The following is a 142,776-nucleotide window of genomic DNA, read 5'->3' as shown; positions in this document are numbered from 1 at the left end:
GGGAGCTTTACAAGCTGGTCAAGCAGTGCTGAACCTCTAGGAGTCCAACCCTTTCCTACGTGGGGGGCTTTCCCTTTTATAGTCCAAGGTGGGCCCCCATTTACAAATATCTAGCACTGTAGCTTGGCACCGTCATGGTGCGATTCATCCTTATCAGTCGTCGGGGCCCGCTCGATCGGTTGGGAGTGGGCGAGCTAGATCCTGGCGATCTTCTTGGGTAGGGGACGATCCTGGCGATATTCTTGGGCGATGCGTTCCCCCGGTGTTGTCTTATCTTGGATCAGTCGTGGCGGCGCGACCACTCGGATGGTCGTTCGGGGGTCGCCTCTGGTCTTGTCCGCCGGAGCCTACGTCCCTTGTCTGCGGGACTATTGCGTGCTCCTCTTGCATAGCTCCTGTCAGCCGAGCGGCGCGCCCGGTGAGGGGCGTCTTACCGAGGCCTGGCCGGGGACGTCCGGTCACACTCGCTGGCATAATGAAATGGTGCGCAGAGGCAACCATCATTACGGCAGGGGGGCAGCGTCTGTGGACGCCCCCTCCAGTTGTGTCGCGGGGCCCGCGCGAGCGGTGCTGTCCCCTTGTCAGGGAAGCCTGCCGCCCAAGCCCTCGCCGCAAGATGAGGGGAGCTGGCGTCTGGAGCCTGTCTTCGCCGGCATGCCTGTCAGGAGGCGCGGCGTTCTTGGAGCGCACGTCCCAGGTCATCGGCATGGCTCTGACCCGGGGCGCTAGGTTGGGGGGCTGCCACGTGTCTCGAGAGGTCGGGCTCCCGGACTTGTTGGCTTAGCAGTGAAGGCAACTCCCAGAGCCAGTTAGCGAGCCATCCCGTGCTCGGCCCAGTAAGTTTACTGGGCCTCCCTTCACGCGAGTCGAGCCTGTTAGGGATCCCAGGTTTATACCCCCGTCAGAGGCCCCCGAGCGGCTCTGTGATTTTTAATAATCGCGGAGCCGCTGGACTCGGTCTTGATGACCCCTGACCGGGGCATCCCGTCCAACTGCCCGCGCCCTCAGCTTTCGGCGTGCGCCAGCGATGGCGTGGTGGGGTCTGGCCCATCTTGACGGTCAGCTGAAGGGCCGTGGAATCTCGAGGTCGGTCGTCGCGTCTTATCGCTGTGGCGCGGACGCCTCATTTTCCCCCCTGCTCTAGACCACCTCCCATTGGTGGGTCATGCGGTGATCGTGCCCTGAGTGGTGCGGCGGTGGCCTGGCGAACTGGCGCTGTCCCGTCGGCATTTAAGAGGGGGTTCGGTTAGGTGAAGGCTTTTTGATGTGCCCCATTGGAGTTGGCTCACTGAACACTAGGGCCAATTGTGCCCACGTTTGCCTATAAATAGGGGCATTATGCATACATGGTTCCACACAAGAAAATGGATCATGGAAATCCCTTTGGTAGTTCTCTTCCATGCACCACACACCCATCCTCCAGATAAAAGTGGGCATGGCCTGTGTCTTTGGTGCTTGAAGAATGCTTGCGAACGGCGGGGGATCTTCCTCAGGCATGAACTCGCCAACGAGTTCATTCCGCCAACCGTTGCCCGATGCCGAGGAGTTCGAGGGCTTGCTGGTGGAGTTAGGCAAACCAGGCCACTGGTCTGCCAGGTTCCTTGCTAATCTGCGAGGGGGGCTCCCAACTTCTGGTGGCCTCTTTGGACTCCTCTCGGTGCCGGCTCGGAGACTTGGTGGTGGTACGGACCTTCCCTGCCGTGGGGGTCGCCCCTATGCGTCCTTCTCGCGGCTGCCGCTCCCTCGAGATCTCGGGTGGGCACCTCACGCATCATTGACGCGGAGCTGCAGATCCGCTGTCTCATCTTCCAGATACAGCTGGAAGGTAGTGCTGTGCTTCGTGGCAGTGGGGGACGGTCATGGGCTCCTCGCTCATCAGGCAGGGTGGTCTTGCAGCCAAGATGGGTCTCCGTGCCTCCCCTCGGAGGCGGGCAGTTAGTGTGGTGCGACTGGAAGGCGCCGTGGCCAATGAAGGAGATCATGGCCCGTCTTCCAGTGCCTGAGGAAGGTACCCAGAAGCAGGCATCGGTGGGGAGTTTTGGGCTAACCTTAGCCCCATTAAACTCCCCCTCGTCGGCATCGTCTGCCTCTACCTCCGTCGGGGGGTTCTTGGCGCGGCTGGTGCTGGAAGAAGGCCTGCGATGTGCTACAAGAAGTCTTGCGACGTTCTTTGGCCATGTCCTCCAGCTTGCCAGGTAGTAGTCGTTGCCTTAGCCCCTTTTAGTTGCTCCCTTGGTGGGAGTAAATGGATTTGATCCATTGTATCTGCTGTTTCCCCGAATCGAGGGCAGCCAGTTTTTGTTTGATGTAATGGCTTCCAGTCGATTGTTGTAAGGTGATGATTGATGAAATAAAGTTAGCCCTGGGGCGGTTTTATTTGTTAGTCTTCCACACTGTTTTTTCATTTTCATGACTCAACGATGAATGACTCCACTGCGATCGGTGGCGATCGGAGGAGGTGAACCCTACCACTTGACCTAGATGGCCCGGAATGACGGGTTCGGTGAGCTCGATAACGGGTACACCCATTTAAGGACAATACGAGTGAAGTCCGACTCTGCCGTGGACGACCGGGTTGACGGAGCCCCATTGGGAGCACTCCACTGCTCTACAGCCCGCATCCCAGTCAGATACCCGAGCCGTCAGCCAGCTCGGGGGGCCTAGTTGGCCTCCCCCTGGAGGGGATTCCGTGGAACGCTAGAGGCCGGATCGGACAAGAAAATTTGAGACGACCCGACTGCTGCCGGGGCAGGTCGGGCTTGCGCCGCTTGGTGCTCGTCTTGGTTTTTCTTCCCTGGCTCTTTGAGTCAAGGCGGCACAGAGCCCTTAGCGAACTGGCCTTCGAACCTTGAGATCGAATCATACGGTTGTGATTCGTTTGAGACATGAAAACGGTTTGTCGCCTTCCCTGCAGTTGGAAACGAATTGACGATGGGGATTTTAATCGGAACTGTAGAGTACGCACCCGTGGAGCCGATGTGTCGCGCCGGTTGCCGTGGAGAAGACCGTCTGTGGTCTCGAGGCGTCGCTTCACTCGGGAAATGCTGCGGACTGATGATGATGATCGCCTATTTAACCCTCTATCTCTCGTTGCCTCATCTCTGTCGACATTGCTGCCTGCCAATTCTCGGAGAAAAAACAGAGAGGAGGAAAAGGCGAAGGCGCAGGGGAAAAGAAGAGGAGGAGTGCTAACCGCTTTCGCCGTCGTCGTCGATCTTCGCCCGATGGCTGACGGCAAGCGTCCTCGTGATGAGAGATCCAGTGCTCCGCCGCGCGGTCTGCCGCGGGTATGCCGCGAACTCTTTCGGGGAAGGTATTTTCCGACGCCGTCCTCGTTCATATGTCCCTGCATTTTACTTTGATGTGTTTGTGATGATACCTACGCGGTGGTAGGGTGCCATCGACAGGTTCCGGAGCGTGGATCATGAGGCAAGGTGGTGTCGGGCCGTCGGGTGGTCCTGTCGCCTCTGGCTCCTCTTTGTCTGGCGGACCTCCGGCGCAGGGCGGCACTACCGGTGGTTCGGCGTCGTCCTCCATTGCGCCCGCGGTGCCAGTCATTGTGATGCCGTCAGTTGCTGCTGTCGTCCGGCCGGGCCTGCCTACGCCAGGTTTGTCCGCGCCGGGTTCGCCTATGTCGTCCGCCACATCCTTGGAGTCTGGCTTCGGGGAGGTCCACCCGGACATTCCGGTTCTGCAACGGGAGTGTGACCTGGCGCGGGGTCGCTTCTCGGCCGCCTCGGTCGAGATTGAGCACCTGCGGGAGAACCTGCGGGCGGTTGAGGTGGCCCGGGGCACTGCCGAGGAGGAGGTGTGCGTGGCGAGGGACGCTGCCGCGGACGCCCAGGCTCGAGCCTTCGGTGAAATCGGATCTTGATTGTGCCTCTTGTCCCCTGTTTTTCCAGCAACTCATATTTTTTATTTGTAATGCTGGGGGAGGAGTTGGAGGCCGTCTGCCTCGAGGTGACAGACCTGCAGTGCCGCCTCGGCGAGGTGCAAGATCAGCGCGAGGCCCTAGAGGACGGCGCGCTCGCCGTCTTCCGTGTGGTGGAGCCGCAGGCACCCATGCGGGTGGATCAGCTTCACGCCCTCCCCGAGATCATCCGCTCGTCGGTGAGGCTGGGGATCCGTCGTGGCACTACCGCTGCGTTGGCCACCGTCAGGCTGTGCACTGGGGTGCACCTCGGGGGAATCGAGCCCGGCTTCTCGGAGACCTCCATCGCGGTGGTTTGTCGTCGGACCATGCTGGACTTCGCCGGGTTCGGGCGGGTCATCGCGGCGGAGATGGATGTCGACGACCTCCTGCGACGCGGCGCAGACCCGGAGCTGGACGGGCCGTAGGATCCCGGCGGGATGGCGACGGAGCGCGGGGCCGGCCGGCAGCCACTTTATATTTTGTTTAGTTATAAAAATGTGTGTAAGTGCTGTACCCCAAGCCATTCGTGCGGCTTGGGTGAACATCTGGGGCGTTCACCGTGTGTGTGGCGCCCCTAACTATGTTTAAATTTGTGTTCGCTTTTTATTTTTTGCTCCGTTTTCCGTCTCGCTCGGGTTCGTTTTTTCGAAAGTGTTCTAGCGTTTGTTTTTTGATTTGGTTATGGGAGTTTCTGTGTGTTGTGTGACGGGAGGAACCGGTGTGCGCATGTTGTGCGGTCCATCCCAGTGAGGGCCCTGAGCGCCTTGGCCTGAGAATTCTCAGGGCAAGGGGTTGTAGAGGCGAGAAAATAATAGCAAGTAGGATGGTCGAAGACCATGGTCTGGCCCCCGAGCGCTCCGAGCCAAATGTGTATGGGTCAGGGTGCTAGAAACCAGAGAGTTTGTGTGTGCTGTGAGCATGTATGAAATGCAGATGTCCGACCCCCGAGTGACTCCGGGCCGGGGGTGGCCAGGTTGGGATGCCGTGTGAGTGCACTGTGTTGTGCGGGGAGAAACAATCGACAGGTGTCGGGCCCCCAAGTGCTCCGAGCCGAAGTGGCTGGGTCGGAGCACTCGGACTGAGCCGCTAGTGCTCCGTACGGGAAGAAACGTCGTAACTGTTCTATGTTCCAAGAATTGGTCAGAATGTTACCGTCAGAGTCTTTTAGCTTGTAGGTGCCTGGTCGTATCACCTCTGCGATGCTGTAGGGACCTTCCCATGGCGGTGAGAGTTTGTGCTTGTCCTTCATCGACATCACCCGTCGCAGAACCAGATCTCCCACCTGCAGGGTTTTCTCCCGTATTCGCCTCTCGTGGTACTTGCGTAAATTCTATTGGTAGCGAGCCGATCGGTGTAGCATAGCTAGCCTTGCTTCGCTAAGACTTCCATGGCGTCCCTCTGGGTTTCGGCTGCCATTTCTGGGTCAAAAGCTTTGACTCTTGGCGCGCCGTAGTCCAGATCGGAAGGCAGCACGGCCTCGGAGCCGTATGTTAGGAAGAAAGGAGTTAGTCCTGTGGACCGGTTGGGCATGGTTCGCAAGCTCCAGAGCACTGCCGGCAGTTCTTCCACCCAACGACCCGCGAATTTTTTGAGCATATAAAAAATGCGCGGTTTGATCTCTTGGAGGATTAGGCCGTTAGCTCTTTCTACTTGCCCGTTTGTGCGCGGGCGTCTGACCGATGCCTAGTCGATCCGGATCCCGTATCCTTCCGCGAACTCTTGGAAGTAATGACCTGTGAAATTGGTCCCGTTATCTATGATGACGGAGTTGGGCACGCCGAATCTGTAAATGATGTCTAGGAAGAAATTGACGGCCTCCTTGGAGTCGATTGTGGTTATCGGTTTTGCCTCTATCCATTTTGTGAACTTGTCAATTGCTACAAGTAAGTGGGTGAACCCTCCTGGTGCCTTCTTGAGTGGCCCGACCATGTCTAGACCCCATACGGCGAATGACCATGTTATGGGAATGGTCTAAAGGGCTTGGGCTGGCAAGTGGGTTTGCTTGGCGTAAAACTGGCAACCTTTGCATTCGCGGACGATTTCTTCTGCGTTGCGCAGTGCTGTTGGCCAGTAAAATCCTTGTCGGAAAGCTTTTTCAACCAGGGAGCGTGGTGCAGCGTGGTGTCCGTAGATTCTGGCATGTTTCTTGAGAAGGAGCTCCTTGCCCTGGGCAATGGGGATGCACTTCATTAGGATGCCAGCTTCTGAGGGGCCGCGTTTGTAGAGTTCGCCGTCGATCACGGCGAATGTTTTGGCTCGTCGGGTTATCTGGTGAGCTGCATTGCGTTCCTCGGGGAGGACTTCGTGTAGGAGATAAGCCAACAGGTCGGCTCTCCAATCTGGGTTGTCTGCTTGGCTCGGGTCGGATTGTCCCGTAGCGAGACAGGTTGGGCCCCCAGGTCCCTGGTCGGGGGCTGGGTCGGAGGGAGCGTGCTTTGTTTTTTCTGCATACTCTGCTTCCTCTGTTTTTGTCCTATCTGCAGTCGGCTACTTCTCTCGCGCCGATGGTGCGCTCAGGTCGTTGACAAAAACGCCGCTGGGCGCCGGCTTGCGCTCGGCGGCCATTTTTGCGAGAGCGTCTGCGTCGGGGTTTTGTTTTCGTGGGATGTGGTGGAGCTCCAGACCCCGGAATCTCCCTTCTAGTTTACGGACCTCCTGGCAGTATGCGTCCATGAGAGGGCTCTCGCAGTTAGAGTTCTTCATGACCTGGTCGATTACCAGCTTGGAGTCGCCATAGACGTACAAGTGGGTTGCCCCGATGTTGATGGCTATACGGAGACCGCTAATGAGTGCCTCATACTCTACAATGTTGTTGGATGCAGGGAAATGGAGGCGAACTACGTACTAGAACTTGCCTCCTTCTGGGGTGACCAAGATGACCTCGGCCCCCGCGCCGGGTCCCATGACCGACCCGTCAAAGTAGAGGGTCCACTCGGCGATAAAGTCAGCCAGGGCCTAGGACTTTATCGCCGTACGTGGCACGAACTTGACGTCGTAGCCCATCAGCTCGACTGCCCATTTGGAGATCCACCCCACTGCGTCGCAGTTGTGAACAACTTCTCCGAGTGGGAATGAGGTGACGACCGACACCTCATGCTCGGTAGAGAGTATTCAGCTTGCTGAACGACAAGTAGAGAGTCGCCGTAGACAAGTAGTCGCTTGATGCCGAGAGATACTGCTAGTCGAAGGCCGTGTAGCAATGCCTCGTATTCAGCTTTATTATTGGAGACCTTGAACAAGATTTGGAACACATACTTCAATTGTTCTCCCTTGGGGGAGATGAACAAAACTCCCGCGCCGCCTCCGTCGAGCTTGAGTGAGTCGTCAAAGTACATTTCCCAATGCTCTGGAACGTTATGAGGTGCTGGAATCTGATTTTTTCGCCATTCAGCTAAGAAGTCGACTAGTGTCTGTGACTTAATTGCTGTTCTTGGCTTGAAGTTGAATTCCAAGGCTCCCAGTTCAACTGCCCACTTTGAAATTCGTCTAGTGACATCCCGATTGTGGAGTATATCCCCCAATGGGAAGTCAGTTATTACTGAGATCTTGTACTCATCGAAGTAATGTCGGAGCTTCCTGGAGGTGATTAGAATTCCATACATAAGTTTCTGAATTGATGGATATCTAACCTTTGATTCAGAGAGTACTTCACTGATGAAGTAGACTGGTCTCTGAACGCCATAGGCATGGCCTTCCTCCGGGCGTTCGACTACTATCGCCGTACTGACTACATGAGTAGTCGCAGCGATGTAGAGGAGTAGTTCCTCGCTAGGCAGTGGAGCTGTCAGAATCGGCGGTGACTGGAGGTGATGCTTGAGGTTCTCGAGTGCTTCCGCGGCTTCTGTAGTCCACTCGAATTTATCTTGTCGCTTTAGGAGCTTGAAGAAGGGTAAGCCCCGTACGCCAAGCCTGGACAAGAATCGATTCAAGGCTGCCATATAGCCTGTAAGCTTCTAGACGTCCTTGATGGTAGCTGGAGTATCCATGGCCATGATGGCATTGATCTTCTCTGGATTAGCCTCAATTCCTCTGTTACTGACGATGAATCTGAGTAGTTTTCCAGAGGGTACACCAAAGACGCACTTGGTTGGGTTGAGCTTCCAGCGGAATTTTCGGAGGCTGTTGAAGGTCTCTTCCAGGTCAGTAATGAATTGATCCTGGGTCTTGGTTTTGATAACGACGTCGTTAACATAGGTTTCAACATTGCGATGTAGCTCATCAGAGAAGCACAGTTGTATCGCACGCTGGTAGGTAGCACCAGCATTCTTCAACCCGAAGGACATGGTCTTGTAGGCATATTCCCCGTAAGGGGTAATGAAGGCCGTCTTGATTTGGTCTTCTTCTTTCAGGGCGATCTGATGGTACCCTGAGTAGCAGTCGGGGAAGGATAATAGGACATATCCTGCTGTCGAGTCGATTACTTGATCAATGCGTGGTAGTCCGAAAGGATCCTTTGGGCAATGCTTGTTTAGATTGGTGTAGTTGACGCACATCCTCCACTCATTGTTGTTCTTCTTCTGGACGAGCATAGGGTTAGCCAGCCATTCGGGATGGTAGACTTCCTTGATAAACCCTACTGCGAGTAATTTCGCCAGTTCTTTCTTAATGGCTTCTCGCTTGTCCGGTGAGAAACGCCACAACCGTTGCTTTTCTGGTGTAGCTTTAGGATCGACTTTCAGGGCATGCTCGATCAACTCCTTGGGCACCCCTGGCATATCCATTGGTTTCCACGTGAATATGTCTCGGTTGGCCCAAAGGAAGTTGACGAGCTCGAGTTCCTTTTTGTCGCCTAGTACTGCTCCGATGATGGCTGTTTTGGAGTCGTCTCCCTCTTGTAGCTGGATAGTCTTGGTACCCACATCACCAGTTGGTTTAACTGATGATTGGCTTGGCCTCTTGGAAGGCATCGACTCCTTGAGTGAGAGTTCCTTAGCAGAAGCAAGTATTTCGATGATAGAGCAAGGGACCCGAATTGTGGCAGTATGATCTATTGCTTCCTTGTCACACTCGAAGGACTTGACAAGGTCTCCACGTAATGAAAGTACTCCTGTGTTGCCTGGCATCTTGAGGAGCAGGTAGACATAGTGCGGTACCGCAATGAACTTGGCTAGTGCGGGTCTTCCCAAGATAGCATGGTAGGAAGATTCGAAGTCGGCTACATCGAATTTGATGTACTCTGTCTGGAAGTTCTGTTCTGTACCAAATGTGACTGGGAGAGTAACCGAGCCAATTGGTGTTGAGGAATTCCTGGGAACGATGCCGTAGAATGGAGCCTTGCTTGGAGTAAGCAGACTCATGTAGTTGAGGCCCATCTTTGCCAATGTGCTTGCAAAGATCAGGTTGAGCCCACTTCCGCCATCGATGAGTACTCGAGTAAGCTTGGAGCCCTGGACGACTGGATCGAGTACTAGCGGGAACTTTCCAGGTTCAGAGAAGCTGGTCCATTGATCTTCCCTGGAGAAGGTAATGGGTACCTCGCTGTATTTCAGTGGCCTCTAAATTGCAGGCTCGACTGAGAGTATCTCTCTGAGTAGGAGCTTCTGAGCTCGCTTGGAGAAGCTAGGATCTCCTCCAAATATGACGTTGACGACATTTTGTTGCTATTGGAAACCGTCATGGTCTTTCTTGTCGTCTTCATCATCTTTGTCTTGTTTTTTCTTAGGAGCATCTGCAGGTGCCGATTGGAAGGATTTGCGCAGGATCGTGCACTCCCACATCGAGTGGTTGCTCTTGGGGTGGATTGGACATCTCTTGTTGTGAAGGATCTTGTCGAACTGGTCCTGCGGCTTGTCGCCCTTCTTACCGTGCGGGGTACGATCCATAGTGCCGACTGTGTCGTCAGGCTTGCGCTTGCGCGCAGGATCCCGCTAGTTGCTGGGCCCTCCACGGTCATTGTGGTGCTTCCCATTGTTTTCGTTGTTGCGGCGTGGGAAGCGACTGCGTTCTTGCTCTTCTTCGTCAGCCCAGCGCTGCATCATATCTCGTAGCTCCACTACCGTTTTGGGGTGATTACGCCCGAAATCACGGTATAGAGACTGGACAGTGATGCCGCTCTGGAAGTAGTCGATGACGTCGATGTCGGCGACGTTGGGGATGGTAGCTCTTGTGTTGAAGAAGCGCTTGACGTAGCATCTGATTGACTCGCCTTGCTCCTGCTTGCACATGGACAGGGCGTGGCGAGTAGCTATTCGGTGTAGTGACCCTTGGAAGTTGTCGACGAACGCCTTCTTGAGGTCCTCCCACGAGTGTATGGATTCGGGCGTCAAGCTTTTTAGCCATGTGAGGGGTGCGGGCTCCTGGGCCATCGGGAATGAGAGGACCTTGGTGTTCGTGTTTCCCCCTGCAACACTAACAGCGGTCGAGTATAAACGTAACCATTGAGCTGGGTCTTGCTTACCGTCGTACTTCTGGATGTTCGTAGGCTTGAAATCCTTCGGGTACTCGATGTTGTCGAAAGCCCTGCTCAGTGCTTGGAAGCGATCGGAGTTGTCTGCAAACTGTGCTCTGCGTCTTGCATTGATGATATCCTGTGCATCCATGATGGAATTGGCTATTGTTGTTGCGGTTTGGCTGAGGCCTAGGGGCTTAGTTTACTTGTGGTTGGCCACCCCTGGGGCGATGGCTACTCGCGACTTCTTGATCCTCTTGATTTCTTTGGTTTTGCTGCTCATGTTGTTGTTGACGCTGGTGGCCTCCGGGGGTACGGCTTTCCTGAGGTATGACTGTTGCAGTAGCCCTTGATCGCGTACCGTGGAGTGAGGACAGCGGGTTCTGTCTCTCGAGTTATTCAACAGCATTCTTGGCGAGATTTATGACTCGTTCTATCTCTAGATTCCGGGGCATCATCATGAGTCGCAGGTTTGCTTCTGTCATCGCAGCGATTGGTGTTTTGATGACCGGGTCTACGACGTTGTTGAACTCGTTGTTGAGGTTGTGTGGTGGAAGACGGGCACGTTCAGCTGCATCAACCCTGCGCTCCTCTTTACGTCAATTTCTTGCCCTGCGGGCTGTGCGAGTAGCTTCGTCTTCGTCTGGTGGAGCATCTTGGTTCAGGTTGTCTGCTGAAATCTGGTACAAGGTTTTGTTTGGATCATGCTGACTAACTTCAGGTTGTTGGATGATCACTGGAACCAAATGTTCGGGAGAAATGCTTTCCAGGTCTGAGTCATAATCAGCTAGGACAATTTCTCTAGATCCAGTTTCCCTCTCGGTTGCGAGGGGAGTACCGTGTTGGAATGGAAGGTCATCAATGCTGGCAACTTCCCGAAGATTGTCGAGTAGTTCCGCGAGAGTATGGCTTTGGCAAGATTTGAATTGCATCTTTGCCAGCGCATTGGTGATGAAATCCAGGCTGTCTTGAGGTGACTCGACTGGATCTGGGTAAACGTCGAAAACGGGTGCCTCCCAGCTGGCGCCGACTGATTGGTTTTCGACGTGGAGTAGACGATCCAAGCTATTTTCATAGATGGATCTAATCATCTGTTTGTAAGCAGATGATGAATTACGCAAGCCGAAGACGGGTTTCGCAAGAGAAGTCCCAATCTGAGTAGATTTCGGTTTGAGATCAATCTGAGTCCGAGTGGAACTCGAGTTGTCTTTAAGTTTTGCCTCGATCTCCTTGGCAAGGTCGGGAAGCAACATAACGCCGCGATCACGAGATATGGCGAGCTTGTTGGAATCTTCCGACATAGAGATCTTCAGTGTGGGAGAGTTGGTTAGGTGGCTATCGAAGCCGCCCGAACCATTGGCGACGCAAACCCATGAGCCGAAGATGAAGGTGGCACCTTGAGGAGGCACCGTGGTGCTGAAAGAGAAGGTGGCCATCGAACTCGCCGATAAACTCGCCGAGTCCCCTACATGGCGCACCAGCTGTTGGTGTTTACCGCCAAGCCTGCTCAGGGATACCCTTAGCAGTAAGGTTTGTAGGTAGGGATCGACGGCTCTGGAACTCGATGGTGCAAGGAACACAAAGATTTAGATAGGTTTGGGCCGCGAGTTGCGTAATACCCTACGTCCTGTGCAGTGGTTTGTATTGCCTTAGGTGTTGATGATTTGTGAGGGGGTACCTGCCCGCCCTTATATATCCGGGGGGACAGGTTTACATGGAAAGTCCTAGCTGAGTACAGTTGGAGTCCTACTACAGCACGATCGGGTAGTTTCCTTTGTACTGCAGCTAGTTCTACGCCTATTCCGGTAGTTTACAAAAGAGGTAAGGTGCAAAAGGGGTTCGCAGGGATCTGGTGCCACGAGCACCGGTGGAGAGGATAAGAGATCCTTTAGGCGGTCGAGGGCCACCTGCGCCTCCTCTGTCCAGACAAATGTGTCGGATTTCTTGAGGAGTTTGTACAGTGGCAGGCCTCGTTCTCCCAACTGGGCGATGAACCGGCTGAGCGCTGCTAGGCACCTGGTTAACCTCTGGATGCCCTTGACGCTGCGAATGGGTCCCTTGTTGGTGATGACCGCGATTTTGTCGCAGTTGGCTTCGATGCCACGCTCGGACACCATATACCCGAGAAGTTTGCCCTTAGGCACACCTAATGTGCATTTCTCGGGGCTCAGTTTGATGTTGAACCTCTTAAGGTTTGCGAACGTGGCACTTAGGGTGGCGACCAGGTCATCCGCGCACGGTGTTTTGATGATGATGTCATGACGTAGACCGCAACCGTTGCCCGAGGCGGGTCTGGTCGGTCGGGGTCGATCGGCGGGTTGATCTGTTCGGAGAAACAGGCTTGCATGCATCGCTGGTATGTTGCTTCTGCGTTCTTGAGGCCGAACGGCATCGACACATAACAGTACGAGCCGAACAGCTTGATGAAGGATGTCGCGAGCTGGTCGGACTCCTTCATTGCTATCTGGTGATAGCCCGAGTAAGCGTCCAGAAAAGATAAGATCTCGCACCCAGAGGTGGAGTCGATTATCTGATCTATCCTAGGTAAAGGAAAAGGGTCTTTGGGGCAGGTCTTGTTCAGGCTGGTGTAATCGACACACATCCTCCATTGACCGGTTTTCTTTTTTGCAAGGACTGGGTTAGAGAACCAGTCGGAGTGATAGACTTCTTTTATGAAGCTGGCAGCTAATAGCTTAGATATCTACTCTCCTATGGCCCTGCGCCTCTCATCGTTGAAGCGGCGCAGTTGTTGCTGGATGGGCTTGGATCCCAGAAAAATGCGGAGCTTGTGCTCGGCGACCTCCATTGGGATGCCCGGCATGTCGGACGGCTTCCAGGCAAAAGTGTCCTTGTTGGCGCGGAGGAAGTCGACAAGCACGCGCTCCTATTTGGCCGACAGTTGGGATCCGACCCGCACCGTCTTGGTTGGATCAGCATCGTCGACCGCGACCGACTTATTCTCATCGATTGAGACAAAGGTCGGCGCCTGGCTAGGTTTGCCAGGGTCAGGACGGCACTCGGCAGTGGTGGCCCGTAGCTGGCTGAGCTCAGCCGAGTTCGCCGCGGTGGTGGCGAGGTCGAAGTACTCACGACTGCTAACGTAGGCCTGCTCGAAGGAGCCGCTCACGGTGATGACCCCGTTCGGGCCCGGCAGCTTGAGCGTGAGGTAGGTGTAGTTGGGCACCGCCATGAACTTGGCGTAGGCGGGGCGCCCGAGAATGGCGTGGTACGCCCCCTTCCAGTTTACCACCTCAAACGTGACGGTCTCGGTGCAGAAGTTGACTTTGCTGCCGAACGTGACCGTAAAGTCGATGTTGCCGATCGAGTATGCCTTCATGCCCGGTAGTATGCTGTAGAAGGGGAAGAGGGATTCCCGCAAGCAGGCTCGCGGGACTCCCATGGCTTCCAGGGTATCCATGTAGAGGATGTTGAGGCTGCTGCCCCCATCCATCAACACCTTGGACAGGCGCATGTTGCTGACGTCGGGGTCGACGACGAGGGGATAGCTTCCAGGTCGAGGGATGCCTGCCGGATGGTCGTCCTGATCGAAAATGATGGGCGTGGATGCCCACTTCAACTTTCTAGGAATTGAATTTGCGGCAGCACATACCTCGCGGAGCCGAACCTTCTGCAGTCACCTGGAGCACTCGTCCTCCAGGCCGCCGATGATCACCAAGCACCAGTCCACATCCGGGAACTCTCCTTCCGCCGACTTCCCTTTATCCTGGTCGATGTCGGGCCGCTTGTCATGACTGTCGCCGTCGGTCTTGGCAGTCCTGCAGAGGAGGCGCTTCGTCATGTCACAGTCCTTCAACTCGTGGTTCACCGGATAGCCATGGTTGGTGCATGGCTTCTCCAGGAGCTGGTTGAAGTGGTCGTTTCTCGGTGGGCTCTTTTCTTGGTGCTCGGTCACCGCGACCTCGCCGGCGGCGGGAGGTCAGCGGTTCTTCTTGTTCTTCCTGTCCTCGCGGCTCGAGGAAGGTCTATCGCGGTCGTGTCTCTTTGCCTTTGCCACGTGCTGGTCACACTCGAAGACGGCCCCGACCGCCTCCTCGCCGGAGGCGTGGTTGGTGGCGATCTCTAGGAGCTCGTGTGTGGTGCGCGGCTTCTGGCACCCTAGTTTGTGGACAAGGGTCTTGCAGTGCGTCCCGCTGAGGAACGCGCCGATGATGTCAGTGTCGGCGACACCTGGCAGTGAGTTGCACTGCTTGGAGAAGCGTCGGATGTAGTCGCGCAGGGACTCGCCGGGCTCCTGCTTGCAGTTCTTGAGGTCCCAAGAGTTGCCAGGACATACGTACGTGCCTTGAAAGTTGCCGATGAAGACCTTCCGGAGGTCTGCCCAGCAGCCGATGGAATCGGCGGGCAAGAAATCCAGCCAGGTGCGGACGTTCTCTCCCAAGCATATAGGGAGGTACTGGATGATGAAGCAATCATCGCTCGCTCCTCCGGCCCGCCATGCAAGCCGATAATCCTCCAGCCATACGCGGGGGTTAGTATCCCCAGTATACTTCACGACGTTCACCGGCGGTCGAAAACGTTGGGGGAAAGGTGCCCCCCGGATCGCTCTGGAGAAGGCGCTTGGTTCGGTGGGGTCCGGGCTCGGACTCCGGTCGTGATCCATGTCAGGGTTGCAGGGGCATCCCCCACACCGGAGTGGTGAATGCTCCGGGTTGGGTGCGTATGCCCGCGCATCCTCTGCTCGAGCTACCGGCCTCGGATCACGCTACGCGCGTCGTAGTTGGGACCGACGCGGTCGTGAATCGGTGGCCTCGGCGGGAGAGGAGCGGATGCCGCCGCCGGGGCCGGTACACCGCCCGTGTTGTCCTGACGCGCAGGTGGGGGGCGCTGCACTTTGGATGGCTCCCGCCTACCATGGCTCATGCCGCCAGCAGGACACGAGGCAGCAGCCTACCGGCGGTGTAGCGATGAGATCTCAGCCTGCTGGACGGCGGCGAGTTCCACCAAGTTTCTCACTTGGCGGTGGAGGTCCCTTTGGGCCGGATCCTCTGGCTCTGGCAGCGTCTGCAGGAGAATCGCGGCCGTCACGATGTTCTTGGCCCCGGCTCTGGCAGCGTCTGACGGTGATGACACCCCTCGGGCCCGGCATCTTCAGCTTGAGATAGGTGTAGTTGGGGATGGCCATGAATTTGGCGTAGCAGGGATGACCAAGGATGGCGTGGTAGGCTCCCCGAAACCCCACCACCACGAAGGTGAGCACTTCCTTATGGAAGCTGGCTGCCGTGCCGAAACAGACGGGTAGGTCAATCTGGCCGAGGGGTTGGACTCGCTTCCCCGGCGCAACGCCATGGAATGGCGACTTGCTGGGGCGGAGCTTGTTCAGTCCGATCCCCATGAGGTCCAAGGTGTGGGCGTACATGATGTTGAGGCTGCTGCCTCCGTCCAAGAGCACCTTGGAGAAGCTGGTGTTGCCGATGATGGGGTCGACAACAAGCGGGTACCATCCCGGGTGTGGGACGTAGTCGGGGTGGTCCTCTCGGCCGAAGGAAATAGTGTCCTCCGACCAGTCGAGGTTGAATGGCGTGGCCTTGGTGACGGAGAAAACTTTCCGATGCTCTCGCTTGCGCTACCGAGAGGTCATGTTTGTCATCGGTCCTCCGAAGATGAAGAAGGCGTTCTCCACCGGGGGGAACTCGTCGTCTCCACCTTTGTCGCCAGCATCCTTCTTCTTGTCCTCGTCGCGATGCGCGACGTGGTTGTAGTATTTCCGGAGCCCTTGTGGTAAGGGCACGACTTCTTGAGCATGTCGTCGAACAGGCCGCCACCGCCTCGAGGGGGCCTCGAGGTCCTTTGCGGTCCGGGACAGCGACGAAGGCCTTGTCGGAGTCTTCCGCCTGCCCTGGTCCACGCTGGTTTGGTGGGGCCGGCTTCTTCCCTTTCTTCCCCCGCTTTTGTTGCTTGGCGGGGGCGTTGGTCTTGGCGTTGCTGCCCTCTGCGGGCGCATCTTCCTTGCGCTTGTTCGGCTTGTCGTCGAAAATGGCACCAACGGCCTCCTCGCCGGCGGCGTAGTTGGTGGCAGCATCGAACAACTCGTTGGTGTTGGCGCGATGGCTTCGTGCAAGCTCGTGCACCAAATTCCTGCACGTCGTGCCCTCGAGGAAGGCGTTGATGACCTCGACGTGGGTGACACTGGGGAGCTCAGTGCATTGCTTGGAGAAGCGCCGCACGTAGTCGCGCAGGGACTCATTGGGCTTCTGCCGGCACCCTTTGAGGTCTCAGGAGTTGCCAGGGCGCACGTACGTGCCCTGGAAGTGCTCGAGCCACATTCATGAGGCGTCAGCAAGGTGAAGGGGACGGTTGCGGATGATGACCGCGTCATCCGTCGCACCGCCCAGCTGGCATGCTAGGCGGTAGTCGTTGAGCCAGACTGCGGGATCGGTCTCGCCCGAGTACTTGACGAGGGTGGTGGGCTGTCGAAAGCGTGGGGGAAAAGGAGCGGTACGAATCTCCCGGCTGAACACACGGGTGCCCGGAGGCTCCGGTGACCCGCCCCTGTCATGTTCGGGGTCGAAGCGTCCACCCCGTCGAGGGTTGTACTTCCTGCCATTGATGATGTTGCAGGCGTCGCCACGCCGGCATGCGTGTCGTGGAGACACTCCCTTGCGGGAGTCTTTCCGATGCGGTCATGCACCGAGGGTGCCTTCGCATCGTGCACTGCGGCTGCCTTTCCCTTCCCTCCTGGTGGAGTGTGAACCAAAACCTCATGGTCCTGCCATGCAGTCCCACAGGACTGCTTCGGGATTATCGAGCGCATGCAAGACGCAGAGCTCTCGGCCTGCTGCACGGCAGCTTGCTAGATGAGCGCCTGTCCCTCGCGGCGCAGGTTGCGACCCGAAGTCGTCGACGGCTCGGGCATTGCTTGGAGTAGGTAGGCTGTAGCGACGAGTTTTTTCGCTAGCCGTTTTCAGTTCCGGAGGTTTGTCGACGTTGTCATCGGCTAGGATCCACTCCCGGGCAACGTGCGCTGCTGTTTGGGCATGTGTGCCACGCGCAGTGCACTGCTGCTCAAGTGCGGTGCACAGCTCCTGTGTCTGCTGACGCTGCTCGTCGAGCTTGGCTTGAAGCTGCGCCAGCTGTGCCTGCCGCGCCGCCGAGCTTGACGAAGAAGAAGGGGTCGCGGCCGACACCACTGGTTGGTTTGCCTGTGCGTCTGCCCCGCCATTCCCGTCATTGCTCGGAGCGTTGTCGTTTTGCCCGTCCGCGAGCTGGACCATGAAGCACTCCCAAGTGGGATCGTAATCCCCCTTGCTAGAGTCCTCAGAGCAGGTGAGGCAGTAAACCGCCGCGAGCTGGAACGAGCGGAAAGCGTTGGGGTCACGGACCCCAGAGTAGTCCTCGGCCTCCTCGGCCGTGAAGTTGTCCATGAAGAAGCTGATGTCGTCGGCGATCGAGCTCGCCGTCTCGGGGTAGGAGTCATCAGGAGATGATGCGATGAGGTTGCGGATCGACAGTAGGTGATGACTCGGCAGATCCTCATACTCGGTGAATTTAGTGCTGTACGAAGAGGCGTAGGTGGCAGCGTTGCGCATCCCGAAGGGAAAGGGCGATGGCGCAGTCGCGCCCCCCTAGGAGGCACTGGGGCTGCAGTCGGTGATGGTGCTGGCGTAGATGACACCGAGGCACATGATGACAAAGCGGTGGCCCCGTCGGCCGCGACGCTGAGCTGCGACATGGCAACCTCAACCCATGTGGGAGAGCTGAGGCGTGCCGCCCGGCGCCGCTCCACGCGCGCTTGTCGCGAGTGCTGGCCCGAGCGCCTGTTCCGCCGGGCTGGTGAAATCGGAGTGTCAGGGTTGCGTCTGGGTGAGAGGAGCTCCATGAGGTAATTGTTGCCGGTTGCTCTGAACTCAAGACTCCCGAACCAAATCACGTACCCCACTAGGAGCGGATCCGAGGCACCCATGGGGAATGGGTTGGATCTGCTCGCCATCCCTGGAGATCAAATGGGAACAAAAGAGAAATGTCACGCAGCGCCTCTACCTAGCGCGCCAACTGTCGGAGTCCTGACCCGGCGGTCCGGACCCAACTAGTGATGGTGCTGTGTGTTCCTCGTCCCAGATGTTGATGCAAGAGGCAACACAGTAACGCACGGGTTTATCCTCATTCCGGCTGTGGGGCCGTACGTCCAGCAAAGGGGTGTGCGAGAGCACTGTACTGTCTTGCACCGGGGCTGCCTATAGTAGGGGGTACAAGCGAGGCGAGAGAGGGAGGGAAGCTCCCAGTCTCTGCTAGAGGGGAAGTTGATTGAGGCGAGTGCCAATATCGGGGCTCAGAAGAGCGTATGTGCTCTGTGAGTTGTGCTAAGCATTGTGTTCTACCGAATGGGCCGACCCCTTTAAGGGATAGCCCGCCTCCTCCTTTTATAGACACAAGGAGGGACGGTGTACATGCACAGGGGATCGCGGAAGTCGTCGTCTTTTCCCCGAATCGCGGGGGTGCACTGGTCGAGCACTGTGGGAAGTACACTGTGGGGTATGGCACCGGGCGTGGCAGTCGTCCTGGGCATCGTCCTTGGTCTTGCGGAGATCGCGCCGGTGTCCTGGCGGTTCCAGCGGGCAGCGTGGTCGTTGCTGTGGGGGGGTATCTTCCTCCAGGCGTGGCGTGGCGGCGTTCCGAGGGTCCTACAGGCCAGGGTCTTGTCCTGGTCAAGGCCGGAGCTACTTTCGAGGGTCGTGCCCATGCCGTTCGAGGGCTCCACGGAAGGGAAAGTACGAAGGAGGTACGGGGAGTTGGCAGTATAGTAGCTGGAGGAGTGCCGAGCACGTCTTGCGCTGCGTCGCAGGCAGGTTCCCACAGTGTCGCCACAGCGTCCGGGATGGCGGAGTAGTGACCGGAGTTGGCGTACGAGACTCCAGTCACAGCCACTGTGGGGAATGGCGGCCTGACGCCGTCTGACCCGGACGCTGTGGAAGAGTGGTTGGCATTAATGCCTCCATACGGCGGGAGGGTGAGCGGAAGGTCCGTTTGTCCTTTCCATCGAGGGGTGGCCTCGAGCGAGGCGGAGATGATTCATCTCTCCAAGGGTAGGTTCGCTACCCTCGAGCGAGGCAGAGATGATCCGCTCCCCCGAGGTTAGGCTCGCTACCCTCGAGCGAGGCGGAGGCATGGGGCGCGGTCGAGGGCTTCGGTGGGGAGCCCTCGAGCGAGGCAGAGATCGCCCCGCGGGTCCAAGGGGGTGCGGATGGGCCGCACTGCATACGTGGGCCGCGTGTTGGGCTCCTTTGAGTCCTTTCCTTTCTTCCGGATTGGAAGGAGGCTGCAGGCCTTCGTGGAATCATGGTGCCCGACACACACACAACCCCTCCCCCCCCCCCCCCCCCCGCCCCTCCCTCCGCCCGGAGCGGCGGTGGCCGGCAGAGGGCACGGCAACGGCGCCCTCCATGGCGGCCATGGCTGGTGCCCGCGCGGCGCCACGGCGGCGGCGGCGGTGGCCGGCTCGGCGCCATGCCTGCGCGGCCAAAGCTGGCCCGGCCGGCCTCCTCCCCTGCCCCCTCACCTGTCGCACGCCATTGCGGGCCTCCTCGAGCTCCACCGCGCGAGCTTGGCCGGGGCGGACCTCCTCGAGCTCAGCCACGCGAGTCTTCTCGGCGCACCCCCTCATCACTCCCCCTCCTCCAGATCCCGGCGTTAGCGGCAGAGGTGGGCCGCGTCGACCTCCTCCGCGCGCCATGGACGACTGCGACGACCTCCGCGACGTGCCATGACGGGCCGCCTCGACCTCCGCCGGTCGGATCCACGCGCAGTCACCATCGCGGAGCTCGTGGCGGCGTCCAGCAGCGGTGGTACCCCGCACATGCAGTACCCCGCACCCCAGAACGCCGGCTAGCCGGGAGGCCAGTGCCACCGGCATCCATGGCCAGGAGCGCTTCCAGTGCCGCTGGCATCCATAGCCATCACCTTGCATACAGTTGCTGAGAAATCGAACCTGCTGCATCAAACCCCCATCAAGGTAACAAACATTTCAATTGCAGCTAGCAGTACATCAGCTACGATGCTGGACTCAAATCATTCCACTGCAAATGCGGCGGAAGGTAACACCGAGTAATTTGTGTTGTTTATCTTCTAATATCGAAAGCTGGGTCGATTCCGCGGGCGGATAGCAGGTCCACATCGCCCTTTAGCTCACGAGCCATCGGATTCGCCCAGCTCGTGATGTCGACCGTTGGATCGTGCCAGCGCAATCCTCTCTCTGCCCGTTAAGCCGCGGACCCGAACACTCGCGAACTCGCTCGTCCCCTCCTCTCGGCGGACGAGGAGCCGCCGCATCGACCTGCCCGCCGGGCAGCCGCGCAGAGCCACCGTGCCGCAGCGCCTCCTGCCGGGCCGCCATGCGCCGCCGGGCCGCCACGCCGCGCCGTGCCGAGCTGCCTGCTAGGCCGCGGAGGAGGATAATGGAAGACGAGGAGGCGCCACGGAGAAACCGTCGCGTCGAGCCACCTGCCAGGCAGCCGCGCCGAGCCGCCAGATCTCCCTCGGCGGCGCGGCCCGGTGGCGCGGCCGTGGTCTTGCACCGGCGGCGGCTGCCGCGCCTGGGCCGCGGCTCGCGCTCCATCCCTCGGGCAGCTTCTAGAAACGTAGTCTCCCTCGACCGGTCGACCCATCACCGCTTCCCCGCCTTGCAGCCACACCTCCACGTGATGGCCTGATGGGCTCACCGGCGGCGCTCGTCCAAGCGACAGCTGTGGCTTGGGTCCCTAGCTCTGGTGCTCCTCCCGTCATCCACCGTGCGCTCCGAGTATGGGCGCCGCGCGCTCCGCGCAGACATTCCCGCTTCGCAAACTGCAGCCAGCCACCTGCAAGCAAGTACCAAAGCGAAGGGATCCTCGAGCAAGAAGGTGACCGGCTCTGGTGCTGTGCAGCTCCCCCGCGTCCTTGTGAAATGTCCCATGCAGCAGAGTCTGTCGGTTACTGCCCCAGGAGCTCCAGTGGCCATTGACATGGCTGATGCCCAGCAGCTGCTCGAGGAAATGCCTCTATGGTCAGTACATTTCCAAATTTCTTGGGTGAGTACTCAGCTGTTGTTGTTTGGATTTTCCTCATTGCATGACACCTAAACTGAATTGTTTGTTAACGCCTTAATTGATGCAAGGGATTGGTATACTTGTGGAATCGATTTGTGTCACTTGATGGATGAAATTAAGCATCAGTAATGCTCAACAACATAGCGGGCACCTCATGGCACTTCCTAACTGCAATGGCTCTCATTTTTTTTCCTAAAGTACATGCATCTCGATAGACAATCTGTAGATGATCAGCCAAATTAATAAAAGTTGCCAAACTGTGATGATTGTTGTCTTTCTCTCCATTCATTCCTCTCATCCTTCCTCAACCCCACCCTGGATATGCTTTTCCTGTGTTACAGTTTAAGTAGAAGATAAAGAATCTCCTTACATGCTCTTCTTCATTTGCTTCCATGCCCCTTGATTACAAGTTGAAAATTAAAATGTCAATATAGCATATACATTTTTTATTAAGACTGAGTCCTGAGTGGAAAACACAATCCCTAAACTTAATTGTGCAGGAACAATGCATATTGTGCCAGAGCACTCATTGAGGTTGCTCCTTATGCTAAAATAACTGAAAATTGATAAACAAATTATCTAATTGTTTTGTCAGCAATTACTTTACTTTTCATCCATTTCTTCAATTTCCAGCACGCAATCTTCTTGATCTTGAGTATATTGTCTCTGGCCCCAACTTTGGCCTGCTCCTCAGTAGCCAGTTTATTCAACAAAGCAAAATAGTCGACGGATTGTCCAACTAGCATACGGGATGGATCTAAGGCCCACCTATCAATGATACAAGATGGACCAAACCTAAAGCTTACTTGCTTTAGCAATAGGTATAGATTACTTACTTCTTCCAATCTATCTGCTATCACGGGCATGTTTAATTTCTGGCTAACGTCTCTGCTAATTTCTTTTCAGGTAGAAAATAAAACATGTACTTTAAGCTGTATAGTAAGCTGTTCAGAGCATCTTTATTAAAAGTTTCTATATATGGATCAATATGTTTTCCAATTCGCTTGACCACCATGTGCTGTTGCAATGTTCCAGAGGTACAAATTTATTTTCAAATTCTGAAGCTTTTCGTTTCTGCAGAATGGCTTCACCACTGGGAGCTCCGATCCTGACGATTCCGGCCACAAGAGGATGGGGTTCAAGCATTGAACTACAGTACAAACAAATTATTACTTATTCAAATAATAATTTAAACTAAAGTATCCAAGAAAGAATTTATATTGCTGCTATCTACATCTTCCTCTGTAGCCAGTTTATTCAACAAAGCAAAATAGTCAATGCAGGTCACTAAGATTTAATTTGGTTCAAGTATCACTATATTCAGAGTTATGTATATTTCTGTAATTTGAGCGCTGGCCTTCCATCTCCGCCTGGCTCTCCTTTTTTTAATCTCTACTTATATTCACTAATGTTGCAATTCACTTGCGAAGCTGTCGCTATTTCTCAATGCACGGTGTCACAGACAGCAGATCACAGAGCACAGATGGCAAAGACAGGACCTCTTAAGCCCCAACACAATCTATATGTAAGCACGAAGAATGTGCTGCATCTATACTACGATATCTAATAATTTATGTAATCTTTGAGTCTAAGAGTTTCATATAAATCAGTATGAATTATATAGCTTTGTTCATGAAAAGTCATTCATATTCACACACGTCCAACGAGCAGAACAGGTAGCATCACAAAATTATGGAAAAGATGTGTACTGACGTTGTACAGATGAATACAGCAAATAAAAAATTACTATTCCTGCTCACCTTAATCTTTTATCAATAATGCTGAATCTGCTTATACTAAAGACAAAGAATAGTACATTGAGCTGGTAATCCATTTGGAAATGGATCGCAATTCACAAGCCTAAACTGGTCAGCTCTACGGTGGGCGCGGCAAAGCCGCGCTTGTGTTTCTAGTTCAGATCTAAACCTTTCCTCCTCCCTACTAAGGTTGCAAGCGATATTCACCTAATCCCTGTGTCCAAGAATGAATCCACAGAACTGATTTCTCCAGGCCGAGCATCTGCCTCCAACCATCCTATAGCAGGTTCTTGGCTTTCCAATATTTTTAGCAAGCTTATTAAAATAATACGCTGTCAGCAGCAGGAATTTTTCTTCAGCGTATTCAATGTTGTGCATAATGATATGCATGATGCTGGCACCAATTGGTTGCATGTGCGGTCCGCTGATGTTTGGTGGATGGTGCTAATGTGTTTTGGAAGTGAAGTCCTTAGTGGTTTAGGCTTCCTCCTAGCTGCATCTATTCTAGAGAGAAAAAAAAGCTTTTTTACCTAATCCGGCTACAAAGCAGCGCATTTCTGAGGTGAGAAAACAACCTAAATGCAACAAAAGATAGATGTTTTGCTCAACACAGATCTATGGTGATGGTTTACATTATAGGCACTGATGGTTTGCGGTGGTTGCATATTTGCTTGCAAGTTTTGGTCAATAAATAGCCTTGTTGACGGTTAATGCTACATGTGCTGGTGATTTGTCATGCCTATATATTTCCTTTCAGAATTTAGTTTGCATATGTAGGCGAAGACCTGCACGGCAGTGTGTGGATCCTTAATAGCATATTAGTTCAGTTGACGGTCCAGCTTTGATGTCCGTGGGTGCGTTTTGGTGTAGGGTTTATCTTTTTCTCCATATTTATTGGTTCTCCTGACCCCTTGTCCTTTTTGTTTTGCCTCACAGGACAGCAAGATATGAACAACAGTTTCATATGGAGGGACGCCAATTAGGGGAAGCAGCAAATCGATTTTGCGATGTAGGCAAGTTTTTGATCTAGAAGGTATTTGATTTATGCCCATCCCTTTAGTGTTGTTTGCTCCTTCGTCGAAACCTTTCTTCTGACCTGTAGGCTGCTTGCTAGGAACAATCCATTGGAGGATAAAGGTGAATGCCAGAGCATTGCATTTAAACATAAATATACAACAACATACAGTTAGAGCCGATGTTGCCCCCTGCAGGGCCTATAGGTTAAATAATGTTGCCCATTTGACCATTGGATGTCTTTCTTTGTTCCTCTTCTTGGAACACCTTTTGTTCTCCCTAAAATGTTAATTTCTGTTTTCCAGAGCTTCGAAATGCTGTATTTTCTAAAGTGACCTTGAGAGGCATCCGTTCAGTTTCCAGGGCGGTAAATATTGGAGCTTATTGTTTACTTTCCTTGCTGTTGTGCTGATCATCTCCACATTTTTTTTTGCTACTGTCCAGATGTTCCAACACCTTGCGAATCTTTGTAGAATAAAATGCCTTGCTATGTAGCTCTCCTATAAATGTCGGTGTTTTCGAAATAATTACTGTCCCAAATGTTGGACATGTAATGAACATGCTAGTGAACTGATGCTTACATACGCATTGAAATATTTCCTTAGATGGAGATGGTTTGAAGACTACACATCATTCTTCCAAATGACCAAATCTAAAGTCATAATTGAAGCATCGTCCTTTGACCTATTCCAGTCATAAGATACTTCTGATTAATTTCCTCACTTGCATGATCTTGATCTTCGCTACCATCTAAGGTACTTAGAGGAAATACTCCCTCCTGTACTAATTTTCTCAGTCCCAATCATTCCATTTATTTAACTCTTGATGTATTTGAGAAAACATCAGAACTCAAAAGTACCATAGAAGGTTACCCAGATAACGTCAGAGAATTAGATAACTTGACTGCTTGACTGCTGGTATGAAATTGGTTATATTTCTTGTTAGTTAGAAAAAAAAACTCAAGTCGAGGGACTACTGACTGCACTATTTTCATAGCAACAGTCCCATTTTACTTCCAGTGACGGAGGGAGTAGTTACCTAATAAACATCTGTGGAAACAAGCCTTACGAATTCAGCACTGTTTGTTATATATGTTCCCTCCAGTCATGATAAAATGATGTTAGGACGCACAATTAAACTACCCTTAGTTGTTTCTGTGCTAACTTCATGTTATTATGACTGCCAGGAGTACCTTTTTCCAGCAATTGCTGCATACAAGGTGGAGAATATTTGAAGTCGAAAACTTATGCTTCTTACTTGCTTCTGTGTTTCTAACCAACAAACTGTAGGCCAATCCATCCACTCAAACCCGTGCTCTGCTGGTGACCATACATGGAGGATAAGCTGCTTTTTGCGTGGACATGCTCCCTCTGACAAAGTGAGTATCTCTCTAACTCTGTTAATTTGTATCCATTTGCCGAATGTGGTTCATTTTATCTGGCCCCACATCTATGTGTTGCTGCTACTGCTGCTGCCTTGCTGTACAACTGACTTCCTTCAGTTCATGAGATATAACAATTACCTAGCACATCTTGCTCATTCCAATTTTGCTGCCTCTTTGCTAATCGCTGCAGCTTCGGATCCATGCGCGGCAGCCACACCTACACAGGGTGCCGCGGCAAGAACAGAACCTACAGCTACACCTTTCGAAGCCACGCCCTTCAACAAAGTTCAGATTATGTAACCTATCGTACTATGTGCTGTGTATTTGGACCGTTACTACCGCCGTATCAAAAAACCTATGTAATGACCATATTTGCGCCTTCTAATTTGGAACAGCAGCAAACGCCGTTCTAGCTGATCCACCGCTTCCCTTTCTCCTGCAAAATTAATGGTCGCCGTTCTTCGCCGCGTGCCAATGGCGCGCCTTATGCACTAGTTACTATAACAATAGAGTAGCAGACTGGCTGGGCATTGGAGAGCTTTCAATATCATTTTGCCACAAAATTCTAATATTTTTTGTAAAACATTCTGCAGTCCATTTGAGCCACCAAAATAGGAAAGTGTGCTAGGATATTTTTTATTTAGACCCTGATGTAATTATTTTTTATGTGAAGGTTTTCTAACCCCAGTGATTTTTTTTTGAAAACCCCCTCGCTCTCACCAGCAACCTTAGCCTCGTCTCTTCCTCATTCCTCTCTCCTTTTTCTCTCCTCCCGCCGCCGCTGGTCGCCGCGCGTGCCTCCCTGACTCTCGCCTCCACTCCGTCCAGGTGCCGCCATCGCTCCTCCCTCTCGTATTCTTGTAGAGCGGCAGTCTGACGTTGCGGCAACGGAAAGCGGAGCCGCGCAGAGTGGCAGCTGCGGCGACACCGAGCTCGGTTGGATCTGGCGCCTCAGGGGCTGCGTGCGGTCCAGTCGGTCCACCCGACGGCCAATGCCTGAAGCTAAGGCCTGCGCGGCATCGAGGCTGGACCAGGCTTCCCTCATTGTGAGCTTCACCCAATTTGCTCGCCGGCACCAGCACTCCCATGAGTAAGCGGCTGCCCAAACCCTCTAGATCCGGTCGACGGGGCGCTGCCTGCTCACGATCTGGCGCCAGCACCCTCAGGCAGTGGCCTGTCTTCAACGAAGCATGGCGAGCTCCCTCCCTCGGCGGCAGCGGCACGGTGCATGGCGAGCATCTGTGGCGATTCCCAGGCTAGGGAGAGGTAGTAGTGCAGTGCTGGCGCCCGCGATGGGGAGCGACGGCGACCGAGCGGCGGCCCGCCTCCCTCCTTGCGATGAGTGATGGCTAGTGTTGGGTCAGTTCAGTCTCATGTCTCATATGAGCCCACATTATTAGTTTGGCATCCCCATGTCCATGACTTGTGAAACATAATCAATCAACTAATACATGTGCTAGTCTAATATTCATGTGTGTCCTCATATGAACTCCGACTAGGAATATTTTAGAATATCCATACAAGTAAAAGTTTCACAAATACTTCATATAAGCATTAATCAATACAAGTTGTCATCCATGAATATTCAAGGAATACTTTATTAATCATGAATATAAGGAAATATGATTGCCTCTAGGACATATTTCCAACAGTCTCCCACTTGCACTAGAGTCAATCTAGAATATATCTAATACACATTGCTCTTTGAAACGAACATGGCACCATTTATGCCATTTCGAGTGATATTGGTGATCGATTGACAACGCAATCAATGAGACTAATATGATTGTTAAGATGACCATTCTCAGGCTTTTAGGTTCAAATGATGACAAAGAGAGAGAAGATAGGCGTAGCTAGGCCCGAAGGGCCGCCCCTACGGGGGTTCCGCTACCCGGTTAGCCCCGGAAGAACCGACGCATGAGCATCAGTGCATCCGATGGTTGTCGGAAGAACCGACGCCAGGGTATTTTGGTGCAGAAGGGAATCGAAGCCAAGTCAGCTTATAGGCACCGGATGAACCGACAGTTCAAAAAGAGGTATCGGTGCATTGGGTGTACTGTGTTCCAGAGACGATGCAAGTCGCGCAAGAGTCAAGTCTTCAGCACCGGTTGAACCGGTGAAGCATCGGTGCATACCATCGGTGTAATGATGTCAGCGCCCAGGAGAAGATCTTTAAGCACCGGATGAACCGATGATGCATCGGTACGAAGCATCGGTTCAACCGGTGGTCACTGTGTCAGCTGTCAGGAGTTCAACGGCTACTTCGGGTTATGAGTGACCGGATGAACCGACGTTACCTCAGCCAGAGGCATCGGTTCAACCGATGATACGCAGATTTTCTGCTGATCGTTGGAGCAACGGCTACAAGACTTGGTGGCCTATATATACACCTCACCCCGGCCATTTGAAGATTGCTGGAGTTGTTGGACATCCCACATACACCCAAGAACATCTCCAAGCCATACAAAAGCATCAAGATCATATTCTTAGCCCTTAGCACACTTTGAGAGTGTTGTGTAAAGGATAGCTCTTAGTGAGTGAGTTTGCAAGGCCTAGAGCCTTTGTGCTGTGGTTCTCTAGTGAACCAAAACAAGATTTCGGTGCGCCGGCACCTTGGAGCTTTGAAGGCTCGCCGGCAATGTCATCGACCCTCCGACTTGGTGTGGAGCGGCGACGACATCTTTGTGCGGGGGACGCGGAGACCCCCATCCTTTGTGGAGAAGCTCCTTAGTGGAACCCGGGGCCAAGATGACCGTGATTGTGTTCACGGAAGAGACTTGGTGGCCGAGTAGCAATACTCTTAGTGAGTGCTACAACAACGTGGATGTAGGTGTGCCTTTGTGGCTAACCGAACCACGGGATAAACACCCGCGTCAAGAGTTTACTATCTCCTATCCCGCTTATTAAGCTTCCGCATTTCATACAAGCAATTTGTGTGCATTTACTTTCATAGAATAGTTTCTTGATAGGAAATGCTATATGTTGCTAAACTCTTTTGGGATAGGGGTTTTACACTAGAACAATCTAGTTGCACATCTAGATAGCATGTTTTAGTTTAAGTTTTGTGCAAGCTAGTTGGAGCCATAGGTCTAAGTTTTTATTAGTGCCTAATTCACCCCCTGCCCCTCTTAGGCTAGAGCACCCGATTACTTTCACTCTTGTGTGTCTCTCATGCTTGGACTGTGGAAGGGGTTTTGTCAATGGATCTAAAATGTTCATGTCCGTGTGTATTTCGCATATCTTGATCTCACCACGATCAATGATTCTCGAATTAGATGAAATCGCCGCATAACATGTTTGCATATCCTGGAGCGCGGCAGCCTACGCGGACCTCGTCTCCATTCATGGGACCCTGCGCTGCAACCGCGCACCTGCCCGGTGCTACGATCGTGTCTGCTGGCTCCGCCATGGCGCCCATGAGAGGTGGAACGAACAGAGCTTTCCCCGCAAAATGTTTGTTTTTCCATCTCTCCGTCCGCCAGACCTAACAATGGATGATGAGTATGATATGAGCTGTGCCAAAAGAAGCATCTATAATAGAGACAATGCCGGCGGTGACATATACATACCATCTTAATTACACAAATGGTTTACGCCAAAGTTGAAAAGCAGCAACAGTGAAGTGTTGAGGCCATGCATGACCACACGAAACAACCCAACGTAGCATACAACGTGATGATGTACTGCCGGCTAGCGTATCAAACGAACTAAAACCCGTAATGGTATCGAATGACATGGATCACCAATTTCATTCAATTCATGGCAGCATATGTACGCCCCGCGTGCGGTGCCTACTTGGGCGGGAACTTGGACTTGATGGCCTCCACGAGGCCGCCGTCGATCTGGAACGCCCTGGCCAGCACGTCGGTGGGCACTGCAGGCGAGGCGCCGAAGAGGGTCTGGACGACGGCCTGCGTGCCCGGCAGCTGGCTGTTGAATGCCGACATGACCGCGGCGGGGGTGCCGCCGTTGTTCCTCTGGTAGTGGACGAGGCCGCGCGGGAAGACGAAGACCTCGCCCCTGCAGACGGTGCGGGCGTAGAGCCTGTTGGCGGTGGTGACGAACCCCACGTCGAGGGAGCCCTGGAGCACGAAGATGACCTCGGTGGCGCGCGGGTGCGTGTGCGGCGGGTTGACGCCCCACGGCGCGAAGTCGATCCGCGCCACGGACACGCCCTGGGTGTTGAGCCCCGGGAGCCTCTCCACGTTCGCCACCGTCACCGCCGACCCCGCCGCGTTGCCCGTGTCGCCGGGGATCGCGAGCAGGCCGGAGAAGAAGTCGTCGGCCGTCACGTTCTCCAGCCTCTTGCACGGGAACCCGTTCAGCCTCAGAGCTGCGTGCGGCCGGGCAGGTACACGTACGTTTAAGCATTTACATTCTTCAATTCATGCATGGCTGGTATGTATGTACACAGCAGTTGTCGTCGTTGGACAAATACGTGTACAGTATGTAGGTGTTGGTGAATTGAACAGGCCGGGTGATTCACCCATACATGTATACGACGTACGTAGCTAGCCAGAAATGGTCACTTACGGCCGTTGAGGGACTTGTAGTCGGCGACGCAGATGTCCTGGAGCATGTCGGGGTCGCCGGCGAGTGAGGGCGCGGCGAGCGCCAGGAGGACGGCGGCGAGGGGAAGGGCGGGGAGCTTGTTGTTGGCCATAACTCTAACGCTGGCCAATTCAAGTGGAATAGCTGTGGGTAGTTACAAGCAAAGCAAGCAAGTAGTGTAGCTGCTGCCTGCGGCTGTGTTGGTCTGATTCTGATCTGAGGGACGAAGGATGGCAGCAGCTGGTATTTATAGCCGAGGCGCGCGCCTAATAAGCTAGTACTTACTACTCCCTCGATCCAGACCGATTGGTAAGGTATATTAGCGTTTTTCAGTTTGGCCGAAATGTTGGGCGGACCAGCGCACCGAGCCACCGAGGCCTGCAGCTGCTAGCTGGCTGTCATCTATTACTAAAGAACCAACTACAAGAAGCAAGTTAAGCACTCAGCATGCATGCATGCATTCATATTCGGAAGCTGAGCCAATCACCGCACGCGCGAATGAGGCAGCCGCCAGCCGGTGCTGGGATTAATACTCCCTCCATTCTCTTTTAATAGCTACATTTTAAAAACTCAAATATTCATAAATGATAGCTATATTTGTTATTAACATGAGTTGTGATAATAAATAGCACTAGTAATGAGAAATTCTCAATTAAAATATTGGAGGACCAACAAAAAAGTATGTGTTGCATTTATTATATGATACGTAAAATTATTTTCCTTAGTCATTATATTAAGGTGAAATATAGCTATCAAAATCATGGTTAACCTAACCGGTGGGAACCGGTCCGGTTTGACCGGTTACCGGTCAAACCGGTCCGGTCCGGTTCCGGTTCCGGCCGGTACCCAACCGGCCAAAATTCAAATTTTAAATTTGAATTCAAAAAATGAAAAATTCCCAAAAAATTCCTAAAAATACTTCAAGGTGTGATGAATCTAATGGTGTCAAATTTTCTCAAAAATTCATTCATTTAGTATAGTTTGTGGGAATTTAAAGTTAAATCAAAAAAGAAAAAGAAAAAAAATGGGCCGGCCCATGAAGGCCCACCGATCAAACCAGTCAAACCGGCCGGTAAACCGGTCAAACCGGCCGGTAAACCGGTAAAACCGGCCGGTAAACCGGTTGCACGGGAGCTTTTGAATTTCAAACCGGTCAAACCGACCGGTAACCGGTCAAACCGGTCCGGTAAACCGGAACCGGAGCCCGGCGGTTACCGGAAACCGGTTGGGAAATAAAACCCTGATCAAAACAGAATGAAGGGAGTATATATAGCACACACTCTCACCCCCTCGTCTTGGTATGCGGTCCTCCACTTGTGGCGCTTAAGACCAGTCCCAACCCATAGTGTCTATAGATAGTGTCTATACCGCCACATAAGTAAGGCACTATGTTTAGAAACTATATCCCTCAATGTATAGTTTCTTCATATGGGTCAATAATAAATACTTAATTATTCTCTCTCCTATCAACCAATCATATTTGTTGTTTACTTATCATGAGGAGGACACTACACTCTCCCAATGCAAAATTTGCTAGTGTCTAGTGCATAGGTTCTTGTGTAGAAACTGGGTCTTGCATGAGACCCAATTTCTTCATCTCTTCACTCTCTATCTCATTTAATACAGTGCCACATATAAGCTAAACATCCTAGGTGGCAGTGTAATCAATGTTATAAAAACCATCCTAGGTGGAGGGTTGGGGATGGCCTAAACCCAGTCTCAATAAGAGTGTCATAGAAGTATCATGAACATTAAATTTGTTGACATGGTATAGTTATTATAAAGAGAGAGAAACTCCTCCGGCTTGATTACCTAGTTCACCGTTTTATTAACTGTGCCGATGACACTTCCACTGACATTGGCTTAAGAAAAGAATCTGGAGGGAGTACCAGCTAGCCACCGTGTGAAGTGGCGGGAACGTGATCTAAAATTGAGGGTGGCCAAACTATAAGGATGAGCAAGGAGCCAACGTATCGTTCGCAAACATAGCACCAAGTCGTCAACGCCACAGTGCTTGCTCATTTTAGCTAGCTTGCCGGAAGTGCTACGCAGGAAGTTGGATTGACCTTAGGTGGGTGGGTGTGCGGGTGGGTTGACTTCGCGTTCCCAAATTATAAGTAATTGCATTGACGCAGACATGGCGCGTGCTAAACTGCGAACACTCTGTTCTGCTGGCAGCATCAACGTATTTTTCTCTCACACTAATCCAGCACCAGCCAACCAACAATACTTTTCTCTCACAACAAATCAACACCAACCACCAGCCACAACCAGCAGAACAGAATAGAAAATTGCGTACTACCTCCGTCCCCAAATATAAGCATTTTTTGACTTCTGCTGATCATGTTTGACCATTCATTTTATTCAAAAAATTTATGAAAATATTATTTATTTTGTTATGGCATGTTTATCATTGTATATATTTGAAGTATATCTTAATTATTTTTATTTTTTCTCAAATTTTTTGAATAAGACGAATGATCAAACGTAATCAGCAGAAGTCAACAAATACTTATATTTTGGGACGGAGGTAGTACTTGTTTATTGTCGGTTCAGAGCTCTCCGCCATCTATCATAGTTGTTCCTTTCGCTACACGCTATATATATTAACTATATGCTAGCTACGCGTTATATATCACATCATGCATGCATATATAGCATCACACACGTACGTACCAAACGTTAACATTGATTATCGTATATTGGTTGTATATGGTTAGAAGTTAGATTGTACTGTACAAACACTGTAGCATAACCGCACATCTACGGTACCATTGTCGCTGCTTGCGTCTAATAGCCATCTAGCTAGCCCTAACCGTACCCTAGCCAGCCACCATATTGCCGGCACCTATTAATCCCTGAGGTGCACTGGTCCTCCGATCCATCCACCGCATGATGCTTATTAATTCGAGTGGTTATACCTAACTAGATAAGGAGAGGAGGGGGTCGCAGACAGTGTGGCTACCCGTCTTGGGCGACACGACGACGGCAGTTGTTGCTCATGCATTCTAACAGTGAGTAACGACCTCTCTTTTATGCAGATGCTTGGCGACCATATTCGGCGTCGCGATGCACATCGGCGACTCGGCAACGCACAGAGTCGGCGGACGGATGCCGGAGTTGGCGCTGCCATAGCGTGCAAGAACATCGGGCGAAAGCTTGCAACGATGACGCCTATGGGCGTCATAGCCCTTCCTGAAGGCGTCGCGGAGGTGTTCTTGCATTGCATACAATGGCAGCCGTTCTTCACGCATTCTAACAGTGGGCAACAACCTCTCTTTCACCGGGGGCAGGTGCTTTTCCAATGACGACTTATTTGGCGTCGCGATGCACCTCGGCGACCCGGCAATGCACAGAGTCGGCAGCAGATCGAGGTGGCGGGGCAACGGGATGAGGGCGCCATGGTTGCTACGTGGCGTATGGCCAGATGCAGCAGCGATTACTCTGACCAGCTATTTTTGGTCTACTGCTGCATGTCGCCATGATCTACAGCCAAGGAGTTTCTTTCAAGTTTATTTTGGTGCACGTTGTTCAAGGTGTGGTGGCTGATTTAGAAGACCACCATGAAGCGACATCGACATCTTTAGCACTGTCTTGAGAAGTAAACTCATTTTTTTCGATGTAGCAGATCTTTAGTACATATATCTTCATGTACTAAAGTTTTTATTATTCTTAGTTATTGTAATAAATTTGGCTGTGTGTGGTCACGCAGAGGCTTTAGGCTGTGTGCGTTACTGCAGAGGCCGGAATATATTCCCTTTATCTAAAAAAAATTACCTAACTAGATGCGCGCACTGGTACTGTTTATATGTGGACAAAACATAATTGTGCTTTTACCACTTTGCTACTTCTGTTTGTAATTAAAGAACAATTATATATGACCAGTAATTTTGTTTGTATATTTTAATACTACGAGTAGGAGCATCGTCCACACATGTCCTTAGTTTAGAGCTCTCAATTATCGTTCCAATTAAAATCAATATATAATATACTCACATATGTCCTTTACACATTATTATATTAGTATATAACCTTTTACGCATCAAGCCACGCTTCAACTACATATATTTACTGGGATTATTTTTGAGGGATTTATTTTTTCAAAACACGATATCTACATCTGCACTCATCTCTACGAACGCGCACACATCGACACCTGATCTTTAATGGCACCTCCAAGAGATGACCATGATACAGTTGACAAAATTACCATAGGTGCTTCGCTACTATTTGAAGCCAAGTGAATAAATTCTACCGCAAGAAATCAAACCATATGAGGTATTTAGTTCGCCATAGGCGCCGCCGTCAAGGCGGTGCGGATCTACTCGATCGTCCGAGACCGGCGAGTGGGTTCTCAGGAACATCGAGTGGAGCTACCGCGCATCGCTTACGCCGGCGAGAACGCCTACTTCAACTGCAGCGAGCGGAGAGCTACCGCCTCGTTTACGCCAGCAAGCACGCCTACCACAACGGCTTCCTGCACCTCACCACCACCGACACCGAGAAAGTGGTCGCGTCGGTGCACTACTACAAAAGCAGTCCTTCGGTCCAAACTAAAAATACCCGCTGCCATTTCAACCGGTACTCATCAGTACCGGTTGAAATGGCAACGGGTACTTTTAGCTTGGACCAATGGCTCGAGGTGGTTGCAGTGAACATTTGATACCGGGTTATAGAACAACCCGGTACCAATGGCTAAGAATCAACACCGGTTATTGCCATAGCCCGGGACCAATGAAGGAAAGATGTTTTAGTACCGGTTGAAACAAGCACCCGGTACCAAAATGTAAGAATCATCACCGGTTGAAACAAACACTAGGTACCATAGCCGGCCTCTCCCTCGGATATTTTAAGTCCGCTACCACCGGCTCCTCTCTCTCGTCTCTCTTACCCTCTCATTTCTCTACCTCTCATCTCTCTTCTCTTGTCTCTGGAGCACGCCGCCGTGGGCAGCTCGGCTGCTGTTCGTGTATTTATCGCGGAGCCGGCGATGGGGGCGACGAAGGCGCCGGGGCGCCGTCGGCGGCGGGGATGGGGAGCCCCAGCCCGCCGTCAGCCCTCGCGGCCGCTGGCGGTGGGAGCAGCGGAGCCGGCGCGTCTAGATCCGGGGGGAAGATCCGCTCACCGGCAAGATCCGCTCTGCGCCGGCAAGATCCGCTCCGCGCCGGTCGCGCTCACGGACGCCACCCCGACGCAGCTGTGAGTTTCGCTCCCTTGGCCCTTCTCCGTGTCCCGCGATTCATGGCGTCCGCCCTAATGTCTGATGACTGGTTTCGCCTGCAGGATGACGGAGGAGGCGACGAACGGGGATGCGTCGCCGCCCAACTTCAAGACGATGGGGCTCATTGCCCGCCAGGCGTCCTCCTCCTGGAGCACCTCCTGACGCACGGGCCCTGGAGCGTCGCGGCAGAGTTCTAGAAGGACAGGGACGCCATCGCCCGGATGGCCACCTTCCAGCACATCGACGAGAAGGGGTACCCGTCTTCTCAAATCTCACTCACGTTCATAGCAGCTGTTGCTATGATGCTGACGCGATCCGTGAACTAACTCGCCGCAGCTTCAACTGGGGCCTGACGGGGAAGAGCAAGTCGGAGTGCGTGCTCAAGCTGCTGGAGCGGGGCCCGTTCCTAGAGGAGAGCGGGCACGCAAGATCGCGCGCGAGATCAAGGGCTTCCCCTACCAGTTGGAGGTCCTCGAGAGGACCTATAGAGGTTTGTCGGCTGCTCAGGAATCTGAGTGTTTTGGATTTGTTTTTGCGAGCTATCGATCGGAATTGTGTGCGTGTTTTTCATGGGGATTCGATTTGCATTGTGTTGTGTTGGTGCAGAGGACTCGTACCCAAACGAGACGAAGCGGGCGGAGCTATCGGTGCAGTTGGGGCTCACTTACCGTCGCCGTGGGGCGCTCTGGCCGCTGCCGCCGTAGGCCGCCGCCGGACGGGAGCTGGCCATGGGTGATTTTTTTCTCTTTTTTTCTTATTTTTCAGAAATAGGAATGGCCGTAGCGATCATGTACCTCTATCTTGTAAACGATTCTTTGGATGATCTGTGGATCTAAAAGTATTTTGTATCGATCGATTTAATATCTTGTGAACGATTCTTTGAAAGATACTGCTAGTGGATGATGTGAGGGGAACGGGAGAGGATGCTAGAGGGGAACGGGAGAGGATGCTAGAAATGGCCGTAGCGATCCTAGTACCGGTTGGAAAGACCAACCGGTACAGGGACTGCCAGCTTGGATCAGCGTGGCAGCCTCTTTGGTACCGGTTGGTCTTTCCAACCGGTATCAATGGATGTCTAAGGCACCGGGTGAAAAACCCGGTGTCTTAGACCGAGACCAATAGTCTCGGTTTGGAGGTACCGGTTGCAAAACCGGTGCCTAAGCACCTCTTCAACCGGTTCTGAAGATTCGTTTTCTAGTAGTGGTGGACACCAAGGGCCATACGTGGAGGGCCACCCGCGTGTGCCCAGAGGCCCCGGCAACACTCGGCGCCCCCGGCGTCATCGGCCAGTCGCAGCGCCGCCTGCTCTACGTGGACGCCGGCTCGGGCTACGATTGCGACCTGTAGGTCTACGCTCTCGAGGACAGCGGCGGCGGCGGCGCCAAGAGGTGGATGTTGAAGCACAGTGCCAGGTCGCTGGATCCGTCCGGGCAGAGCGTGGTTGCGATCCATCCGGATTGCAGTGTGATTTTCCTCTTTGATAGCCAACGGCGGAGCCTGATTGCCTACGATCATGGGACTACACGTGTTGTCCACAGTTTGTGCAGATGGAGAGCATCATTGATTGATGTACAAATAAGGTAGATAGGTATTAAAGAACATTGTAGTACTGTCGTTGAGATTGGGCTGCTTATATGTCGGCCCAGGGCTTGTAAGCAAGGTACCGTAAGTCTTATCCTTTGGGCACAAAGGCTAGAGACGCAGATTTCTTGGCTAAGTCTATTTTTGCTAGACAATCAGAACTTTGCAAATTGCATGTTAACGTGCCAAAAAAAATTTGCTCAGTTGACTTTGCATTAAGCGTGGTGGCACCACCATCTGCTTCTGTTCGGCGGAGCTTCCAAACCGGCATGTCGACTTGCAGCTTGATGCTCCGGTAATGAGCTTTCATACCTCTTACAAGTAGCATTACAAATATATGTCGATCTAGAAGTGTACTTCTAGATTAAGGTATCAGTCAAAAAATTAGAGAAAAAAAAGTATAAGCTCTACCGAAGACAGTACTATAGTTAATTCAGAAGTAACGGAAATTTTAAGAACCAATTGCATAACTGCCCTTGTTTTGAGCTATAACGGCATGTTTGTTCTTATTTTTTTAACTTTGTATATTTGCGTCTGGTTTTCGAAATCGAAGGCACCGTTTACCCTTGTTTTGCAACACCGTGAGCTGAACTTAAATAATAGAAAAAAAATTCGCAAGAAAAGAAAAAAGAAGAAAAAACTATACTGCGCTCGCTCGGATTCATTTTCCAGGTCCTACATGTTCTAGGACTATAGATGATCCAACATGCCTATAGTTTTCATTATTGTTTTATGCTTTAGCCTCCTTTTATAAGCACTTACTTGCCCATGCGAGTCGATTTCAAGATGTCAACATTTACTATCTTTCTCTTCTTACTTTACTTATCCCGGACATTACTTTACCTAGTAACTTTGAAATAGGCATATCTTGTCTACCTTCCATATACCCTAGCATTTCTACTACTTGTTTTCTTGCATAAATCTTTCAAGGAAGTAAGTATCAGACCATATGTAGTTCTTTGCCTCGTTAAACACTAGAAAACGAATGAGATTTGAAGATATTTTATGAAAATCCAATTTAAATCCGGTTACACTTGTTGGTCACTTAAGGCCGACTTTCTTCTCTAAGAAATTTTAGAAATTCGGCACACTTTATTGGGGCCCTCTCCCAATCCGCCTTTCGGATGTGACCCACTTACCAAAACACACAACTCCTCCCCTCCCATTCTCCTATGTTTCATTCGGCACTGAGTCCGGTGGCCCGCGGCCGGCGCGGCGGCAGGCGGCCGGCGCGGCGGCAGGCGGCCGGCGCGTCCGCAGCAGCCGTGGCGACTCCACCGGCGGGCTCGTGAGCCAGTGGCCACGGCGTTTGCGCCGAGCCCTCGCACGCCTCATGTGCCAGCGGCCACGCCGGCGGCCATGCCGAACGCGGAGTTTCTGCTTGCCCACCTCTCAGGGATGAGTGTAACACTCCAGTGTTAAAAAAAATTAAAATTAATTAAATGAAGACTCAAGGCTGTTAGCTTAGCCGGACCGGTCCGACCGGTCTCATCGACCGGTCAGACCGGTGCTTCTTTTCCGGCAAGCACAGCACAAATCACGGCAAGCCCTGTGTCGATGCCGGCGAGTGAGCGCCACGCGCCGGCCATCCTCGGCATGCGCGCGAGCTGGGACAGGTCGCAGCCAATGGGAGAGCGCCGTCGGACCGTCGCCCATGCCGAGACCGAGCGTCACTCAGGTCGCTCCCGCGTGCCGGCCAGCGAGGACGATACATCCCCCTTTTCCAGCTCTTCTCGGCGTCCAGGACGTTCCCATCCTTTCCTTAGCTCGAGCTCTGGCTCTCTCTTTTCCCTGCTCACCTTCTTCTTCCTCCGTCCACCATGAACAGAGCTTGAGCAGCTCACGCTCGTTGGCCGAATCCGCGAGCTCCTCTCCATAGACCCCAAATCCACTTCGCTCGAAGCTCACCCACCTCCCTAGCTTCCTCCTCGACCCCTCCTTCACTAGCCCCATCGGCCAAGTTGATGGGAATTGAGGATTCCCCACCTGCCGGTCACCAGTGCGCCCAAAATTCACCTCGCCGCCGAACTCCATCGTCCGGCCATCATTCTCTTCACCCAACTGCTCAAATCGTCTCTAGGTGATGCACTGAAGCTCATGCTCTCCTCGTTATTTCATGTTCATCGAGTTTCCACGCGCGTTTCCGACCATGCCGCCATGGCCGCACGCCGCCGGCCATGCCCGGCCACTCCTGGTCGAGTACATCACCTATGGCTGTATGTCCCTCGTCACTTGGGTCATGCAGAGCCAGCTCTTGTCGTCGGTCGGCTTCGCCGCCGGCAGTGACCCAGGCTGGGCGTGGCTCTGGCAACCAGTATGACCGGGTTGCTATACCGGTCTGACCGGTAGCTTTATGCTACTTCGGTGACCGGTCTGACCGGTTGAGTATACCGGTCCGACCGGTGTTCCCTAGATTTCATCTGCAACCCCAGTTTAGGCGTGGAATCTTGTGTACTTTGCTAGTTTAGGTGTTTAAAATACTTTTGCATTCCTCATATCTTGTGCATCCATGTAGCCACCGCCGCGGAAGAAGTTGTGTATGAGGCGATCACGGAAACGCGGGAGCAATCGGAGCAAGCCCAGCAGGAGGTTCACGAGAGTCCGACCCAAGGCCCAGTTGATCCTAGTGCGGAACAGCAGCCCGAAGGCAAGCCCCGATGCATAACCCCTAATTTAAATTTATGCAATGTGTTTAATTAAGTATCTGTGCATTAGAGTTCATAGGAGTTGAATGAAACCTTAGGTGCATAACCTTTAGGTACCATGAGTCCCCTACTAGTAAATGTAGGACGATAGTCATGCCATGCTAAACAGGACTCGGTAGAAGCCAAGTAATTTCCAGTTACTCGCGAGATATAGGGTGTTGCTATGTTTCCATATATGAGTTACTGAAGTTATGAATGAAAGGAAATGGAATTTGAGACCGGACGGGGAAAGTGTAGCTCCGTCTGTGTTGGTTAAGGACCGTCCGTTGTCTGGCCCTGTTGATCGAGTTTGAACTGTACTAACTGCATGCCGGGAGTAGAAGGCAGTCGAAACCGGTAAGCCTAGTACTGCCATGCTTCGAAAGTACAGAACTTCATCACCACCCCTTAGGGTGAGTCGAGTAGTCGCGGAGAAATGGGGATGCATGTATTTACTTTCGGTGGTCTCTCGTTGAGCTCGGCTGACTATATGTAGGTGGAGCGGTTCTGTAGTTCGAGGCGGGGAGAGAAATGGTTGGTGCGTGTGGTCCGACGGGACATATGCGTGCCATGTTGGTAAGGTCCACCTTGCAAGATTAAATCGGATCGATTCGCCGTCAGTCGCTCTCGGATATGAGCACCTTGATCGCAGCACCGCATCGTAGTAATGAGATGGATTATTAATGATATATGTTGATGATGACTTTGAATTGCTAATTGATACTCTACCCTGCTTGCTCTAGATAGGAGAAACCTAGCTGATGGTTAAGCTATATAGAATTTTGAGCTAAAATATAGAAAATAAGGATCTACTCTTAGATGCTATTTCTGCAAAACAAACCACCAGCTAGAGAGCTTTGCATGTCTAGATAATGGGCTAAGTACACCCAGAATCGGGTAAGTCTTGTTGAGTATTAGTTGTTCAGGGCTTTGTTGAACAATTATTTCAGGACCTGCACACATGGATTTTTGCCCGTGTTGCGCTAAGTTCGTTCACCTGGGCGCGGAGAACTGGAACGTCGAAGACCTGGACGCGTAGCTCTGGAAGTACGGAATTGCACACTCGTGGGCTGAGCGTGTAATTCATCTTAGCAATCATGTTTATAGTCGTTAGCTTCAAGTTTGGCAACCTTTGGTTTAAGTAGTAACCGGACTTGTAAATTATTTATATCTTGTAGTAGTAGTTTCAAGTATTTGTCATACTGTACCATCCGTGCCCACCTTCGCGTGGGACTACCGGTATTGTTTCGATCGGGCCGTGGGTTTAAACAAGCTGTTAAGTTACGTTTAATTAAGCTAATGTGTCTGATGTGTTCAAATAATAGCCATTACATTTAATTAAGCCGATTTAACTTGGCGGTTCTGTCACAATGAGCGGCGGCCCGAGGCGCGTCCTGCCAGGCAAGAGGCCACGCGGGCTCCATGGCCGACACGTGGATGGTTAGGGTGAGCAGACGGAGTGTGCGGGGGAGCGGCGAGGCATGCGGCCATGCAGGCGGACGGCGAAGCATATTGAAGAGACCTGAGGAACAGATGGGACAGAGATTCATTGGCATGGAATTTGATTGGATGGGCATGCCAATGCATGGACCAGGAAATCGATTTGCTGAATTGACTCTCAATCTGAAAATGAGGGGTTCGAATTGGATGGACGCCGGCCAGCTGCAAGCTGTTCCCTCTCGTCTGAAGCCGGACGCCGTCGCAGCCCTAGGCCCCGCGCCACGGCTGTACTTGACCCCAGTTTGACCCGCTGCTCGGACCTTCGCCGGCCAGAGCTTGCTCGATTCGGTCGATGTCACGTTCTTGGTCCTTGGCTGAAGGTTGGAGATGACATGTGGGTCCCATTTGGCAGAAAGACCGATAGAGAGGAAGTAGATTGACTGACCAATAGAGAAATAAATGGACAGTAAGTCTGTAAAAAAAATTCGGATCGATCCCTAGGTCATTCATGTCGAGGGCATTTATATTTTTTCAGCTTATATTTAACACCGTTAACTCTCGTTCACGGAATAGGGGCAACTGGAACCTTCATATTCAAAAAATAGAGGCAAACATGTAAAGTTAAAAAAATAGGGGCAAATGTGCAGTTAGAGCTCAAAGCAAGGGCAATTATGCATTTGGTCCAAAATTTAAAGTTGAGTGCATAGTAAATCCAATGTAGGCAGGTCCAAATTTTAAAATTCAGTGCATAGTAAATCCAATGTAGGCACTCAAAATCTCCATGGACGTGTGTTCTGCCTCCGAGTGTTCAGCTACCAAAGCAAATGTGTCAAAGTGTTAACGCAAATCTGGTCAATACACGGACGCTAGAACGCATGGATCGCAACGATCAATCATCAGCAAACCTCCCTGCGCAGGCCGGTCAGACTGCCTGGCGTGACCAGTCAGACCGGTCCTTCAGAGAAGATCGTGAAAACCTAAAACCTCAAACTCGGGAGGGACCCCGACGGAGCTTGAAATCTAGGGTTGCCTTGAGGTCGGCAGGCCACTCAAGACGCCTTCAAACGCCGTAGAGACGCAGGAAGAACAGAATTAGGGTTTGAAAAGCTAGGGTTTGTGTTGACGCAAAAATCAACACACTGAAATCTGAAGGCACCGTTCGCCAAGCTTCAGAATATAAACCAGGCGTGCCAGTTAATTTGACCTATAAATTGACAAGGAGTCGGCAAACGTTAGATCTGAGAGCATATCGGCTGGGATTCCGAATATCTCTCGCACAGTGTATCGGCAGCCTTTGCCGATACAGAAAACGACAAGAATTAATTAAATCGATCAGCACAGGCATAAGATGATGCAAAAGAATATCGGCAGATCTTGCCGATACAGAAAACGACAAATTGCAAGGAATTGTAAAGGGTTGTTGTATTGGATGTGTATCAGTTTTTCAGACCTCGCAAGGTCTCTATTTATAGCCTAAGCTAGACAACTCCTGGCCGATCACAGCAAATACAAGACTTGATGAAAAAAAGATTTCCTAATTTAAAGATAAAATAAACTGAACTAGGACTCCACCGGAATCTGAACAAATTTGGCTATTCCACTGGTCAACAGAATCCCTGTCAGCAACAATATCACCTGTCGCCCTGTCAGCAACAATATCACCTGTCGATCCCTGTATCAGATACGCCATCTCCTTCCAAATTGGCAGCCTCCTCCGCCCATCGGTAACGGCACATCGGCTTACTTCCATACGCATCGATGCCTTCCAAACCGGAATATCCTCTTAGCCCATCGGCAGCGGCAAAATCGGCTGATTCCCTCGTCACGCGCGCCGGCTCCTTCCAGATTAGCAATCTTCTTCTGCTTCATCATCTATCTTGACACGTGTTAAAAAATGGTGTCAACATATGCCCTCCAATTTCGGAGTAAAATATAATTTTACTTCCAAAATTCTTCACGCGGTCCAATCAATCCCTTTCTCTGCTTCGCGTAGACTCGATTCTTTATAGTCATTCTCTCGTATCCCGTGCAGATGGCATGTCAAAAACCCTTCTTTGCCCTTTAGCTCTTACCTCCCTGTTCACACAATCAAAATAAGATGATTCATTTTTCATCTTTGCATCCTGATGCACCTTTAATTGATCCTTGGGTAAAAGACGTTCCGGATCCCATAGCCGATTCATCTTCTCAACTTGGCCTATAAATTATAGTTATTGGTACAACAAACCCTTTAAACTCCCATCGGTTGCAGCACCTTCTGCTTCCTTCTCCTCTTCCAGCCAAAAACCCTAGTTCTTCTCTGTCCTAGCAATGGCGGGCAACAAGCGCGCAGGCGAAGGTCCTTCCAACCAACCTCCAGCCCTCCGTCGTCGCCACGGGTAACGTTCCTCCATTCTTACGACCAACTGCTATAGTCCCAATCAAATCTAACTGGTTCTTAATCTCCGTAGGAACGACGAAGCTTCAAATGTACCAGAGAACTTCCACGACCTTGATGAAAGCACCCAGAAGTTCATCCGTGATCTCCATGAGAGAGATGAGGCCCGCCACACCTACTCTGAAGAGGCCAAGAAAACCCAACACCTCGAAGCCCAACAAGAGGCAGCACAGGTGGATCAAGCAGTCATCCGCGGCTAACTCACAACCGCCGACTCTAGAGTAGCCAGTAAGTCTCTTTTTGCAGCAATTCTCATTGTTACTCCGATTTCCTTTTTTAATCTCCTTCTTTCAGCTTTGGAGTCGCTAGTTCAAACTCTCCAAGCCGCAGCTCACACCGTGACTGAAGCGGTGAATGCTCGGGGAGATACCGTCGCCGCTCGCCTGCAGGACATCCCCAACTGCATTCATGAGATCGCCGGCCATGGGGTTCACCAGGGTGCTGCCGTGGTGCAAACCATGTCCGGGAGTGACGACCGGGCCTTCCACCCAGTCTTCCCCCAAGGCGTAGAACGGGAAGAATTCGAATAGCTTATCGACGACCTTGGCGTGGTAGCCTCCGCCATTGCTGAGGATGTCAGCCTCGACTTAGTGATCAGCAACATCTTCGTTGAAGATTCAGACTAGGGGTAGTAGCCGATGTAACAGTCTAATCGATTTTTGTAACTAATGAATCGGCTTTTCTTTTGACCCAATCGCTCCATGACGCGACTCCTGTCTCTTTCTTTACTGCACACGATTCCCTTTTGCATGATTAGAGCAAACTTCAAATAACTGAATTCAGGCGCTCCCATAATTTAATCCAAATAGCACAACCAACCAAAACACCACACGACCTCAATAAAGTCAACTTTTGTATTGGGTGTTTTTGCACTAAGGGCGATACATGTCATATCGGCCACGAGAACAACCAATGCATTCGAATTACGATCGGCTATGCATCTACCCAGATGCTAGGATAGTATTTTTTTCAAATATTTCCCATTAAGGGTTCTAGAAAACTCTTCTCCTTCCAAGGTTTCCAGAATGTAAGCATTACTAGGAACACACCGGCTTATTCTGTACGGCCCTTCCCAAGTTGGTGACCATTTGCCGAATTTTGAATCTTTAGATCCCATCGGCAAGATCAATTTCCATACTAAATCTCCTTGGGCAAAATTCTTGACCTTTACTTTTTTATCATACCATCTGGCCACTCTAGCTTTATTTGCTTCAACATTTATAAGAGCATTTAACCGATGACTAACCAAATCTTCTATGCCATCTTTCATCAGCGCTGAGTATTCATCGGTTGTTAGCTGATCCTGAAATGTCACACGTCTAGAGCCCATCTTCAGTTCCCAAGGAAGAACTGCCTTGTGTCCATACACCAACTGATATGGAGACACCTTGGTAGCACCGTGACAAGCCATCCGATATGCCCACAGAGATTCATTAAGCGTAGTGTGCCACCGCCTTGGCTGTTCATCAATCTTTCTTTTAATCAGCTTAATAATCTCTTTGTTAGATGCTTCTGCCTGACCATTGGCTTGTGCATAATATGGAGAGGAATTTAACAATTTAATTCCTATACTAGCAGCAAACTCTTCAAATTCCCCGGATGTGAACATAGTCCCTTAATCGGTTGTAATGGTCTGAGGAATACCAAATCGATAAATAATATTTTCTTTGACAAACTCCACCATATCTTTAGATGTCACATTCTTCAAAGGAATTGCTTCAACCCATTTGGTGAAATAATCTGTTGCTACCAATATGAATTTGTTATTCTTACTGGACGGAGGATATATCCGACCGATCAAATCAATTTCCCATCCTCTGAACGGCCACGGCTTAATTATAGGATTCATAGCTGATGCTGGGGCCCTTTGCATGTTACCAAATTTCTGACATTCTTGGCAACCTTTATAATATGAAAAACAATCTTCCAGCATTGTCGGCCAAAAATATCCGTTTCTCCTAATTACCCATTTCATCTTGAAAGCCGATTGATGTGACCCACAAACACCTTCATGTATCTCTCCCATCAAGACCTTAGAATCTTCTTTACCAAGACATTTCAGCAGTACTCCATCAATCGTATGATTATATAATTCCTCTTCAAGCAACACATATTTAGTTGCCTGAAATCTTATCCTCCAATTCACCTTTTTATTGGAATCCTTAAGATAATCGGTGATCTCCTTCCTCCAATCATCGATCACTAAATCTAGAGCTAGAACAGTATCTATCGGCCGATATCCAGAAGCATGCTATGCCAACCGATTTGCATCACTATTATAAAATTTGGGAACATGCTCGATAGTTACCTTCTTAAACTCCCTCAACAATTGGAGACATTCTTCATGATAAATTCGCAGAATATCATCCTTGCACTCATATTCTCCAATTAATTGATTAATCACCAGCATAGAATCCCCAAATATCTCCACTGCATCTTCCTTAATCTCTCTAAGAAATTGAATCCCTTTAAAAATTGCACGGTACTCAGCTTGATTATTAGTAGTAGAAGCCTCAATCGGAAACGAGAATTCGAACGCTGCCCCCCAAGGCAAAACCAGTCCTATGCCGATACCAGATCCGACTCCACATGATGAACCATCAAAGAATAAAGTCCAAGGAACGAGGTCCACAACAGTAAATTCCGGTCCACAATGTTGAACAACAAAATCGGCCATAACTTGCCCCTTGACTGCTTTAGCCAATTCATATGTTAAATCGAACTCAGATAAAGCCAGAATCCATTTACCGATCCTTCCATTTAAAATCAGCAACGATAGCATATATCGAATTACATCATCTTTGCTCACCACAATGCACTCAGCCGATAGCAAATAATGTGTAAACTTGGTACAAGAGAAATATAAGCAAAGACATAATCTTTCGACAGGAGAATACCTTGTTTCGGCATCCAACAATCTCCTGCTCACAAAATATATTAGCCGTTCTTTCCCTTCAAACTCCCGAATAAGGGCCGATCCGATAGCACGCTCGTCAGCCAATAAATATAATTTGAACGGCTTGTACTTCTATGGTGGGACCAATACTAGAGGAGTCACTAAATAACGCTTAATCTCGTTCAATACCTTCTGATGTTCTTCCCCCCACACAAATTCTTGATCGGCCTTCAACTTCAATAGTGAACTGAATGACTGAATTCTCCCAGATAGATTGGATATAAATCTCCGGATAAAATTAATTTTGCCAATCAATGATTGAAGTTCAACCTTGGTTATTGGGGCTTCAACTTTATCAATTGCTGAAATAGTTTTCTGACTGACCTCAATCCCCCGTTCATGAACCATGAAACCTAAAAATTGACCAACTGATACACCAAAAGCACACTTGTTTGGATTCATTTTCAAACCATGCTTCCTCGTGCATCCTAGGGCTTTGCGTAAATCGGCTAGATGTTCTTGGTACCCCTTTGATTTTACCACGACATCATCAATGTAGATTTCCACAATCTTGCCGATGAGTTCATAAAAAATATAATTCATGGCCCTCTGATATGTAGCACCAGTATTTTTCAATCCGAAGGTCATGACTATCCATTCGAATAAACCAAGATATCCAGGACACCTAAATGTTGTTTTATGAATATCTTCTTCTGCCATAAATATCTGATTATATCCATCATTACCATCTATAAAACTAATCACCTTGTGCCCTGCAGCAGCATCCACTAGCATATCGGCTATTGGCATTGGGTAACCATCCATTGGTGTTGCTTTGTTAAGGTTCCTGAAATCAATGCAGACACGCAATTTCCCATTCTTCAAATCTGCATTGCCAAATAAACTTAGCTTCAATTAACCGCGTGATCTCGGCCTTTATGTCCAGCAAAACCTTAGGATTACAACGTCTTGCCCCCTGGTGATATGGCCGATATCCCGATTTTATGGGTAAACGATGCTCAACAATAGATCGATCCAAACTAGGCATCTCATAATATTGCCAAGCAAAATAATCTCTATATTCTTTTAACAGCTTTTTCAACTCATGTTTATACTCAGGATCTAAACTAGCAGTAATAAACGTCGGCCTTGGTCTATCACCATCTTCAATATTAATTTCCTCTAATATATCGGCCGACGTGAACCCGTGTCCCAGTTTACCTTCATCTTCTAGGAACTCATGCTTTAGGACTCATCTAAAGAACCGACTGCTTGGATCGGTGTCAACTCATAATCAGCCACTTTCAAAAAATCCTTTTCCCCGACTTGGCCAGAGAAACAGCTTACTCTTTCATAGCTCCATGTGTGGCCTCCAGCCGATGCTATGCTAAAGGATGAATCGGCAGACACCACCTCAACAGTATCATCAATCCATTGTATGAGGCATTGATGCGTGATAGACGGAATGCAGCAATTGGCATGAATCCAATCCCGTCCCAATAGTAAACTGTATGAACCCTTTCCATTAATAACAAAGAAAGTAGTAGGAAGGGTCTTACTGCCTATCGTCAAGTCAACGCATAATGCCTCCAATGTAGGGGACACAACTCCTTCGAAGTCCTTGAGCATCATATCTGTCTTTGTCAAATCATCACTGCTCTTTCCAAGCTTGCGTAGCATCACGTATGACATTATGTTCACTGTCGCACCTACACCTACCAGCATCTTTGTAACTGGCTTGCCGTCAACAAACCCCTTAAGGAACAGAGCCTTAAGATGCTAGCGCTTGTTATCCTCCGGCTTCTCGAATGTGACCGGTACTGGTTCTAAAGCCAATTGGGCCATTGCTTCTTCTAACTCTGGATCCTCATCAATATCAGATGGTGGCATAAACTCCCTTGGCATCATGAAGACCATGTTAAAACAGGTGCAGCCGATGAGTCAGGATCTTGTTCGTCATCGGCTCTTGGCTTAACGCTCCAGACTTGTGATTTAACTCATTTCTTGTCAAGAGCTTGCTTTTGCTCTTCTTCTATTATTTTCGGTTGGCGCAGTCTCTGAACACGCCTCTTCTGAGACCTTGTCAAACCTGCAGGGCACCATCGAGGCTGACTGGCTTGATGCAAAAACAGCTCCCTCTCAGGATCTCTACGCATTGGCTGATCATTAGATACCCTGTCATCGGCCATTTGTTCCAACCGATCATGTGCAGGTACTCTGCCTCCAGAAAGATCGCGAAGCATAACTCTGCCCCCAGCCGATCATGTACAAAAACTTTGCCCCCTAGCCAATCATGTACAGGAGTATGGTCATGCCTTCCCATCATCATCGGCCCGCGTGGTTCATCACTGAAATGCGGCTTCTTGTACGATCAACCACCTTGATATCTGTTGTTGCACTCGGGGCAATCATCTGCCGATGGCAAGGTCAAGCCTTCTTCCCAGCAATATATGAAGAAAGGATATCTCCAATGTTCTTCCTTATGGCGTGTCTCTTCTTCTCTTTGTGGCTGCTTTTCGTGATCACGCTGGAATTTGTTTAACAATGTTTGAGATGTAACCCTTCTTCGTGGCACTGTAGAGCACTCGGCTTCTTCTTGCGGCTCTTTCCCTTTGACTTCATCGGCTGTTATCTATGCCTTGGGATCAACAGTTCTAGATTTCTTAGCCGATTGTGACGTCAAGACTTTGGTCTATGGCAGATTCTTTTCTTTGCTCATATCCACCATATTCGCAGAGAATGGGTGCTGATCAATTTTCATCATCTTCTTGGGGGCCTCGAATTTAAGCCTCCCTGCTCAAACGCCAACTGTATCTGCTGGCGGAAAACCTTGCATTCATTTGTATCATGAGTGGTCAAATTATGCCATTTGGAGTATCTCATGTTTTTGAGCTCTTTGTTTGAGGGGATCTTGTGGTATGGTTTCAGTTTGATCAATCCCTCTGACAACAGTAGATCGAATATCTTGTCGGCCTTTGTGAAATCGAACCCAAAGCTTTTAGGCTCCTTCTTCCCAAACGGTCACGATGCTGGCTTTTTGTTGCCCTGGACCCATTCTGCCGATGCGACCAACTCTTCTTCTTCATCAGAATCAGGGCTATCGGCCGATTCAATAAAATTAACTTTCTTCTTAAAGTTATTTCTTTTCTGCTCATAAGGTCGAACCTCCCCTGTCATCCGATGCACCATCTGGCTAATACTGTCAAACTCTTGCGAAGCATATTTTTCTTTAATGTGTGGCAAGAGTCCCTGGAACGCGACATCGGCTAGCTGCTGATCAGACAATACCAAATTGTAGCACCGATCCTTGATGTCCCTGAACCTTTGTATAAATGCAGATACTGATTCATCATTCCTCTGCCTCAGACTGGTCAAATCTGTCAATTTCATCTCAGAGACACCAGAATAGAAGAATTGATGGAACTGTTTCTCTAGATCGGTCCAATATAGGATGGAGTTAGCTAGGAGTGTGGTAAACCATGCGAACGCCGATCCTGACAGAGACATGGAGAACAATCGGACTCTGATCGCATCCTGATTTGTCACTTCTCCACACTGCATTATGAATCTATTAACGTGCTCGACTGTGGAAACATCTCCTTGTCCCGAAAACTTTGTGAAATCAGGCACCTTATACTTGTGTGGGAAGGGAAGCTGATCATAAACAGGCTGATATGGAGTCCTGCATTGAAAGATTGTTGCTTCGGCCTCAAACCAAACTGCTCTCTAATCACCTCTGCTATCTTGGCAGACTAATCAATCTGCTGATTAGCAATCAACGTTTGTTGGCTGGGAACTTGTACTGGTTGGGGTGACGCCGGAGCCATCGGGTGTGCAGCCGATGCTATCTGTGTCGGACTTGGAGCCGTCGGCTGATTGGCCGATGCCATCTGTGGTGCATGCTGAGCAATCTGACTACACGGTTGTTGGTAAAGCACCATCCCAGACGTGGCAATCGGCTGTGATGTCGATTGGTTGACTGACCACTGAGCCACAAGATGAACGTACGGTACATTGACATGTCATACTCCTCCAGTCATAGGATCGTGAAACACCCAATTAACTCCACCTTGATGAGGCAATCTTGAGACCAAGATTTCTGTTGGAGTAATAGGATGCACAGACGTGGTGCTTTGCTGCTGAGGTGTCAGCTGTGAAACCAACACTGTATTTTGTCCTGCCGGCTAGGGTGCCGACGTATTCTACACCATCGGCTGAGAAGCCGATGTGTTTTGCTGAAAGGATGTCGGTGCGGAAGCCGATGGATTGACTTGCCTCGTACCCGATGAGGTAAAGAATTGTGGGGGCATGCCAAATCCAATTACTGGATCCCATCCAATTGGGAATTCTGTTGGCGATCCTCCTTGTACTGAAGTCGTGATTAATGGATAGGTCCTGAGAACAGGGTCTGCTTGAGGTGGTGGGGTTGTACTAGCCGGTTGCGAGACCATGGGACCAGTATTTCCCTCCGGTCGGCTACCTGAAGCCGACGGATCTGTTGCTGCAGTTGATCCCATAGGAGCAAAGTTCATCTGACCGGGCTGCATGTAACATGGCCCTATGTAGCCTTGGAACGCACCTTCTCCCAATGTCTTGATCACCGTGTTGTGCATAGTATGAGTCATCGCTGGTGCATGGTTAACAAATGCTTGTCCCACGGCTTGATGCACCATGCCCAACATCTTGTTCTCACGTCGGGTCTTAGTTAGGGGCTGGAGAGTAGGGAAATTAAACTTTTTGACCACCTCTCCACTCCTAGTAGAGCTGAAGGACTTGAGGCATTCACGCTTGTATGCTTCCAGAATTTTTGCTAGCTCGGTTTTCTGTTCATCCTTGAGCTTATCTTCCTCAACGGGGACATAATTTTCCTCGCTGACGCTGGAACCGTCTGTGGGTTTAGTCATATTGAAATTTCTTCTGTCCCACCGAGCGTGCCAAAAGATGTGTTGACCCAAAAATCAACACACTAGAATCTGAAGGCACCGTTTGCCAAGCGTCAGAATATAAACCAGGTGTGCCAGTCAATTTGACCTGTAAATTGACAAGGAGTCGGCAAACGTTAGATCTGAGAGCATATCGGCTGGGATTCCAAATATCTCTCGCAGAGCGTAATGGCAGGCTTTTCCGATATAGAAAACAACAAGAATAAATTAAATCGATCAGCACAGGCGTAAGATGATGCAAAAGAATATCGACGGATCTTGCCGATACAGAAAATGACAAATCAGTCTGGACAGCCGATTGCACGTGCGTAATAGTATAAAAGCTACGAATGTGTAACTTAAATAATGCTACTCGATAACACTTGAAACAGATCTGAATCGGCTCTATAATATTTTGACAATATTACGAGATTTCACAGCTGATTACTTGTGTTTCAAGACAGATAGATCTGATAAAAGCTAAAATGATAGGAAAAACCTATAACTCTAGCAAATATCGATAAATTGTGAATAAATCTAGACGAGAAAACAGCGATGCGCCAGAGATCAAAGCCTAGATGAATTTGATAACTTTTGAATAGATCTGAACAAAGCAACAGCGATGCGCCCGGAAGCTAAAGCTCAGATTTACTCACCAGCAGATCAAGTCGCTCGAATGTGAGGCGTCCTTGATCAACTCGAAAAAACTCGCAGAAAAGGAAAATAGCAAAGTCGCCGACAAGAAATGTAAATTGCAAGGAATTGTAAAGGGTTGTTGTATTGGATGTGTATCAGTTTTTCCAGACCTCGCAAGGTCTCTATTTATAGCCTAAGCTAGACAACTCCTGGCCGATCACGGCAGATACAAGACTTGACGGAAAAAAAAAGATTTTCTAATTTAAAGATAAAATAAACTGAACCAGGACTCCACCGGAATCTGAACAAATCTGGCTATTCCACCGGTCAACAGAATCCCTGTCAACAACAATATCACCTGTCGATCCCTGTATTAGATACGCTATCTCCTTCCAAATCGGCAACCTCCTCTGCCCATCGATAACGGCACCATCGGCTTACTTCCATACGCATCGACCCCTTCCAAACTGGAATATCCTCTTGGCCTATCGGCAGCAGCAAAATCGGCTGATTCCCTCGTCACGCGCGCCAGCTCCGTCCAGATCAATAATCTTCTTCCGCTTCATCATCTATCTTGACACGTGTCAAAAAAACAGTGTCTACAGTTTGGAAAAAGGAGTAAAGTAGAATGTATTGAGTCCATTGTGGTTAAAAAACCCTTAATCGGTCGTGACCTTTATATTTATAGGCCGGGGAGGTCGTACCCCTTCCAAATCGGGTTATAAAAGCACTCTAAATTACAAATCTTAACCGATTCGGACTAAACAGGCCTAGACTGGTCGGACCGGTCAGACCGGTCGGCCTCGGTATTTGCCAATTTTGGCTGCCAGTATATGCCCCCCTGCCTTTTTGGTGAGCTTTGCAAGTTAAAAATCTAGTACCAGAACATGCCCTAAAGATACAGAATTACAAAACAAGCACGGGCCCTAAAAATAATGCTAAGAACGATATCCAAATATCGACCATCTTTGTCTTCAAGCGTCTTGCCAAACACTAGGGTACTATTTCTTCAAGTATCTTCCGTTCAACGCCCTTGGTAGACGTCCTCCTTGAAGCGTCTCCACCATGTATGAATTCCCGAAGATAACCTTGACAATCTTTTACGGCCCTTCCCAACTTGGCGACCACTTGCCAAACTTATTGCTCTTTGTCCCAAGAGGTAGAATTGTCTTCTAAACCAGCTCACCAACCTGAAAAGATTTAGCTCTTACCTTCTTGTTGTAACCTCTAGCCACCCGAAGCTTATCCTTCTCAATTTCCCTCAAAGCATGTAACCGTTTGTCGCTCACCTCATCAATGTTATCCATCATCAAGTCATGGTAATCAACAGCAGAAAGATCATTTTATTTAGCCAATCTATAAGCGTCCAGATTCACCTCAACGGGCAAAACAGCCTCTTGACCATATATAAGCTCAAAAGGAGTAACTTTAGTAGCACCGTGTCTAGATATACAATGAGCCCACAAAGTTTTGGATAAAACCTCATGCCACCTTCTAAGATTCTCTTATATTTTCTTCTTGATGAGCTCTATCAACATCTTGTTGCTAAACTCGGCCTGGCCATTGGTCTGAGCATAATATGGAGATGAATTGAGTATTTTAATCTTGTAGGATTCAGCAAATTCGCATACCTCCTTTGAAATAAATGATGACCCTTGATCAGTTGTCAAAGTTTGAGAAATACCGAATCTATGAATAATATGCTCTGTAATAAACTCAATTACCTCTCTATGTGTCATATTCTTCAAAGGAACCGCTTCGGTTCACTTAGTAAAATAATCTGTAGCAACTAACACGAAGCGATGCCCCTTTGAAGGAGATTAATTTGCCCAATGAAATCCAACCCCCATCCTCGGAACGGTCATGGCTTGATAATAGGATGTAACAACACAGTAGGCACCAACTGAATATCACCAAACCACTGACATTCTTCACACCCTTTGTAATATCTAAAATAATCTGTCATTATGCTTGACCAATAAAAACCGGCTCTCTTAAGCAACCACTTCATTTTAGGAGCTCATTGATGTGTACCACAAATGCCTTCATAAACTTCTCCCATAGCAACACGGGCCTGATCAGCATCTAAACACTTGAGAAGTAAATCAGCGGCGGTTTGACGATAAAGCTCATCGTCAACCAAAACATACTTAAATATGTCATGATAGGCACCCTCCAATCCTGCACCTTGACCTCGACCTTTTGACCAAAATTATTGGCTGAACTACTGCTCTCACTACCCTCAGCAGGCAGACCGATCTCCTGACCAATCAGACCGGTCTGGGCGGTCAGACCGGTCACTATGATCGGTCGGACCGGTTTGACCAGAACCAGTGACTCGGCTTTAATTCGCATCGGCTTTCTAATGTTGAAATATTTCTTCTTTTATTTAGTCATATATAATAGGATTAAATCGCCTAGAAGGTTGTTTATTTAGTCTAAAACTAGCCTTAATTGGCAATCGATGTTTAACCAAATCACGACTCAAACTAGGTATTTCAGAATATTCCCATGCAAAACAATTGACATATTCTTTCAATAAATTAATCAAATCGGCTTTATATTCAACCGATAAATTTTTATTTATAAAAGTTAGCATAGGAACAATACCATTTTCAATATCTACATTTTCAAAAGGATCAGCTAACGTAAACCAGTCCGCCTAACTTATCTATGTCTTCCAGATCTTCAATGGCCTCACACATATCGTTCGTTCGCGCCCGATAGTGCTCAATCCTTTCCTGCAACCAGTCTGCGTTGGACCGGTCTGACCAGCTGGACTGACCGGCCTGACCGGTCGGCTCTGCGCGCCAATCTGAAGATGACCGGTCGGACCGATCATAATATTCGATCTGACCGGCCTCGCCTAAGCTGCTTGCTGAACTCATCTTGATCACAATAAATGATGCAGCCAATTCTCCATCAGCTTTAGAACATCAGGTACAAATCCCTCTTTGGTGCAACTGATCAATTCGTAATCGGACAGATCTAAGCCCGATAAGCACTTGATATCATTATGCACACCAAGAGTATTTGAATCAGCGGTTGCAATGAAGGATGAAGTATCGCCATGGACCACTTCAATCTCATCGCCGATTCACTGAATGAGAATTTGGTGCAAGATAGAAGGTACACATTGATTGGCATGAATCCAATCACGTCCAAGAATCAAGCTAAAGTTACCTTGCACTTCGGAGACGAAGAAAGTTGTAGCAAGCGTCTTGCTCCCCACGGTCAACTCTATGGAAGCCACACCATTAGCGCCAATAGGATCGCCTCCACCAACGCCGTTGACCGTCATATTTGTCCTGATCAGCTCCTCATCCATCCTCCCAAACTTCTTGTACAATGAATAGGGCATTAGATTTACAATAGCCCCACCATCAACAAGCATACGAGAAATCGGCTTTCTATTGATGTGCCCCCTCATGTAAAGAGCTTTCAAATGATTATATGATTCTTTTGGCTTCTGAAACACAGCTTCACATGGTCCAAAATCCAAATGAGCTGCATCCTCCTCCGAAATTGCATAGTAATCTTCGAAGAAATGCACCACATTGATCTCCATGTTGCTGCGCTCAGGAGAAGCCTCATAGTCCACAAATTCCTCATCCTCTTGTTCTGTGGAAACTGCTGGAACTTCTTCACGTGAAGCCAAAACAAATGCTTCGGCTATCTGCTTAACTGCAGGCTCGACCGGTCTAACAGGTTGCACCTGGCAGTCAGACCGGTCATCAACACCGATCGGACCGGTCATCTGGGGTAGTTCAACTAGTCCTGCTGACTAACCAGCCGGTTTGGCTTGCCATTCCTTGCCTTGAGGAACCATTGGCCTGTGCTTGTTGAACTGCTCATCCCTGAGCTTCTCGGCCTCTTGTTCCTGCTGCTCTCGATGTCGCAGCCGCTGTAATCTCCTCTTTTGAGAATGGCTCAAACCTGGCAGGCACCACCTAGGTTGATGATATTTGCTTGTAGAGCTATTACTGCTGGCCTCATGATCATTAGCCATAACAGGTTTCTAGGCAGCAGACTTGACTGACTTGCTAAACACCATCGGTCTCTTTCTAGTTTCTTTGACAACCACATTCACATCACCAATCTGAACAATGTTGTCAACTATGGCTTTCCCAGAATCCACCTGCATGGGCTGCACATCATCCTTCTTCTCCTTTGCACGATATTCCAGCCTCAAAGAACAAAACTGAACCAGCCTCTGCTGAGACCGGTCTGACCGATGGAGCCTGTTGGCTCTGACCAGAGTGGCATGGCCCCAATCTGTCGTGCACCAGTGTCCTGAAACTTTCCCCTAGAGAATATGGCGGGTATGGCATCGGGAAGCACTGCATCCACACCCCTTCATGCTCCCATGTTGGATTTGAAGCATTTGACGCCAGAGGCACCCACGGCATGGTAGCATACGCCCATTGATGAGGGAACACAGTGACTGCACCTCCTCTGCGCTTGCTGGGCCCTCCCCTCAGAGAAGGAGAACCACTTCAGTGTGAAGGTGATCGGGATCTCTTTTTTAATGGCCGATCTTGATGTACGGCCTTTGAATACTTGTTAAGCAGCAAGCTCTAGAAGAAAACCAAAAGCACTGATAATGAAGCCGACATCGTCCCTAAAACAGAGAAAGAAATGCTATGGGCAGATGTCAAACAACATTTCAGTTTCCAAGAGGACAAAGAAGAAATCTTTAAGGATTGAGTCATGAAGAAGATGGCTATTTCTTTCCAGACGTTCAAGAAGAACTTGAACAAAGACTACATAAAGAAGGGCCCCATGCCAGACTTCGAGAAACACTTCAAGAAGCAACGTCCTTTTTGGGATGCATTTGTACAGTACAAACTGTCCGAGGCCAGCGAGAAAAGGATATGACAAGCCACAAGAATGCGAGTAAAAAGAAACACTTTCATCATCTTGGGCAAGGAGGTTATTCGACGGTGATCCCCAAATGGCAGAAATTGGAAGACGACCTCACTGTAAGGGGAATCATACCGGCGACTTTCGACTGGCCGCAGCGAGCAAAGCATTTCTTCTATGCTCATGGAGGCTCCCTAAACTCGGAAGATGGCTCACTTATCACTAGCGACGCCATAAGAGAAGCGGCCAATAGGCTGGATGAGACACTAAAGGCCATGTCCGAAGGCAGTTTCAAGCCGGACAAAGAGAAAGATGAGCTGACGTACACTCTCGGGACACCAGAACACACATGACATGTGTGAGGTATGGGTGTAGTTCCATGGAAGCATGGCTTCAGTGCTGACATTGAGACCTATCGAAGCCGATCCAGGAAGAAGGCTGAACAGGAAGATAAGATGCGTGCCCCGAAAAAAAGGATAACTTTGATTGAAGGGGTAATGGCAGCTAGCAGCCAGTCACACCAACAAGAAGCTAGATCAGCCGCCAATTTGGAGAGCAGCCCCGGCTCGCAACGTCGTAGCAGCGTCGCTTCCACGGAGCACCTAGCCAGAGGTCAACCCATAGTGGTTGCAGACGAGCCAGAACATTACCCGGTGGATGACATCACTGTGAGGACCCCCCTGTGACCTTCTGTATCAGCAGAGGAAAAAGATCAAACTATTCACGCACGGCATTGCTGAAGTGCCTGTCCAAGGTGGGACAATTCATGGCAGGCCGATTCCGGAAGGATATGCTAGGGTCATGGTCGATCGAGTCTAGCCAGGATGGGAAGACCTCGACTTGGAGATCCTTGGAGGTGATGGAGAAGAGGAACTCGGACACGCCGTGCACACATGGATCTGTTGGAACAAGCCGTACATACGATTGGCTAGATTACATTTCGCCGATACACCAACTCCCGGCTCCGAGCCCGCAAATTCACCGGCAGCCCAAAGAGGTCCCACTCCGGCTCCAGAAAGGACTCCCACTCTGGCACCAAAAAGGAGTCCCACTCCAGCTCCGAGATCACCACCAGCACCGCAAAGGAGTCCAAGTCCGGCTCCAAGATCAGCACTGGCAGCAGAAAAGAGTCCCAGTCTGACTCCCGATGATGCAAGGGACACAAGTGCCAGCTCAGGGCCTTGGGTCCCACCGTCACTGCCTCTGAAGGCGAAGAAGGCGAGCGCGAAGGATTGGGTCCCACCGTCACCGCCTCCGAAGGAGAGGAAGAGCACAAAGGCCGCGCCGCCTCCTAAGAAGAGGAACACCCCCAAGAAGAAGAAAGAAAAGCCTCCACCACCGAAGTTAGAATACAAAATGACACAGGAGGAATTGGAGGAAAGTGTGCGCAAGCAGGTCAAAGATCATTTCGCGCCAAAAAAAGCCTCCACCGGTGCATCAATGGCCAGAGGCAGATAAGAAATACTTCAGATCTTTACTCCAACCGAAGTACAGGGCACCCCTATCGGACTACGACCGCCAGATCACAAAGTCCTGGGAGAAGCCAAGTAACCGTCAGCGCAACCAAGTTCCCTAGCTCGGACAACATTCCAAGCAATTGATACCCCCGCTGAAAGTGCTTTCCGAAAAGGATGCAGCTACTGCTCAATTTGTGTTGGAGAGCGGCCTCAAAAAGCTCAGCTCGAAGGGGCAGAAATCGAGGTTCACCCAGGGGCAAACAAAAAACCTTTTAAGTTGGGGGAACCTCTTATGTGGGAAGAGTTGATTCCGCGGCTACCAACTAGGATGCGTGAGTTGCATGCATGGTACCTGAAAGCAAGTGCATTGAAGGATGTAGTGTTCTGTGCCCGAGTACAAGATAGGCATTTCAATTGGGGGATGGATGACATATGGATTGAATTTGAAAATCTTTATGATCTGTACCATGAAGACGCCTTAGACAAGTCTCTCGTCAGTGTAATTTGTATGTAAGTGTACTTCGTCCAACCATTTGTATATAGTACTCTAGCTGTACTAATTATGTTTTTTCTCATCCTCTTCCTTTTTTTTAATCGTGTAGGATGAAGGTTCAAGAATGCCAGAAAAAAGGGTACTATCACGTCGGCTTCATAGACCCATATAATATACATGAGGAGAGTGTCAGGAAATGGCCTAATCGGACCGAGAACAACATACTCAGGGCCTTGCATAAGCATAATACTTGTCAATACATTATGTTAACGTACAACTTCGAGTGAGTTCGTTATCTTTTTTCTTGACTTAATTATATATATGTGTATATATATCCAACATTTCTTATACATATATGTGTATGAAACAGGTTCCACTGGATCCTTCTTATTATCGAGATCGATAAATGCCGAGTTTGGGTGTACGACTCCATGAGGAAGCCAACATATTATTACCAAGACCTCATAAATATCATGCAAAGGGCATGGGCTCGCTTACTCCAAAAACATATAGGAATCGCGTCACCACCATGCCAGCTAGAATTCAACACTAACTGGAAGGTACGAATACATATCGCACATCTACTGTCGTTTCTTTAATTGACATAAATATTTCATAACCCATCTATATATATGTATATATAGATTATGAGACAGCAGCCAGGAAACAACCTATGTGGCTACTACTCATGTGAGTACATGATGGATTTTTGCTGCCGCAGCTCGATGTCACAACATGATTTCAATGTGCATAGAACAACATTACTAACAATTACTTGCATTTAGTTCCATCTAGGTACTAATTCAAAATATTGGTGTTTGCACTTGACAGATTACTACTATGGCGGATGACCTCATCCAACCGGAAAGAATCAAAGCAATTCAAGAAATCAATCTGTGGATTCCTCCTAGATGAGGTCATAAATCCAAATGGAGAATTTTATGCGGATCCTAAGATAAGTGTGGGTCGAGTGGATCCGAATAAGGACATCAGCGATGATGAGGCGCCTAAGGACACTTAGTATTTAGTACAAATTTGTCGGGCAAAACTTATGTGCATGACGACATGTAAATATATTATGAATCCCGAGTTCATTATTAACATATATATTAGAAGTACATATAATATTTCAAGTTTATGTAATTATAATAAATGTATTCTATTGTATGCTAGATACGAATATATATGAATACGCAGACATACACGAATACAAATATGTAGACATACACAAATACGAATATGCAAATGTACACTAATATGAATTAGTTGAAACCTAAAAAAATGAAAAAACAGAAAAGAAAAAAAAGACATTTAGTACCGGTCGGTATCACCGACCGGTACTAAATGGCTCCACCTGCCGCGCCTGCGTGGCAGGCGGCCTGACCAGTACTAAGTGATGGCCCACTTAGCACCGGCCAGGCGGTACCGGGCGGGCGCCCGGTGCAAACTGAGGGTTTCCACCCGGTACAAATGATAGTTTTTCTAGTAGTATGAGTAGGGCGTAGGCGATGAAACAAAGGGCGGGTGTAACTCCCCGTGTGTTAATTATCTTAATTAGGGTTAATTGAGAGCTTAACATAATCATTAGCACTAATGGTAGAAGCATCCACACACACATCCAGAGCAAGCCGAGCTGAGCCGTGTTCAAATTGGCCATGGCGCCGCTCGCGCCGTGCGTCCTCCAGTGCCATCCTCATCCCTCTCGCTCGCTCGCTCGCTCGCTCGTTCGCTGCTGCCGCTGGCGCGTTCCACCGCCGCGTGCCTCGCACTGCTGCTCGTCGCCGGCCTACCCCACCCGCCTGCACCATGCCACGCCATCGCCTACCCGCATCGCCGGCGCACGCCCCGCGCCGCGCGCCATGGCCGCTGCCTAGACCGCCTCCGCACCGAGCTCCCTGTGCCGCCCTACCCCATCCCAAACCGCATCCCAGCCTCCCCATGAAGCCCCACGGCAAGGTCCCGGCCGCCCAGAACCATCAAAGCGCCGCCACCGCTGTCCTCCATGGCCGCCACCGCTCTACTCCCGTGGAGACCCCTCCTCCAGCCTCCATCCTCACGAACCGACCCGCCCAAAAGATTCCACGCCCTCCACCAGTGCTCTCCAACCCTCTCACATCCGCCCAAGGCTGCCGGACCGCCGCCGCCAGCACCCACCGCCGCTGCCGGAGCTCCTGCTCTACGGAGGGCAACCATCCGGCCGCCCCCAACCTCAACTGAAGCCACCATGAGGTAGCCCGAGGTCTCCTCTTGCTCCTCCCCCTCTTTCCCCTCGCCTCCGGTGAGCACCGTCGCCGGAATCGGGCTCCACATGCGCTCCTCTGTTCCTATTTCTGCCCAGGGGCCTTGTGCAAGAATAGATAAAAGTACATGGGTCTTTTTGTGAAGTCATAGACTCATATGAATAGTGTCACAAAGGGCCTTTTCAATATTTTAGCTGCAAACTTTGAAAATCCGTAGAAAATAGTAGAAAAATGCTAAAAATGCAAAACTAGTTTTGATTGTTTCATCTTTTTATGCTCTATAAGATAGAACCATGACATGTTTGTTTGACAAGTTTTGTTGTACCATTTTAATTATGCAAGATAAATGTGTTTGTAGCTTGTTAATTGCATAACTGGAGTTAGGAGCATCTTAAAAACATAAAACCAGTTTGGTTAACTTTGTTTTGACATGTAGTACTTAGGAAAAATACTAAATCTTCTGTTTGGTTGATGTTTAGTTGATGTATTGATTTAATCTTGGTTAATGCTTGTTTATTTAATATCTGTAGTTTTGGAAGTCAAAAAATTATGAAATTTATGTAGTAGATTACTCCTTGCATGCTTAGTTCACTGTAAAAATTTCAGATCCAAAAACTATGTGCATGTTTGTAAATCTATTTTTATTCAGCTTGTATTGCTAAGACCAAAATAAATACTTTATTTTATCAATAAATGTTGGCAAATTGTTTTTACACTCCCTATCAGTATCTTAGCATGCTATTTAATTTGTGCTATCAGATTCTTGCTGCATGTCAAGTTTTTGCATTTATATGGTTCCTAGATATAGTTTTTCTTTTGTTATTGCTAAGAAATGTCTTCCTGCATAGATAATTGCGGAAACTTGTTTTGTTCATGTGCTAACCTTGTGAAATCGTTTAGAACCAGTATGTTGGTGGTTTTTATAAAACTTGCTTATGTTGGTTTGTTAGCTAAATAAAGTCTTTAGTTGTTCTCTCGTGCTTTGCCTACCATACTTGATGTTCCTTGCTATCTTTCTATGGAAGATTTGAGTAGTATCTAATTAAACACCTTTTGGTGCTTAAATCTGTGTGGTGTGACTCGGTTTATCTTGTATGCCTTTTAAATGCATCGTGTGTTGTTTTCTTTACGTTCATGCATTTGCATCATTGCATACCATATAGGTACGCTAAATGCACGACGCGTGGAACTAAAGGGCAATGTTGGAGCCGAGCCAGAAGATATCAAGCCGATGCAAGACTGCAAGCTAACTAACTGACTTTGAGTCAAACCCAGGCAAGCCCCGGAGCATAATCTCTATTTTCAGTATTCAATGTTATTATTTAAGTATTGTGCATTAAGTTTTCTAGGAGTTGAAAAAAGCCCTAGTATGCATGTTTCTCGCTAGGTACCTATGAGTCTCCACTAGTATACATGCACCGTTAGAAATGCTTTGCTAATTAGGAACCCGGTAGAAATCGAGTGATTCATGTCACTCGCGAGACATAGGTCTTGTACTTATGGAAAAGTTACTGGAGAATGAATCAATGAGGAAAGAAAAGGGAAGACCAGGCGGAGATAAATCTGGTTATGGATATGAAAAGGATGGCAAGTAAGACTCCGCCTATGTCGGTTAAGAACCGCACCATTGTTGGCCGTGCTGATCGAGGATTGAACAGTACTAACCACATGCCGGAAGTAGGAGTAGTCGAAACCGGTAAGCTGTGTACCGCTTTACAACGATACTTTTAATTCCGACCTGCTACGCTGGGCGTGGGAGTTGGCGGGTGTTGGATGGATGCCGCCTTCTAGTTCTCTAGGAGTTCACCGTGAGGAGCCCAACACCTGGGCTTTAGCAGGCGTGGTTTAGATGTCGTGGTAATGATGGAAACAGTTGACGCACGTGGCCTGACAGGGCTTACTTATGTCGTGTTGGTTAGGTCCACCTTGCAAGGTTAAATCGGATCGATTCGCCGTGACTCGCGGATATGAGAGCCTTGATCACTTCGTCATATCGTAGTAATAACTTGGAATGAGAATGAAATGAAGAGAACCGGATTGTGATATTACTAGAGAATTTCTCTGTTCTACCATGTGTGCTCTAGAAATTCAGGCAAACCTAGTTGGTACGGTTTAAACTGAATCTGAGCTAAAATTTGAATGTAAGGATCCATTGTTAGTAGCCTTTTTAGCAAAATAAACTACAGAGCCAAAGAGCTTGTATGTCTAGATAGTGGGCTAAGTATACCCATAGTTGGGTAAGTCTTGCTGAGTATTAGTATACTCAGGGTTTGTTGTTATCCTGATTTCAGGATTTGTTACTGGTTAGAGCTAACCAGAATTCACACCGGTGGGCTCGATGTGACATTCTCACGTCTTTGTAGTATCGTGGTTTTTAAATCAAACTTCCATTTAAATTACGCTGTATTTTGAGCTCTGATATATTTTACATAAACTCATTTTGTTAACCTCTGTTTTGTTATTTAAAATTGATAAACTTATGTCTACTTGTAATCATCTGCGCTCGCCTTCGAGTGAGATTTCCAGTGTTTTCGATCTTTAACCCAAACATGCTGCCGGATTACACTGTTTTAAATGTGCAGTGACTTGATTAACACTTAAGTTGATAGTTAGCACACTTAAATCAATTTAATTTAGACGGCTGTGCCGCAGCGGCCCCAGCCCCTGGGATGGATCGCGCTTTCTCCTTCCCGACCGAGCCCCCAAGCCAAGATCCTATCCTCTCCGCGTCACTCACTGTCCTACTTGCTCGCAGGGTTGATGATCCGATGCCACACGTACTCGATCCGCCGCCGCGTGTAGGCCATCGGGCAAGCAGCGCGGCGCTGGGATCGCACTTGTCACTTGCGACTCTGAGCCGGGATCCACGCCGCCCACCAGAGACCGCCCACCACCGCGAGGCTGAGCTCGCTTCTGTTGGAAATAACTTGACCATGGTGCGTCCTGGTCATGGCGTGTGTGCGTGAGTTTTGTTTTTAGTCAAGTCTGAATTCTGTTAGGTGCAGTCTAGCAGCACACACGTGTGGAACTTGGTGATCGCCAGGTCTCGCGGAGGAGTTTAGCTCACGACGAGAGGCAGCCAACATGCACGGGCGTATGTGCACGGGCGTATGTGCACGTGCATATCTGTATGTGTGCAGGATAGCTGTGGTATCAGTTCGAGCAACTCCAACAGTTTAATTTTCACTTATTTTTTTTCCACTTTTTCTCAATATAGGGAATTGATGTAAAAAACCTCCAACAGATTGATTTTTCATCTCTTTCTCCTTTATTTTTTCTCAATTCCCAATATTACATCTCCAATAGAAAAGGGAACAACCATCATCTCCCTATCGGCCTCCCGCGCCCAGCGCCGCCAGGGCCGCGCCCTCCGCCGCCGCCCCGCATCCTGATGGCCGCCGACGAGCATGTAGGCCGCCGCCCGCCTCAAGCCTCCGCCCGCCTCATCCCCCTCCACCCATGCTTCAATGGAGACCGCCGCCGCCGCCCATGGAGTCCTCCTCCGTGATGGGCACCACGCTGGCCATGATGTCCAGCACCCCGGCGAGCTGCACCCGCACGGCCAACCAGCGCGCGCCGGCCTCGGCGGGGATGCTGACGGGCTCGTCGTCCAGGGCCAGCTCCAGGCGGTCCACGTCGCTGCTCCACCTGGCCGTCTTGGCGGCGCCCAGGTAGAGACGGTGGTGGGCGAAGCGGATGCCGAGCTCCTGGATCCAGGTGAAGTCGCGCCTCATGCTCGGGTTGCGCTTGCCGATGAAGTGGGCGTTGATGTGCAGGCTGGCGTCGGAGAGGATGCAGAAGTCCTGGTCCCTCTTGCAGTGGAAGTATTGTTGCCGTCGCCGCCGGTGAAGCGGGGGTCGCCGCACGACACGCCGGGGTAGAAGTCGCACAAAAGAAATTAAATTGTATGTGATCGATCGATCGATTAGCTAGCTAGCTAGTGAAGAAGAAGAAAATAAAACAAGCAAGCTCTTTGTGGGCGTACTGCAGAAGGTCTTGCATCCTGGGCAGAGGACGATGCACTGGTTGGGGCATTGCTTGTCGCACTTGGCGTTGCAGCTGGGCTTGTTGCCGTTGGTGTCGCCGCAAGCCAGCTGCTGGTCCGGTGCTGCTCTGCAGCGCGCTGCCGGCGGACGGGCGGGCGGACGGACGGACGAGCGGTTGCAACAAGGAAAGGGGAAAGGAAAGGAAAGGAGGAAGACAATGACAGGTTGACCCCACGTGATAGGATGAGGTTAGGGAAAAAGGGAAAATCAATCTATTGAATCACTTCTCCTCAAAATATTAAAATTGTGATGGGGAATTCCTCTGTAAAATGGGAAAGGGAAAGAGAAAGATCAATTTGTTGGAGTTGCTCTTAGTCAGTTAGGAGGTGTAGGTGAGCGTGGTGCCGATTTGCATGGAGGAAGCCGCGTCGTCCGGGCGAGCGAGTGGCTCACGGCGACGTCGTGCTGGTCGTGCAGATCATGGTAGGAGGTCGGACGTGGGGGTTAGCTCCTGGTAAGTCCGTGGCTTATATGTAGACCCTGAACTCCTCTGTGTTCGTTTGCCGAGTCCAGTTCAATAGGAAGCCAAGATACAGGAGCGATTTGGCTCCGCGGCGTTCATCGCCGGCAACTTCTTTGTGCTGTGTTTCCCTTGCGTTTTGTGTTCGTGAGTGAGAGCTTTGAGAGAGGGCTCGGCCAACAGCTTCTGCGTGCATGCCTCTCTCTCTGGGTCTTCAGACAGCGCCTCGCCCCGCCCAGGGTGGCCGCCGCCACCTGCAGCAAGCGAGAACCGCGGCCGCGCGCCCGGCGGCCCTACCTGCGCGCCGCGTGTCAGCCAGGACGCCGGTCGCCGGTCGCCGGCGGTGCGTGCTGGCTAGGCGCGCGACCGATGCGTGCCGGGATGCGGCGGTGCACGAGGGAGCGAACCGTGCCTGTGCACGCGCAAATGTGCCGTGTGTTGCCAACCGAGGTGCCTGCCACTCTCTCAATCGATATTTGGCAGGATCACAGCAGCCTGCACTACCGGCTCGAGGACCACCCGTTCTCCGGTCTCCATCGCTGTCCGTCAGCCAGGAAAGAAGGTGACGTAGCACGCAGTGGCAATCTCAGGGGGTGTTTGGTTCCATGACTAAACTTTAGTCCCTATCACATCAAAGAGAATTTTGTTATTTAAAAGTATTAAATAAAATTTAATTATAATTTTTTTCACAGATGGGTGCTAATTCGCGAGACGAATCTAATGAGTCTAATTAATCCATCATTTGCAAACAGTAATGCTACACTAACCATCCGCTAATCATGGATTGATATATCTTATTAGATTCGTCTCGCAGTTTAGCTTGAGGATTCTGCAATTAGTTTTATAATTAAATTTTATTTAATATTTTTAAATAGTAATTTTTTCTTTGATGTGAGAGGGATTAAAGTTTAGTTAGCCATGCCGCCAGCGCCATATCTGCACGAGAGCCGGAGGACGCGGCAGCTAGCGCAAGCCGACAATGATGCAGTTGCAGCGAGCAGGGTTAACCTTACCGACCGGTCCGGCCAAACCGGCGCGGTCCGGTACCCGTATACCGGTCCGGTTTGGCCGGAAACCGGTCGGTACCGGTGGAATTCAAATTTGAATTCAAATTTCGCAGTTCAACCGGTTCGTACCGGTATACCGGTCGATTTGACCGGTTTGACCGGTTTACCGGTTGGTTGGACTGGTAACCGGCCAAATTCAATTTTTTTTGTTTAAATTCAAATGCCCGCAAAGTATACTAAATGAATGTTTGTATAACATGTTTTAGTCTAAATGAACCCTCCAATCCTTTTTTTTACTACTTTTACATTGTATTTGTATACTTTTGTATGCACATTTTTTGTTTAACTTCAAATCCCCGCAAACTATACTAAATGAACGAATTTTTCAGAAAATTTGACACCATTAGATTCGTCGCACCTTGAACTATTTTTAGGAATTTTTAAGAATTTTTCATTTTTTGAATTTAAATTTGAATTTTGAATTTGGACCGGTTTGGTACCGATCCAAACCAGAACCGGGCCGGACCGGTTTGACCGGGTCAAACCGGACCGGTTCCCACCGGTTTGGTGAACCCTGGCAGCGAGCCGCGGCCCGGAAAAGCTATTCATCGCGACCGGTAACCGGTCAAACCGGACCGGTTTCCACCGGTTTGGTGAACCCTGGCAGCGAGCCGCGGCCCGGAAAAGCTATTCATCGCGCGCGCGATTTTTGGCCGCGCCATCGCAGAAGTGCGTGCGAGCTCCTCCCCGGTTCATCTTCTTCCTCCGGACAGGGGAGGAGGCGGTGCAGCCAGCGAGCAAGGACGGGAGGGGACGGGGTGGGGGGAAGGGTGGTAGGTGGGCGGAGCGGCCACCGGCGAGGTCGCCGGCGGCCGGGGTGGTGGCGGGAGGCGGCGGAGCTTATGGATCCCGGATGCTGGGGATGGGGAGCTCACCGGACCTAGAGGAGGGCTCGGCGGCGGCAGTGGCCCAGCGGCGGAGGCGGTTCGGCGGGGCGGGGCTGGACCCCCGGTGGGCGGTGCCGGCGGCGGGGGCGAGAAGAAGGCGGCGCGGCGGCGGCTGGACGGCGCGACTTAGCGTGGCGGCGGCGGAGGCGGGGGCGGCGGGGGAGTACAGATGCAATGTGCCCTTGATTCCTCGCGCATGCGAGGAATAGACGCGCCCGCCGCGGCCGGGGTTGCTGCCGGTTTGACCGCCGCGCATGCGTCGAGCATCCTCCGGGCTCCTGCCGCCCATCACGGCATCACCCTACTACTAGCTCTCAACCGTTCAGCGCAGCGCCCTAGCTGGAGGTACGCCAACCCGGCCGACTTCCCTACGCGTGTACCGTGTACGAGACGCGCGCGCACGGCGCGGCGTAGTGCATAGTTTTCGTTAATTTGACCGACTCAGTTCTCCAACACAAACAAAAATAAAAGATCAATGGCCGTTGAGATAAAGAGGCTGCTTGGTTCCCTGCTACAACTCGCCACACCACAGTAGAGTGGCGGGTGTGGCGCTCAGAATCGGCACCATAATCCTGTGTTGTGGCTTTCTGTGGCTTTGAACCAAACAAGTCCCAAATCCTCGAAACGCTTTGTGCGTGTAATTTTGGTGGATGATTACATTATATGCCACTTCTCAACAGAAGCAAACCAAATTAGCCAAGCTAAATAAGGGCATTAACTTAAGTTGGGAAATATTTTTAACCAATTAAAGGATCATATTGAGAATGTGCCCATAGGCATAGGCAGAAGGGGATTCTTTGCTTTTCTGCCCCTGCCCCAGCCAGGCCCATACCCGGCTGCACTCCGCCTGTCAACCGACCATTGAAATGTCTGGGAAGAAAAGAAGCCGTCACAACCCAAAACCTCTCCGTCCTAATCTAGCTGGAACTCCACTTCCTCACTGGTATTGGGCAGCGACAAACAGCAGTACGTGTGTTTCTTATTTTTCTTATATTTTTTTCCTTTGCAAAAACAACTCCAATTGCTTCGCGCAATAGAGTTTGACCATTAGGAATAGATCAAGTAGTTGACCGCTGCATAGTGTTAGTTATGACAACTACCAAATTAAAACTCTAAATTAAACGTAATGGTCATTATTTGAACACATCAGGCGCATTAGCTTAATGGTTTAATTTGACAGATCCTTCTCAACCCACGCCTGATCGAAACAACACTAGTAGTCTCACGCGAAGGTGAGCACAGGTGGTAGAACACGACAAATACTTATGAAATACAACTACAATACATAGTATGCTTTGTTAAGTTTTACAACCTGGGTTCAAATACACAAATAATTTACAAGTCCGACGGCAGTTTTCACCAAAGTTCAAATGAAACGAAAAGCCGACTTATGAAATACAACTACAATACATAGTATGCTTTGTTAAGTTTTACAACCTGGGTTCAAATACACAAATAATTTACAAGTCCGACGGCAGTTTTCACCAAAGTTCAAATGAAACGAAAAGCCGACAACTATGTTACATGTGACATTTAACCCTAACACTACCAGTCAAACTGGTGCACCAACCCGGTTAGACCGGGACAGACCAGTACACGAACCGGTCAGACCGACTAATCGAGCAATGGCGACGGATTACACACTCTGCCCACAAGAGTGCAATCCCGCGACCTCCGGGGACTAAGCATCTGGTCCAGCGACTTTCCATCTGTCTGCATCAAGACGGATGAAATTGGCGCAACAGGGACAAAAATCTATATTTGCGTGGCCTTAAATAAATTTTTGCAACAAACCATGAGCAACTAATACTCAGCAAGACTTACCCGACTATTGGTATATACTTAGCCGACTCCTAATATTCAAGGCTTTTGGCTGGTAGGTATGTTTCGCCGAAAAGCAACTAAGGGTGGATCCTTATTTTCAACATTTTAGCTGCAGGTTCTAGATAGATCAATTGTCGACTAATATTTGCAAAACTAACTAGAGCAAAACATAGTAGAGCATTAGATCACAATTCAAAGTAATCATCATCATATATAATCTGTGTTCCATATCATGTTACTACGATGTGACTCGGAGATCAAGGTGCTCTTAACCGAGAGCGACGGCGAACCGATTCGATTTCACCTTGCAATGTGGACCTAACACACACGTCATGTATATGCCCCGTCGGGCCATACACGACAGTCATTCCCCTCCCCGCCTCGAACTTTGGAGCCGCCCCACCTGCGTATAGTCAGCTGAGGCCTACGAGAGACCACCAAAAATAAAAACAAGCATACTCAATTCTCCGCGACCACTCAAACTACCCTAAGGGGTGGATAGAAGTTTCGAACTTTCGAAATAAAGCAGTATTAGGCTTACCGATTTCGACTACCTCATACTCCCGGCATGTGGTTAGTAATGTTCAAACTCGATCAGTAGGGCCAACAACAACCGGGCCTTAAGCAACACAGACGGGACTAGACACCAGGAACCCTATCCTGTTGCCATATCCTACATCTCATCATCATCTCCCATCCGGTCTCCAATTCCATTCATTCCATATTGTATAAAGACGTCCTATATCTCGCGAGTAGCAGGAAATTACTCGACTTCTACTGAGTCCTATTTAGCATGGCAATGCTATCGACCTACACATACTAGTATAAGATCCAGGGAACCTAGGGATTATGCATATATGGTTCCATTCAACTCCTATAAACTTAATACATAAATACTTAATTAATAACATTGTATAATTTTAAATTAGGAGTTATGCTCCGGGACTTACCTTCGGGCTGCTGCCAAGCGCTAGGGTTAACTGGGCCTTGGGCCGAGTTCTCGCGGGTCTCCTCCTGAATTTGCCCCGGCTGCTCCTGTGGTTCCGTGATCACCTCGTACACGATCTCCTCGGCTGCGGTTTCAACACGTATGCATATGATACAAGTCAATGCAGATGAAAATTTTTAATTACAAAATAATCACTGACCGAGGATAATTACTACGGTTTGCATCGAAGTATGACTCTCAGCCCTAATACTACCGGTCAGACCGGTTTACCTAACCGGTCAGACCGGCTGTCAAACTTCGGAATCCCCAAATCCGGAGTATCCGGACATATACTTAGAGTTTCCGAGCCAACGTTCGGACATCCGAACGAAGGTCCGGAGTATACGGACGCATACCCGGAGTATCCGGGATCCAAGTTTTGTCTGGTTTCAAAAGTTAGCATGCGGACTGTCCGCGCCCCAGTGGCAGACCGTCTGCCGTACAAACGTTCGGACATCCGAGACTAATTGGTTTCTGTTGGATGGCGGACTATCCACTCCCCCTGCCGGACTGTCCGCTGTAAAAATGTTCGGACATCCGATACCGACTGCACGTAAGCTCGGACGTTCGAACATCCGAAATAGCTGCCCGTTCAAATCGTGAGCAGGTGGACTGTCCGCCCGAACAGGCTGGACCGTCCGCCGTTCAATTTTTGACACAGTGTGGGCAGGCGGCACGTGGTGGCCATGGCACGACGGCGTGGCGCGCGCTCTCACCGTCGGCAAGGCCAGACGGCGGCGGGGCTAGTACTACACAATCTATGTGACGAGGCACACAAAATCATGGTGATGCATGCGAATAAATCAAGCCGAGCATGGCCGGCGGCGTGCGGCCCATGGCGGCCACGGTGGCATGGTCGGGAACGCACGTGGAAACAACATGAACATGGAAGAACGAGGGAAGTACGAGCATTACCGGTTCACTTACAGTCTATTTGAGCTGCTGGTCAGTAGAAATAGTGGCTGGAGATGGGAGTTTGATGTCGGGATGGATCTCGGGAAGTGATGGTTGGGGCTGAGATTGGAGCGGTTGGGGAGGGAGCTAGAGAGGTGGATGAGCTTCAGGTGCGGTGGATTGGAATTCCATGACAAGAAGCTCGCGGATTTGGCCAGCGAACATGAGCTGCTCAAGCTCGTTAATGGCGGTTGGAGGAGGAAGAAGAAGAGCTGAGAGAGACCAAGAGGGATATATAGAGCTTAGGGTTGGGCTTGGGATATGGACGAATTCAATGTGTTGCACAAGAATGGCCGGGAAAGGGGCTTGACGGTCGGCGAGTGGTGACGACCGACGACTCGCGGTCTTGGCATGGGCGACGGCGCGATAGCACTCATTCATTGGTAGCGGCATCCCCAGGCTCGTGCGCGAACCGAGGATGGCTGGCGCGTGGCGATAGCATCGCTCGTCGGCGTCGATGCGCGACACGCGGCTCGGACCAGTCCGGGCTGATCTAACCCAATTTTAAATTTTGATCGTTGAATTTAAACATCGGGGTGTTACAATCCTTCCACCTAAAAGAAATCTCCTCCCGAAATTATGGTAGGAATGCTTAGTTTCGAAACTCCGGATAGTTTGATTTAAGAAACTCCTCTATTTCCCATGTGTGCTGGACCGTCCGCCCTACAACACGCTCGGACACCCGAGACTGACCGGTTTCTGCTAGGTGGCGGACAGTCCGCAAGCTAATTCAAAGTTTTGACCAGAAACTCCAGATATATGTCCGGATACTCCGGGTTTCTGGGGATATTGTCAACCAGTCTGATCGGTTGGGTAAACCGGTCTGACCAGTAGTGTTAGGGCTGATAGGTGTAAGTTGATGTAAATCGTTAGCATTTATCCTTGATCAATGGTTACTTTGTAATTAGAAAATTGTATCTGCATTGACTTATATCATGTGCATTGTTGACGGCCGTAAATTCACATTCTTGTCGTCAACTTCTCGAGAATAACACGAGCATTACACTATGTTCCATTAATATTTTATTTATTTCTAATGAGTTCCACAAGTTTTGGATGAGTTTTGATTTCAGGAGAACATCTACCAAAAATGGGTAAATTTGAGAAAAAAAACCCAGGCCGGCCGGCCTGGCACCTCTGAGAACAGTGTCCCGTCTTCGATCCAGTGGCAAAGTAACACACCCACAATGCCTCTGAGTCGTGGATTGGATGTCGGTTTGATCAAGTGGATCGAAAGGCTTGCAAAAGGATCAAAGGACCCACCATTCAGTGCAAAATCGTGTCCAGGTCAGCAATCCAGCACCCAGGGAAGACCACAAGCGTTCAAGTGCAAAGTCGGCGCAACGGAGGGCCGAGACGAGCCAGAGGGAGGCCGGCCGGCCTAGCACATGCACACGTTGGTCCAAAGCAACTGTCAACCGCCTCCAGAAGAAGATCAGAGCCACTGTCCAAAAGTTGGTGGCCACGTGGCGGGATCCCCAGGCCGGCCGGCCTAGGGGAGGCCGGCCGGCCCCACTTGGAAGCCCCTCAGGCTGGGGCTTGGAGTGGAAGCTAAGCTCAACTGTCTTACCTGCATACAACCGACGCCAACTGCAGTACCGGCCGAGAACCGACCTTGGGAGGCTATAAATAGAAGCACCATCCATCACTTCAACACACACCATTGGAGCTCTTCTCTCTTCACTTGTACTTTCTAGAGTAGTTTAGTAGCTTGGAAGTTAGAGTCGAATCGAGCTTGCTCGGGATTCCGGAGTCATCGGAAGTCCGGTATAGCTCTTGTATCTTTCTTTTGACATTATCAATATAAGTTATCTTCTTTACTTTTCTGAGTCAGCTTTACTTTCCGCTGTCCTTTGTTTACTCGAGTCTGAGTGTTCATCTCGTGCGCGGAAGTTTTCCTTTAGCTTAGACTAAGTTACCTTTCTAAGTAATCAGGATCTTATCTTACAGGTTTTCTCGCCCGGACTAGAGTATCTCAAGTTAGTGCTCTAGGTTGAGGGGGATTTCTCTCAAAGGCCTCGAGAGAAATCCTAACACCGAGTGTAGACGTGATGTCTAACCTTAGTGTTAGCTAGAAAGTGTGTTCCACCCCACGGAACTGTTGTGTTAGTCGGTAGGTGGTGACAGCGCTATCCGTCCTTTGTAGTCCACCACATTCGGGTGTTTTTATAGCAGTAGTGCAGGTTGCCGTTGGACTCCCCTCTCATCCCTTTCTGAAGTCCTTCCTCTTCCAGCCGCCGAAGTAAGCTCTTGATTTCTGAGAACTAGTTAGGTGTTTAGTCTGATTTAGAGAGGCTAGCTCGATAGTTCAGAAGTGTATCAGGTGTCTTATCTCGCTCGTTGTCCTCCCAGCTGCTACCTCTCTAAGGAGTTGAACCTCCATGTGCCACTCGGTCATTGACTGGCCATTTATCTTACTTATCTATCTGGCTTACCCCCGCCTAGTTAGTCGGTCGATTAAGCTAGTACGGTTATCATTCGATTTACGATACTCTTTCCCATAGTGCTTCCCTGAGGAAAAATACGATACCCTGGAATACTCCAAGGTGAAGTGCTACAGCGGTGATTCTGTGCGCTTGCAGAATATCTATTCTATCGGGCATAAGAAATGCCAACATGTGCATACATGTAGAGCCCGTAGTGAGAACGTCGTCAACAAATGGATCGTGAAACCCAGGATCGGCGAAGCAGGCTTAGGCATGAACTCGTGAAGATCCGGCCCATGGCCGAGAATAACACTAACCCTGCTCAGCAAAAAGGCAAGCCCCGGAGCATAGCCTAGTATTTTAAATTATGACTTACTATTTATCTAAGTACTTATATATTACATTTCTAGGAGTTGCTTGAAACCTTAAGTGCATGATTCCTATGTTCCATTTGGCTAAATACTAGCATGCGCAGGTTATTAGCACTGCCAAGCTTCATTAGGGCTCATAGAAGTCGAGTAATTTCCTGTTACTCGACCGACATAGGATGTCTTTGTATTTTGGTATATGAGCTACTGGAATAATGATGGAATGAAGGAAAAATGGAGACTGGACAGGGGATGATGAGATGTAGGATATGGCAACAGGACAGGGTTCCTGGCGTCTAGCCCCGTCTATGTCGATTGAGCACCGTACCGTTGTTGGCCCCGCTAATCGAGTTTGAATAGTACTGACCACATGCCGGGAGTAGGAGGTAGTCAAAATTGGTAAGCCTGATACTACTTCGCTTCGAAAGTTCGAAACTTCTACCCACCCCTTAGCGTAGTCGAGTGGCCGCAGAGAATTGGGTACGCATATATTTATTTTCGGTGGTCTCTTATAGGGCTCGGCTGACTATATGCAGGTGGAGCAGCTCTGAAGTTCAAGGCGGGGAGAGGAATGGTTGTCGTGTATGGCCCGACGAGGCATATACGTGATGTGTGTGTTAGGTCCACCTTGCAAGGTTAAAACGAATCGATTCGTCGTTGCTCTCGGTTAAGAGAATCTCGATCACTGTGTCACATCGTAGTATAATGATATGGAACATGGATTATACATGATGAGAGTTATCTTGAATTGTGATTTAATGTTCTACCATGTTTGCTCTAGCAGTTCTGCAAATGTAGTTGCTTATTAATCTATATAGAACTTTGAGCTAAAACATTGAAATTAAGGATTCACTCTTAGCAGTTTTTTTGGCAAAACAAATCCACCAGCCAAAAGTCTTGCATACTAGGAGTCGGCTAAGCATATACCACTAGTCGGGTAAGTCTTACTGAGTATTAGTTGCTCAAGGTTTGTTGTTGACCATATTTCAGATATAGGAGCTAACTAGGATAAACATCGCTGGGCTCGATGTAACGTCCTCACGTCTTCGTAGTTATTGCTTTATTTTATTTTATTTTATTTTGCCTCTATTAAAAAAATTTCTCGGGTTAGACTCTCTTCCGCTGCTATCATTTCTTATGTTAATTTTAATTTTGAAAGATGTTTTGTAAATATTTTATGTTATACTCTATTATGTAAAATTATACCATGCTGGTACTGTCTGCGCTCGTCGTCGTGTGAGACTTCTGGTGTGGTTTCGATCATTAATTAGTTGAAAACAGGCTACCAAGTTAAACCAGTAAGCTAATATGCCTAATGTGTTCAAATGATAGTCATTATGCTTAATTAAGCCGATTTAACATGGCAGTTTTGTCACACCAGCCGTCAAGGAGCAGCTTGTATTTGTAGTCATCTCTCCCAAAGCAATTTTCGCCCTTTTCTTTTCTTGTCACGCAAATATTTTGGCTGGATGACAATCTTTGACTGCGAATAGAAACAAAATCAGCCTTGCTAGCTAGACAATCCCGGAAACAAATTTCTGTTCCGTTTAGCCTCTGGGACACCTTTACTTGCATAGGAAAAGGCTACTAACACTATTAGAAAATATGCCAAAGGTCCTGGCCAAAGGTACCAGCTGCTTTTGCAGCCGGTACTAATGCCACGCATCAGTACCAGCTGCAAAAGCAGCTAGTACCTTTGGCAAGCGGCGATCAAAGATAAGGGGTTTGGTACCGGATTAAAGCATCACTCGGTACCAAAACCCCAATATAGGAACTGGTTAGTGCCACCAATCGGTACCAAAAGAACAAAGAGAAATAGGTACCGGTTGGTGGAACCAACCGGTGTCTAAAGGGTGGACAATGGCACCGGGTTTTGCCATGGCCCGGTGCCGCCACGTGCCCACAACAAAGGCACCGGTTAGTAACATCAACCGGTGCCTATGCCATTTGTTTGGCACCGGTTGTTGAGCACCAATCGGTGCCTTTGAGCCACGCCTATAAATACCCCAACCCCTCCCCCCTCCAAGCTGCCGTGAACTCACTGTTCATGGCAGCTGAGTGAGGGGAGGGGAGGCGATTTTTTGTTTTTTTTTCAAAAAAGGTTAGTTATTTTTCTCCATAACTTAGCAATTGGTTTTTAGAAGCAGTTATCATTTAATTTATTTGATAAGTGAATAGTATCTATTTATTATAGTTATATGCATTATCAATTATATATTTGAATTCAAATTTATTATAGTATGAATGAACTATTTGTACACTACAATGATGTATATAAATGTATTGTGGACCTAGATGAGTCGGCAATGGATGTACATGGCCGATCGGCGTTCAAAGGAGTTCATTGATGGCGTGCATGAATTCATAGAAGCGGCCGAGAAATACAAGTATGGCGGTTTCGTTCGTTGTCCATGCAAATTCTGTAAGAATGAGAAGGATTACTCATCATCAAGAACCATCCATAGTCACTTGTTCAATAGTGGTTTCATGCCGAACTACTATATTTGGACCAAGCATGGCGAAAGAGGAATTGTGCTGGATAATAATGTAGAAGAAGAGGACAGGATTCCTGACTTTGCAGCCAATTATAATTCCTTTTTCAACGACACTGCAATGGGTGAGCCTGAAGAAGATACTAAAGGATACGTTGTAGAAGATGATCTTGGTCAGATGATGCGCGAAGCTGAGGAAGGTTGTGAAACAGAAAAGGAATCGAGAGATCTGAAGCGTATGTTGGAGGACTACAGAACATTGTTGTACCCTGATTGCAAACAAAACCGAAAGAAGTTGGGTACCACATTTGAATTGTTGCAATGGAAGGCATCAAATGGTTTGTCTGACAAGGGATTCAAGGAGTTGCTGAAATTTATAAAAAACTTACTCCCTGAGGGTAACACCTTGCCGGAGACAACATACAAGGTAAAAAAAGTTGTTTGTCCTTTAGGATTAGAGGCACAAAAGATACATGCTTGTCCTAATGACTGCATCCTATCCCAAATTATTCTAAATTGAGTAATTTATTTGTTTATCCTTAAGTGTGTGAGACAACAAGGAACTAATTGGTGCGGGTACTACGTATGCGACTACTTGCACATCATGACTCTATGCGGGAAGGCTACTGATGAAGAAACGAGAGTACGTCCAAACCGTTCACTAGTATATTTTCATAATTGTACTAACGCACATAATGTTAATGTTTTTTTCCTAAATGATAGATGCCTCAAATGGGGGATGAATGTTACTCTACTGATCGGATCAACGCCGTGTGCGGGCAGCTCGCCAGATTCATTTTGAACGAGATCTTGGATCCTAGAGGCGAGTTCTACCACGACGGTCACATCTATAGAGGACTTCCATCGACATCCTGAGGGGACTAGTAGTTGGACGGCTAACATGACTTGTATATTTATAAATATTTTTAAACATTATGCCTTGATGTTTGTAAATTTGTAAATATATTAGTTCATCTAATTAGCTTTATTATATGCTCGCATTTCACTTTTAGTTAGTTTCAAATATTCTCTGAAAACGAACACGAACAACCAATGAACGTAGAGTACTGTAGAGCTTAAGTGTGTTTAGCAATTATAAAAGAATAAACAGTAATAAATATAACAAACAAAACTGGATTTGGGAAAAAAAAGGGAAAAGGTCATTGGTACCGGTTGGAAATACCAACCGGTACCAAAGGGGCTGCCACCTTACGTCAGCGTGGAAGCCTCTTTGGTACCGGCTGGTATTTCCAACCGGTGCCAGGGAAACCGGTGCCTTTGGCCTTTCTCAGCCGTTGCCTAAGACCCGTTTTCTAGTAGTAGTGTAAAGTTTAACCAACGTGATTTTTGCAACAGTATAAGAAAAATTCCAACTCCAGTTTCTCCGGGGAGCTGCATTTGAAGCAACACGGGCCCGCCCATCTCTAATTTGCCATGAAATCTACGTACACGACTATTTACAGCCCAACACGGGCCCGCCCAATCCAATAACCAACTCTTCGACCGGTGCTTTTGGCCTTTCTTAGCCGTTGCCTAAAGCCCGTTTTCTAATAGTAGTGTAAAGTTTAACCAACGTGATTTTTGCAACAGTATAAGAAAAATTCCAACTCCAGTTTCTCCGGGGAGCTGCATTTGAAGCAACACGGGCCCGCCCATCTCTAATTTGCCATGAAATCTACGTACACGACTATTTACAGCCCAACACGGGCCCGCCCAATCCAATAACCAACTCTTCGGGCTCTTCGTCGTCCAATAAAAAAATCTATCTCTAGGCCGGAGGTAAGTTCTGTTCCGCGTGATGTCCCCAGTTCCCCGCCGTCACCCCAATTTCCCCTCCTTCGTGGACCGTGGTCCCCATGCTAGTTTTCAGACCAGGTTGAAATCACTATAAGGGCATGTACAACAGTTCAAATAGCTGCTGTTTGTTTGATACACACAAACAGCTAAAGAGACAGTTTATACAATAAACTGTCTGTTTAGTTGTTTGCTAGGTATTTAATTCACTCTTTGACACATGAATCATGGTGATCTAGTACATAATTTGATCTTAATAGCCATTGTGTTGCATACATAGGAGAATACACAATATATCAAATAATTCATAGCCATTGATTTGGCTTGGAAATTCAGTTGCTGGTTCTGCTATTTGAAAAACTGGACAGTAGCACATCATGAACAGCAGGATACTAATCTCAATTGTGAGCAAATAATTTCTTCTTTGATATCAGCCCTGCAAGCAAAACAAAACACTCATGTTCAAGAACTGCAAAAAAAAAAAAATCATCCTGGAATGTTCATCTATCGCAGTCATCGGTTAAAGCAATATGTGAATGCTAGCAGGTGTATTAGCAAGAGGGCAAGACAACAGAAATCCTATATATGCCACATCTGAAACACGAAGCATAGAAATAATCTTTTTGGCAAACAATCAGCACTCAGTCATAAAAATCCTATCGTCCCCATTGATTCCACTGTATCAAACAAGCACCTGCATCTATCTACCACCTAGTGATAGCAAGAGGACAAGAGAATGGCACCTACCTGCAATGCGAGAAATTATATATAGAGAAACATATGTAATTTTATATCCTTCAAAAATAAGGCAGGAACAACAACATTTAGTGATTCAGCTAGAGGAGATCACTCATTGTCTAAAAACAGAAAGGGTGTTTAGTACTAAAGCAATCTCACAAATATAAATATGCTCTCACGCTGACATGTTCATTCAGTGATTGAAACTGAGTATAGCTTAATGCAAAGGCTTGGCAGGCTACCACATTTGAAGCTTATGGTGTTTCCAGCAACCACAGGGAAAATCAGTGCATGAAACAATGGATGTGAGATGACTGAGGAATGTGGAGTACTCTATCCTGCTTGTGATGAGTGAATTATCAACCGTGCGGTGTGATCGTGTGCTTAGTCTTTGGTTGCAGGTACACGAGCGTCGAGTGTCGACGGAGAGTTGCCGTGGAGGAGCTCAGGACGGGCGGCAGCTGTGGCGTCCACTCCTGGATCGAGGGCGCAAGCAGCGACGGATGGCGGGTTTCTTGGTTTGCGCCACAAAACCAAGGAGGCGGACGGCGGTTGAAGACGCTGAGTCGTGGATGCACGGGCGTCGGTCTCGGGACTGACGGAGGCGACAGGCGTCGACGGCGTCTAGGGCCTCGCTGCGGGCGAGGAGGTGACGGGCGTCGGGCGGCGTTTAGGGCTGTCAGAAGGCCGAGGCGGGAACGACATCTAGGGTCACGGCATGGAGGCGGGAATCTTCCCGCGCGTGGAGTTTTGGCGGTTTTCTCAAAACCGGCCACCTACCCGGGTTTCACGGACCTTCCAAAACCGCGAACCGGATCTTCATCGACATGGTGGCATCGCGGAGAAGACTTCGATTCAAAGAAAGAACCTCGGGCGTCGGATGAGTCCATGTATCTTTTCCGGTTTTGCCCCTACGGGCCTTCTAGTTTATTTTCAGTTCTAGGGGTAGTTTAGTCTTTTGGGTTGAGAGTTGTTGGGGTTAAATACCCCCTCACCCCCTCTCTCTCTTCTCTTTTCGGGGGTCCCTTGCGCAAGAACAGAGCAGCCCTCTCTCATGGCGCCCCTCTCCTCCATGTCCCTCTCCTCTCCTTTCTAGAGTTAGGGATTTTAGACATGGATTTGTGAAGACTTTGTACGTGAATTGATCGGGAAAGGAGGCCCTTCCCTCCTTGTGCCCTCTGGGCTTTTGATTCCACTTCGATTTCGTTCATCTCGAGCCTCGTTTGTTTGAAATTCGATTTTCCTTTGCCAATTCATGAGCACGAGTTGATGGCTTGGTTTTTGATGATTTTGTGACTCTTCGAAGTGACTCTAATACATCTATCCTAGTGCTACAACCCCTGGAATCACGAGTCCACTCGAATCAAAGTTCTTGGCGCTCTAGAGAAAACCCCCATTCTTGCTCGTAATTCTTCGATTCCTCCCAAAGGATGGAGTGATTCGTCAATTCCTTCCGTGGACATGTTCACAAGTCCTTTGTGATCATGGCTGCAAAATTTGAACTCCTTTGGACTTGATTTGATCTTCCAATCATTGAAGATTCCAAAAGACGTGGGCTGAAAAAGGGTTTTCTGGACTCTGTTCTTCCTAGCACCGGATGAACCGAAGCTTTGAAGTTATCCGCGTCGGATCAACCGGTGTGTAGGATCTTGGTACTTTAGGGTTTTATTGTTGAGCCGTTGCACCGACGAGTTCTTTCTGTCCCTCATCGGTTTAACCGGTGAGTGGTTCTGTGTTTTGTGCTACTCTGCGCTTCGGTTAAACCGACGATGTGCTTCCTATGCACGTCGGTGTAACCGGTGACCGCTAAGTCGTTTTGCAGTCCCTCTGGACAACTACACCGGTGTTTAAATTGGATTTTGCCGGATCATCCGGTGTGTAACATCGGTTGAACTGACGCAGTTCAAACCATTGCGTCGAATCAACCGGTGCTCGCTTTGACTGCTGCTGGCTCTGCTCGTCGGTTGAACCGACGCCATTCAAACTCAAGCGTCGGATCAACTGGTGAGTTATACCGTGCTGTTTTTGTGCTGCTCTTCGTGGCTGCTTCCGCAGTTGATCTTGCTCGTTCCTAGGGCTGCTTTGTGTTAGGATAGCTCCTCTATAGCTACTCTGCATTTCACCTAGGACTCGAGGGTTGGGTGTAAACTTGGGATCATAGGCCGATCTTTCAATTGCGAGAAATTTTGACTGGCTCCCATTCACCCCCTCTGATCGCCTTTTCGGTCCCTCAATGACAGGAAGTAAGTTTAATCACACAGATACAACATGTACATAAGTAAATAGAGGAGATATTAGTTTGATTTCTATAGCAAATTCAGAGTAAAACTTGTGCAGAACAGAATCAACTCAAAGTGCAGAAGATACTTACCAATTTGCAGGATTAGAAAATTGATTATACACCAATTGCTGAGACATCGGCTATGCCCAGAAGTGCCACTGAAGAAGGAGCAGCTGCCGTTGTACAAGCCGCCGGCGCCGTGGAACATCGTCTCGTCGGTGACGGAGCTGTGAAGGAGGCCGGCGAAGAAGGTTCACCTGCGCCACTCGAACTCCTCTGGTCTGGCGCAGCTGCCGCACCCCCTTCCGCATCTGCGTCACTGCTGTTGACACCATACCTGCCGCATTTGCTTTCCCTGATGTTGAATCCGTAGCCACCGCACCTCCTCTCCGTGTCGCCGCTGCAGTGGCTCCCCGGCCCCGTGCTGTCGCGGCCTTGAGTATCTCGTTATCTACAGCGGCAGATGAGATGGAACAGAAGAAAAGGCGTTGAACTTTTTTTTTGAGTTTTGGTTTCTCCGCGTGCACTACTAGGATCGGTCAGTGTGCCTCTGGACTGTATGTAGGTCCTACTCTTCCACATCCTTTGGGCTCAGGAACGAAATTCTTAGCTTGTGGAGAGAAGAGACCTCCTACAAGCTCTGTATGTAGGTCCTACTCTTCCACATCCGTGCGCATTTCTCATTTGGCTAGTGCACAGCTGGTCATTCAGAGCTTGTTTATTAGTCGTTCTTCCTCAGTTCCATTGGACGTTATTGCAATACTCCTTTCATTATTTCACACCAATTTCACATATGGCACCATTCTTATGTTTCTAATGGATTATGATCTGCTTTGAGGACTTTTTTTGTTTTGCATGTTGAAAGTCAGCTAATGAATCACACCATGTAGTTAGGATAACTAAACATTAATGTTGTTTCCTTATGATTTAAACTGAACTAATTCAAGTGTTCGTCAAAAAAAGCTGAACTAAGGCCGTGTCTAGTTCCCTTCAAAATTCCAAAAAAAATTCAGTGCTACAGTGATTTCGAACGTTTGGCCACTAATTAGAAGTATTAAATGTGGATAACTGACAAAACCCATTACATAACCCCCGGGTGTAATTTCGAGATGAATCTTTTAAGCCTAATTAGGCCATGATTGGACAATATCGTGCTACAGTAAATAATCTCTAATGATGGATTAATTAGGCTCATTAGATTCGTCTCGCGATGTACAACCCATCCATGCAAAAAATTTTGTAAATAGACTTCATTTATTACTTCTAATTCAAGTTGCTTACTTTGAGTCTGTCTGGAATGCAATGGAACTCTTTTGTCATCTTTAAGACTACTGGTCTGTGTCGTGTGTTCAATTGAGCTCAACTTGTTTAATATTTGCAATTATACCTTGTGGTCAATTTATTTTAGCCAAATGATTAGCACTCATACTAAGGCAGGTGTATTACATTCTCTTGGAGGTTGTTCTGGATGATGTTATCCTTCCTGCTTTCTTTTCTTGCTCCCCAGAGGGTTTTGATGAGTTCAATCCAAATATTTATTCAGTCTTTTGTGCTCTATAAATTATTCTTGATATTAATTCTGGTAACAGCATTGTTTAAATTAAAAAAATGTTGGTATTTCTCTGCATGTACATGCATCAATTGTTGTATCCATGCTTCTTCGGTTGACAAGTTACTTCTCTTCCCAAGTTCCCAGTGGCATGAAGTTGTCCATATTCTCCTTACACATCCAAATGTAACATATGTCTTTAGATTTTTTTTACGGTGAACGATACTATCACTTGGTAGTATGTAGTATAGAAAAGATTCAATCGTCTATTAAAAAAGAGTAAAATTGTCATTATTAGCTTAATATAAATTGAGAAGAATTTTTCTTTTTTCAATTTAGCCCCGTCAATCCGTCTGCTCGCTCGCTCGTTCCAAGCCGCCGCCCATCCGTCGTGGATCTCAGGAGCGCCGGGCCGCCGGTCGCCTCCTCCTTCCAGGCGGCCGCACGTGCTCTGCATCTCACTGGCGCCCGCTCCTCCCTTCCAGGCCGTCGGCCCTCATCGGGCGCCATTCATGGTGGCACCCTGACCGGCCTCAGCCTCCTCCCCGTGACTGAGTACGTCAGGCATCATCGTCGCTGGCGGCTAGAAGATAGGGTCTCCGCCCCTGGACAAGCGCCGGTGGCCCTTGCCGCACGCGGGGCCGTTGGCGACGCCAGCCCGATCCGGTAACCACGCGTGGCGCGCGCCTCGCCTCGTGCGCCGTTCGTGGCGCCGCCCTGACCAGCGGCTGCCTCCTCCCCCTTCCCGCCGGCGTCGGCCGTCCTCCGCGCCGCTCGTTTTTCCCAGCCATCCCCACCGCGTCCTCTCTGTACAGGTGTTTTGCGACCTCCCCTTGCCGGCTGCAATCTCTGGTCCCGCTGTTGGCCGGGGGCCGCCGGCCCTTGCTGCATGCGCCACCGCAGACGCCGCCGCCTGCAGTGCAGGCCCTTGCTGGCTGTGTTCGCCGTCGGCCCTGGCCGACCACCATCCGGCGTTATTTCTGTGCGTTGGAGGCGGCGACATCATCCCGGCCACTGGAACCGGTGCTTCTTGTTAGCATGTTCAAATTCCAAAGTTCTGTTTGACTAGTCCATTATCAATGCACTTTGTGTTGTCTAATTTCTTCTTGGAACCTGCTCGTCATCATTAAACCTTTCATTTCAGTGCTATAATAATGTATCTATTTGAAATGTACAGAGCTGATGCCTCACTCGAGAGTTTACTGAAGTCTCTTGATCTAGAGAAGTACTCTATTTGATAAATTTCCAGGCTGAAGAGGCATGTTTGGTTTATGTCTTAATTTCATATTCTGAATGTGACCAGTGACCATAAATATTCTTAATGGATACTCATTTTTTCAGGTTGACATGAAAGCATTGGCTTACATGAACGAAGAAGATATGAAGTCTTTAGGAATTCCAATGGTACTGCACAGCCTTTGACATTGAATCACTATTTATAGAATTCTCAATTGCTAGGCTGCTGCCTTTTTCCTTTCCCAAAAGGCACTTGAGTTTCTAACTTGAGAACTATGTTAATGACTAACTTTGGTTTCAAATTATTTTGAATGGTTGCACCCATGGACCATGGTGGAACCTGTCTTTGTCTGCTTTCCACTTGTCGTATACATATTTATTAAGATCCGTGTTTTTACATATCTCTAGTCCCATTGTCTTATGAGAGGACACTTTGGTTGGATAAATTGGATAGAATGGCCTGACTAGGGCCATGAGCTGTTCATTTTCGGTGTGGTTATCATAAGAACCAGATGCTCTAGAGAGTAAAAACTCAGGTACTAAAGATATATTCAGTTAGTGATTCAGCTAGCCCCACATGCATATGCTGAGCCATTGTTATATTAATGAAAATTGTCTGTTCCATATACATCCCATGATTTTCCATTTTTGATTTTTGTCATCTACAATTGAAAAGTAGCAACAAGTTATATGATGGGGTGTCTATTATTGTACTATTGCCCAACTATTCATTTATTTGCTGTCTATTTAAGTTTCTTGCTCATATTCATTCGTTAGCTTTGTCCTGTTTTCAGGGTCCCAGGAAAAAGATACTGTCAGCATTGGCTCACAAAGAGAGGAAGTCATCAAAACCATTGCCTACCAGTTGAGAGATATCTGGGCTTGTGTATTAGCTAGACAGCTTGTTGATGTATGGTTCTATTGCTATATCCAGATTATTTGGATCATTGGATGTCAATTTATGGTGCCTTGGGATTGTTCCCCTTAATTGTATAAACCTAGTTTTTTCCTGTTGCTGCTGCATAGTATGACTATGTCGATGAATATCACCTAATTCTCGGCACCACATTTTGGAGGTTTTTGGGTTGTTAGTACCCTTTGTTTTATGCAGAATGCTTTTATTTTTCCTTGTGTGTGCACATTGCTCGATGCCCACGTGCCCTTTGTTTATCTACCCTGCATTCTGGATGACTGCTTCCAAGTTGATCATCCAGGATCAAGGGCTTATGCTAGCGTTGTGCTCAAGCAGATCATTGATCATGTAGAGACGCAGGAGAAAGTTGCAGCTTCTTCAGTTTCTTTCTTTTTCTTCTTCTGGGTTGTTCACTCCTTGCTGGCCAGTGAGGCAGTGACCACTAATCTGGGCCTTTTTTCACTGAAAATTCTCTCTCTCTCTCTCTCTCTCTCTCTCTCTCTCTCTCTCTTCTCTATATATATATATTGAAAACAGCATCAAACGTAAGTTTAAGTCCTGTACAATATTTTCTGTCAAAACAGTGACTATCAAAGCAGCGCGCCCCAAGGCTGCGAAACTTGCCATGACCGCCGCATCCGCAGGCTGCGATCGCCAATGAAGAAGCAGCCCTCCCACGATCGCCCCAAAGCTGGAAGATGCAGAAAAATAGATTTAATTCCATGCTTCTGTTTATTTCAACTTTAAACTTTAAATGTTATTAGCAGTATCAAGCAAACAAAATCAGCATTTTATACAGACAAACACATAAAAAAAGGACAAGATTCCAAGAAGTAATCTCTCATTTGCAGTCCGAAATATTAATGCAGCTGCACATGCAAATTAAAGATTTAGATTTCCTTACCTGACTGATCAAGACCAAACTGCAACAAGTATATCCGATCAGTAGATCTATCCAAGGCAATATGAGAACTGTGATCCTGCACACATGATACATAAGGAAATAGGGAACCTTCATATTTGATAGAAGAAATTCCAATTCTGATAAGCTAAGAGACACAAACCTCAAGCTGCAAAGAGAAAGAGACAAGAAACTGCTGAATTAGTAATCTGCAAAAAACCTGCATAGGCATATAAATAAACTAGGTAGTACCCTGAGCTGTGGCTTATGAGTAAACAAATCTTTGAGTAAAGCTGAAGCTATACTCAAAGTTTTGTGCCCATGTCTTAAAATAAGCAGAATTAAACATTGATCCCGTATATAAGAAGCCTTTTGCCATGAATCAGCTCAACATGCTAAATTTTGAGGTTTAACTGCTCCTAACATCAAATAAATCTCTCAAGATATCCCGAAGATTGCCATAAAAGTGACAAATTTACAGTATTTACAATGCTTGTCCTAGCTCAGTTCATTGCACTCAGTAATCGCTAGTAGTACTACAGCGACTCTGCTTAGGTCAGTCCTTAGCTTCTACTAATACCATCGAAGTGACAAATTGTAAAGCACGTACTCATCCTCAGATTATTAGACTTTGGGAATCAATTTGACTGAATCGACGACAACCGCGTTGTTGAGATAAATGGCGCGCATTGATCGATCGATCATATAAACATGGAGTACCAAACATATTGCTAGCTGGTGTAAAGAGATTGAAGAAAGGATGCGCGAGGCGAGGCAGGGGGAGGGATCAGCAAGCTTTACGTTGCCGGAGGTGAGCTGGAGGCCTGGAGCTGTAGCATAGCGTGACGGGATCGGCGGAGACGTGCACCCCCGAAGAAGGTGTGGTGTTGCGGAAGGCCGTGAGCCTGACGGTGGCGTTGAGCGAGTCCATCTCGGTGGGCACGAGCGAGGCGTCGGTGCGGGGCGGAGCCAGGATATAGACATAGGGAGGGCCGGACGAGTAGTACCAACAATAGGGGGGGGGGGGGGGGGGGGCTCCACCCCGCTGCACGACGAAGCGGTTGAACATGGCGGATTGGAGGGTGACGACGGGGTTGCGGCTGGCGCCCCAGAGGATGAGCGCGAAGAAGAAGAAGAGCCCGAAGAAGGCCCCCACGAAGGGGATCCCGTACCCACCCGCTTGGGAATCCCGATCCACCCGCCGCCGCAACTGTCCTCGCCGTCAAGCACCGGGCGGGGCCTCGATCCGCTGGACAGATGAGTGCCCGCCGGCGAACGTGGGCTCTAGGAGCCACCCGCTTGCCCCCCACCTCCCAGGGGACGACCGTAGGGCGACTGACGGGCGGGAGCTGTTCCGCTGGCGAGCGACGGGCGGGGAGCGATCCAACGCCACAGATGCCTCCCAGCGGGGAGCGTTGGCTGTCGGGGAGATACGTGTCCTTGCCTCCTTCCAGGGGCCGTGCGCTGGGCGCGCCATGCGCTGCCTCACCGGCGGCGAACCAGGGCCCTGTTTGGATGGCTGGCTGAAATGGCTGTTCCGGCTGGTGGCACAGTACCAGCTGGGGACTACTGTTGCTACTGGAAAAACAGCTGGCTGGCTGTTGCTGCTGGAAGCAACCGCTGGCTCCCTGCTGGAAATTTGGACCCTAATCAGTTGGCTGGTTTCCCAAACCCCCATTTGAATTCAAATCCCCCATTGACACCACATTCAAATTCAAATTTTAGCGCCAACGCACCACATTAAAGGAACAAAATGGTGCCACTTCTGCAGATCGAATTACATTACATTGTCTGTCCATGAACTGCAACAGTTATCACCATCCACTTAATCTAATAGCAGTTCAGTACAGTACAAATGGTTTCAAACTTGCAAACAAGTAACGAATGAAGACTCATGATGCAGGCCACACAGCAAGAGAAACCAACTCCCTCAGAACTGAGATATTTGTTGTAGTATTCATCGCCACCCACTCTGACGGATCTTACGTCGAACCATCTCCACACTTACGCAGCCACAAATAATTATTCAATGCAAAGTAGGATATGATAACCCATGCTTGCTTTTCCTTCCTGAAGAATGGAACCCCTTCCAGGATATGCCACCGCTCTTTCAGATGCCCAATTGCGTAGCTTCGAGTGAATGTAGTTAAATTTCTCCTGACGATCTAATGTGCGAACATCAACGCCCCTAAAATGTGTCTTATGATACCTAGTATCCCGGAAAGGAGTCATGTATCCTTGCTGCTCCATGTATCCTGAGTCCGCCGGGTAGTACCGTCCTACAACAATTGAACAATTTCCAGTCTTAGTACCAAAACAATTGTTGCAACAAATTGGGGTACACAACTGCTGCATCATAAGCTTGCAAAATAAGCACAAACCTGGGGGTGGATGCGGGAACCTTTGGTCCACCTGACAATCTTGTAGAACCGCCATGTCATGACATGCACCCGCCTTCCCGGCTCCCACATATAGGTGAATCGGCCATGCATGTCCACTATGGCGCAAACATTAATCGAAACTTCTCTGGCCCTATTAATGAAGTCCACTTTGGCTTCTTGATTCACCTCAACTGGTATGTGAGTGCCATCTATAGCACCTATGCATCTGTCAAACCATGGTGCATAGTCAGCAAGTTCGCTGCTTACTTGTGTATAATGTCTATCGGCCGGAACTAGTACAGTCTGTGCCCACCTAAACATAATCGCTGCCACCTTAGAAGTCTTCCTACTTATTATCTAAAGAACATTCAAATCTATCCTTGCATTCCTTAACACCATATCCGTGTGCACAAGTCCAGATATATAAACCTAAAGCTTTCATGGAGTCGCACTCTTTTGTACTCTTCAACCCATAGGGAAGTAAGCAATCATGCAAGTTCAGGAAAGCATCACGAGACATACATAAATTATCTATGCATTTAGTAGGATCATCAAGATTCAGTTTCATCCATTGAGCCCCAGTCAGCTTGGTTATGGGACAGGGAGGATTTACCACAGGTGGCTGCACAGACATAATTGCTTTAATCCTTCTCAGCAAGACAGCTGCCGCAGCCAAGTTCTTCAAGTCCTGACTTCTCACTGGTGCACGATTCCCCGCTGCTGTCCATCTGCAACTCAAATAGGCAAAGCAAAAATTAACTCGTCGATGCTGATCACCTATTCCTCTTTACAGATGTACAACCACAACAGCATTAACGTAACCTAGCAACAAAGTAGGCTGCATGTGCTCCAATCATGGCACAAGCAGCATATGCAAATCATGATGTGCAAGTGTCCCTAGTCTAAGATTTGCCCAAGCTGAGTTGTACCATAGAATAGCCATATTTCTACATTAACCACAATAAGAACAACATTACGAGATCAACAAATCTGATTTGCAGCATTAAGTATCGATCATTAAGCAAGCAGAATAATAGTCTTGTTTCAGTAACAAAATTGTAACAATCAGGGAGGATGTTGACGGCGCTTAAGTATCAATTTTACGCCGTCAATTCCTGCATAAACACATAAAATGTAAATATCAACATAGTGGTAGGGGTCTATTACTAACTATCTCCACGAATGTTGGTAAATATTTATATGCAGGTGAAATAAGATAGAAAACACACCTCAAGACCAAGGAAACACACTCCGCAATTCATGGCAAAAGTCGCAGACCAATCAGAGAACATGATTCAGGCTCTATTGGATCAAAACAAGCCCAAAGACCAAAGCAAAACTGCTTAGGACAGGCCATGACTCAGTGTTTGGACCAAAGGAAGGCTAGGACAGCCACCAGAAGAAGATTGGGGGCGGTTGGGGGCAGTGGGCCGTCGGCCGACCACCTGGTCGGCCGACCAGCCCACTCAACAACCGACTTACCTCCTTTGATGTGGCAGCTCCTCATTGGCTCACAAGGTCGGTTCTTGGAGGATTAGCTACTAAAGGTCGTCGTGCTGCCCGTGGCTCCCTCCTATATATATGAGAGGAGGGGGTAGCAATCAAGACATCCACCAAGTGAAGATCAACTCCTCTCAAGTATAGCTTAGCTTGTCTTTAGAATAGGGAGAGGGTAGAGGTACTCAGGAGGGGCGCCGGTCATCATATCTCTTCTCCATTTTGTACCTCTACGAGAGTGAGAGCATAGTTCGGGAGAAGTGCCGGGGTATCGGCACTCTGCTCCTAGCTTGTACCTCTACGGATGCTGCTACATTCTTCGGGTTTAGTAAGTATTCGTGGTTCCTATCTCTAGTACTTTACTTGGCATAGTAGATGCTAGTAGTGCTTGTAGTTGAGTGAGATCAGTTCTCTTACTCACGAGTTTGTCGCTCTGTATTTGTACAGAGTGTTGTAGTTTGCTACGGGGTACCAAACGTTGTTAGACTGCAGTAGTAATCAATAGCGTAGACGTGGTGTCTAGGCTAAGGGTTATCCTTCGTTTGCCTTATATCGCACGGTTTGTTAGAGGTAGGCCGTGGGTCGTGACAACCCTATTGGTCCTTCGTAATCCTCCACGTTCAGATATAGCATAGAGCTGTTGGCCGGAGTCGACTGGCAGACCAGTTGTAAGACGGTGCCCGAAGCGAGTATTGTGCCTGAGAGATCGACCTTTAACTCACCTATAGTGCTATCTTAGGAATCCTATCTCCCCTTCAACCTATCTTGGTGTGTCATTGGACCGATTAGAATAGAAGATAGTGCACACACGTTCCCTGTAGATTCGATAACCCTTAGAATACTTTGAGGTGAAAGCTACAACAGTATCCGTGTACTTGCGGATTTATTCGTGATGCTAAAATACCCAACAGAGGACAACCTCAGCAAATAATTACTATCACACAGGGGGTGGTGACAAATCTGATTTGGAGCATCAAGTATCGATCATTAAGCAAGCAGAATAATTGTCCTGCATAGGAGGTGAGTACAAACCTGGTCAAGAAACACGCACCTTGTCAGACCCGGGGCAGGGGGACTGCTTATAAGCATAGAATATTCTAGAGTAAGAGATAGTGCATGAGATATACTTTACCATATTTTAACTACTCGTACAGAAGTAGGACTATTCGAATAGTAGAAAACTACCTGATAAACATTGGGAAGGACTCCTATAGTACTCGACTAGGACTTTCCATGTAACCCTATCCCCTAGACTATATAATGGCGGGCAAGGACCCCTCCAAAACATACAACCTCCTCAAGGCAATACAGACAACCACACAGGACGTAGGGTATTACGCTCCAGCGGCCCGAACCTGTCTAAATCTTTGTCTTCCTTGCACCATCGCATTTCAGATCTCGGCGAGTCCCTGCCTACAATCAATCTCCTTGGGGTATCCCTCGGAGAGCTTGGCGGCTAAACACCGACAGCTGGCACGCCAGGTAGGGGGCTTCGCCAAAATCAATCCGGTGAACTCGACGGCCAGTTTCACCTTCAACTCCGTGGTGCTTGATTAAGGCACCACCTTCATCTTTGGCTCCTGGGTCTGCATCGCCAACGGCTCAGGCGGCTTCGATAGCCACCTGAGCAACCCCAGGGAGCCGGAGGTGACTCCGTCGAACAGGAGCAGCATCACCAGCGACCACGCCAATATCACCGTCGAGATGCTGCTCCCTAATCTCACTAAGGAGATCGAAGAAAAAACTCATTTTTGACACGAATTCAACTCGTTCTCCAAGTAGTCTTAGATCGGAATCTACTCGATCTAAGATTCTGCTCACCCAACCTACGTTCGGGTTACGCGACACGGCTTCTGTTTACCAGAAGTTGATTAGATCTGCTTTCTCTTCTTTGAAAAAGGACGTCCTGGATCATCTACTTCGCATTGGAAACATGGATGTCACCACCTTACGGGAGGCGCCTATTTTCGACTCTTACCCAGACTCTGATGAGGACGTCAAAAAATTCTTCGACAAATCTCTAGATCTGACAACAAGCTCCACGTCACAAGGCCAGATTAGTTCCTGGAGAGGCTTTCAGCCCATAGAACTACTCGACTCCTTGCGCCTTGTGGCCCACATCGACGATCTGCCCTATCAGCATGGCAGGCCACTGTCTCCTATCCAAGAGGAGGGATCAGGTTACACCGTCCTGGCAGATTACAGCTCCGGTCTCCGCAGCTATTCCCTAGACAGACAGGTCTTCATTGCCGCTGGAGGCAATGAAGTTCTCCATGATCCAAATGAAACCCTCTATTACATCTCAGATAATGAGGTCACTGCTAACGCACCTCTAGATGAAGAGGAAGCTGCACGAGAATCCAGGAGAAGGAAGAACCGGCAACGCGAGCGGCGCAGGCAGGAGGCCGCCGCACGTGCCCGGGGGGCACGCGATCTGCATGGAGCTTTCGACGCTGCCGCAGACCCAGTCTTCAACTCTCCAATTGCAACAATGGTTGAAGCTACCCTCCGTCTCATGCGCCTCCCATGCACACTCGAGACGGACTAGGTGATCGGACTTGCAAGAAGGGCAGTGGAATAGTTGGAGGCAGCAAACCCATTGTCCTCACTCCACCGTACGGTATCCAAAACGGCAAGCACAGCGCCTCAAGCAAGCCGCACTCCAGTCAGAGGCAACTGTCAACTGGCCCTACAGCAGCAGGCTCCTCCCCGCGCCCAACCTTAGGAAGATCAAGAAGTTGCCGGGCCTTCACGCCTTCGCGACTACCAACCAAGGGAGAATAACCGGGGCAACCTACCCGTAGCCCCGGATAATCAGGCACGAGGCCGAGATTGCGGTCAGGGCCACAACAATCACGATCTTCGAGACTACCTCAACGCAAGCCGTGGCGCTCGCTCAGCCTCCAACAAGGTGCAGCAAAACTGAGGCCTCGAGAACTCAGATCGGTTTCCTACCCTCGGCCTTGTCTTCGCCGATGCAGAATACCCGAAGGAGTTCAAGCCAGTCAACATCCCCAAGTATGACGGCAAACAAGACTCAGTCCAATGGCTACGCTTGTACTTGACAGCCATTGATGTTTCAGGAGGGGATACCGTCACAAAGGCCCTCTACTTCCCGATGGGATTGGAGCCAGCTCCCCTCACATGGCTTGAAAGCCTGAATCCGAACTCCATCCACTCTTGGGGCGACTTGAAGAAGGTCTTCGTCGACAACTTTCAGGGCCTATGCACAGGGTAGCCACTCAGCATGACCTCTCACTGTGCAAGCAGGAGCATAATGAGCCCTTGAGATCATACCTAAGGCACTTCTTCGATGTCCGCGCCACCATCGCCAACATTGTTGACACAGACATCATCGACTGTTTCCACAACGGCATCACCACACAAGGACTTTATCGCGACTTCGGCCGAAGCCGACTGAAAATGGTCGTCGAACTTCGCGACATGATGCAGCGATGGGCTGATGAAGAAGAAAAGAAATGGTCCCACTTTCCTCGGCACGGTAACGACAACAGCTCAAGACGCAATGGAGATCATAATAACGACAGGGGTCATCAGGACCCCAACCGCAAGCGCAAGCCAGATGACACAGTCGGGATTGTTGAATGCGGTTCCCGAGGCAAGAAACTAGGGAACCAACATAACCAATTCGACAAGATCCTACGCAAGAGATGTCCAATCCACCCGACTGGCAACCACTCTATGTTCGACTGTGTGACCCTACGCAAATCTCTTAATGCTCCCATCCCCAACGACCTCAAGAAAAAGCGAGATAAGAAAGATGATGAAGAGGACAAGGAAGGACCACAGGATTTTCCACAACCCGCTAATGTGGTCAATGTCATCTTTGGCGGTGACTCGAGCTTCTCCAAGTGCGCGCAGAAATTGATTCTACGCGAGATCCTTTCAGTCGAGCCAGCTATACAGAGGCCCCTCAAATTTAGTGAGGTCCCGATCTCCTTCTCCAGGGAGGATCAGTGGGCCAGCTTCTTAGAGCCGGGAAAATTCCCTCTTGTTCTGGACCCTATTGTATCTGGCTCCAAGCTCACTAAAGTACTCATAGATGGCGGAAGCGGTCTCAACCTACTCTTTGCAAGTACTCTCAGAAAGATGGGGGTGAACTATTATGACATGCTCACCCCAAGCAAAGCTCCGTTCTATGGCATCGTCCCAGGCAACTTATCCACGCCAATCGGGTCAGTCACCTTCCCGGTCACCTTCGGCACGGAAGAGAACTACCGCACGGAGCATATCAGATTCGAAGTAGCAGACTTCGAATCATCTTACCACACCATCCTGGGCCCGACCCTAGCCAAATTCATGGCTGTCCCCCACTACGTGTACCTACTACTCAAAATGCCAGGCAAGTCAGGCGTACTCTCGCTCCGAGGAGACCTCCTCAGGTCTTACGAATGCGACAGTAGTGCATTCAAATGCGCATCAACCACTCGCATTCCAAGCACTACCAGTGAAGTATTTGCCGCAGCAAAGGAGCTCTCCATGAAGCAATCACCTCCAGCCAAGAAGGCAAGCCAGTCCTCGGTGTCTCCACCAAGACGTCGGCACGAAGACCATCCAGTTGCAAGAAGGTGATCCTTCCAAGACTGCTATGATCGGCACAGAGCTTGGCGACAAATAGGAACTCGCGCTCGTCAACTTTCTTAGGACCAACTGACACATATTCGCGTGGAAACCAGCAGATATGCCAGGGGTGCCCAAGGAGTTGATCGAGCACTCCTTGAATGTCAACTCCAAAGCCACGCCTAAAAAGCAGTGACTACGGCGTTTCTCACCAGACAAGCGCTAAGCAATCAAGAAAGAGCTAGCGAAACTACTCGCAGTCGGCTTCATCAAAGAGGTTTACCAACCCGAGTGGTTAGCTAATCCTATACTCATCTTAAAAAAGAACAACAGCGAATGGAGAATGTGCGTTGATTACACCGATCTCAACAAGCACTGCCCAAAGGATCCTTTCGGGCTGCCGCGCATTGATCAAGTAATCGACTCCACTGCCGGCTGCGTCCTACTCTTCTTCCTCGACTGCTACTCGGGTTATCACCAGATCGCCCTCAAAGAAGTGGATCAGATCGAGATGGCGTTCATCACCCCGTTCGGGGCATACGCCTACAAGACCATGTCCTTCGGACTAAAGAACGCAGGAGCAACGTATCAAAGAGCAATACAGCTCTGCTTCGCCGACTAGCTCCATCGCAATGTTGAAGCATATGTCGATGATGTGGTGGTCAAAACAAGAGACCACGACCAGTTCATCTCTGACCTAGAGGAAACGTTCAATAGCCTGCGGAAATTTGGATGGAAGCTCAACCAGACAAAGTGTGTTTTGGGCGTACCTTCTGGGAAACTACTCGATTTCATTGTCAGCCATCGTGGAATCGAAGCTAACCCAGAAAAGATCAACGCTGTCATGGCTATGCAAGCCCCAGCAACAATCAAGGATGTCTAGAAGCTCACAGGATGCATGGCAGCCTTGAATATATTCCTCTCCAGACTTGGAGAACGGGTCCTCCCTTTCTTCAAGCTCTTAAAGTGACAAGACAAGTTCCAATGGACACCAGAGGTGGCGGAAGCACTCAAGGATCTGAAGAATCATCTCCAGACCCTGCCAATTCTCATAGCTCCATTACCGGGTGAGAACCTGTTGCTCTACATTGCGGCAACTACCCATGTCGTTAGCACAGCTATTGTGGTGGAACGTCCAGAAGAAGGTCACGCCTACGGCGTACAGAGGCCAGTTTACTTCGTCAACGAAGTGCTTTCTGAATCAAAGGTTCGATACCCATCAATTCAGAAGCTACTTTATGCAATACTCATCACTTCCAGAAAGCTTTGCCACTACTTTGACGGCTACAAGATCTCAGTTGTCACTGACTTCCCATTAGCAGATATACTTCACAATCGGAATGCCACTGGACGAATATCTAAGTGGGTAGTGGAACTGGGTGCTCTGGAAATTAGTTTTAAGCTAAGAACCGCCATCAAGTCCCAAGCACTGGTCGACTTTCTGGCAGAATGGCGAGAAAATAAATCCCTGCACCCGCCAACAGACCAGAACATTGGATCATGTACTTCGACGGCTCTCTCAAGCTTGAAGGTGGCGGTGCAAGGGTGCTCTTCATCTCCCGTAAAGGAGAACAACTCAAGTATGTGTTCCAGATACTATTCAAGGTCTCCAACAATAAAGCAGAGTACGAGGCAATGCTGCATGGGTTGCGCCTGGCAATCTCCCTCGGCATCAAGCGACTACTTGTGTATGGTGATTCTTTACTAGTCGTACAAAAATTAAACAAGGAATGGGACACCAACAAGTAGGGAATGGACGCATAGGTTGCTGAAATTCGAAACCTTGAGAACAAGTTCTCTGGATTGGAGATCCACCACGTAATTCGTGACAACAACGTGGGAGCCGATGTCCTTTCCAAACTTGGGTGCGAGTGTACTCGCAGGGGTATTTGTCCATGAACTACACCAACCATCTGTTAACCTATCAGGGCAACCAGACGTCGACCCAGACACTACGTCATCTATTCGGGAAGTCTTGATGATCGAAGAAGACTGGCGTACACGCTTCATCGGCTTCATCAAAGAATTCAAGCTCCCACCGGGTATTGACCCGAAGGGCACTGAAGCAGCTCGCATCGTCCGACGCTGCAAAAGCTACGTCATCATAGGGGATAACCTGTACAAGAGATCAGCCTCTGGGATTCTCATGAAATTTGTTTCCACCGAAGATGGCCGCGCAATCCTCCGGGAAATTCACGACGGCTCTTGTGGCAACCATGCGGCTTCAAGAACATTAGTTGGCAAAGCTTACAGATCAGGTTTCTTTTGGCCAATAGCTTTGTCAGATGCAGAGGACCTTGTTCGATGATGTCCAGGGTGCCAATTCTTCGGTAACAAGCACAAATATCAGCACAAAACTTGATCATGATTCCGCCATCTTGACCTTTTACTTGTTGGAGCTTAGACATGATTGGACCTCTAACAACAGCGCCAGGAGGATTTACTCATGTCTTGGTAGCAGCCGACAAGTTTACAAAGTGGATCGAGTACAAGCCAATCACCAAGATCTCAGCTGACAGAGCAGTCAACTTCATCAGCGACATCTTACATCAGTTTGGTTTTCCCCACACGATCATTATAGATATTGGATCAAACTTCACCTCTGGTTCATTCTGGGAATTTTGTGAAAACGCCTGCATTGATGTCAAGTACGTATTAGTGGCACATCCCCATGCCAATGACCAGGTTGAGCGCATCAATGGCTTGATTCTTGATGGCCTTAAGAAAAGAGTTTACGATGAGAACACCAAGAAAGGGGGTAAATGGATTTACGAGCTACCGCATGTTATCTAGGGGCTGCGCACTCAGCCCAGCAAAGCAACAGGTTAGACACATTTTTTCTCATCTACGGTTTGGAAGCTATATTACTAGCAGATATCATGTGGAAATCTCCAAGGATTGAAACATACCAAGAAGGAGAGGCAGACAAAGCCAGACAAGTTGAGCTAGATTCTACCGAAGAAATCAGATGCAATGCCAATCAGCAAGATATCTTCAAGGAGTCCGATGCTACCATGATCGCAACATCCAGCAAAGCTCATTCAATGTTGGAGACATGGTATTGCGGCGTACTCAGGACGAAATAGGGCTACATAAACTCAATTCCAGAAGGGAAGGTCCTTTCATTGTTACCAAAGTCACTAGACCAGGCTCCTACCGACTAGTTGACTCTGAGGGACAGGAGGTTCCTAACTCATGGAACATCGAGCATCTTCGTCGTTTTTACCTATGACAGTCTGTATCAGCAAAAGTGCCAGCATATATATGTTAAATAAAGAATTGATCCTAGAAGATTTTGTCGAAGCAATGACATGACCAGATCCACTTCCCACCCAATTGCTCAACCTTCTCTTGTCCGCAAGGTCTAAGGCTTGAAAGAATCGAGTGGATGCAGGACCCTGCTCCTGTCGATCCTAAGGGATCCACTTCATATTTCCCACCTGATTGCTCAACCTTCTCTTGTCCTCAAGGTCTAAGGCTTGAATGAATCGAGTGGATGCAGGACCCTGCTCCTGTCGATCATGAGGGATCTACTTCATATTTCCCACCCGATTGCTCAACCTTTCCTTGTTCGCAAGGTCTAAGGCTTGAAAGAATCGAATGGATGCAGGACCCTGCTCCTGTCGATCCTGAGGGATCCACTTCATATTTCCCACCCGATTGCTCAACCTTTCCTTGTCTGCAAGGTCTAAGGCTTGAAAGAATCGAGTGGATGCATAACCCTGCTCCTGTCGAGCCTGAGGGATCCACTCCATATTTCCCACCAGATTGCTCAACCTTTCCTTGTCCACAAGGCCTGAGGCTTGAAAGAATCGAGTGGATGCAGGACCCTACCATGATCGCAACAGGAGGTTCCGCCAATTCTTCGGTAAGCAAGCACAAATCTCAGCACAAAACTTGATTGCTGGACCTTGAGGGATCCACTCCATACTTCCCACTCAATTGCTCGACCTTTCCTTGTCCGCAAGGTCTAAGGCTTGAAAGAATCGAGTGGATGTAGGTTCTCACGCCTGTCGATCCTGAAGGATCCTAACTACCCGTGAAAGGGTTATTCACTGCTCGTTTGCCCAACCTTTTCTTGTCCTGTAAGGTCAAAGGTACGGGGACATTGAGTGGTTACAGGTTCATACGCCTACACGATCTTGAGAGATCCACAACTACTCCCGAAACATGATTTCCTACATCAACTACCATTAAGGATCAAACATCCTGTGTAGTTCGATATAGAGGACTTAATGATATCCTAACGCCATACAGCTCAAAGGATGACTTGGTTATATGCACCAAACATATATCTCCAAGCAGACAATTAGAGTTCAAAGTACAAGAATTTAACATTCTTTGTCTTGCTCTAAGCTCTCGATTATCTTCTCGGCAATAGGCTTGGATTCCTCCCGAATCCAGGCAAAGTTCTCCTCAGAACATTCTACTGCCATGCCCTATCCTAAAGGGGCCAGATTTGCCTGTGGCCAGTATGACTCTACAAGTCCCAGCACATGTCCTATATACAGCTTGGTATTGTCTGAGAGAAATCCAACAATTTTTTGGGGAGCTTCTCGTAGTCGCTCCACCAAATTCTTGGACACTTCAGCTCCTTCTTCAGGCGGATCCACCATGTCAGCAATTGCTTGTGCGGCGATCTTCGGTTCGGAGTACTCGACCAGCTGTTCCTTCAGCCTCTTGTTTTCATCTGTGAAAACCAAGGCTAGTCTTAGCTCTTGAGTTAAACTACACAACTCGATACAGGGCAAACAGGGAAGTTACCTTTCTGGTTTTTCATATTATCTACTTCCACCTAGAGGGCTTGATTTTTTTCTTTGAGTTCTTTCTTGTCCTTCTCCAAGTTCTCGACATCCTTTTTCAGGAGCCAGATTTGTCGAGTACTTTCTTATTTCAACTAGTGCAATTGATTGCGGGCCTCCAGATACTTGTCAGTTTTATCCTGAAGTCGGCATTCTGTCTCCTCAAGCAGCTTACTAGCATCCACTACAGCTTTCAGCTTCGGAGACTTCAGATATGAGCAATTTGCCATCTCCTGAATCAAGACACATGACATTCATAAGACAAAGAACCAGGCAATAGCAGTCAGACAAAGCACTCGGCAAGTTACTTACAGTTGTGATTTTATAACAGGACTTTAGGTTGTCCTGCAACACCTTCAGCTTCTCAGGGGCCAGGAGTGGGTCGTCAATCAGATCTATGGTCAAACTTTCCCTGATTGCTGCTGGTAGTGTTGATAGACCAACCACTCAAAGCCCGGTGCTAGCACCTTGCTCAGACCCTGCTTGTTTTCCTCTCGTGGCACTCGAGATTGCAGGGGTAGTGGCCGGTGTCTGCTCTTCTGGTAATGGTTCATCGGCTTCTTCAGTTACTACTCCCAGTATTGGCGATGCTGGAGTACTGGGTGCACCAGAAGTAGTCGGAGATGACTCTACTCTAGCAGGCTCAACTCTTTGCCTCAGCTGCCTTTGTTGACTATTATGCAAAACCAGTCAGAAGAAAGGAGGGTATTCGAGGAAATTGCATATGCACGAATGAATGCTGTTGACACAGCAAGTTCCTGGTATTTGCAGGAGTAGAGGCTTTATGCTTCCAAGCAACAGCTCTTATACCTTTTGGTTGGCCTTTAGAAGAGCTTAGCTTGGGATCTGGGCTGACATTATTAGGATCACTACTGTCCTTCTTCTTCTTAAGAATGTTTGCCGGGGTTAGCCCTTCATCAGAATTTGACTCTGCTTCTTCTGCGACTGGATCTCGGTCTGCACAAAAAATTTGTGCAGGGCCGAGAATATCTTCACCACCTGGCAACGGAGGCAAGCTTCGATACAAAATCACATCAATTTGCATTAACAAGAAGAGTGGTTTTCTTCAAGATCAATTAATATGCCTATGGAACATCAATTGGTTACAAGGATCGAGTACTTACCTCTTCATCTTCAGGGAGGTGCTTTTTATTAAAAAGCCCCTTGGGCAGAAATGGAGTCTTCTCCACATCATCAAGTACTCGACACACCCTCTTGAGGGCTTCAAATCCTTCGAGCTTCTCAGCAGAGAATCGAGACGGATCTGTGGGTCCTTCATACAAATATCCAGGATTTTCTCACTTCTGCAAAGGCTGCACTTGGCGATTCATCCATGAATATACAATGGAGCCGCCGATCACTCCGCAATCTTTGAGAACAGCAATGTCATCCAGCAGCTTGTTTATTTGAACCCCACCAGGACCAGCTTCTGACCAATTACTACATACTTTTGGTGGACCTGGAATGCGTTCTGGAAGGGCTGGTGGATAATTCCCAACATAAAACCAAACGCTCTTCCATTCTGCCTTCAGAGTGGTTGGATGGTAATAGAGGTATTTTTCTTCCATTTCGGGACACAGCAAGACCTCAGCACCCCCGATTTCCGCAATTTTCTTGGTGCTCAGTTGAGGGCGTACTAGAAAAAGATGGCGGAATAAATCAAAATGGGGATCAATCCCAAGAAAGGCTCCACACAGATGAGTGAAAATGGAAAGATGGAGGATCAAATTAGGGGTCAGATGGTGCATTTGGATTCACCAATGATGCAATAACTCCCTAAAGAAATCCTATGTGAGAACAGCAAGACCACGCTCAATGAAAGATCAAAATAGGACGATTTCGTTGGTACCTTCGTACGGCCTATCTTCTCCTTCAGCAGAATGCCATTGAACAATGGCTCGAGATTGCAGCAGACGATCTTCAACAAGTGTGCAGATGGCAGATTCTGACATCTTGCATTTCTTCCATCCGGACGCCAAAGTCTCGACTGCTTTTTTCCTGCTCCACACGACAAGATTTCTTGGGCGCCATCCGGAATGGCACGAGGTGTTTCTCGCGCATGCGCTCGGGGGCTACTGGAGAGGCAATGAAAGAAGGGTAAAAAGGCAGATTTGATCTAAAGCAAAGGCGGTGGCCAGGAGAAGTAACTTAGGGTAAAAACCTACCACACACTTAAATAGCCAGTGGCGGTGGCAGATTTGTAATTTGTTGGAAGACCAAACGACACCAATATACATTTCCATACCACGACTTTGATCCTTAATTCTAAATTCACAGAATTTTGAGTCAAGGCTCGGGGGGTTGCGGAATATGTGCCATAAATGTCATATTTCTCAAGGATATTTGAAAGACAAATGAAGATTTGGAAGACTATGATTGAAGACAGATTTGACCCTCAGCCTGATTCTTCGATTCAACCTAAGGCTCGGGGGCTACTCCATATGGAGCGCGAGTATATCACGCACAATATAAAAAGATGTTGATTCGGGGCTTGAGCACCTCATAGCCTCGAAGCAGCCGAAGAAAGTACCTGAAAGACTACTCGAAGTACTCGATGGAAGATTCTGAATGATGTGAGCATTCGGTGGATTACTCAAAGTACTCGAAAGACTACTCAAAGTATTCGACAGAAGATTCTGAACGATACAAGTATTCAGTAGATTACTCAAAGCTTTTAAAGACATCTTCAGAAGTACTCGACGCCTACAGGACTCGGCTACGAAGAGCTCGGGGGCTTGTCAGACCCAGGGCAGTGGGACTGCTCATGGGCATAGAATGTTCTAGAGTAAGGGATAGCGCATGGGATATACCTTATCATATTGTAACTACTCGTACAGAAGTAAGACTAGTCGAATAGAAGGAAACTACCTGATAAACATTGGGAAGGACTCCTATAGTACTCGACTAGGACTTTCCATGTAACCCTGTCCCCCAGACTATATAATGGCAGGCAGGGACACCTCCAAAACATACAACCTCCTCAAGGCAATACAGACAACCACACAGGACGTAGGGTATTACGCTCCGGCGGACCGAACCTGTCAAAATCTTTGTGTTCCTTGCACCATTGTGTTCCAGATCTCGGCGAGTCCCTGCCTACAATCAATCTACTCGGGGTATCCCTCGGAAAGCTTGGCGGCTAAACACCAACACACCCCCTGAAATCTTTTGTTGTGACTCAATCATCCCTGCGTTCCAAAGCCGTGCATACCTGCCCGCACCCCTGTGTGAACCAGCAAACAAAATGAAACAGCGAGTTATCAAAACGTCAAACAACTAAGAAAATAATCACATAACAAACCTGATTCATTTCAATTCATGAGATGTCAAGAAATAATGCAGATGGCCTAGCATATTTGCAGCACATAATAATTAACAATATTCATATTCAAACGATACCATACAATATGACCTAGGCACCAAGAGTGCAGCACACATCGTTTATTCACCATACAAACATTGAGCATCAACCAAGTTCACAAAACAGTCCGAAGAACAACAAACAGGACTCAAAGTATGCAACATGAGCATTAACGAAAACAGGTACACATGAAAAACACGCAGCAGTATCGTTTGTTTGGATTACTTGGACTTTAGAGTCATCATGTCCCAAGACACCTTGACGTAGTTGTACCGGCCTTCTTTGGTCTTCAAATCCAGGAAAGCCCTACAATGGAGCCTGTGTGTGCAAAGATTCAAGGCTTGGGCAAAAAATACATCACTCTCACTGTACCCATCCTCATTCAAAATCTGATTGACTTGGGCCATCTCCTCAGCTTCAGCCATACGACGGGACTTGCGCTCGTTCACGTCCTTAAGGATGCCATCAAGGGCATCAAGGGAGGGCGTCGTGCTACTCTTCTTTTTAATTGGGCTGCAAATGGAATGCTCCCTGCTAGATCTTTTGGAGGACTGACCAACACTACGGGATCTTCCAAGCTCATCCGACAAGTCCTGAGGAGTCTGAGTGCTGTCACCACTGGAGGTTTGGTCAGTACCATGTCCCCCGGCAGATACCAACTCGCCCCTATCACGAGGGGTGTGTCCGAAAAGCGAGAACAGTTGCTCATAGAATGGCAGATGTTTGTACTTCTCACCAGCTAGTTCGCTACTTTCCTGCACGTGCGGGCATGGTTCAACATGTTAGTAATCACTGAATGGGAACCTCCATAGTATAGTAGATTGAAGGAAAAGGTCCAAGTTAGTACCCCATGGCGGGCAGCATACCAAACGGGGTCAACTGCCACCTCACCGGTCTCCGGGTCACGGCCAAGCCCACTTTGTTTGAAACCATCGCGCCAATTGAAGTACGCCCTTTTGAGGTCGCTGAACTTATTCTGAATCTGTTTTTTGCGGTATCCCAGTTTAGTGGACTCGTTGAAGGAACGATAGATATTAGTCCAACCGATAGTGGTAGGGCCTTTGTCGGACCAGTGGCAAGCAACATGGATGTGGTTCGGTCATCCCAGTTAGCACGATCACGGGACATCTGTATCATGGTTTGCCATTCGTACGTATTATGTACATGGATCGAATGCGAATGAGCGTAAGCAGACGCCATAAGTACGTAATGGACGTGACACTTGTCTTCCCAGTTGGCTTCGCGCGTCTTGAACAGAGGTTGTAGTGCCTGGCTGGAGGGGGAGAGCACGAGAAAGTAGATGACGCTGCCAGTATGGTCACCATTGCCCAGTGGCTGACTAACCTGGATGTAGTTCGCTGCTGAGGTCGACAAAGCAACATAAACAATGTCAGGGGAAATGTCTGAATGCACAAAGAATAGTAGAAATCTGGGGTTCAACTTACAGAGCCATAAGATGTCTAATCACCAATCTTGCATGAGTCGAAATTGAAGAACTTGAAGTTGAGCAAATCTGGAAGGAACAAAGGGCATCAGGGATAAAAAGTTAGATATTATGCATCAATTGATAAACATTTAGATATTATGCATATGCGCTAATGGATACAACATACTGATACTGCTACCTCCTAATGATACTTGCAACCTGCAATGTCTTGCAGAATTTGATGCTTCTCCATAATTAAATCCAGTGCAGCATGGATACTCAAATAAATTCACCCGTGGGCTCCCCTGTTCGGAAGAACAAACATGAAATGGAACATTTTTTAATTTGAATAGTTATCTGCCAGTTTGGATGGATAACATCAACTTGCAGAAATGAAATAGTACAACTTAGAGCCCTACGACATTCTTTTAAACAATGTAGAGAGATCTTGTAGTTTCAAATCATGACATGAACTTGCAGAAATAAAATAGTTTACCCTAGCAATTTACCTTTTTCACATTCTTTTCAACAATATAGAGTGATTCTATTCTGTAAAATTGATGTACCATGTGCAAATGTGAGTGTTTAAAGTTAGAAAATGGAAGTAATATTTTCCTCTACAATTAACATAAACAAAAACCCATGAACATATTGTGTCATAAATTTCGAATTTCGTGGCCAGCAATTTACTTCTTAGGTGATATGGAAATTGCAACTCTTCCTCACAGTAGTCATGAAAAGGACTGATTACACTAAACCATCTCAAATTCTTTAACACCATGGTATCTGGCTGTTTACTGGTGTTATATTTGTTTCTTGCAAACTAGCAACATGTAAGGAAAACCTATACCCAGATGACAGTATAGGATTGAAAAGCATACTATGGCTATTTTATTTCATCTATTTGCTGTTATGATCTCAATGTCACAGTAGTACAGTTTTGGTTCATACATTTGTTGTAATAGGACTACTACCTGTGGTCAGAGGTTATTGACATCATTGATGAATCATGCATAGAGAGTTGATAGGCCTAATGAACAAGCTATGTCAGTTCTAATAGGAAGGACATGAGATTTTCCACCGACGAGAAGGCATCATCAAAAGTCAAAGAAACAATCAAAAGTTGAGCTTTACTCATGCTATCAACCAGATGAATCAAGGAAGACAGTAGCAAAAAAACCTCGAAGTCCGCCGCAGCCTGGATCTCGGCGCGGCCTACCGACGACGGAGGGATGGGTGGCTCGGGGAAGCACGAGGAGGGGCGGTGGGTCGGGGCGGCGACAGGTGCTACGGAGCCTCCGGTCGTCGAGGGTAGGGGCGGTGGTTAGTGGTGGCGAGGGGATAGGTGCGGTCGGGGAGGGGAGGCACGGTCGGCTGTCGGGGAGGGGAGGCGCGGTCGGGGAGGGGAGGCGCGACGGTTGTTGGGGAGGGGAGGCGCGGTCGGGGTGGGGAGGCGCGCCGGCGGTTGGCGAGGGGAGGCGCGGCGGCTGTCGGGGAGGGGTGGCGTGGCGAGTGGGCGAGCGCGACTGGGCGAGGGCGAGCGCGAGTGGGCGGCGGGCCGGAGACGGGTGCGGTGGGGGGAGGGGACAGTGAGGCGGCAGCTCGAGGCGGCCCCGACGGCGGCGATGCAGCTTCCCCCAACCCTAGCGGCGCCCGTGACGCTTGGAGTGCGGCGGCCATCTGATAGGGACTTCACAGCAGCTGGTTAAGCAGCCGTTCGGCTGGGCCATGCTGCCAAACTGCTGGGCGCTAGCTGCGCTGATCAGCCCAACAAAAAAATAGCGCACTATTTCGACGCTATTGCGGCCCAAAACAACTGGGACAACGCAATTGCTCGTTTTTTAGCTATGCGCGCTATTGCCACTATTGCACGCTAAGCGCCGCTAAGTACGTTTAGCGCAAAAGCGCTGCTAACCAGCCGCTATTGTTTGGCTTTGCCTGTATGAATATCATGTGGTTATGTTTCCTGTTTGGCTATTTGCTACTTTGCTCTTATGATTGTTATGGTGGTCTGGTGGATGTTATCAGTTATCAGTTATGACTTATGAGTTATCAGATTGAGACATTGAGTGATTGAGGATTGACAGATTTTTATGTTTTCTGTATTTGTAAACAAATATATAGCGCGCTATAGCATGCAAATAGCTTCGCTATTGCGTGTACAATTAGCTGACGCTACTGCATTCAGCTGCCGCTATAGCGCCGCTATAGCGCCAATAGCGTCCAGGACAGCCTCACGCTAAATTTGATAGCGCGCGATTTAAAACATTGAGCCCAGCCAATTTAGCTCATCCGAGCGGAGGTCAGAATCGCCGTCGGGGCCTGGAAACCTAGGTGCCGGGGCAGGTCGCAGACAGGGAATGGATTGTGAAGAAATGAAGAATAAAACAATGATAAGGAGAAAGATTACAAACAAAGGTAAATGATATTACAAATGATTTTTCCCATATTACCCTTATACTACCTATACTACCTAGATATACTACCTTGTACTACTTATTAATGTTTCAGTAGTATAGATAAATCTTGACCGTCTGATGTTTATATACGAGTTCTTTTCAGATTGTAGTATATGGTCGTATTGTGCACCGTAAAAGTCAAACTCTTTTCACCTATCCCTATCTACTGATTTGTGTGTCAACCCAATCAGCAAACTGGCTGCATCAGAAATCCTTGCAGATGAGACTAGTTCTGAACATTGGAGTTATTATCAAATTGTATGCATACATATATATATATATATATATATATATATATATATATATATATATATGCATTCTTGGTTTCATGTTAGCAATGGTGTCAAAAAAAAATTTGTTTGTCTGTGTTCCCCCTTGCCAGGCCTATTATATTAGATTGTACCATGAGATTGTATATTGTTTTCCTTGGTAATCTTACTGCCATATGTGATGCTAAAGTTTTGCTGGCTGTTGCCCATTTTACATTCTGCAAAGCTGTGATTCAAATTTATGCTTGTGTTTATGTTTTCAGAAAGATTCTTTGCAAAGTAGTAACCGGCCACCTGTTTGTTTGTTTTTTCATAACCTTTGTCTACTGATTCAGAATTCTGAACGACCATGCTGCTCAGCAATGTGTATCTACTTTATTAATTCTTGTAATTCAACTCATTCGTCTCTACATTAACGTTTACTCTTTCGTGGTCAGTTTGGTATCTTTGTGGATGTGGCCTTTGGTAGTTTGCATGAAGATGTCAGGTTGTTAAGTACCCGACTATGAAGATGAGCTTCTGTTTCTTTCCTATTGGTCCTTTAGAGTGGCCTTGCTCACCTCGGCTGCTGACAGTGTGAATCATCATGCAGTTTCCTTTTAAAAAAGATATAACCTATATCTCAAGGTGTCAGCTCTTTATGCTGTTGAGGGAAGAAAAAAATAATACTTAATGGGATTTCCTTTTCTTCTGCATGATAACTAGCAAGATATCAGTAGTTCCTGTACCATGCTGTTTCATGAGTCATGAAAAAAACGGACATGTTGTTTGCATGCTATACCATATCACTAGTCTTGCCATGCTTGGATGTTTCATGAAATTGGATTAAGTGAATACTGTGTGAAACCTTATAGTTTTGCTTTTGGCGAAGCTACATCTTCTTGTCATTTTTATCGAAGAAGTTTAGTAGCTGTGCCAAATCTTTAATTCGCTACTACATGCTGCTAAATATAATGCTCTTGGAAACTGGCATCTTAAGGAATTTCTATCTCAGCACAGCTCTCTAGAACTGGAGGCATACTGTCACAATTTCACATTGTAATAAAGTTAGTTGTCCATGAATTTAAAGAAATGATCTTCTCATCTTGTTGCTTCCATTTCTTGGATGAAAGAAAAGAACTTTCTATTGTAAGTTGACAGCACATGATTAATCATAAATGATATAGAGTAGGTCATATATAATATTGAGTAACTAATTAAGCGGTTGATATGAACAATGTTCTCAATTTGCTGAAGACTGAATTTGGAAGGAAACAAAAAGTCACTTCTGATTGCCATGATAACAGTTGCCCCATGGGCTCTGTGCTTATCAGTGCATTGGGTCTAGTTGATGTCTTTTCTGTTGATTTGAACTTCAGATCATCCTTTATGACTAACACTCTGAGATTTTCTCAGTAAGTAATTTTTCCCTTGTATGTCCTTCTTTTTCTTTAGCAACCGAAGGAACTAATTTTCAGCCAAGATTAGGATTTAATTCAAGTTATTTTTGTCTGTTTTGCGGGTTCCCTTATTGACCCAAATTCTAAAAGTTCCTCGTGATAATTTTGACTTGGTGCTCTGTCAAACCTCAATCTACCAGTGATTGAGGAAGATGCTGATCTAGACTGTGGTCCATGTGGTGTACTCCCTCCATCTAAAAAAACAAATCATTATATGATTCAATTTTTTCCAAAAAAAACAAGTTATTATAAATAGCAGGTGCATATGCATGCAACAATCAATTAGCAAATATGGCTAATAAATAGAGGCAAGCAAAATCATTATACATCCATGTTAATCTGTCATAAACTTCCTAAAATAACTTTTTAGATGGAGGGAGTAGCTGAGATGGCAGTTTTAGCTTCTGACAATACGTTAGCTGAAGCTAAAGCGAGCAATTCATTCCCTTTTCGTCCCAGAAAGGCTTTACTGGTCATGACAGGGGTGGCCCTATCGTGAACATGTTGGTAACCTGCTTCAGGACTCAATAATTTTGTGACCGACTCATAATTGACCCTTTTCTAGGGGTTGCTTCTGGTGGAAAATGGGTTCTGTCCACTGAGGCGGTATTGGAGAAAATTAAGATTTGGTTACATTGGGAGAAGGTTACTCCGCCTTGTATTGGGGGAGGACCACGTCGATCTGGCCCGATGAGGCCATGCCCAGCTCTTGTGTCGGTTCTATTGTTGCTATAGGCCTGCAGCCGTTTCCGTCGTCCATCGTCCGCCAACCGACCCCCATGGGACCATCCTGACACCCCTGAAACGACGTCCACCATAGCAATTACGCTGGCGCGACTAGCTATGCAGTAGTATGCACCGAGGTGCAATCGATGCCTTTATTCACCTTGCCGGGAATCCCCGTGAAGACACCATCTTTGCCTCGTTCATCTGTGACGCCTGCATCGTGGATCGCTTCAACACCTTGCGTCCTGCAGGAGCCACCACTGAAAACACACATTAATCCAAAACATTTAAAAACATTTCAAATTTTGGAAGAGATCCCCAAATCACAAGTTGCATAATTTTTCACGTGAAATATACGCATGTGCGGTACGTACATAGGCTTTGAATTTGGAACCTCTTGCCTCGCTCATACCCAGTGGCGGAACCAAGATTTTAATCTTGATTAGTCCAAACAAGTACATGTGTTAATATTTCCTATATTTTACATAAAAGTTTGTTAAATTATTAATAACTACTAAAGGAAATCACAAAATTTAGGGTAGTCCTAGGACTACCGTGCTACCCTGCTGGGTCCGCCACTGCTCATACCTACCTTCCTTAACATCTCTACTCAAGAGCACATCTAACTTGGAATGAGATCACTGCTAGAAAAAGACCATCAGTATCAGGTGGAATGGGCCATCGGTACCGGTTTTCCAACCAGTACTGAAGGAATCTTTTAGTACTGGATCAAAGTTCTACCCGGTACCAAAGCATTTTATGTTACTCGTCATTGGGTAAAACACCCGGTATTGAAGGGATCTTTTAGTATATCGGGTTAAGGTTCCACCCGGTATGAAAAGCATTTTGCATTAAAAAATATATTAAATACGGAAATAGGCCTGCACACGTGCACGTCGCATGTCACACGTTTTTTTACGCGAAATAGCAAGCGTGCGGTGGCCGGGATTCAAACCGCGCGCGGCCTTTTGCCTCGTGTGTACTTCCCTTACCATCTCACCTACACAGTAGTTGTGATTCATAGGGAGATTTTTTTTGAAGTAACTCGTGGAGCACCTATTAGTACCAGGTGGTAACATCACCCGGTACTAATGTGCCTGGTTAATACCGGGTGCTTACAACAACTGGAACTAATGTGGACCTTTTAGTACCAAGTGGTGTTACCAGCAAGTACTAAAGGGCTCCATAGGCTTCGGTCGTACCGGTTCTAGTTTATACCGGTACTTTTAGGGTAGTCCGATAGTTCTTTTCTACTTTGTGCTGTGTGATCCTTGTGGAGAGATACCATCACTACTGAAAACGATTAGTACGAGCGGCTCTTTATTTTGGGGGCGGCCGAAAATGCGGCTATCTCATAAAAAAACTTTTTTTTAGAAACGGGTACCGCATCTGCCCTTCAAATACTGTTTCGACCTGTCCTAGAAACCGTTTTTGCGGTAGTGCACAGCATCAGTAGGCTGCGGCTGCTAAAAGTCTGGTACATGTTGGACCATGGATTCTTTTATCCACAACTGAATGGTAAGAGCCACATGTGAATTCATCATTTGTTCTTGTCAATCAGTTCAACAAACTTAACTGCAGTCAGGAGAAGTGCATCCAAAATATTGAAATTATGGATATACGTGCTCAAACTAAGTAATAAATGTAATTTGCTATCGTAGTTTCCACCCAATTCCACATCAGCTTAACATCTGAGTATCTTATCTTAGTATTCTTAAATGCGAAGATTCGACGCTGCACTTTTTTTTTCCATAGATCAGATTTCACAATTTCTTCTGTTCTCGATCTCCATTTTTTTCGCGACCGTGCCTGAGCACGTTTTTCATTAAGAAGAAAGCAATTATAAACAATCTTGATGCGGCCAAACAGAGCTTGACCCACACAAGAGGACAAATAACTAAAAATAGAGAAACACTGGAAAAAAAAGACGCACACACGAAGAAACACAACGACAGCCCGAACAACAACACGAACAGCAGGAAAGCAACACAGAGAATACAAAGAGCACGACCCACCCACCGAGCCACAATCCTACAACTGAACCTGCAAGTAGAAACAACAACGTCCAGAGTGCAAAGGTCTACAACATAACAAAGATGGCAAAGCATCCACCCAATCAATCAACCACGGCGGCAAAGCATCCATCCGGAGCAAACTTCAACCAACGCGACGGCGGCGGCAAAACATCCGCCAGACCAACGGCGGCAAAACATCCGCCAACAAAGAGAATCCAACGACCAAGCGCGACCCGGACGATGTAGATGGAATGAAGCGAAGTCAGGCGCAAAAGCAGTAGCTCTACGAGGAGAGCAAACGACCGCCCCTAGCAAAGCTTCTAGGACAACGCCTCCAGAAAGGAAACGACGCCAAAAACATCGTCGTCATCTGACCAATATAGTGTAGGTTTTCACCCGGAAGACAAGTTTAGGCCACACCAAGGGGCCGGCAGCAGCAAACGGCGAGAACATTCGGCCCCACGCCCAGGCGAGGAACCAAGTGTCGGCTGCAGCACTCGGCGAGCGGAGGCAAAGAGGTAAAAAAGGACGCCTCCAAGGAGGGAGTGGCATCCGCAGACGTCGCCGTCCAAGCTTTCGCCTGCACCTCTCCAACACGAGCGACGGGCACACCCCGGCGGAGAGACGTTGCTGTGTGTGCCACCATCGTGGCCACCAACACAGCAAACAATCCAAGCGCCGCCATGCCGCAAGCCGCCGCTGCAGAGGCCGCCGAGGGCGCCGCCGCCGCCGCCGCCCCGCAGAACTCCACCGCGGAGGCCGCCACCCAGGGGGGCGCCGCGCCGCACGGCCCCGGGACTGCGTGCCCGCCAGAGCGCGGTGCAGGAGCGGCGCACGCGAGAGCAAGTCCCAGGGGCAGGCGACCACGGCACGGCCGGCAGCCGAGGGCCACCGCGCGACCGCGCGCGACTACTAGACGCGCGGCACGCGCCAGCACCGGCCCGTACCCGCACGGCGCCACCGCCGCGGGCAGCCCCACGCACGCGACGCCGACGGCTCGGCCAGGGGAGGGAGGGCGGCAAACGGGGAGATCCGGCCTGAGGGGGGCCGGATCCGGCGCCGGCGGCCGACGGAGAGGCGTCGACGAGCAGATTGAGATGTGGAGGTCTTGGAGAAGGAAGTGGGGGGAGGAGAGAGAGAGGGAGGGGGAACGCGAGCTACGCCAACTTTGGCTCAGCCGCGGGCCGCCGAGTCGCGGTGGGACGGCGAGCTTCGGCGTGGATCGCCCCCGAGTCGCCTGGAGGACGACGCGGGGGGGAAGAAATTTCTCGATCACCATTTGCGGCGGAGAAAACTAAATATAGCATCACGCAACTTAACTCTAACACTTTCGTTACCGTACGTTTATTTATGCAATTATACTCCACAAAGTACTAGAAACTTATTTGGCGGTACACCGTACACGGCGATGTGCGGAACTTGCCACCACGTGTGCGCAGCTCAGCTTGCTCAGGCGCTGACGAAGACATCGAGCTCGAGCACGGCGTTGGGGTGGTCGAGGCTGACGGTCTTCCACAGCACGTACCCTCGCGCCATCCTGAACTGCCCGGTGCCGCCGACCACCGACAGCTCCCGCACCGGCGCGCCGATGTCGTCCCGCCCCACCACGGTGACGGAGCTGCCGGCGTAGGGCCCGTGATCGAGCACCACGTTCATGGTCACCAGCAGCTCCGGGTTCCCCGTCGACGCCCAGATGTAGTGCCCCTGCGCGCGCCCGACCGCGGCCGACGCCCGCGACGCGCCCTCCGTGAGCACGTCGTCGATCACCACCGTGTCGCCGAAGTGGCCCCGGGGGCCGTTCAGCACCTGCACCGCCGTCGGCGCCGGGCCCGTCAGCACGTCGTGCATGTACAAGTGAAGGTGCGCCGACGCGGCTGAAACGGGCCGCGCGGCCGGTCCGACGGCGAGGACGACAACGGCGACGGCGAGCACCACGGAATGGTAGAGCTTGCAGCAAGCCATGCTGGGAAGGGCGCGAGAGGGTGTGTCAATGTGTGATGCATGCTATATAGCTAGCAGTATACTGTGCGTGCTTATATAGACAGTGGCAGCAGCTAGCAGGTGGACGGGGAAACAATTATTCTTAGCTAGCTGGCAGGACATCAATTCATAAATATTCATGAAAATTGAAAATTTTGTTTAATTATTGCATCATGTTCTAGCTTGAGCTGTCGCCAGTCGCCAGTCGCTACCAGAGGGATTTGACGGATATGAATTTTTTTCTGTACCTGTCATATTTTCAGGAGAAGAAATATCTTTGAAATTTCTCCCCTGGGAACGTTTTCTATTTCATGATTATTCGACTGGTTTTCATGCACGGGAATCAGACATGTCCAGTGTCTCGACAATAAAACAGTTGATCCGTCGTCTTCGGAATTCAATTGACGTTTCTGTTGTGCACCATTGATGGTACTGGTACATGGTCCCAGCGCCGTACCCATGCCGATAAGATTTTTGCCTTGCCGGTGTGTGTTACGTTCCTTGGTGGTGCAGGATCGGTGAACAACCAGGGGCGGAGGTAGAAATATTCCCTAGCCCGGGCTAAACACCAATGAACAAGTGCTAGGTTGATTAAAATTATACTAAATACTACCACCGTAGGGTGTGTTTAGTTGGTGAAAAAGTTTGAGTTTTGACACTATAGCACATTTCGCTGTTATTTGACAAATAATGTCTAATCATAAACTAATTAGACTTAAAAGATTTATCTCGTGCAGAATCGGTGAACAACCAGGGGCGGAGGTAGAAATACTCCCTAGCCCGGGCTAAACACCAATGAACAAGTGCTAGGTTGATTAAAATTATACTAAATACTACCACCGGAGGGTGTGTTTAGTTGGTGAAAAAATTTGAGTTTTGACACTATAGCACATTTCGCTGTTACTTGACAAATAATGTCCAATCATGGACTAATTAGGCTTAAAAGATTTATCTCGTGCTAATCAGTTAGATTGTGTAATTAGTTATTTTTTTCAATTGCATTTAATGCTTCATGCATATGTCCGAAGATTCGATGTGACGGATATTGTGCAATTTTTTCTGGAAACTAAACAGGACCTTAGGCCTAATTCCTATAGTGATTTCAATGGCCTGTATTGAGCTATGCCCGTGCTGCGGCGCGCCTAGCACGAGCCCTAACTCCGCCCCTATGCACAACGGATCTATTCGTATGGCAAGATGTACCTGAACCTATCAGTTAAGTTGAGAGTGGGGAGGCAATCTTATACATTCCTAAGGCTGTCTGCACCGGGGCCTCTAAAGCTTCCTCCAATACCAACATAGAGGAAAAAATGTTGCAGCGGGGCTTGGGAACCATCTGTTAAAGAAGCAGATGGCTCCCCCATCCGCTATTTTTAGCGGAGGTGCCGGGCGCACGCTATCCGCCTCCTTGCGCCGCTGGTCCCAACCACCCCGCCTTCGCACCGGGCCTCGTAACAGAAGGGAGGCCGTCGCCATCACCGGAGCAGCTGCTGCTCCGCCCATCATCCCAGTCACTGGCCAACCCCAGCCCCGTGGAGGAGGAGCCGCTGCTCCGACCGGAGCGCACGGTGTCGACGGGCCCAGCAGGCATAGGGGAGAGAGAGAGACCAGGGGGGCTGCTCGATCCACCGGCGGAGAAGGCGGAGGAGGGCGGCGATGCAGAGGAGGGCAAGCAGGAAGCGGAGGTGGAGGAGCTAAGGCGGAGGCGAGAGGTGCGCACGGTGGAGAGAGAGAGAGACAGGGGGGCTGCTCGATCCACCGGCGGAGAAGGCGGAGGAGGGCGGCGATGCAGAGGAGGGCAAGCAGGAAGCGGAGGTGGAGGAGCTGAGGCGGAGGCGAGAGGTGCGCACGGTGGAGAGAGAGAGGCCAAGCTGAGGGCCGGCACCGGATCCGGCTGCCGCAGCAGCCCCTCGCGCCGGATCCGGCCGCAGCCACAGCTCCTCGCCCCGGCCACCGCAGCTCCGCATGGGAGAGGGAGATGGAGGGGCGCGGGAAAGGGAAGGGAGAGGGAGGCGCCGCCGGGGATGGCCGGGGCGGAGAGGGGGAGAGCAGAGAGCAGGGGATGAGGAGAAAATGAGGAGAGGAGGAGAGAGCTGGGGGAAAGGGGGAAAGAAGAAAAAAGAGAAAAAAGAAAAAAGAGAAAAAGATAAAGAAGATAAAAAAAAGCAAAGGAAAAGAAGAGGGGAGAAGAAAGGAGATGATAGTTAGAGATGGTTGAATAAAATATAAGGTAGTTAGTATAGAAGACGAGATAGAGTATAATAGGTTCGGGAGAAAGTGATATAGATGATATCGATGAATAGGACAGAATATTCTTTTTATAGAATAAAAATAAAATATAACGAGTGCGGGCAGCCTAAGGGTAAATATTGGGGCTAGTAAGAATATTTATAATTTGCGATTGTAAATTGTCTGCCTTTGGCCGCCGTGTATCTTTCAGATTTTTAATTGTCCATACTCCATAGAATAAGCAGCATGATCGTATTGATTGGTGATTAATTCTTCTTTCAAAAAGGTAGTTCAAAAGTCACAACGTAGTGAAAACATGCAACTTAGCCCTGAATGCGAGGTTGATGATGGCAACATGATGGTTTGGCTGTTTTTGGGGTGAAGCAGCTGACACACCATCTTTTTCTTCTATCTACTCCTAAGGGCGTCCGCAATAGTTAGCTATTTGGCTAGTTAGATCTGATGTGGCAATAAAAAAGTATGAAAGAGAGTAGTCACTAGTGACGAGTAAATAGCTGATCTATTTCACGTAGTCCAAGAACATGTGAAAGGAACGTGTGGGTCCAATAATATAAAATAATCATTTTTTTCTCTCCCACCTCCACATCAGCTGACCAAATAGCTAATACTAGCTATTACCATTAATCTTTGATGTGTCCACCTAGAAATTTGCACCCTGATGAGATAGGCAGCACGCTGTGCATCTTGAAAATTATACCTAGAAAGATAACACCATTAAAATCTACGTCCACGATTCATCCCCTAAGGCTTCAACGCACGATCAAGGGCCAGAACTGTTTGGATCGTCGGCTTTAACACTCCCCCACCATCGCCCCTGCTCCCCCGCCTCCCTCCCGCGCGTCTACCGCGTGACGTCCAGATCATCGCCCGCGGTTCGAATCCCATCTCTCCCATTTTTTCTCACCCTTTCTTCTCCCTTTTTGACACCCAGATCCGGCGCTCCTCTTGCCAGCGAGCGGCGGCTTGTTGCCGGCGAGAGCTAGTGGCGGCAGGGGCGACGCCACGTTGAGTTTCCTTGGTGCCCATGCACCAGGGTGAACTTTGTTTTTACCACTAACTAAATTTTTTTTCACCGTATAATTATGGCTTCGTCCCTGAGTGGCTGCACTGTTCTACTGTGCAGGGGCCGCGGCGAGAGGGAGAGGAGAAGTGGTGGCCGCGCGGCATTGCGAGGGAGGAAGACCTGGGGGTGGCGGCGGGGCGGCGCGAGGACCGGGTGCGGCGTCATGAGGGTGGAGGAGGACCTGGGAGAGGCAGCAGGGCGTCGCGAGGACTGGGGACAGCGGCGTGGTGGGACTAGGAACTCGATGGGGGGCTCGGGAAGGCGAGGAGGTGGCTGGAGAGGGGCACATGGTTGCGGGGCGGGTCTCCCGACCGCACCTCCCTGCATCCGTCCCACCGGCCATCAACACCACCGGGCTCGCCGATGCCTCCTCCTCCAACTCCAACTGAGTTGGTGCTCCCTGACAATCCGCTCCGATCAGAAGCCCTCACTGTCTGCCCCACGTTCACCGTCACCGTTGGACCTGCACCACATGGACTCTCCCGCGCGCTCATGACCTCGCCCTACTGCAGATGACATCGCCGCACCGCCCTCCTCACTGCGACTCCTCATTGTTGACGACCAAAATTGGCACAGGTCGAATAGACCGGTCTGACCGGTGCCTGCGAGCGGTCTGACCGGTCTGGACTGTGTAGCCGATCTGAAAATACCGACCGGTCTGACCGGTCTACCTGGAGTCCGAGTACAATTAGGACTTTTTGTAGATTTAGATCTATAAAAGGATTCCTTGCGGGATAAGTCCACCCCACCCTATAAATATAAAGGGTCACGGACGATTGAGGGTATCCAATCGATCAATCAATACAACTTTTATCTTTTTATTTTCTCCTGCCCTAGCTTTTCCAATCTACTACTTGTTGTTCCTCCTTCGTCTCTATGTCGATTGAGGGCGTTCTAGGTGGCCTGCCAACCCTAAAACAACCTTGCATGCGCCTGCCCCGATGGGTCTTCCCTGGCTAACGTTCGTAGGTTCTTCGTCGTGCTCGCCGGCAGTGACCGGTCTGACCGCTCGTTATAACCAATCTGACCGGTCTACACAGGAGGCGCCGCAGCGAGCTCCTCCTCGCACCGCACGTTCGAGTGCGTCTGTGTGTTGACCGTAATTTGCGTCAATATACTTTTTGGCGACTCCACTGGGGATAGAATCAATCGGCTGCCATGACCGGTAAAATTCCTAAACCTAGTGATGTTGATGCCGCCAACATCAAAAGGCCGACTGTTCAGCAACTTTCGGCCGAACATCAGAAGGCTCTTGATGACATCCAAAAGAAGATCAGAGAGGGGAAGGAGAAGGAGATCCAGAAACTGGAGGAAGAAGCTATGAAGCAGTACATCTCGCACGTCTCCATCGACCGTCAAGGGAAGGTCACACCGGATGCCGCCTTCGATGCTTCACAATTCAAGGTACAATTCGATGAGAACGAACAGTCTGTTCTTACTTCAGAAATAGCTAATGCTATACATGATACTGTTTCTTCTCATGTTAATAATAAGTTGGAATTTATTGGTCAAAATATTCATAATATATTTGATAATCGATTTAGCCGGATAGAATCCCATCTTGGTATGAAGTCTATCGGTAGTGATAACAATGCATCTACATCTAATACCGAAAAGACAATGAATGATTCGGCTAATTACAAAAATCCAACTAGTAATGCTTTAGTAATTAATTTGACTAGCCAGCATAACCGAATTAATTATAATTCAGCACCTCATGCAAATGTACCACATGGGGCAGCAAGTTCGTTGCAGCATTCTGCGCCGCCGAACTTTGCTCAACATCATGGTATACCAAATCGGCCTATGGCCGATGATTTTGGATCTAGCAGCATAAAGATGAAGTAATTAAAATCTTTAGACAAACTTTTGGTATAGATCCAAAAGGGAGATGCCGATGATATAAGAGACCATACCCTGAAGAATATGAGCATGTGGCATATCCACAGGGTTTTAAAATTCTTGAATTTATTAAATTCACTGGTGATGATAGTAGAACTGTATTAGAACATATCGGTCAATTTATTATACAATGTGGTGAAGCTAGCACTGGTGATATTTATAAATTGAGGTTATTTCCTTTATTTCTATCGGGTGCTACATTTACTTGGTTTATTTCATTGTCACCCAATTCAGTTCGCACATGGGCCGATTTAGAGCATAAATTCTATGATTATTTCTTGAATGGTGAAACTAAATTAAAATTGTCACATCTTACATCGGTTAAGCAAAAGATACATGAAGGTGTTGCTGAATATATTAGAAGATTTAGAGATATTAGAAACCGATGCTATAGTTTGATAATTTTTGATAGAGATATGGCCGATCTAGCTTTTGCTGGTTTACATGATTTTCATAAAGAAAAGCTAGATGGACAAGAATTTCTAGATGTTAGTCAAGTTCTGCAAAAGGCTCTGGCTAACGTAAGCCGAGCTAAAGAAGCTTTGCAAAAGTCCAATGGAAAGCCTAATTGTCCTATTTATGTTCTTAGTTGTGAATCAAATTGTTCGGACGATGTAGGCAAGGATGTTTATGCTACTGAATTTGCTTGGCCTTCTAATAATAAATCTTGCACTTGTGGTTCTCTCAAGCCGATTCAGAAAAATTAGAAGATAATATTAAGTTTACTTTTGATGTAGCCAAATGAGATCGCATATTTGATGAGTTAAACAAATTGGGATACATCAAATTGTCACATGCTATTCCGCCGCTTGACGAAATTAAAGCGGCGTGCTTATTGCAAATGGCATAATTCGTTCTCTCATGCAACCAATGATTGCAATGTGTTTAGAAGGCAAATTCAATCGGTCGTTAATGAAAGACGATTGGTTGTTCCACAAATACAAATTGATAATAATCATTTCCCTGTGCATACAGTTGAATTACAGAATCTTAAGGTTCTAATTTGGCCAAGTCAAACCAAATCAACAAAGGGGAAGAATGTGGTCATTGGTGAACCAAGATCTGAACAGAAGAAGAAGTCCCTCGAAGCTTCATCAAAAAATTCAACACACGAAGGGCAAGATTAGAAGAAGGGCGCCAGGTCTGTACAGACCGGTCTAACCGGTCCCTCTGGAGGTTCAGTGCTCGGGGGGCACGAGCAGCGAAAAAAGGACGGGTCTGCATAGACCGGTCTGACCGGTCTGGAGACCGACCTGACCGGTCATTCTGAGAGTTCTGAAAAAAATTCTAGAAACGCCAAAAAGAAAAGGCCGAGTTTCAAACAACTCTTGGCCAAGTATGAAGAGAAAAGAGCTACTCAGAAACAGAAGAAGCGACCGGATCAAGCTAAAGATACAAATTCATCATCGGAGCATTGTGAGCAATCGGCTTCTCATTTGCAACAAGGTAATAATGCTTTTGCGCCATATTCATTCGGTGGGCCGGTTGCTCCATGGTTCTGGTCGTATCCTTACTATTACACACCTTTGAATTATAGTAGAATATATATGCGTCTATATTTTATTCAATATTCTTCTACATATCCAAGTTATGGTGTCTCTCAAAGACCGATTGTTGCTAGCGATAATCTGATCAAAGGCAAACCTAATTGTAGCCAAGATGGTGAGAAAAATATAAAGCAAGATAATCAATATTTACAGCCGAGGTGGTGTCCCTCAGGCTTGTCTCACACCCAAAAGAGAAGGCTACAGCGGATGCGCAAGAAGGAGTCTATGGAACACCAAGCGGTCGGTGACCATGAAGCAGGTATGGAGGCCTAAGCAAGTTGTTTCGTCATCATGTTGAAGAAGAAGCAAGATACGGATGATAAAATTTATCGCCCTTAGAACAAAATATGGCGGATGCATGTTTATTATCGTCCTTAGACAATTTTGGTTCAGAGGCTTGTTTTTTTGGCATGCTAGCATCACCAAAAAATAGGGAGGCATATGTTGACGACCAAAATTGGCACAGGTCGAACAGACCGGTCTGACCGGTGCCTGTGAGCGGTCTGACCGGTCTGGACCGTGCAGCCGATCTGAAAATACCGACCGGTCTGACCGGTGGGTCTGACCTGTCATACCGGTCTATCTGGAGTCTGAATACAATTAGGACTTTTTGTAGATTTAGATCTGTAAAAGAATTCTTTGCGGGATAAGTCCACCCCACCCTATAAATATAAAGGGTCACGGCCAATTGAGGGTATCCAATCGATCAATCAATACAACTTTTATCTTTTTATTTTTCTCTTGTCCTAGCTTTTCCAATCTACTACTTGTTGTTCCTCCTTCGTCTCCACATCGATTGAGGGCGTTCTAGGTGGCCTGCGGACCCTAGAACAACCCTGCGTGCGCCTGCCTCGACGGGTCTTCCCGGGCTAACGTTCGTAGGTTCTTCATCGTTCTCGCCGGCGGTGTCCGGTCTGACCGCTCGCTATAACCGGTCTGACCGGTCTACGCAGGAGGCGCCGCAGCGAGCTCCTCCTCGCACCGCACGTTCGAGTGCGTCCGTGTGTTGACCGTTTGCGTCAACACCCATGGCACCTCCGCGGAACCTGAGCGCATCTCGCCCATTTTTTTGATGAAACAGGAGGGGATGAATCCCCTACTGATTATATATTAATTAAAATAAAAACAGTGGGGAACATAAAAAAGGTTCAAGAAACAAAAAAAAGGAGACTAAAAAAATAAGGAAGATTACAATAAGGCTTCTTGCCATTCTGTCATAGGTTGTTTAAGTCTTGATTTTTCCTCTTAGAATAACTAAGGCAAATTCACGCTTGAAGTGAGCATAACAATTATCTGGATGTGGTTGAAGCTCTTTAAAAATAAGATCATTGCAAATGCACCAGTTGAACATGATGATAATATCCATAAAAAAAAGGGACATTAAGTTGATTTCTGATAGATTCTAGCTCTGTGAAAGGATGTGAGTTCCCAATCTGAAGTTGCAATTTTGACCAGCAAATCTGTGCAAAAGGACATTCTAGGAAAAGATGCATCAAGCTTTCTTCTATGCTCTGATTACAGCACACACAAAGATAGGAAGGCAAATTCATATTTCTTCTTCGAAGTAAACCTCGGGTACTTAGTCTATCTTGCAGCCAGAGCCAGAAAAAGACTTTATGTTTATTCTGACATGCCGATTTCCAGAGCCATTTGAAAGCTGGGTGTGTATGTCTGTGCCCAGTAAGATGTGTATATGCTTTGGATGCAGAGAAAAAGTGGTTTCCCCAAATATAGGACCAAGAGTCTCTTTCAGCTCATTTGGCTCTCCCTGCTCTTGGGGAGCACGAACTAAGGAATGGGGAGCTTTGAGGTACCAATCCGACTCCCAATTCGCTTTGCTGTTACTTTCTGAATCCTTGTTAACTCATATTGAATTCAGATAAGCAATCTGCAATGTAATTTCACAAGTTGTTGTAATGTTTAATTGCACAGTTTCTGTCCCTCTGAAATGACTACTGCATTGTAATGATTCATCATATCTCTATGCATCAATTGGTGGTTTGTCTTTGTGGCTCTTTGTAGATGTTGATGGGGATCCCATCTTGATGTTGATTAAAAAAGATTATGAGATTTCATGCAGACTTTGACTAAAGTGGTATCTCTGGGGTGGGAATTCACGTGATGTGCTGGTGTTCTTGGAATTATTAGTTCTATCAGGCCACTAATCTGTTTCCAATAATGCTTCTGCGTCAGGCCTAGGCTTCACTGCACAACCTGATTTTGTAAATCTGTTTGGCTTTCTCTTCTCATGGATATTGACGAACTAAGAACCCCTGATCTGCAACAGAGTCTGACAGTGCGTTGCAACATACTTTGCTTGGAGGTACACTAATCAGCTATGTTTTAGGCTACAAATCCAACCTTTTTTTTTTTGCTCTGTCAGTGCTTATTGTGCACGTTTTTAGGCTAAGTTATATCTTTACATGCGCATTGGTTGGACAAAATTATAAAAGATCTAATTGTTTCCCATGCTAAAGTTTGTCCGAACTTCAGTTAATTATAACTGAGCATTTTTTTATTGTTGCCTTGTCCAAAATATGAGAGGTCCTGTTGATGTTTGAATAAAACTGAATTAAATAGACATCGTAAGCCTGTGTTCAGGTGATCAATATAGCAACATTAATCTTGCAACGAACTAAAGTTCAGACTTTTCAGTTTGTCATAGTTTAGCCTTGCTTCAGCAAATATTGGACTTTTGCATAGGATCTGTCTTTAACTCAAAATGAGAAAGAATTAGAATAAACTACCAAATGGATCTGGCTAAGTAAGGATTCAGAGCAAGGAACTGAGGAATTCAGGAATGAAGTTATTCTAATTGCCAAATTGCAGCATAGAAATTTGGTTCGACTACTTGGTTGTAGTGTTGAGGGAGGTGAAAAGATCCTGATATATGAGTATTTGCCTAATAGAAGCTTAGATGCTATCCTTTTCGGTTTGTTTTAGTAACACACACTGGTTTATGTATAAACAAAAGAAATAGTATTTTCATAGCAAACATCTCAAATACTGCTTTTATTTGAATATGTACGCAGATAGCTCAAGAAAAATGTCGTTAGATTGGCCAACGCGATTTAACATAATAAAGGGAGTTGCAAGAGGACTTCTTTACCTTCACCAAGATTCAAGATTGACCATAGTTCATAGGGATCTCAAAGGTGCCAATGTTTTGCTAGATGCAGAGATGAGACCTAAGATAGCAGACTTTGGCATGGCAAGGATCTTCAATGATAACCAGAAAAATGCAAACACACGGCGTGTCGTCGGAACATAGTGAGTGTATGGTTGAATTAAGTGCTCAAATTCAGTGTGACTAAATTCATTGTTTTTGCAATAACTTTTGGAAGTGAATTTTGAAAATAGTGGGTACATGGCTCCTGAATACGCAATGGAAGGAGTCTTCTCTATGAAGTCTTATGTCTATAGCTTTGGTGTCCTAATGCTGGAGCTTGTAACTGGTATAAGGAGAAGCAGTTTGAACAAAATCAAGGATTTTCCAAACCTTACGATCTACGTGAGTATATAGCTTCTGTAAAGTTTAAAATTAACACTAGTCTCGATGTTTCAAAACCATTGTCATTATTGCAATCCATCTAACTGTTTTTGTTTATTTCAGGCATGGAATATGTGGAAAGATGGGAAGGGAAAAGACTCGGCTGACCCATCTATTATGGATACTTGTTCGCTAGATGAAGTTTTGCTTTGTAGTCATATGGCACTCTTGAGTGCCCAGGAAAATCCAGATGATAGACCACTTATGTCGTCGGTTGTGCTCGCCTTGGAGAATGGAAGCGCCACACTGCCAACACCTAACAACCCTGGTCACTATGGACAGGGGAGTGGTGATATGGAGCAAATAATAAGAGACCGGACCGAGACACTTCCATGAATTCCCTTACTCTCACGAATATAGAGGGACGATAATCTTCCACCTCTTCTTTTATGTATATGCTCTGGCAGAAATTTGGCTGATCAAAGGTCCTTCATCGATCTCCAAGTCATTTCCTTACTAATTTTATGGCAATAATCTCAATAAGCTAAAAATATATTATTTGTTTCCAAACCTAACAATAACGAGGAAACTCAAAGAAGTGAATTTGAACAAAATGAAATAAAATGCTTGACGGTTTCTCACTCTCTCCCTTTCATTCTTGCAATGGAAATTGGCACTTGGCAGCATGCATGGTTCGCCAACACAGGAACCCAGACACCCATTCAGAAACAACAGCAGCACCTTCTCTTTGCGAGCGCTGCCACTGAATTTCAATGGTGCAGCTGCTGCGACGGTAGCCAGCAACACTGCCGCCGGCGCTTCTGATCTGAATGGCGCTGCCGCGGCCTTAGCCTTATGGCAGGGCTTGGACCGGCATCCGTCTGCCTAAAGATGCGATCAAGTACAAGACGCCCAGCGAGCTCCCGGTGCCGTTGTGGAAGGGCGGGTCCGATCAGTCATGGGTCTGATCTGATGATCCAACGCCGGGAGCTTCTCTTCCGCAGTGCTAGGAAAGGCGGGAATAATCGAGGTCGGGCATACGATTGCGATAGGAAATATCGCAGAAGGCCCACTAGCGGCCCACTGCTGCTCCAGTGACCTTACGCCGCAGCCGCCGCCGCCGCCGCCGCCGGGATTAGGGTTGGAGGTCCGAAGGATGCCGGATCTAGAGAGGATCGTCGGAGGCCGCCGCACCAGCAGTGGGGCCGGTCGAGATGGTGGAGAGGTGGGGAGGCGGGGGCGCCACTCATCGGGTAGTAGGGGATGGCGATCGGGCGGGGATGGTGGCGAGGGCGTGGAAGTTGGACAAGATTAGCAACAACGGCGGTGGAAGGCGGCGGCGGAGGCGGCGGCGAAGAAAGCAGTGGTAGCTGGGGAAGCTAGGCCGGCCCATCTAAACCCTGCTTCGCTCTTCTCCCACTTCTGCAACGCGTTCCCTTGCAGAGTTGCAGTCACACCTATGAGTAGTACCCCGGGACACGTGGGTTCACCATGGATTTATCCAGCCGATGGGCTGTGCATGAGCTACTCGTGCTGCCTAAGGTATTGGGCTCCAGTTATTGTTGTTGGCTGCTTATATTTCTTTATTTTCATAATGGCCGTTTTAATTAGATACTCCCTCCATCCTCAAAAGAATGCAACAAACAATTAAGTCCAAGTAAATTTATACAAAAAAATAATTAATTTTGCCTCCAAATAAATTTAGTATGAAAATGTATTGTATGATTAATTTAATGATACTTATTTTGTAATATAATACTAATACTATTTTGTATAAATTTAGTTAAATTTAAAATTATTTAACTCCTCAGGAAGCGAGACTTACATTATCTTGAAGGCGGAGGGAGTAGATGGTAACTAGCCGCCCATAAAAAAATAAATAAATATTGACATCTCTCTTCTCACTTGCTGCCCCTGTCTCTTTCCATACCGCTCAACTTGCCTGTGGTTATGTGGTCTGATACTACTCCCTCCATTTTTATTTACATGTCAAATTAGGTTTATCCCAAGTAAAAATTAGCCAACTTTGACCAATAGAGAAATATAGCAACAACAATACTACCTAGCATATGCACTACCAACATAAATTTCATAGTGGATTTAATAAAATAAATTTGGTAATGTAAATGTTATTATTTTTCTTCGTAAATTCAGTCAAAGTTGATCAAGTTTGACTTAGGATAAACCTAATATGACATGTAAATAAAAATAGAGGAATTATTCGATAGTGTGCCAGTTTACTACGTCTTTTTTCTTTTAACATTGTGCAATGGTATCAGCTAAATACCATTTTATATGAGTTCCATCTATTTATGCTGTTTAGTCCAAATACAGTAACCTTGCCCAATTCAAAAAACAATTATCTAGATATTTATTAGTATATAAGTATTCCTATTTAATTCGAGGTACTTCAAGGTGAAATGTACTATAATAGGTGTATTCTTGATATTATGAATTTCTTCATTCCAAAATATAAGCTATTTAAGTTTTATTCTAAATTAAATCTCTTTATTTAGGTTTGTTTAGATAAGTATATTAACACTTAAAATACCAAATAAATGCAGTAACAAAATATAGTTCAAGGTTGATTTTTAAAGTTGTGGATGATGTATTTTCTAAACTTAATTAAATGTAGAGAAATTTAGAACAACACTTAATCAAATCACATTTTCGAACAAAGAGCCAAGCTGCTAATGGTTTGAGATCCAGACCACAGCCGCACCAAACTAATTATCATTTTCCAACCGATCAATCCCCAGCACACTGCACACCAAACTGCATGCCTCGGAAAACTGAATTAAATCAATCTGCCAACGTTTTCTACCCAAAACCAAACTGAATCAGTTCCTCCTGAAGTCATGATGGTTTGCACAGCGGGTTCTTCGTCGGCTTGATCTTGAGGCACACGTATGATTGGGCGAGAAGACGACAACAAGACGGAGCCCCGGCTGCAGCCCTTTTTTGGCTACCGCCGCCGGCGTCGACACCGAGCCGCCCCGATCCAGGAAGGAGCCGGGGTGCGACGACGGCGAGCCCTCTGGCAGCGGCGTGCACCCTTGGCGACGTTGTGGTGGAGGACTGGATGAGACTGAAGTGGAGAGCTGATTCATGAAGGAACGGCACTCAGATTACCTATCTCTCTTCCTAATATCAAAGATTTATCCTTTTGGTAATAAGAGGTGCTCCAACATACTACCAATTCCATTGCCAATACCAAAAATTTTTGGTGATCGCCAAAACACACAACACTCTTGATCAAATGTAGGGGGTCCTTTCTCCACCCTATCCTTCAAGTGATCTGCTACTGCACTTGCTATCAAAATGTAAAAAAGTGGTATTGATGAACAAAAGCGAAAATATATAGGATCTGAGAGATAATAAGTAAACTGAAGGCTGAGATTATTGAAACTAATCCAAATTGGTCCAAACCTATCTTAGCTATGAACCAAACCTAACTATATATCTGCGGCAAGTGGATCCCACTGAACCAGTCTCAGCCCCATCAAAGCCCAAAACTGAAAAAACTGTTTTCAAACCAAAGCATTGTCAGCTTTAACAAAGAGTGCTTAGCAAACATTTATTACGAAACGTGTTCACTTGAAATTATGAACAATCACCACGTTGAGTTGGCAAGTACGCATAATTGAAGTAACCAAGCCGCGCAAAAAATTAGTTCCACAGGATCTTGAGAGCAGGTGAGACGGGTGCAACGACAGAGTATTGCTGTTTTATTTATTTATTATGGTTTTGTATGTATAAACAAAACCCAGCCCCCTTTACTTCAGCGAAAAAAAATTATAGTAGATGTAGGTTCTTTTTAAAATAGTATTTTCCGAGTGGAAAATGAATTCCCCAGTAACAATTGCCGACTAACAACCGAGAACGAAAGGCCAAAATAACTTATTCCCCATTAGCTACTTGCTGACAAACTCTCAGCATATATTACAAATCATGTAGGGCTTGAGCTGTCGCCACTCGCCAGTCTCTGCCAAAAGATCTTATAGTAGATGTTATGGACAACGGTATTGAAGTTTATGACGGATATGATTTTTTCTGTACCTGTCATATTTTTCAGGAGAAGGAAAATATTTGAAACGTCTCTCCTAGGAACATTTTTTCATGATTATTCCACCGGTTTTCATGGGCGCGAATTAGAATTGTCCAGTTTCTGGACAATAGAACAGTGATCCATCGTCTTCGGAATGCAATTGTCATTTCTGCTGTGCACCGTTGATTGTACATGGTCCAGCGCCGTATCCTTGCCGGTGTGTGTTCCTGCTGGTGCAGGATCGGTGAACAATGGATCTATTCGTAGTGCTTATTTTTGGCAAGATCTACCCAGACCTGTTAGTTAAGTTTGGAAGGAAAAAAAAAAGAAAGGCGATCTTCTTGTTGGTAAATGTTGGGGCTAGTAAGAATATCTATAATTTGCAATTGTAAACTGACTGCCTGACTTTGGCTGTCGTGTATATTTGAGATTGTTAATTGTCCATGCTCCATAGAACAAGAAGTATGATCTGTAGTATTGATTTGTGATTAATTCTTCTTTCAAGAAGGTAGTTCAAAAGTCACAACGTAGTGAATGCCAGGTTGATCACGGCAATAGCATGATTTGGCTGTTTTTAGGGTTGAAGCAGCTTGTTAGGTTCTGTAGTTCTAGGATTAACACAAGATCGGACTCTGTGAGAGTAGATCGGACATGTGGAAACGTTTCTTGACATGAATACAAGTAGGTCATAGGTTCTTCCCTACTTCTAGTACAAGAACGAGAGAGGTAGAGGAGTAGACCAGATCCAGAGGCGGCAGGAGACGGGACGGAGTTGCCGGCGCTCGGGGTCGACATGGCTCCAATGGCGGCGATGAACTCCGGATCGGTGAAGAGCGCGTCCGACGGTGGTGAAGCTCGGCGAGGGTGTCGGTGGCCCTCGAGTCGCCACCTACACTGGCCGGCGACGGAAGCGGAGGAGCGCGTCGGAGAAGCGGTGTTGGCGGAGCTTCCCGTCGCCACTACGCACCCTAGATCGGGTTAGGGTTAGGTCTATGGGTGGGAACGGCTGTGGTGGCGAACATTGGTTGTCGAGCCGTGGGGTCCCCACCCCCCTTTTATTTGTGCAGGGCGACGGGGGCTCACCAACCACAGAAGGGTTGGGCGCCCCCGATCAGGGCGCGTGACCAAGGCCCGATCTGGCCTTTGGGCTAGATCGGTGAGAGATCAATCCAACACAGCTGACACATGATCACTGTAACCGTGGAAGTGTTTTTTTACCCTACTCTATTAGGTTTGGTTTGGGGTACCCTGCTGGCGGTTTAAAATGAGATAAAAGATATTTTTTGGTGAAAGAGTTTTACTCCAGTGGTCCCTTCCATGAAGTTTGCTCGCATCTTAAAGCACCTGACATTTAATTTTATTTTTTTCTGAGTGGGTATTATTTGGCCCGACCCCCTAAGCTTACCCTAAACAAGCCTGGTTCATGCCGGATCCATATTACTCAGCCCACATGCCATCGGGACTCAGAGATTTGTGGTTCTTGTCACTCATTCCCCTTGCCATTTCTCCTTTGTGCCGAGCACCACTGCCGCCAGGTTCATCCTTGTCAACCATCCCCTTGATCCAATCTCCTAGGCAACAGCTTCTCACTCGGCCACAACCTACGCCAGTACCCGTGCTAATGGGGCGGGGTTTGATGGGTTTTTTGGGTGGGTTTTAATACGGGTACTATTGGATGGGTGGAAACGGGTGACACTATGAAACGGATTGGGGCAGGTTGGGTTGATGACACAGACAGGTTGGGACAGGTTGGAGCGCTATGGTAGTAGATCGGCGTGTAAGTCGCATATCATCTTCCGTCGTGACTTCGGGTTGGGGCATTGGGCCGACGGAGTGGGTCGGGGCGGGTGGTAGTTAGGGCTCTTGAAATATGGGTAGGGGTGGATTTGGGGTGGATTCAACCCCATTAGCAGGCGTATGCGCCAGTGCACGTACGGAGGATGCCGAAATCCTGCTCGTCATGACGTCACCCCAACCCCGAGCCGATTTCGACAGCGGCGGTGGAGGTCGTTATGATGGAGGTCATATGTAACCACAGCCACATGTAGCAGCCACACGTAGCATCCACAAGTTGTTATTCCCACTGTCCTCCGCCTCCCGGCTCCGGCATCGCATCTGGCTAGGGATAGGTAAAGGGTCTTAATTTTTTGCCTAGATAATCTACAAGTCGGATCCTAAAAGGATCGGGCTCTAATCTTATACAATTTTGAGCTAAAAATATTAAGGACCAAATTGAATTATGAAAAGAGCATTATAGCCATGGACCTCCGATACCTCCACTGCCGCCACCCCTAACCAGTCTCGCCGTTGGGCCGCCCGTCTACCAACGCCACCTTCTCCTCGCCCCCACCGCCACCACCCACTGGGGGGTCTTACCCTTCCCCCAACGCCACCTTCTCCTCGCCCCCACAGCCCACCACCCACGGGGGGTCTTACCCTGCCCGACCGACAGCGCTTCCGCACCGCCTCGCCCTCCACCGATCGAACCATCCAGAAAGGAACCAAGAAACTAAGTTGTACTTTTATTAGGATCAAAGAACTAATTTTCTCTTAAAATAAATAGCTATTAGTATATGTTCACTCTTATGCCCGAAGGAATCCAAGCAACAGGAGCTCACCTGCCTTTTACTCCAACCGGTACCTGACGCGTGGTACCTAAAAAAAAACTGACGCACTGTTTCAATCCAATCGGTATTTGCCTGCCATGCGAATATGGGCTCCATTCATTTTGGGCCTTCCTTTGGCGATGTCGTGGCCCATGCCTCTTGTGCATCGGCAGTGGCTGTCAAAAATTTCTGGTTTCCCCGCTGCAGTGTCAGACCCTAACATTACCGTGGCTGTCCAAATACTATTTTTTTTTAGCATCGACCATTGAAATACTAAAACTAGCCGTGGCTGTCCAAATACTATTTTTTTAGCATCGACCATTGAAATACTAAAACTAGCCTAATTTATCTGGCACAAAAAAATATTCTACATAATAGCACAGCAAGCCCACCACATGGAAGGGCCAACTACAAACCACAGTACTCAAATTTTCTAAGGCACCCCCAACACAAACCGTTAAAATATACACAACAAACCAATGTCAGCACCTTAAAATCATAGAATTATCTGCTTCGCTAATATGACCGAACACATCTTCAATCAAATAAAGACTGCCAGCAATTACACATCAATGCATCACGCATCATGCCCACGAAGAAAACAGTGTGCAACTGTTCAAAAAAGGATATACATACTGTTGCAACACTTCACCAGTGCAGCCCCATTCACAGGCGCGACAACACTCGCCTCCCTACCTAGTTTCTCTCCCCACCTGCTAACCCTCTCTTTTTCCATGCCACTCAACTTGCTTGTGGTGTGGGCCTAGTTCACTACCTCCTTTTTTTTGTGCAGGTATCAACTACTTCCTCCATCTCAAATTATATCTAGATGCATTGCAAAATCTATACATCTGAAAAAAACCAAAGCAACTAATAATTTAGAACGAAGAGAGTAAATACCAATTTTTTTGTATAAGCACCATCTATTTATACTGCTTCCAAATACAGTAACCTTTCCCAATTGAAAAATTGTTATCTAGCTATTTATTTTTATATAAATAATCTTATTTAATCCGAGGTGCTTCAAAGTGAAGTAATAGGTATATTCTTGATATTCTGAATTTATTCATTCCAAAATATAGGCTATTTTAGTTTTATTCTGAATTAAATCTCTTTATTTTGGTAGCTTAGATAAGTATATTGACACCTACAATACCAAATAAATGCAGTAACAGCATGTAGTTCAAGGATGATTTTAACGTTGTGGATGATGTATTTTCTAAACTAATTAAATGTAGAAAAAATTGGAACAACACTTAATCAAATCATATTTCGAACAAACACTTCAAGAATGCTTAACTAACATTTATTACGAAACATGTTCACTTGAAATTATGGACAATCACCACGTTGAGCTAAAAATTAGTTCCAGAGGATATTGAGAGCAGGTGAGACGCGTGCAACGACAACGAGTATTGCTGTTATTTATTTATGGTTTTCTATTTCTATTTCTATAAACAAAACCCAGCCCCTCTTTACTTCAGCGACAAAAAAAAGAAGATTAAAAAAGATGTGAAATCGGCATGACCGACACGTTCTCCGTGCCCGGAAGCGAAGCGAGCCACGCTCTCCGGATACGCATACACCACGTCCATAGACCACCGCTCCTGCTGCCTGCGCATCCACCGGCAGACCGGGTCCACAGGTCATGCCGTTCGTGGACCAGGTCCACGGACCGAGGCCTGGACACCCACCATTCTCACTAGCCTGAAGATGATGAGGCGAGGAAATGGGCCGGGTCGTTGTCGCGAGAGTGACCGCTGCTCTGCCTGGCTGCCCCTCTGCCCTCCTCGACTCCTGTAGTCCTGTGGCCAGGGCACCACCCCAGAGACCGCGGGGAAGGGAAGAGAGGGCGCCGAATCGGTGGGAGGAGCTCGGCGATTCGGTCAGTTCTCGCGTCTCCTCTTTCGTTCTGCTCTCGGGCTGCCTAAAGAACCAATTTTGTGCGTGTTTCCTTTTCTTTTTATGAACAACCCTTGTGGAGATGTGCCAAGAACTGTGGTATGAGTGGTTTGGGTGGGACGTTTTTGGCTAAATTTTGAGTTTTGATATTTTGTTGGGGGCAAGATTGAAGTGATCTGCTGGCCGTGTGTTTGGAATTATTATTCCGTTAAAGAGAGATCTGTAGGGTTTTGTAGCAAGGCTGGCTCGTCCTGCGGTTTCGGCACAAAATCCATAGCAACCGTTTTTATTCTGTTGTGTGGTGTGACTACTACAACCTGAGTTCATTCTTATGGGTGAGCAATGGAATTCATCGTTGACTCTTTGAGTACAGGGCATATGGTTGGAGTATTTGCATTTCCTTTATAGTCCTGAACCTGAATTATATTGGGAGTGCTGGGGTTCAGCTGGAGTTAATTGCAATAGCTTTAGCCCTTATTGGTTCAAGCCTTGTCACTAGCGGTGATATACATTAGCTAACTGAATTATAACAAAAAATTATTTCCTTCCAAGTTCCAAATCAGGGTTACAATCAGAACTGTTTGGAAACTTGCTGAAAGGATTAAACCCATATATCACGGCCTTCCACAGTTGTTGACTCCAATACCTACCAATTACTGCTTACCCTACTGCGCTGACATCTATTTTTGTATGGCACGTCAGTATATTCATTAATTACTCTACTATCTCTGTATGTATGACAAAAAGTACATGAAAAATTCTTTGTTTCAAATTTGTAGCTTAGGTTGCCTTGATCTTCCATGAAGCAAGTGAAGTTACGTAGAATACAACTCAAATTTCAGTAGATGATTGTGGACCAACATTTCAGCCATCTGTGCTTTTTCACTAACATGGTGGCCGGTGGTAACTTCTGGTTAAAAAGATAGTGACTCATTATTGCGCACAGATGGTTGGCCATAATGACGATGTCAGTGCCTTTTTACCATAAGAACTAAGCTGGAAATTGATGATCCAAGTTATTGATGGAGCATGCCTGCTGTGATGATGTACATGAGCATGTTATAAATGTGACACATGGGGAAACTGCATCAACATCAACCAGTCATCAAGATATGTACAGTGACTCAGATGAACCACATCAGGAAGATAGGCCATCAACAAGCACTCGGACCCCATCATCACAGTCTTCTCCATCAACATCACCAACTGCATATAGCTCCAGAAATTTATCTTTTCCTAGAAGAGATAGTATATATGGTCACGGAAGGAGTCCTTGGAACTCTGGTTTATGGATCTCATTTGAAATTGTCATGTACATAGCTCAGGTTGTAGCTGCTATTGTCATCCTCATCTTTTCGAGACACGAGCATCCCCATGCTCCTTTGTTCGCATGGATAATTGGATATACAGTTGGCTGCATTGCTAGTCTTCCTCTTATTTATTGGCGCTATGTTCATCGGAACAGACATTTGGACCAAGAACCTCAGCAGCCACCTACAACATATCCTACTTTGACTCCCTCTCAGTCATCAGAAGGACGCAATCATCGTAGCAGTGGTACTGTCTGGCATCTTGGATGTATAGCAATTACTTGCCCAAGGTAAATTTTGGTCCGCAACTCTTTCCAATTCGAATATCCTGATCTTAAAAGGTATTCAATGCTTTTACGCAGTCTTATGTGTTGTACATTACTGTATATTACAAGACTTGTTAGAAACCTGATGCGAATGTAGTGAACAAATTGTTAGTATAATTGAATTCATTATTGTCACCAGGGTGACCAAGAATTAATTTATTTTGAGTGATCATTTAGTTTACACAGCATTATGTGTTAGTTAGTTAAGGGAAAGAAGATTTGAACAGAGTAGATTGCACTGTGAAGAATTATCTTGATGATTCACAAAGGTCATTGTGATAGTTATTTTACCATAGATAGCTGTAGCGTGTAGCATAACGAGATGTGTGTCCCATGTGGATGATACAGTGTGATCTGTGATGTATCGATTTGGTTTACGAGGTAGCATTGTCTCATTGTCTGGAGGGACATTATTTCATTTAATGTAGTGTGAGATTGTATGGTTAGTTTTAATATGCAAATATGCATTTCTATACAAACTTCCTTTTTTCCGCAGAACTGCTCCTTTTCTTTGCTTGTGTTTGTCCAATAGGTTAAACAAAATAATATTGATATGCTTCGTCAATTTGGGCCAAGGCATACAGCTAGACCTGAGTTTCAAATACATGTTTTGTTTTTTTAAGCAAGTGGTAAGTGCCACGCAGCAACGGTCCATAGGGAGAATTCTACAGCACATTAATATATTCTTTAGTCATGTTTTGGTTTATATTCACATCTTCTGGAACAATCTAAGACTTTCCTGTATTTTATTTATTGACCTAGAAATTGTACTTCGTAGCATATAGCACGAACTATTTTCATGACCACCGTATCCTGTAGTATCATGATGTATGCTCCTTGGGGTACTCTCCTGTTCTGTTTGGGGCAAAAACAGCAGAAAAAGTGTGTCAGCTGCAAATGGCTTATTAGCTTTGCAGAAAAATGGTCCCTTGTGCTCTTGTGTTTGATTAGAATCATGTGTGTGGATTATGACATGTAGTGGACCTGAACATTGATTCTTTTATAGCTTGTTGAATAATTTAGTGGCCCAATATGTTAGTTGTATGTTACATTGAAAAAACATTATTTTCTGAACTCTGAAGTTGATTATGCATCACAGGCTTAGCGTACTGGCCTATCATTTCAAGACAGCTGTCGATTGTTTCTTTGCTGTATGGTTTGTTGTTGGAAATGTGTGGATTTTTGGTGGGCACAGTATTTCATCCGATGCTCAAGACGCTCCCAATATGTACAGGTACCTGCATTGCTGTCTGTTTCTTTCATAGTCTGCTGAATTCGCACCTGACTTTGCTCTCTCGTTAGGCTATGTTTGGCATTCCTTGCACTTAGCTGTGTTGGGTATGCCATTCCTTTTATCATGTGTGCAGCAATTTGCTGCTGCTTTCCATGCTTGATATCTGTTTTGCGTCTTCAAGAAGATTTGGGTCAAAGTAGAGGAGCTACTCAAGAACTTATAGATGCATTGCCAACCTACAAATTCAAACCAAAACGAAACAAAAACTGGGGGATTGACCATGCTTCAGGCTCAGAGAATCTTGATGAGGGTGGCATACTGGGCCCAGGAACTAAGAAGGAAAGAGTTGTTTCAGCTGAAGATGTTGTGAGTATTTTCACATCCTTTTCTTGCCTTACAATATCCAACCTGAAATTGAAGATTTGTGAGATTTTAACATCTGTGTTCCGCACAAACGAAGCATATCCTTTTGATGCTGTATGTTGAAATGTTATCTAGAGCTGCATGGATATTTACTACAATTCTCAATGTAAAAATAATGTAGTTCTCTTGAGTGCTTTAGGTGAATGTTCCTGATCTCTGAGTAATACCTTGCGTTATTCTGTTATTGAATTATTCTGATAGCTGTATACTATTCTGTTCACTTTACAGTATAGGTTTTAACAATAGAAGTTCAATTGTATTTTCATGCACTACAAGTGAAATGAAAGAGATTAAGTGGTTCTTGCATGTCATTTGCTAGAAGCTACTGCCATTTATCACTATTTTCTGACTTGTGGCATCTTGGTCTGTCATCTGTGCACACGACACAAGTGTCGACTAATATTGAGAAACAGTAGTATATAGTTATGCTGTCATGCATGCTTTCATGTTTCAACTATATTCCATAGCATTGACATTTCAAGCAACTGGGCACTCTCTTAGATCAATCCATGCGGTGCTCTGTATTCTCCTCAATCTTTATTTGTTAGTGAGCTGCCTCATAAATTCATAATGAATTGTCACAAGCCACTGGATACCAAGTTGTCCAAATACCCATACCCTACCCTTACCATATCTATTTTCATAATTCAGTAACATAGTATCGTCTCTTTCACAGTATGGAACTGTAAAGTCTACTGATATTGATGCAGGTGTGCTGCATCTGTCTAACCAAGTATGGCGATGATGATGAGCTCCGTGAGCTTCCTTGCACACACTTCTTTCATGTGCAATGCGTCGATAAATGGCTCAAGATAAACGCAGTATGCCCGCTCTGCAAGACAGAGATTAGGGGTGTGGTTCGATCCTTTCTCGGCTTGCCCTTTGGCCGCCGACGTGTCGATAGGATGGCAGGAAGAGGTGTAGCTAGCTCGAGATTCAATGTATAGAAGATGCTTTTTTTATGACATCCTCTCTTACACAAAAGGAGCCCTGCTCTCGGTGTTGCGATGGTTTGATTGCTTGTCAACGAAAGCGCTGAACTGCATTCGGCGTACTTGACTTCATGACACGGACTCCAGATGGAGAGACCTGGTGTTTGTGAAGGCAAGTTTCCGTAGTACTGTGGAGGTGCTGCTATATTCCGATGTGTTTTTCACCAAGGACATAAATAAGGAACACGAAGTTCACTTGTCAGGTGTACATTGCAAGGAACTTCACAGGTGATGTAGCATCGATCTCGGTGTTCCTTACTGCCAGTTCTGTGAGTTTCTCTATGCTCGTACAGGGCACCGCGTGCTTGGTGAAATGTGAAGGCGACAGCCTATTACATCGAAGCAATCACCGCCCCCCCCCCCCCCCCCCCATTGTCTGTATCTCTGTTGCTTTAGACGTTTTGTTAATGATGATGGACCAAGTTTTTATCAGGATTTAGAAAATATATGGAATGCTACTCTGTTCGGGACAGCTCACGACTGGAAAGCTGTGGAGAGGAGGTCGACACGGCACCGTGGTCAATCGAGGGCCTCGTCGAGATGCTCTACAGGAAGCGGCCTGATGAGCAGGAGGACGGCGGTGCGTCGCCGAGGTCGTGTCGGGGCGGGGCCAGGATTGAAATATAGAGGGGTTCATTTACTAATGCCAACAATATTTTGTTAATGAGCAACATTAGCAATGATATTAGGGAGTTTTTTAATGTAGTTACGCCAATGTTGGGGTGGGCCCCCCTGGATGTCCAAGCGCGCACTCCAGGTGGTCAAGATGCTAGTGTCCACGACGGGTAGAGGAAGAATGGGTAGTGGCAGAACGGGCAAGATGCTCCGGCACCGATTTATGTCTATATCTATAGTACAGAGTAAGGTTTCCACTTGGAACTTTGGTTTGGTCCATTTTGTGTCATTGACAAGTGGACTTTAGTCCATTCCGTATGCGAGTCCGACAATTTTTCATCAATCAAAATTTTAATTGAAATCCAAACAAATCAATTGGAATCATGGTGGAATCCGGACAAATCAATGGATTCCGGACAATCAATATCTTGCATGAGCACAACACAACTTGTACACGGAGTGAACGAACACAAAGTTGGTGATATTATATAGATCTATTATATTACTCATATCAATACATGGACACTATGCTAGTCTATTTCTAAAACTTGTACACCTAAATCATATCACTCTTCTTTCTTTCTTGGTTCTTGTGTACACATGATGTCTTGCATGAGAAATCATGTATATCTATTCCCTCATTAACTCTCTTGTTATGTCACCAAATTGCTTACATAGTACTCTTATTAATTCTATGGACACCATCCTACTAGGAGGGTTGGGACTGGACTAATATCCTACTCAGTACTCACCATATTTATCGCGAGCTCATATTAATAAGGAGCCTCATTCCCCTAGATATCTACAGATTTGACTATGCAGCTTAAATTTCTGTGTGTCTTCCAAAGCAATTACACCCGAAGAGAATACTTCTCTACAGTCACGATGTTCTCTCATAGTAAGGTTAATAATTTAGCCTGCTGCTAGCTGCAAGGATCTTTGCAGTCTACATCTCAGCTCACTCGTATAGTGGTTAGTCCTTCATCATTATGGTCCACTTATCTCTCTCCTAAAATTTCTTGGTTCTTGTGTCGAAGCCAGCTGTAAATTTTCAATCCGTTTCTCTTCTCTCTCTTATACTCTCTCATCCACTTCAGCATTTAACCTACTTACAGCATATTATAATACTTGCTCTCAGCTACCAGACACATGTTTAAACGAGAACTACCGAAGAAATAACTACCAAAGAGGTTTCTCCTATGAGATCCTTAACACAGAAACATAAATCACACAACCAAACAGCGGGTATAGGAAAATTAACGGGAAACTACTTTATTAAAATAAACAAGTTTACATATAGTTTTTTTCTTTTTGAAAAGCCTCAAACTTTTAAAGCAAGAGGAAAAGATTACCTTACACAGGATATATTAAAACAGGCTTTGTGATTAATTTACAGGGATACCATAGGGATTTTATTGATTACAGACTTCGCAGGTTTCTTCGCTACGGAGTTTCTAGCTTCTCCTCCAATGCCCGCGCGTTCTGTGCAGCAACACCTCCTTATATAATGCCCGGAGAACACTCCTATCTTCGTTGATCATATATCTTTGCTGATCCTTATCGTCGATGGCGTAGACTATTGTAGTATGGAACTGTGGCAAAACCGCTAAATTAAATCGGTTTAAATACGTTAACTATTATTATAATAGTTAATTAGATTACTACACACTTAAAATAGTGCAATCTAGTAGTCTGTCGGATAAATCCTGATAAACCACGGTGATCGTGGATCGAAACATATGTTAGAAGTCTGCACGAAGACAAGCACAGATAATACAAGAATACATATATTTTCAAATTTAATTTACAACACAGAGTTTTACACATTAAGATTAAAACAAATTAATAGAGTTATGCGGCGGAATTTAAATAGAAGTTCATTTTAAAAACAATGATAACTACGACATGACGATGTCGCATCGAGCCCACCGATGTGAATCCTAGTTAGCTCCAACCCAACCAGCAGCAGCTACCTAAAACAGGATCAACACCAAACCCTGAGTATACTAATACTCAGCAAGGCTTACCCGACTAATGATATATATTTGGTCAACTCCTAGTATGCAAGACTTTTGGCTCTGGAGTTTATTTTAGATGGAAAACTACTAATAGTGGATCCTTACTTTCAATATTTTAGCTCAAATTTAATATAACAAGTATCAACTAGGTTTGCATGAACATCTAATGCAAACATGGTATATCACATTAGTATTCCAAGAGTATCATAATCATATCTCATACTATCATCATTTCATTCTCATTGCAATTCTTTACTACGATATGACAAAGAGATCAAGGCTCTCATGTCCACAAGTCACGGCGAATCGATCCGATTTAACCTTACAAGGTGGACCTAATACACACGACACGTGCACGCCACACTGGGCCACACGTGACTGACTGTTTCCATCATCACCCAATATCTGAACCACGTCTACCAAAACCCGAGTGATGAGCCCCACACGGCAAACACCCAGTGAATCTGAAGGCGACTTCAACACACGGCGAACACCCAGTGAATTCGAAGGCGACTCAACATCCGCCATCATCCCACTCCCAGAGTAGCAGGTCGCAATTCAAAGTATTATTGCAAGTCAGTTAATTAGTTTGCCGATTTCGACTATCTCCTACTTCCAGCATGTGGTTAGTACTGTTCAATCCTCGATCAGCATTGCCAACAACAATTTGGTTCTTAACCGACACAGGAGGGGCTTACTTTCCATCCATTTCAAATTTTTAACCAAACTCATCTGCACCTAGTCTCCATTTTTCTTTCCTTACTAATTTGTTCTCAAGTAACTTTGCCATAAGTAGCAAGGTCCTATATCTCACGACTCGCGAGTTACAGAAAATCACTTGATCTTTACTGGATTCTAATTAAGCATGGCAGTACTAACGACCTACACATGCTAATAGATTAATTGAGGGAATCTAGGGATCATGCATCTATGGTTTCATTCAACTCCTAGAACTTAATGCAAAAATACTTAATTAAGAACATTGCATAGAGCTCGGCTTCTTTAGTTGAACTCTGGAAGAAAAGGGATGATGGAGTTTATCTAGGTCAAATGAAATTTGAGTGAAGTGGTGCATGTGTTGGCACATTTAGCTAGGAGAAATGTTCTTACAACAGTTTCGCATGGGAAAAAAATGCAGTATGGTTGAGGCAAGTTTCGCAATGATTGCCCCAACTTGTAGAACTTGACGGTAACTCATCTCTTAACTAAGGTCTTGTTTAGATGCAAAATTTAAAATTCCAAAAATATCACATCGAATGTGCGCGGCACATGCATAAAGTATTAAATCTTGATGAAATAAAAAAACTAATTGCATAGTTTGCTTGTAAATTAAGAGACGAAATCTTTTTACAGATGAGTTCTGTAATTAGTTTTGTGATTAGTCTATGTTTAATACTTCAAATGTGAAAAGATCCCCTTTCAAAAACTTTACACGGTGCATCTAAACAAGGCCTAAGAAAAATAAAGCTCTCATCTATACAAAAACAAATTAAAAGAACAGAAAACTCTGTAAAAAAAAATTGGCTCATGACTTCACTTGCAAGGATAGGACTTGGCCTACCTTTAGCAGGTTTTTAAAACGGGAAAAAGATATTGAGAATTATTAAATAGCATCACTTAGATTTTTTTCCTTGAATAAGCAGGAGGGCTGCATATCTTTATACTAAAAGGTAGAAAAAGAGATTTTACAACGCGTAATGCCGGAGCACACGCAGCGTTGGTTGTGGCCGCCGCTATTATTACAAGAAGACTCAACCAAAGTAAGGAGAGAGAGAGAGCTGACTATTTGCAAAATAAACAACCTAGCCTCTTGTGTCCTGCTAGCACCCAGAGTTCAGCTTTAGATTTGATTGAGATCAACAGCTGAGGAAGTGCAGAAACTTCTGCTCTGAAAATTCTGGCATTTCTCTCCTTCCAAATTTACCAGCAAACCAAAACAAACAGTGTTCGTAACCTTTTTGTGAGCTATCAGGAAGCAGCGCTCTGAATTCGTACCACCATTCCTTGATTTAGCATGGATCAGCACTTGGAAGAATAATAGCCCGTGTGTGTGACCATGTACCATGGCGCCAAAAAAGTGCATCTTAATAATAATTTAGTCTCTAGACTATGCTTCGAAGAAGCTCATAGATTTGGAATGGAATCTGCCTTAAAAGAATATTAAATGAATGGAATCTACCAGTGAATTTGTTGTACCCCTATATGTGCCTCACTAGCATGGTCCAAGCATAGACAAATGTGCAACACTGCAACTCATTCTATTGTACTAAAGTATCGTGGTATGCGTAGACGAATGACATGTTAATTAAGACGATCAGAGGGTACAAAGTACAGTATTTTTTAAGCAACGATGTGGCTCAGGTAGCTTTACTTACCACGAACTTCTATAAAACCTGAAGTAAAATCTAATAAAATTTTACCCGAAAAAAATCTAATAAAATTTAATATCACGAACTTGCATTTCAAGGAAAATGATTAGTACAAATTTCATTATCTTTAATCTTTATCCATGTCAAATGTAAGATATTGTTATATAATCTAAACTTAAATAAGATTCAACGGAAACATGACTAAATTTTAAAATTCGTTTCTCCTCTATTGCTACAAACAGGGGCGAAGCTAAATAGAAATTAGGGAGTGCCTATGCATCCACGAAATTTTGTAAAACAATGATTAGATCTAATTTTTATATCATATATGCACTCCCATAGTTTAACTCTATGCACCCACAAGACTAGCACACCTCCTTCAATTTAGTCTAGCTTTACCACTAGCTAATGTCACCTTATAACTATTCTCTCTCCTCTATAGCTACGAATAATTGTTTTACTATTTTTGGTGTAAAAAAATCCTATTCTATTTTCAGTTTCCATCACATAAAAAGCAAAAACGACATAAATTTTCTTTGAAAATGCTTAACCATTTAAATTTTAATCAAATAAACAACTACTTCCTCCGTCTCAAAAAACAAATCATCCAAAAAAATTAGAATATATTAACAAAAAGATAAAATAACCATACTTGCCTCTATTTATTACACATATTGACATTGATTGATTCTTGCACGCACATGAACTTTCTAAACAGGGTGGATGATTTATTTTCTGCGACCAAATTCGAATTCTAGAATGACATTTTTCTAGGACAAAATTTGAATCCTAAAATGACATTTTTTTTTTGAGACGGAGAGAGTAATACTCCATCTGTATCAAAATATTTGTAGCTTTTGACTTTTTTATGTAACGTTTGATCATTCATCTTATTTAATAGATTATTGCAAATATATGAAAAGATAAGTCACGCTTAAAATACTTTTGATGATAAAGCAAGTGGTGAACAAAACAAATGATACTTACATATTTTTTTAATAAGACGAATGTTCAAACATCGTGACAAAAATCAAAAGCGACAAATATTTAGATACAGAGGTAGTAGTATACTTGTAGATGCTAGTACCTCCGTTTGTCAAACATTTAGGGTTCCTTCTGTTACACATGGATTTATTCCGAGTCGGGAATGATATGTAGAATAAGAGATTCATTATAGATTTAATAAGAGACCCGGATTTATTCCAGATCAGGAAGTACTTGCAACAACATCAGATTGGGAATCAATCCATGAATCGAGAGGTGTGGAATCAATTTCGGTTTCTTGTACTTATTGTGAGTCCATTTTATTGCAAATAACTTTCGATCCAGAATGAATCCTGGTCTCTTGTAGTACATATCATGAATCTCTTATTATTCTATCATTCCCGACTCAGAATAAATCTATGTGTAACCGAACAAGACTGCCTTAGGGCTTGTTCGGTTGTACATGGATTCATTCTGGGTCAGGAATGGTAGAAACAATAAGAGGTATAACAAGAAACCGGGATTTATTCTGGGTAGAAACTAATTGCAATAAAATAGACTCATGATAGCTACAATAGGAGATCGAGAATCAATCCATGAGTCTAGAGATGTGGAATTAATCCTGATCTCTTGTTGTACCTATTATGAGTTTATTTTGTTGTAAGTAGTTTTCGACCTGGAATAAATCCCAATTTCTTGTTGTACCTATTATGAGTTTATTTTGTTGTAAGTAGTTTTCGACCTGAAATAAATCCCAATCTCTTGTTATGTCTCTTATTATTTCTATAATTCTCAAACCAGAATGAATCCATATGCAACCGAATAAGCCTGTCTCTTATTATTTCTATCGTTCGCGAATGGGAATGGATTCGGAATGAATCCATGTTGCAACTGAACAAGCCATTAGCATGCATGTGCAAC

General features: G+C 47.5%; 5 protein-coding genes, 7 long non-coding RNA genes and 1 pseudogene across 25 annotated transcripts; 6 read left to right on the top strand and 7 right to left on the bottom strand.

The window, feature by feature from the left end:
* The first annotated feature begins 19,646 nt into the window (after window positions 1-19,646).
* LOC120660357 lies at window positions 19,647-25,914 on the top strand. 6 transcript variants are annotated; one of them, XR_005669551.1, is made up of 6 exons: window positions 19,711-20,268; window positions 23,259-23,383; window positions 24,034-24,866; window positions 25,298-25,330; window positions 25,401-25,489; window positions 25,686-25,914. It is a non-coding gene; the product is annotated as an uncharacterized LOC120660357 (long non-coding RNA). The 6 variants fall into 6 exon arrangements; XR_005669548.1 differs by having other exon boundaries at window positions 19,647-20,268; window positions 24,034-24,130; window positions 24,212-25,489; XR_005669550.1 differs by having other exon boundaries at window positions 19,710-20,268; window positions 25,298-25,489.
* LOC120660358 lies at window positions 20,721-22,765 on the top strand. Of its 2 annotated transcripts, none has more exons than XR_005669553.1 (2): window positions 20,721-22,161; window positions 22,421-22,765. It is a non-coding gene; the product is annotated as an uncharacterized LOC120660358 (long non-coding RNA). The 2 variants fall into 2 exon arrangements; XR_005669552.1 differs by having other exon boundaries at window positions 22,247-22,765.
* Window positions 25,915-29,004: 3,090 nt separating the features above from the next.
* On the bottom strand, window positions 29,005-30,269 carry LOC120660356 (putative germin-like protein 3-2). The gene is made up of 2 exons (XM_039938860.1): window positions 30,029-30,269; window positions 29,005-29,828 (listed from the first exon to the last, which is right to left on the bottom strand). The coding sequence occupies exons 1-2, from the start codon at window positions 30,156-30,158 to the stop codon at window positions 29,287-29,289; spliced, it is 672 nt and encodes a 223-aa protein (XP_039794794.1). The 5' UTR covers window positions 30,159-30,269; the 3' UTR covers window positions 29,005-29,286.
* Window positions 30,270-64,161: 33,892 nt separating this feature from the next.
* LOC120660355 lies at window positions 64,162-64,814 on the bottom strand (annotated as a pseudogene).
* A 13,629-nt stretch (window positions 64,815-78,443) lies between these two features.
* Window positions 78,444-81,756, bottom strand: LOC120660354. The gene is made up of 2 exons (XR_005669544.1): window positions 81,332-81,756; window positions 78,444-78,658 (listed from the first exon to the last, which is right to left on the bottom strand). It is a non-coding gene; the product is annotated as an uncharacterized LOC120660354 (long non-coding RNA).
* A 2,373-nt stretch (window positions 81,757-84,129) lies between these two features.
* On the top strand, window positions 84,130-85,153 carry LOC120660353. Its single transcript, XR_005669543.1, has 2 exons — window positions 84,130-84,194; window positions 84,821-85,153. It is a non-coding gene; the product is annotated as an uncharacterized LOC120660353 (long non-coding RNA).
* A 153-nt stretch (window positions 85,154-85,306) lies between these two features.
* Window positions 85,307-86,863, bottom strand: LOC120660352. Its single transcript, XR_005669542.1, has 2 exons — window positions 85,844-86,863; window positions 85,307-85,630 (listed from the first exon to the last, which is right to left on the bottom strand). It is a non-coding gene; the product is annotated as an uncharacterized LOC120660352 (long non-coding RNA).
* A 6,080-nt stretch (window positions 86,864-92,943) lies between these two features.
* Window positions 92,944-94,311, top strand: LOC120662573. Its single transcript, XM_039941694.1, has one exon. The coding sequence runs from the start codon at window positions 92,944-92,946 to the stop codon at window positions 94,309-94,311; it is 1,368 nt and encodes a 455-aa protein (XP_039797628.1).
* A 4,224-nt stretch (window positions 94,312-98,535) lies between these two features.
* On the bottom strand, window positions 98,536-103,589 carry LOC120660350. Of its 6 annotated transcripts, none has more exons than XR_005669539.1 (4): window positions 99,912-103,589; window positions 99,410-99,774; window positions 99,064-99,334; window positions 98,536-98,989 (listed from the first exon to the last, which is right to left on the bottom strand). It is a non-coding gene; the product is annotated as an uncharacterized LOC120660350 (long non-coding RNA). The 6 variants fall into 6 exon arrangements; XR_005669537.1 differs by having other exon boundaries at window positions 99,414-99,774; XR_005669538.1 differs by having other exon boundaries at window positions 99,064-99,774; window positions 99,912-100,117; window positions 100,226-103,589.
* Window positions 103,590-103,684: 95 nt separating this feature from the next.
* On the bottom strand, window positions 103,685-105,300 carry LOC120660351. Its single transcript, XR_005669541.1, has 4 exons — window positions 105,069-105,300; window positions 104,088-104,193; window positions 103,908-103,975; window positions 103,685-103,823 (listed from the first exon to the last, which is right to left on the bottom strand). It is a non-coding gene; the product is annotated as an uncharacterized LOC120660351 (long non-coding RNA).
* A 6,811-nt stretch (window positions 105,301-112,111) lies between these two features.
* On the bottom strand, window positions 112,112-112,818 carry LOC120660348 (dirigent protein 1-like). The gene has a single exon (XM_039938858.1). The coding sequence runs from the start codon at window positions 112,756-112,758 to the stop codon at window positions 112,246-112,248; it is 513 nt and encodes a 170-aa protein (XP_039794792.1). The 5' UTR covers window positions 112,759-112,818; the 3' UTR covers window positions 112,112-112,245.
* An 8,167-nt stretch (window positions 112,819-120,985) lies between these two features.
* Window positions 120,986-123,532, top strand: LOC120658815 (cysteine-rich receptor-like protein kinase 10). Its single transcript, XM_039936987.1, has 5 exons — window positions 120,986-121,348; window positions 121,732-121,861; window positions 122,571-122,808; window positions 122,899-123,049; window positions 123,152-123,532. The coding sequence occupies exons 3-5, from the start codon at window positions 122,585-122,587 to the stop codon at window positions 123,422-123,424; spliced, it is 648 nt and encodes a 215-aa protein (XP_039792921.1). The 5' UTR covers window positions 120,986-121,348; window positions 121,732-121,861; window positions 122,571-122,584; the 3' UTR covers window positions 123,425-123,532.
* A 7,866-nt stretch (window positions 123,533-131,398) lies between these two features.
* LOC120660347 (E3 ubiquitin-protein ligase At1g63170-like) lies at window positions 131,399-136,087 on the top strand. 3 transcript variants are annotated; one of them, XM_039938855.1, is made up of 5 exons: window positions 131,399-131,567; window positions 132,364-133,184; window positions 134,320-134,454; window positions 134,523-134,820; window positions 135,588-136,087. In XM_039938855.1, exons 2-5 carry the CDS (start codon window positions 132,607-132,609, stop codon window positions 135,822-135,824), a joined length of 1,248 nt encoding a protein of 415 aa, XP_039794789.1. In that variant the 5' UTR covers window positions 131,399-131,567; window positions 132,364-132,606; the 3' UTR covers window positions 135,825-136,087. The 3 variants fall into 3 exon arrangements, with proteins under 3 accessions (XP_039794789.1, XP_039794790.1, XP_039794791.1); XM_039938856.1 differs by having other exon boundaries at window positions 131,430-131,567; window positions 132,369-133,184; XM_039938857.1 differs by lacking the exon at window positions 131,399-131,567 and having other exon boundaries at window positions 132,659-132,868; window positions 132,910-133,184.
* The last annotated feature ends 6,689 nt before the right edge of the window (window positions 136,088-142,776 follow it).

This window comes from Panicum virgatum, chromosome 2N (genome assembly GCF_016808335.1).
Source record: "Panicum virgatum strain AP13 chromosome 2N, P.virgatum_v5, whole genome shotgun sequence".
Lineage (NCBI taxonomy): Eukaryota > Viridiplantae > Streptophyta > Magnoliopsida > Poales > Poaceae > Panicum > Panicum virgatum.
This window is presented reverse-complemented; position numbering and strand designations above follow the sequence as displayed.

Bases quoted from the DNA above. Each gene is read 5' to 3' on its own strand.
- LOC120660356 (XM_039938860.1), bottom strand. From the start codon at position 30,158: ATGGCCAACAACAAGCTCCCCGCCCTTCCCCTCGCCGCCGTCCTCCTG. The intron at 29,829-30,028 runs GTAAGTGACCAT...GGCCGCACGCAG, and splicing joins CTACAAGTCCCTCAACGGCC to CTCTGAGGCTGAACGGGTTC.
- LOC120660348 (XM_039938858.1), bottom strand. From the start codon at position 112,758: ATGGCTTGCTGCAAGCTCTACCATTCCGTGGTGCTCGCCGTCGCCGTT.
- LOC120660347 (XM_039938855.1), top strand. From the start codon at position 132,607: ATGGAGCATGCCTGCTGTGATGATGTACATGAGCATGTTATAAATGTG. The intron at 133,185-134,319 runs GTAAATTTTGGT...TATGCATCACAG, and splicing joins ATAGCAATTACTTGCCCAAG to GCTTAGCGTACTGGCCTATC. The intron at 134,455-134,522 runs GTACCTGCATTG...CTCTCTCGTTAG, and splicing joins GACGCTCCCAATATGTACAG to GCTATGTTTGGCATTCCTTG.
- LOC120658815 (XM_039936987.1), top strand. From the start codon at position 122,585: ATGTCGTTAGATTGGCCAACGCGATTTAACATAATAAAGGGAGTTGCA. The intron at 122,809-122,898 runs GTGAGTGTATGG...TTTTGAAAATAG, and splicing joins CGGCGTGTCGTCGGAACATA to TGGGTACATGGCTCCTGAAT. The intron at 123,050-123,151 runs GTGAGTATATAG...TGTTTATTTCAG, and splicing joins TTCCAAACCTTACGATCTAC to GCATGGAATATGTGGAAAGA.
- LOC120662573 (XM_039941694.1), top strand. From the start codon at position 92,944: ATGCACAGGGTAGCCACTCAGCATGACCTCTCACTGTGCAAGCAGGAG.